This window comes from Sus scrofa, chromosome 14 (genome assembly GCF_000003025.6).
Source record: "Sus scrofa isolate TJ Tabasco breed Duroc chromosome 14, Sscrofa11.1, whole genome shotgun sequence".
Lineage (NCBI taxonomy): Eukaryota > Metazoa > Chordata > Mammalia > Artiodactyla > Suidae > Sus > Sus scrofa.
In genome coordinates, this window is record NC_010456.5 from 59,828,462 (window position 1) to 59,942,442 (window position 113,981).

General features: G+C 49.3%; 1 protein-coding gene across 4 annotated transcripts; it reads left to right on the forward strand.

The window, feature by feature from the left end:
- PGBD5 (piggyBac transposable element derived 5) lies at positions 14,192–106,564 on the forward strand. Of its 4 annotated transcripts, none has more exons than XM_021072685.1 (8): positions 14,192–14,527; positions 70,883–71,310; positions 77,126–77,260; positions 93,967–94,038; positions 94,538–94,718; positions 97,884–98,081; positions 103,015–103,120; positions 104,732–106,564. In XM_021072685.1, exons 1-8 carry the CDS (start codon positions 14,206–14,208, stop codon positions 104,925–104,927), a joined length of 1,638 nt encoding a protein of 545 aa, XP_020928344.1. In that variant the 5' UTR covers positions 14,192–14,205; the 3' UTR covers positions 104,928–106,564. The 4 variants fall into 4 exon arrangements, with proteins under 4 accessions (XP_020928344.1, XP_005671034.2, XP_020928346.1 ...); XM_021072687.1 differs by lacking the exon at positions 14,192–14,527 and adding an exon at positions 14,598–15,632; XM_021072686.1 differs by lacking the exon at positions 14,192–14,527 and adding an exon at positions 26,288–26,957.

Here is a 113,981-nt window from a genome sequence, read left to right on the forward strand (position 1 = left end):
AATCAATTGCCCATCTTTGGAGTCAACAAGTTAATAATACACATTTTTAAATTTTCAAAGTCATAAAAATGTCTGTAACGTTAAGGGCATCCCTCAGTTGTGGGGCCTTGTTCACAACCTGAACCATTTTCCACGCAGCCAACAGTCAGATTTGTACATCAGTTCACCTGGCACCCTTTGAAAAGAGAGTCTTGCACATAAGATGCTGACAAGGTAGCAGGACCATAACTTCTCTGGTTTTTTCAAGTCTTCAGACATCTACCTAACCTACCTCATCACTCATTACCATGCTTCCTGGAGAGTAAATCCATTTTGTCTTCCCCTCCCCCAGGGGAGGGGGAACAGCTACTCACATGCCTGGGCTTCTGGGTCCCGTGGGCTCCAGGCCCCTCCCAGCGTTCTCTCTGCAAGTGAAATTCTACAACTCGGTCAGTTTTGAGTCCCCATCTCCTTGTTTTCCTCTGCACCCTAAGCCCCTGGAGGATGATGGCTCTCTAAGACTAACCGTGTTTTCCTGTGCTGTGATTCTACCTTCTCTGCTCAATAAAGTCCTGTGTTTTCCCTAAAGATTGCTTTACTGGTTTTGTTTTGCTGAAAGGAGCCCACAGACACTTACTTTAATTTGGGGAGCACTAATGGCTAAAAGAACTTGGGGATGGTGTTGACTTTAAGTAAAATATGTTTTTAAAGTTTTGAGTTGGAGAGTCAGGGGTGAGCAGTCTGGTCCTCGAGCTGTAGCTTCAAGACTGATGGATGCTGCATTTCTCATCAGCAGACCAGGAACTGACCAGCTTCCCTCTTCATCAGTGCCCTAGAGCACTGCTTTAAAAACCAAGCCATCTTCCCACTTTCTATATTAATCCAGGATTTCATGGTAAAAATCAAAGTGCCCTCTCTTTTTTTTAGAGTGTCCTCCAGGAGTTCCTGCTGTGGTGCATCAGGTTAAGGACCCAGGGTTATCTCTGCAGTGGCTCGGGTCGCTCTTGAGGTGTGGGTGTGATACCCATCCTGGTGCAGTGGGTTAAGGATCTGGTTGCTGCAGCTGTGTCATAGGTCACAGCTGAGGCTCAGATTCCATCTCTGGCCTAGGAACTTCTACATGCCATGGGTGCAGCAAAAAAATTAAAAAAATAAAATAAATAAAGTGTTCTCCAAAGTGAGGTTTGAAAGATAGTCTAGTAAAGAGAAGGAAGAAAATATTAGAAATTTTATTTGTGTTGAATTTTTGTGTCATCCTTTTAGAAGGATATACAAAACCCTTTTGTATATCATTTGTAATGCACATCATAATTTAGTACAGTAGCACAAGTCTGTAATTTATAACTAAATATGTTTATATTGCTGGTATGTTCTCAAAACTTTTTTTTTTTTTTGGAGAAATAGAGGTACACAATCGGGTGTGTTTGGAGACAACTGCTCTATAGACCCAGATATTTTCTCAAGTCGAGCCCCTTTGCAGATACATCTGCTCCCTGAAATACACCCTGCACAGCATCCAGATCTCATCCCTAACTCTGGCGGTCATGGCAGGGATGCGAGGGACAGGGCACCCAGAGGATCCCTGCCTCCCCTCTGCCCCATCAGCAGCCCCATACACCAAAGAGCTAGTGTAGCCCACGTTCACAAATATAGGCTCTGGGATCGAAGTGGGTGCAGATCCCCGCTGTCCCTTCGGTAATAATGTGACATTGGGAGAGTCATGTGACTTCTCATGGACTTAGTGTTATCCTTAATCTGGAGGTGAGAACACTGTGACCTCAGCAGACTGCCAGCTCAGATGCGCCCCAGTGCATGGTACGCTGTAGGCCCTCATAAGTACACTTGCTCTTTGGCATTATGATTACTATTACATATGATAACAAAGCATACTTTAGGAGGACTTTATTTTTTTTTTCTTTTTCTTTTTCTTTTTTCCTTTTTTTTGTCTTTTTCTAGAGCCGCACCCACGGCATATGGAGGTTCCCGGGCTAGGGGTCAAATTGGAGCTGCAGCCGCCAGCCTATGCCACAGCCACGGCATCGCGGGTTCCGAGCCTCATCTGCAACCCACACCACAGCTCACGGCAACGCCAGATCCTTAACCCACTGAGCCAGGCCAGGGATCGAACCCGCAACCTCATGGTTCCTAGATGGATTCGTTAACCACTGAGCCACAACGGGGACTCCTAGGATGACTTTAAAGCAAAATCTCTTTGCCTGGATATCCAAGAGTAACCTGTTTTTGAATAAATGCTCCCTGTGTGTGAAGAATGATTCAGCCAAGCTGTCATGGGTTGCTTCTGAATCCTCTCTGAAGTGTTCAGGATCCTCCCTGGGAAAAAAGTTCTTAAGGAAGACAATGTGGAGAAATGCTCTCTCTTCAGAGGATGTGGGGAATAGTTAATTTTGCTAATTACTAGTGCCTTGGACATAGAAGATGCTTAGTGAATCCTGCTATGGATTGATTGCATGTGCTCCCCCCACTGTCCCCAACCCCCAGAATTTCTATGTTGAAACCTAACACCCAAGTTAATGGTGTTAGGAGGTGGGGCCTTTGGGAGGTGATTAGGTCATGAGGGTGGAGCCCTTATAAATAGGATTAGCGGCTTCAAAGAAGAGACCACAGAGAGCTCCCTGGTCCCTTCCCCTTTGCAAGGTGACAGTGAGAAGATGGCTGTATGAACCAGGAAGCGGGCCATCAGACAGACATGGAATCTGCTGATGCCTTGATTTTGACCTTCCCAGACTCCAGAACTATGAGAAATAGATGTGTGTTGTTTAACTTAACCAGTGTAAATTTTTGTTACAGCAACCCAAGCTGAGTAAGATGAAACTTGTCTCCTATATTTGAAAATAACACAAATTGTAACAATAATTAAAAAGGCACATTGTGGCCAATGACATATAATTAATGTCATCCCTTCTCTATGAAGCCAAGAGCTTAATTAAGCTTGGATGGCTGAATGGAGTATGATTAAAAACAAACACCAGCAAGATGGCTCAGCGCTCCATTCTTCTTCATGTCGATTTTCTGCTGGAACAAAAGAAAAGCCTCTGATTTCTGTTGCCCTGAACAGAAAGTGGCCAAATCCCAAATTAGGAAGCCTTGGGGTTTGTTTTGATTATGGATTCCACAGATGGTATGGAATTACATAGAAGATCTATGTGTTAATTCCAAAGGCTGTTTCACTGTAAGGTTGCAAACACATCTCTGTCCATCAACCAAGGGGCACACAAAACTATTATTTTAGTATTTTCTAAATGTGTATGTTTCTGGTTTGAATAATATTTTGCTGGTTGTCATGAACTCAGTTGGGTCCTCCCAATTTTATATGTTGAAGTCCTAACCCCAGGACCTCAGACTATGACTATATTTGAAGATGGAGTCTTTAAAGAGGTAATTCATGTCAAATGGAGTCAAGGGATGGCCCTTATAAAAACACCAATAGACTGGTGTTTTTATAGGAAGAGGAGATTAGGACTCAGGCGACATAGAGCAAAAGACAAGCCATGGAGAACTCTTCAGAAGAAGTCAATCCTACTGACACCTTGATCTTGGACTTGCAGCCTCCAGAGCTGTTAGAAAATAAATGTCTAAGCCACCCAGTCTGTGGCACTGTGTTATGGCAGCCCAAGCAAACTAATACACCTGTGTTTCAGAAATGGTCTCTTTCAACCTGAGGCTTCCCCCTTTGTACCCTAAAGTGTTGCTTCAGTCTGGGGGCTTGTGTGAAGCTACCGTGTCAGGAAAGCAGGCTCATGACATTCACCCCACTGGGGTCCCCAGGGCTGGCTACCTAGATCACAGGCCCAGGGCAACCTGAAACTATTGGGCCCTTTGTGCAAAAGTATGAACAAAGGAATGTTAAGGTAATAAAATGGAAATCTCCTTTCCTCTGTGATCTCTCCTTGACTTGTCATGGATGGTGTTTTTTTTAATTTGCTTCTTAATGTCATTCTAAATAGATAAAGATTTGATTATTAGCAGGAGTTTTACCATTCATCTTTAAATCACTGGTATGTGGGCTCACCAAAATCACACAGCTCCTATTTCACAGCTGATGGGGGTACAGGTATCTTATTCTCACCAGAAGAGTGGAAGTCCTGCAAAAGACTAGCTCCATTGTTTTTGTTTCACTTGATACTTGCATCTTCACTAACCCTCCTACCTTGACGTTACTGATGAATAAGGAACCCACGGTTGAAAAACCGTGGGTTAATTTTCTCTTTCCTTCTGTATTACCGTTTTCAGCACCCATGGTTGGTTAACAGAGAAGCAACATAAGTGAGAAAGGTGCTTGGTTGTTCAGAAAAGGCCATTACCTTCTTTCTGTGATTAAAGCAAGCTCTGGTTTGCAAGGAAGCTGCATAGCCCTATCGGACACGCTTACTTTGTACTCAGGTGGAGTTTTGCTGAGCATGGCACGTCAGCTTTAATGCTGTGCTCACAGGCAGGTGAACGCTGTATGCTAATAAGGTAAATAACTGGGGACCAGCATATGGTCCATCTTCTCTGTCTTGTTCGTGCACATGCTCCCTGGCCCGTCCACTTCACTCACAAAACGCAAGTTCAAAAACAAAATTACCAAAAACTTCAAGACAGTCACAGCAGAGCGTAAAGTCTAGTCAGGGGGCCCTTCTAAGGGCGCGGCCTTTTGGGAGTGGGTGGGGCCTTCTGGGGTGGAGCCCTCTCTGGGTGAGTCTTCACGAGGGTAGGGCCTTTTGGGGGTGGGGCCTTCTGGGGGCAGAGCCTTCTGGGGTGAAGCTTTCTGGGGGTGGAGCTTCTAGCTGCAGGGTCCAGTGTAACTGCGTTTCCCGCAGTGAAGTCCAGCCTGCTTCTCTCTCCAGTGCGCCTGTCCAAAGACCTTCAGGCTTTAGAGATTAGAGTCAAAACTAAAGAAATAAGTCCAACTGCTTTACTGCTGTGGTACGATGGTGTTTTTCTCAATACTAATTGCCTCTCTTTACTCAGTGTTTGTCGACCCCCTCCTCACCTCCAGGCTTTTCCCTGGAAAGTAGTGCAAGGCTGACCTTTCTGTTGGGTCGGATCAGTTGGTGATTCACTGCAAAATCCAGCTCCTCTTCCATTGCTCGCTCAGAGAGCAGTGCTGCATCTCGAGCTAAATATAAGTATATACATATATTAAACGTGTTTATATGCTAATGCACGTAATATACATTTCTATATTTACATGTATAAATATAAAATACAAATATTATTTAAAGTACTGCTTTGCTTTCTATTTTGGTAAGATGGAACACACTGCATCTAAGAGATTTTTCTCAGCTCCATGACAACAATTCAACATTGTCTTAATTAATCCTCACACATCTCCACCTTTCTGATGTTACAATCAAGGTTCAGTGAATCCCATCACTTGCCTAACGCTGTACACCTGGTACAAGGCCTCTTGCCTTAGCCAGCAGCCCAAACGGGGGGGTGGGCGGAGTCTTTGGCCAGGGAGACAAAGCTGGAAGAGGAAGGGAGGAAAAGTCTTCATTGGTCTCTGTTCTTGGGCCAAAAGGCCCTTAGAAAAAGCCCTGTTGATCCTGGTTGGCAGAAGTCTGAGAGCAGAAGTCTCAGGCGGGGAGGTGCAGGCATGCCTGAGAAATGCTCTGGCAGCCCAAGTGATAACTCTGAAAAAAATCAGCTACTTGGGATGTTATGGGAAAGTGATATCTGTGTTGACCTAATTAGAATGAAGTAGAACATCTTTTTGTTTACATCTTGAGAATCTTCTAAATTCAGTTAGCTCTTCTGCTTTAGTGATTAGAACAAACATTAGAGACCAAAGTTTGTTTTTCTGATGATCTAGTTGCCCTCATGCCCTCAGCATGTGGAAGTTTTCCCCCGTGCCCTCAGCATGTGGAAGTTGCCAGGCCAGGGATCGACCCCGAGCCACAGCAGCGATAACGATGGATCCTTAACCTGCTGAGCCATGAGGGAACTCCCTAAGGGCATTATTAATCTTGACATTAGTGATTACAAAAAAATTACTGCAAATGAAGAGAGAGAGAAGTGATGGGAAGTCGCAGTAAATTCGATGGAAGCCCTGATTGGAGTGTTTCTTATGATTCTTTTCTTTCTCCCACAGTTAGAATGCAGCTGACATCCTGCTTAGGGGACAGTTCAGGTCTGCGCTGCGGTTTTGTAGGTGCCTGGCCTTTCACAGACTCCCTTGTAAGAACCATCCCTTGGTATTTCTCACAGTAAGATGCCCGAGGAACACAGGCGCTTTAACACCGAGTCTACCGCAACACAGAGTTCAATACTGCGGACAGAGTTTGATCCTGAAACACCAATTTATACTTCGAGTCATGTCAGAGCCCACTCTAGGTTTGTGAGTTTAGGAATGTTGAGAAGGTCTCCTGCCTTGCAGGGAGCATCTCTTCCTGTCTCTTAGCATAACTGAGTTTCTACCACTAAGCAATCCATTATTTTGTGTGAAACACCAACCTCTCACTCTAGTTTCTCCTTTATTTTCTATTTTACTTTATTTTATTTTTGCTTTTTAGGGCCACAGGTGCAGCATGTGAAAGTTCCCAAGTTAGGGGTCTGATCAGAGCTACGGGCTGCCGGCCTACGCCACAGCCACAGCAACGCCAGATCTGAGCCATGTCTACAACCTACACCACAGCTCATGGCAACACCGTAACTTTAACCCACTGAGCGAAGCCAGGGATTGAACCCATGGCCTCATGGATACTATTCAGGTTCATTTCTGATGAGCCATAATGGGAACTTCCTCTAGTTTCTCCTTTAAAAGCAAATGAGTTTTAGGGATGGTTTCATATCAGATATCTTCTTTGGTCAAAGAACAAGTGGAGGGGGTATTGGGTGTGCTTAAAGAGGGAAATATCGCCAAGGGAGAAGGAAAAGGACACTAGATAAAGGTACAAAGTGGCTGGACTCAGCCCTGACTTCATAACTATACCATTTTCTAAGAAGGTAAAAAGCTAATTCCCAATATGTAATTTTTCTTTAAATGTCTTGTATGGTCACTTGTTGAAAAAATTGATTTCAAACCCTGGGAATAAAAGGTAGGTTGAAACACTAATCAGAGTTTTTGTGCTGCTTTGCAGGGGTCTAGCTGCCTTAAATTATTTCGTTGAAATAATAATTATCTAAACCACTCAGAAGAGAAAAAAAAATTGCTGTGATAAAAAGCCCTTTACCTAACTCCTTTTTAATGTCCCTTAGTCTTTCACCCAAATTCTCACTTGCCTCCTTAGCTGGCCTAGATTTCAGGTCTCTCAAAACCCGTTTTTGCTGTCACCCTCCATCATACACACCTGGCAAAATCCCACCTCAGAAAAACCCAACCATCTGTTGACCCCATGTCTTTCCCTGGCAGCTGAATGTAGTGGGAGAGAAATAAAACCAGATTTCACATTAAATTCTCGACCATAAATCTACCAGTGTTTCTCTAGTTGCCTGAGTCTCCACTCTCCTAGAGAACTATTTCGCATCTTCTGTCCTCAAACCCCTAACACAGGGATCCTCAACTCTGGCTTCAACTTTTTTCATTGGTGTTTGTTTTTTGTCTTTTTAGGGCAGCATCCGAGGCATATGCAAGTTTCCAGGCTAGGAGTTGAATGAGAGCTGCAGCTGCCAGTCCACACCACAGCCACAGCAGCTTGGGATCCAAGCTGTGGCTGTGACTTACACCAAAGCTCATGGCGACCCTGGATCCTTAACACACCAAGCAGGGCCAGGGATCGAACCTGCATCCTCATGGATACTAGTTGGGTTCCGGCTCGTTACCCAGAGCCACAACGGGAATGCCTCTGGCCAAAGTTTTGAATTACTTGGGAGACTTAAAGTACACCAGTGCCAAGGCCCCATCTCCAGAGACTCTGTCTTAATTGTGTAGAGAGGGCCTGGATATGAATGTATTTTTAAAATTCTCCAGGTGACTCTAACGTAAGCCAGGACTGAGGACAGACCACCTTCCTCAGACACAGCCAATAACCTGTCTGAGGACCTCACTGAGAAGACTGAATTGGTAAGGAAAGCACACCACAGGTTCCCACCAAATCTACCTGCCTGGAGCTTTTACGCCACCCCTCCTGAGAGAAGACCAACCCTTCCACTTGTGCCTTCCAGCCCATCGCCATCTGAGCCACCAAGAGTCTTGTTTTATTAAGTGTTTCCTCTCCCTCCAGCATCTCTCCTGTATCCTTTCTACCGACTCATGCCTTCAACCATTCAAATACCTCTTGATTTTAAGAAATTTCTTCTCAGGAGTTCCCGTCGTGGCTCAGCAGTAAAGAACCCAACTAGTTAACTTCCTCAGTGGGTCAAGGATCTGGCACTGTCCATGAGCTGTGGTGTAGGTCACAGATGCAGCTCGGATCCCGAGTTACTGTGGCTGTGGTGTAGATCAGCAGCTGCAGCTCCAATTTGACCAGTAGCCTGGGAATTTCCATATGCTGTGGGTACAGCCCTAAAAAAAGAAAAAAAGAAAAGAAAAGAAAAAAAATCTCTTCTCCAACCCCAAATCCACCTCTGTTACCTCCCTTTTTTCACCTGTCTTTGCAGCAAAATGCTCCCAAATTTGTCTTTACTCAATACCCAAATTTCTTCCCCTAACTTCTGAAATCCACTCCCATCATAGTTTCATTGCCTCATTGCCAAACCCAGTCTCAGCCCGCATCTTACTGCATCTCTCAGCAACATTGCACAGCTACTCCTTTAGCCTCTAAAACTTTGATTTGTCTCAGGTTTCCGGATTCCCAGTCTCCTTTGGTGGTTTCTTCTCACTTCCCTCATGTCTAAATATGAGTGTGTTCAAACTTCCTCTCTATTGATACTCACTCCTTCGGTGATCTGGTCCCCTATCTACCATCTGCCTGCTGGTGATGCCCACATTTCTGATGATGCTTCCAGCCCAGACCAGGTCCTTGAACTCTAGGTTCCTCTCTTCCACTACCTGCTTTCCAGAGCCACTTAGATGTGTTAAATCCAACATGTTGAGACCAAGTTCTTCTTCTTTACCTCCAATCCTGCTGCTCTTGAGGTAGCTCAAGCAAAACAAAACAAAAACCAAAACTATGGAATCATTGCTGCCTCATCTCTTTCACTGCCCATGTTTAACTCTTCTGTAAAAGCTGTGGGTTCTACTTTGAAAATATATCCTCCATCTGACCAGTTCTCCTCCTTTCCAGCATTACCACGCTGGTCACAAACACCCTCTTCTGCGTTTAGCTCCCACTCAGCAGCTAGAATGATCCATTTAAAAGACATTCAGATGTTGTTACTTCTCTGCTTTAAGTTCTCCAGTGACTCCCCATTTAACTCAAAATAAAATCCAGTCTTAGGAGATTTAACACCCAACTTCCTCTCTGATTTCCTGTCCTCCACTTCCCTCAGCTCTCCCTGCCTCAGCTATACCGGTCTCCTTAGTGTCATTGAGTAAGGCACCCCACTCAGGGGCTTGGCACTTGTGTTTTCCTCCTGAATGCACTGGACTTGCTCTCTGAATCTTTTCAAGAACCTACCCCTATATTTTCTTACCAGACCCCCCCACCCTACCCCACCAATGAATATACCTCTACCACCACCACCATCCCAATCACCAGAATTTCTGTCCCTCTACTTTTTACCCCTTATCAACAACTGACACATCACATAATTATTACTCCTCTCTCCCTCTACTTGAATGTAAGTGCTGTAAAATGGGGTGTCCATTGTTTTCTGATTTATTCTCAGTGCCTAGAACAGGGCTTGGCGTAGGTACTCAATACATATTTGTTGAATGAGTAAATGAATGAATGAATGAAGCAAGCAGTGGAAATGTTAGGACATCTCAATCCCAGAAAGAGGGATTTTTTTTTCTCTCCCAACAGTTTCCTGTAGTGTTGCCTTATGTCATTCCCTCCCTGCCTCTTTGAGTTGGCTCCTCAAAAAATTCTTCATATAAAATCATTTTGAGCAAGGATTATCCTTAGGCTCCTATATCAGATATGACCCCAAATGTCACACCTTGTCATGCACATCTGCCTTCAACCTCTTCCCCCACCTGTTGGCCCTGGTTCAGCAGCTGTGGCTCTTCTTGCCGCCCACCCTCCTCTCAGGTAGAAGAGCTCCTTTTTGGCTCTAGCCCCCTTCTTTTGGGTGATGAAGGTAATGTGGAGAGAGGCAGCAGCTGCCCTGACTCCATCTCTGCTTTTTCCATCCATAGTGACCCAGCAACATAGACTTCCCAAGCCCCACTTGGATTGTGCAAGGTGCTGGCCAGGCCAGTTTCTGGTTTTCATTTCTGTTGCCTGCAGCAGCTTGGCCATTTGCAAAATCAGAGATTGCCAAAGCACTGACAGGCAGAAAGGGACATTATTCTAAGATGCCCCCCTTTTTTTCCCCTCTCACATTTCACACACATCTGGGATTGTCTTCCAGTTGATGGTGAGCAGGTGGGAATCCCTATGAAGTTACTGTAGCCTGAGCCAGTACCAGCCTGGTTAGGATTCCAGGGCACGTGTGACTCTCTAGTCTCCTCAGCATTTTAGGCAGTGGTCCTTTTGATGATTGTTTAAAGAAAGAAAATAAAGCCGATTATTGTATGAAAACCTTGGATAAGGTAAACAAACAAACACCAGGATTAAGCCCTTCAGAACACTTGGCAGCAACCTGGAAGACATCAAAGTACCTCTAGAAGAAATGTGGTATAACAGAGGCTCGGGGTGCTCAGAGGAACAAACTGTGGGGAAAATCTGGCTGTTGAAAACTCTCAGCTGGAAAGTAAATAAGTCTAGTGAGATGAAGTTTTTTAGGAAAGTGTTAACCAATTATTTTAACTTACATTTTTATATTTTTATTAGAGTGATACCTGATTAAAAATCTGTATTTAGATTTGATAATCTAAATAATTATCAAAATTTTTTTCAGTATGTTTAAATCACTAGGGAAAAGAAAACACTGTATCATAGTTTAAATGGTAGCCTTTTTTCTTTCTTAGTGATACATATAACAAAAGTGTACTATACCATGAAAGGAGGCCTACATTCAATAAAATACACCTGTTAGCCTCAGGTACATAAAAGCTCGAACTCCTGGTCTAACAAAACCTAAGGCATCTACTACACAAATGAATTGCTTTTGCCAACTGGAGCTTTTTGAGAAGACTATAACTAAAAGCTCAATATTAACTTAAAATTATTTAATTATATTACAAAGTTATATTATTTGGAAGGTTTTTTTTTTTTTTGTCTTTTTAGGGTTGTACCCGTGGCATATGGAGGTTTCAGGCTAGGGGTCTAATCGGAGCGGTAGCCTCTGGTCTACACCACAGCCACAGCAACACCAGATCTGAGCCGCAACTGCAACCTATACCACAGCCCACAGCAACACCAGATTCTTAACCTACTGAGCAAGGCCAGGGATTGAACCTGCGTTCTCATGGATACTAGTCAGATTCCTTTCCACTGAGCCATGAGGGGAATTCCTGGAAGATGTTTTCAAATGACTCAGAATTAAAAGATCTTAGTGTGATATCATTTCTTTAACTATTCTCACAAATATGTTATTTAAAAGTTAATGAGATGTAGACTCATCATGTAGGTTGCTAGACAGATGGGAAATTTTTTAGCTTTTGTTTCCAGGTGTTTTCTTCCATTTCCTCTCCTTCCACAGTGAGAAGCAACCACCTGTTGAAAAAATTGGAATATTTTTATTTTTCTTGGTTTTTGCTTTTTTGGATGAACAAAGTAAGGTCCTAAACACTGGTTTTAAAGTAGAATTGTCAACTGTTTTTATTCGACAAGCTTTAGGGTAACAACTTGATTTCCCAGCCTTTGTGACCATGTAATCCTCTTCTTGTCATGGCATGCAGCTACAAGCACTTTGAGCCTAGGAAGCACAAAGGCCCCACATTTCCTTGGGATTTGTACCATACAAATGCAAATTAAGGACTTTGGAAGACTGTGTCCAACCTTGTAACTGTCACTGCTCTGTTCTATGCTTCCTATGGGTAGCAAAGCAATCCATTGTTTTTATTTTAATTTAATTTTTTTTTTTTTTTAGGGCCCCACCCTTGGCCTTTGGAAGTTCCCAGGCTAGGGATCTAGTCAGAGCTGTAGCTGCCAGTTTACACCACAGCCACAGCAATGCCAGATCCTGGCCGCATCTGCAACCTACACCACAGCTCATGGCAATGCCAGAATCTTAATCCACTGAGCGAGGCCAGGGATGGAACCTATGCCCTCATAGATACTAGTCGGGTTTGTTACCACCGAGCCATGACAGGAACTCCAATCCATTGTTTTTAAAACCCTCACTTGCCTTAGCTGCTGCCTTTTTTATTGGTTACCTGAAGGAGAGAAAAGGGAATTCTTGCCTAGAGAATCTAATTTCCTGGATCCCATTCAAGTATTTTTAATAGATAACATGAAATCTTCCAGGAGTCTTGCACAGTTTCTAACTGCAGAATTTGTACTTGAGGCGTGAAGTCTTATTTTGCTCCTAGCATCTTCAATCTATGCTTCACACAACCCTTTGTGGTCAGTCCAAGGACCTATAAGTACCCTCTTCAAATTCTTTGGTTAGCACAGTATACAGATATGCTGGAATTTTGTTCATTTTTGTGGCATAATTCTCCCAAGGGAGTTGAAATGCTTTGCAAACATTTCTCATTTATCAGTCAACCTGTATAGCAAGGAATGTTATCTGAATCCCTTCCTTCTTATATATTGTCTTTCAGTGATTATCATAAATTTTACAGTGGCTCTGGTTTGGGGGGAGAAAACATGGGGGCTGGGAAGAGGAGGTCAAGAACTGAAGCTGCCTGCCTGCCTAATAGAATTGGCCTCAGTTGGTGGCAGAACGGTTCCCACATCTCCATCTTTTATGCACGCTTAAAATAGCAACATGGCTTTCCATTTTGCGTAATTATTATTTAGTTAATACCCAGTAGGATTTGTAAGCCCTTCACATCAACGAGGATTTATTTTATTTCAGAGTAATGGTGACTTTATGGCCCAATTACCATCAATGTGACTTATTGCACTCTTTGTGGGAGGGAGAGGGGAGCAAGTGGACAAAACAGACTGTTCATATGTACCGCCATCGACAGACCGAAGCCTGGGTGGTTGTCTGTATTTTAATAGACGATTGTGTCAAATGTCTGAGTGAAGAAGGTATTGAAATAGTGGTTAGAGTAATCGGTATTTTGGAGCTAAGGAATATTTTGAACTTAAAAGATGTCAAACGTCAAAGGCGATGACGAATGACTACCTAAGTTCAGATGCTGACGCCCTCAAATTACAGGGGTATTGAAGGGAAACCAGGTTAGCATCTGACCCCAGAAATGGACCGGTGAGGTCGGTTTCTAATCAGAGCAAGGTTCACGGAAGCCAGACAGCCCTGCATTTATTAGGAGCAGGAGGCTCAGCCCGCCGCGTTCCAAGGGAAGCAGCAGCTCAACAGCTGCTTGGAAATTGAGACCCTCGGGCCCGCCGCCTACCTGGAGCCTTTCCGCAGCGCCTGGTTCAGAACCACAGGGGCGGACAGCTCCCAGGCGCCCGCCTGGCCCTGACTGCAAGCGCTGGGTCCGCACACTGTCAGCGGGCCCGGGCGGCAGGAAGAGCACGCTGCGTCCCCCTCATAGCCACTTGGTTCCTCCCTTTCTCCAGTGGAGCAGCGAGGGGCCTTCAAAGGCCTTCCCGGGCAATACGTCCCCGTAGGCCAGCTGACCGGCCGGCGCCGCCGCCCGCCGGCCCCCGCCCACCGCCCGGGCAGCCTGCCTCGCTGAGCCCGGGTGGGGAGAGCTGGGGCCGTCCCCGGCGCAGGGCCCGCCCAGCCCCTCCCACCTTGTGCAGTCCTGGCTTCCCATTGGCGAGCGGGCTGGAGGTGCGAGGAGGCGGGGCCCGCCTCTGGCGGCTCGCGCCCGGGAAGGTCGGCCGGGGAGCGCGGGGCGCCGCGGGGAGGGCGCGCGGGGACGCGGCGGGCGCCGAGAAGACGCAGCGGCGGCGAGAGCGGCGGCGCCTGATCCGGGCCGCAACTCCAGCTTCCTGCCGCGGTCGGTAGCCCGCGGCGCCCGAGCTCCAACGCGCTTCCCCGGGCGCTGGGCCCGAGGCGGCCAAGACGGCGGGCCGGCCGGGCGCGGGGCGGCGGGCGCTGTGCTGCGGGCTGCGCTGGTGGGGGACGGCGGGCCGCGGCGCGGGCCCTGGGCCCGGCGCGTGCGGCTGGGAGGCGCTCTGGGGGGCGGGCGCGCGGGCGGCCGCAGGGGCCATGGCCGAGGGCGGTGGGGGCGCGCGGAAGAGGGCGCCGGCGCTGCTCGAGGCGGCCCGCGCGCGCTACGAGAGCCTGCATATCTCGGACGACGTGTTTGGCGAGTCGGGCCCGGATAGCGGCGGTAACCCCTTCTACAGCACGTCGGCCGCCTCCCACTCCTCCTCGGCCGCCTCCTCGGACGACGAACCCGAGCGCCCCGGCCCCGCCGCCCCGCCGCCGGGCGCCCCGGACGCGCCGGACCTGGAGGAGGACGAGGCTGGCGCGGGCTGGAGCGCCACGCTGCGGGACCGCCCGCCCCCGCGCTTCGAGGATACCGGCGGTAAGGCGCGGCCCGGGGGCGGAGGGCGGGGGCGGCCCGGGGAGGTGCAGGGGCCCGGGCGCGAGAGTTCCAGATGCTCTGTGGGCCGGCTTGCAGTTGTGCATTTCCGGAAACAACGAGGCTGCGGAATTGGGGCTTTAAAGTGCGAGGATCAAAGTGACTGCGTGCGGGGGCCCCGACTTCCTCGGGGGTGGAGAGGACATGAGAAGAGGCTGGCAGTACTTTCCTTGGCCAGGACATGCAGGTGGCCTTCACTTGCTGGGAGTGACCGCGTCCTGGGTCTGAAGCCAGTCGCACCTGTGGGGTGGCGCGTTAGGGGTGGGTTGGAGTGGTTAGGCTTTACTAATGCAGGGATTCTGGAAACCTGACGTGCCCTGGGGCGGAGGAGTCATTTTGTATTGATGAGCTAAGAGCAAGACTTGCCCAGGTGCCAGGGGTTGGGAGCAGGTAGCAGTTCGAACGAGGCCCTATGAGAGCTGAGGGGAGGGTACCCATGACATTTTCTCTGGACTTTAGTTTCTCCATTTAACCTGAGAAACTTCCCTGTCCGTGAATCTCTTGTTAAAATAGGGAAGAGTGAAAGGACCAATTTAGCAGCGTTGGGGCATATGCTTCTGCCCCGCGAGGCACTTTCACGTGTGTTCTGTTTACTGCTATGGTCAGAGACCAGCCCCTGCTATCTGGGGAAGGTCTGAGGAGGGCTGGCAGCTGTGGCTGCTTGAAGTCTTTATTGCTTTCTTTGTGGGGAGTTGGTTTTAAAATATTTCCACTTTCCCTGCAGAAGCTCAGCAGCCTCTGCTGTCTCTGGGAGGGGGAGACCAGCGGTTTCCGCCTGCCTTCTGATGCTTTTGTTCCTTGCTCCGAGACCTTCTGGGAAGCCCCCTTTTTCCACACAGCTTTCATGGGTGGAATTGGGTGCAACCGGTGATGTTGACGGCCAGGGAGTGGCCGCACTGGGCATGATTCTGGGCGTGATGCGGCTTTTCCTGTGGCTCTCCCTGATCGTTGTTCGACCTGGCAGGGACACAGCACACAGGAGGACAGGCCCAAGGGACCCCTGGCTGGTGCCTGGACTTGGATCAGGACATCATGCTGCAGCCTGCTGGTAGGTCTGTCTGGACTCTGAGCAGGGAGTGGTCTGCAAACCTCCAGCAGGCCAGCTGCAGTGAATGTGCTGAGCCGCAGCTGGGCTTGCAAAGTCCAGGTTAGCTGTGCAGGGTTTCGGGGTGGGGAAATAAAGTGAGTTCCCATTTGACCCTTGGTGAACAGTTTGGGGATTTTCAGTCACATCACTCTGTATAATCCTTTTAGACCCTCTGTGTTTTCCAAAATATCATACGATCTTCCAGCCCCAGACAGCTCTTTTTCATAATTGGCTCTTAAGAATTGTTCCTACCCTGAGCCTAGTTTGTCAGGCTTTATGCTGTGGGTGTCTGTGATCCAGTTTTTGATCTTGGAACCCTTGAGATACATGTCTGCTGGGAAGAATGCTTTGTTTCCCCGTATCGGGACAATAGGGAAAAGGTGTTAGGTTATCTGGTTATGAAGAAGATTCTTGAATGTGCTGGTGTGAGAAGACTGAACACACTGAAACACATTTTAAAGCAATATTATGTTTCTTAGTAACCTATAAATGGGTGAGATTCTGCAGCAGAGCAGTGGAATCGAGCCACTGCAGCACTTCAACAGTCATGAAGAGCAGTATCATGTGTCAGCTGGTGTGAGGTTCAAATTCTGCTTCCTTCAGGTGAGCTGAGTTCTCACCTGGACCTGAGCATCACCATCAAGCACTTTAACCAAAGGCATTAGTGGTTATTTGATGGTATTTATACACTGTTTTGTTTTCCTGTTTTGTGTGGGAGCTGCTTTAAAAATCCAGCTTTAACTAAGAATTTCCTTCCTCCTTGCCGCACTTTCTCCCTGAGGGAAATTGGGGGTGGCAGTGGAGGGATGAGGCTGATGTTTTATTAAGCGAGAATTCAGCATCCCTAAAACAATGGAATGTGATTTGTGGGGGCTGCAAATAGGTGCAGAAGTATATTGTTGGTCAGAGAAAATCCTCGTACCAAGTGGCATGGAGGGAGATGATGTGATAAGAGGCCTGAGAGCTGGGCCCTGGCTGCTGTGAGAGCAAAGAGGCTCAGCCTGCTAAGTTTACCAAAGTCCAGTAGCTGAGACACTCCAACCAGAGCATGCTCCCTGCTTTCAAGGAACGCAGCCTGGATCTCCCTCCATCTTTGTCCCCCAGTTTATTGGCAGATCTCAGCCGCTGGTGGGTGAGATGGGGACCAAGCCAGAGGGTGGCCTTTTGATGTGTAATCAACCCTCATTCAATGAAAATCCCTTAGAAATTGCTGATCCTCCTAGAATCAGATGAGGAAAGTGACGGATGCTAGGTTCACAGAACAGGCTTCCTGCCTACCTTCTGCTATTTAAAAAACACAGATACACATAACTCTGGAAATAGGCATGTGTGTATGTATGTGACTGTCTTAGGTGTAAATGTGTATCTCTTGTCCCTAGCATGGTTCTTCTATCAGAAAGGATTAGGACCACTATCCGGGAGCCCCCTGTTGACCGAGAACCCTTTGCAGAGCATCCTGGTATAGGAGAGGGGTTTAGACACTGGACACCATTGTGCTTTTGATTTGTATTCAGAGTCACCTTTGGTCCTGTGGGGGGAGTGCACACAGTAGGAAGACATTTGATGCACAGCAGAGAGGAGAAAGGGAGGGAGACAAGGCATTTCTATGGTTCAGGCTGAGACTCCTAACTGACCTTCAGGCTGTTCTGGTCTTCCCAGCCTTCTGTTTTTTTGTTTTGTTTTGTTTTGTTTTTTCAGTGTATTTAGCGTCCTGGATGGGATCTCCAGAAGTGCACCAGCTCTTCCTCATACCCTAACCCTCTCCTCTCTCCTCCGCCTGGTTCTGGCTGTGCCTTGAGGTGTGGGTCCCCTTGGGATCTTTTAAACAGAGACTCTGCCTTTCACCCCTGTGTGGGGGCAGGTCAGCCTGGGAGGTTGGGGCTGAGGATCCTCTCCTAACCAGATTTGCAGGGTCTCCCCCTAGGTGGCTCCTCTCCAGCTGTCAGCCTGCCTTCCTACCATGCGAATAAGCAGCGCAGCTCACTCCTTGGAAACAGCATGAAATTCAGCTGTTTCTTGGGCTCCTGCCCTTTCGAAGCAGTCTTGTGATTCGTCCTCTCCGAGGAGGCAAAGGAACAGGCAGATTCACAGATGCTGGGGGCTCCATCTGTTAGCTTTGTCGGTCCTTTGTCATGGCAGGCTGGGATCTGAGCTGTTTGCTCTTTCTCTGAGAGGGTGGACTTCACAGGAGTTTTCTTCCTATCGCAGTCACCCTGCCCTCATTCACTAGGGAGGTATGACCTTGAGAAGCTGGGGCAAAAGATGTTAATTGAAAATTAACATTGTTAAATGAAATTAACATTGTTAAGTGTTTTCTTTTTAGTTTGTTACTGGTTTACAATCTTTTTGACTAACAAGGAGGAAGAGAAGCATCTTTCTCTTTAAAACCAGAATGAAACTGAGCCCTTTGGGATTTGTGAGCTAAGAAAGATCCCAGGACCCTCTCTGTGTTGTCCCACCTTTAGCTCTGTCCCATGTCCTGTGGCTCCAGGAGGAGCTCACATCATGAGGGCCAGAAAAGAATGGTGTGCAGTGCTACCTAATAATCAAGTGTGTACTGCAGCCACACAGGGTTCAGAGAAGGGAGCTTCCTGGGAGAGGTGTTTTGCTCTCTTCCCAGGAGTCACTTGCTTTGGTGGGAAAAGAGCTCCTGGCCCTGGTGAGGATGATAATTCACAATTTGCATTCATAACCAGCTTTTTCATGCATTGTCATACTGAGTCTTCTCAGGTACTCTGTGTGGGAGAAGGTCTCATCTCCACTCTGCAGAGAAAGACAGATGCATCTTTTCTGAAAGGATCTGGGGGTAAAGAGATTACCTTGGTTAAGTGATCACCACCATCTAACTACTCAGACTTGATAATTCAGGAAAGATAGTGGGTTGTTTGTTTTTACCTAGAATTTCCCCCTGTCAAACACATTTAGATTCATTTTCATGTTTTTTTTTTTTTTTTTTTTTTTTTTTTATCTTTTTGTTGTTGTTGTTGTTACTATTTCTTGGGCCGCTCCTGCGGCATATGGAGGTTCCCAGGCTAGGGGTCCAATCGGAGCTGTAGCCACCGGCCTATGCCAGAGCCACAGCAACGCGGGATCCGAGCCGCGTCTGCAACCTACACCACAGCTCACGGCAACGCCGGATCATTAACCCACTGAGCAAGGGCAGGGACGGAACCCGCAACCTCATGGTTCCTAGTCGGATTCGTTAACCACTGCGCCACGATGGGAACTCCCCATTTTCATGTTTATACATGGATTTGCTTTTCAGTTTTTTGGAGGCACATATAGCTCTGTGTATGTATGGCTTTGTGTAATGAGTCCCACAGTCAGGGTGTGAAACAGAAGACCTAGGATTTTATCTAGCTTCTGAATTTAACCCTGCTTCTCTGAGCCCTTGTAATGAGGGTCAGAGCTTCTCTGCCAGGAGCAGGGCTTTGAATATACCTGGGAGCTTACTGTGGTCTGGTCCTCAGTTTTATAGCCTAAAATTCACCTTTATTCTTACAAGCTATGATTGTAGATTTTTTTTCTTATTACCAAGTAATATATGTTCACTTTTGGAAAAAACAAGAAGACATGATAAAATTTATGGAGTTCCCTGGTGGCATAGCGGGTTAAGGATCCAGTATTGTCACTGCTGTGGCTTGGGTAAGTACTGTGGTGTGGATCTGTTTCCGGCCCAGGAAATTCTGCAAACCATGGGTACAGCCAAAAAAAAAAAAAAAAAAAAAAAAAAAAAAAAAATGATAAAATTGAAAGAAATCCCATAATCTCTCATTCCTGAGATAATCACAGTTAATACATTGAGTGTATCTTTCATATATCTTAGGTTACATATTATTGGGTGACCTGCTTTTTAATTCTAAGGAATATATTGAAAACATTTTCTATTTAAAGTGTCAAGTTACTGAATCCATAGTATTATGCAGTTCCTTTTGGATGGGCATGGGGTTCATTGGTCCCTTGCCCTTGTAGTTATATGTATTTACTTGTATTTATTATGCTGTGGTAAATATTCTTGAAGTTTTAAGTTTTGTGTCCATATTCTTAATATATTCCTTAGCATAAAATGATTCAAAACAATTGAATTAAGGATTTTGTACATTTTTAACTTTTCTTTTCTTTTTTTTTTTTTTTTTTTTTTTTGTCTTTTGTCATTTTAGGGCCTCATCCTTAGCCTTAGCCTATGGAGGTTCCCAGGCTGGGGGTCGAATTGGAACTATAGCCACCAGCCTATGCCATAGCCACAGTAATGCCAGATCTGAGCTGTATCTGTGACCTACATACACCACAGCTCACAGCAACACCAGATCCTTAACCCACTGACCGAGGCCAGGGAGTGAACCCACAATCTCATGGTTCCTAGTCGGATTCATTTCTGCTGCGCCACAATGGGAACTCCCATTTTAACTTTTTTTTTTTTTTTTTCTTTTTGCCTTTTTTAGGGCTGCACTGTGGCATATGAAGGTTCCCAGGCTAGGGATCTAATCGGAGCTGTAGCTGCCAGCCTACGCCACAGCCACAGCTATTCGGGATCCAAGCCGCATCTGTAGCCTACACCACAGTTCACGGCAATGCCAGATCCTTAACCCACTGAGCAAGGCCAGGGATCGAACCTGCAACCTCATGGTTCCTAGTCGGATTTGTTAACCACTGAGCCACGAGGGAACTCCTATCCATTTTAACATTTTTGATATCTCTTGTCAGTAACCTTCTTACACTCTGGCCAGTGGTATAACCAGAAGGTCCATTAGAACATCTGGCTTCTTGGAGTTCCCGTCGTGGCTCAGTGGAAAAAATCTGACTAGTATCCATGAGGACGCAGGTTTGATCCCTGGCCTTGCTCAGTGGGTTAAGGATCTGGCGTTGCCAAGAGCTGTGGTGTAGGACAGCAGCTGCAGCTCCAATTCACTCCCTAGCCTGGGAACCTCCATATGCCTGGGGTGCGCCCTTAAAAAAAAAAAAAAAAAAAAAAAAAAAAGAACATCTGGCTTCTAAGGCAGCAAACCAGTGTGCTTTTCCCACCAGTAGTGTGGTTCTTAGTGTTCAGGAATAAAGCTTACTGAGGTGTGACATGCAGCGCATGAGTCACACTGTGCTCACTTCCCCTCCCGCCTCCCCAGTCAGTACCCCCCTGTTCCCAGGAGTAACCACTGTGCTGATTTCCATCAGCATCGATTAATTTTGCCTGTTCTTTTAGTTGGTCTGGTTCTTTAGCTCGTCATTATACCTGAGATGCTGTGTAGTATTCCATTGTATACGTAGTATAGCTTGTTATCCATTATCCTCTCTGTGGACTTCTGGACTGTTTCCAGTTTGGGGCTTTTATGAATAACGCTGCCACAAACATTCTTGAGTGTGTTTTTGATGGACATATATATACATGACTTCCGTGGGGTGTGTATACTGAGGAGTTAGGATTGCTGGGTGGTGGACTAGATGTGTGTTCTGGCCTTGGCACGATGGATGTCGTGGGCCAAGGGTGCTTTGCTGAGGAGACTGTCTTGGGCAGTGAAGGGTGAGCAGTACTCCTGGCCCCTGTCCATTGAAGGCAGCAGCATCCCTGCCTCCAGCTGGGGCAAACAGACGTATCTCCCAGCATTGCCAGGGGTCCCTTGGGAGCAAAATCATGTGCAGTTGAGAACCATTGCTTTAGTAGATATTGCCAAAAGGTTTCCAGTTCCTTCCCCACCAGCAGTGCATGAGATGCGCCCTGTATTGATTCAGCAAGCCTTTTGAACCCTGCTGGGATAAAATGGTAAATAAGGCATGTCTCCTGGGCTCCAGTAGGAGAGACAAAGTGTAGAAAAAGAGACAAGCGTCTGTGATCAAGGTCAACATGGATTTAGATGGGATTCCAAAGGTGCTCACCTACTCCAGCTGAGTTGGCAAGGGTGGCCTCTAAGCTGCATCTTGAGGAATAAAAGTGAGCCCAGTGGAAAAAAAAAAAGGAAAAGAGCATCTCAAACAAGGGAGCAACTTGGGTGAGGATGGGTGGGGGATGGAAGGCAGGTGGGCAGCCCACTCTCCCTTGAGCTGAGCATCCTTACTTGAGGCCTTAGTGAAAAGAAAAAATTTTATTCTTTTGACAGCCACAGCTGCAGCATATGGAGGTTCCCAGGCTAGGGATCAAATTGGAGCTGCAGCTACCGGCCTATACCACAGCCACAGCAACAGTAAATCTGAGCCTCATCTTCTACTTATGCTGCAGCTTGAGGCAATGCTGGATCCTTAACTCACTGAGCAAGGCAAGGAATCAAGACTGTATCCTCTTGGAGATGTCGGGTCCTTATCCCACTGAGCCACAGTGGGAACTCCAATGTCCAGAAATTTTAATTTTTTTTTTTTTTTTTTTGTCTTTTTAGGGACGCACCCATGGCATATGAAGGTTCCCAGGCTAGGGGTCCAATCGGAGCTAGAGCTGCCAGCCTACACCACAGCCACAGCAATGGGGGATCCAGGCTGCATCTGTGACCTACATCACAGCTCATGGCAACACTGGATCCTTAACCCATTGAGCGAGGCCAGGGATCAAACCTACATCCTCATGGATGCTAGTCATATTCCACTGAGCCACGATGGGAATGCCATGAAATTTTACATTTGTAATTGTTACCATCGCAAGGAACTGTAGCTGGAATCTCAACTCCAGGTTCAGGCGTGGATATGGATTTATCTAGCCAATGCTGGATCCTGTAGGGAGGGGATTTTGGTAGGTTTGGTGAGAAATAAGGGCTTAGAGAGGCTGGAATCCATGGAGAATCACTGTGGTCTTTTTTTAAGGAAGCAGAGGGAAAATGACAACAAACGATAATGTAGGAGTTTCCGTCGTGGCGCAGTGGTTAACGAATCCGACTAGGAACCATGAGGTTGCGGGTTCGATCCCTGCCCTTGCTCAGTGGATTAACGATCCGGCGTTGCCGTGAGCTGTGGTATGGGTCGCAGACGCAGCTCCGATCCCGCATTGCCGTGGCTCTGGCGTAGGCCAGTGGCTACGGCTCCGATTTGACCCCTAGCCTGGGAACCTCCATATGCCACGGGAGTGGCTCAAAGAAATAGCAAAAAGACAAAAAAAAAAAAAAAAAAAAAAAAGATAATGTAAAACCTTTACTGGCTAAGGGAAGTGTAGTGTTAACTTGGGGTGGGAGGAGGTTGTCATGCTCAGGAATAATTAGAATACCTAAAATAGCCAATAATGTAAAGATTGACTCATGGTATAAAGCACTTTCTTCCCCTTATTTGTGAATTCTAGAAAGAATTGTTATAAAAGTATGACTCTCTAGGAGTTCCCGTCGTGGCTCAGTGGTTAACGAAGTCTACTAGGAACATGAGGTTGCGGGTTCGATCCCTGGCCTCACTCAGTGGGTTAAGGATCCAGTGTTGCCGTGAGCTGTGGTGTAGGTCACAGACGCAGCTTGGATCCCATGTTGCTGTGGCTGTGGCGTAGGCCGGCGGCTACAGCTCCGATTGGACCCCTAGCCTGGGAACCTCCATATGCTACCGCGGGTACGGCCCTAGAAAAGACAAAAACAGCAACAAAAAACCAAAAGTATGACTCTATATATACACTTTTTTATTTTTTTTGCTTTTTATAGCCACATCTGAGGCATATGGAAGTTCCCAGGCTAGGGGTTGAATTGGAGCTGCAGCTGCTGGCCTACACCACAGCTCATGGCTACGCCAGATCCTTAATCCATGAGCAAGGCCAGGGATAGAACCCTCCTCCTCATGGATACTAGTTGGGTTCTTAACCTGCTGAGCCACAACAAGAACTCCTGGCCATGTTTTGTGGTTGTTTTTAATTTATTAATTACATACTAAATGTTAGGTGTGTATTTAATAAATCAGCTGTTAAAATAATTAGAACCACAAATCCTTCCACTTCTTAATCATTGCCATTGTCGCCAACTTTAGCCAAGACAGTCACCCTCACTGGCTAGGATCTGCTTGGATTCCCAGATTCCAGTCTTACGGATGCCCCACCCCCTGCCTCTTTCTCTCTTCCCATTGGCTGTGGAAAAGAGTAACCTTTATAGACCTAAGCTCATCCACTCACTTCTCTCCTTAAAACTTGTCAATGGCTTCAACCTCAAGCCAGAGGGAATGAGTTCTCTACAGGGCCTCCAGGGCCCAGAGGTCTGCCGTAGTTTTCCTGTCCCATGTCAGCTTTGGGCACCTGTCTTATGTCAGCACTCTCTAGCCACATGGTCTGTCCATCTCAGAGCCTTTTTGCCTGCCAGGCCCTCACCTGCAGTGTTCTTCCTCCTGCTACTTGAATGGTAGCCCTTGCTTGTTGGTCTGGCCTTGGTTCAAATGTCACTGCCTCTAAGAATCTAAAATCACCTCCTTCCCTCTGGTCCCTTTTCTCACCCATATAAGCTAATTCCTTTCCCTGTGGGCTGAGGCTTCGGCTGCCTTCGTCCTGGTTAGAACGTGGTAATTCCTCAGGTTTGGTTGGATGAATGAATGAACAAAGGAATAGATGGAGAAGTAGATTTTTAACATGGGGGTGGGAATCGGCATCAATGAAGGAATATTTACAAGGACCTGAGCATTTTCAACACCCACATTCTAGAAGTGTTAATAGGGTGGGTCACAGGGAGTGAATTCCTTCTCAGGAAAGTGCTGAAGCAAGTCTGGGATATGCTTTATAGGGATTTCCATCCTGGATGGAAGACTTAACTCCTTAGCTTCTGCAAACTCTCCAACCTGCCCACTTCCTAAGAGCTAGAGATCTCCAAGACGGGCCTCTTTCTGGAATTTGCAGGGGAGCCAGCTCCTGTGCTGCTTTAATTGTTTTACCGGGTGCTTGTGTATCACTTGCTGGGTGCCAGATAGTGTTCAGAGCACTTTCTAACCTTATGTAACCCTCATAAACAATCGCATGAGGTCAGTGCCATCATTGTTGCTCTTTTGAACTTGAGGAAACTAAGTCACAGGTTAACTGACAAGGTAGATGGCTCCCTTTGATTAGGGGACAAGGAGGCATCCATACTTAAGCATGAATGTGGAACATGGTATGTACTGATTGGATCAACTAATTAAAAATAAGCCCCTTGTGGGGGGCTCTGAGTTGAGCATTTTCATTCTCCCAATTTGTTTCACCTGTTGACTCTCATCCCAGGCATTGGCTGCACCTAATTTCTCAGCGCCCCCTGACCCCTGCAGTGAGAGGGGCCACTGCCTGGATTCTGGGCAGTGGAAGATGAGCCCAAGTGTGGGCCCCGCTCTCAGGCCTGGCCTGGCTGTAAGGGAGGCTCCTCTGAGACTGATGTTGGAGATGCTGTGGCCACCAGGTGAAAGGACCTTGGGTCCGAGTCACCATTTGGGGGAACAAAGCCACCCGTGGTCAATCATATTTGTCATGGACTAAATTTATGTGGGGAAGAAACGAGCCCTCCTATTTGGCCATCGTACACTTGATGGGGTGGCAGGACGGGGTTATAGCAGCCAGCACAGTCCACCCACAGGAGGATGGGGTAAAATATTCAAATTGGTAGGGCCACTTGCTGATCAGATGTGTGAGAATTCATGAGAGGGAAATGGTGAGAAAAGAGCCTAGAGAATAAAAATGAATTCTTTGCATTCTCTCAGTGAAATTCCCACTCTGAGTTTGGAACAGGTGAGATAATGCAGGTAAGCAGTACGCCCTGGATGTTCTAGGAACAGTCATTAATTGCACATCAATGTTTTGAAGCTGTAGAGGGTTTGAAAGGGGCTGGGTGGTCAGTTTCTCGTGGGCAGCGAGCACGCCAGGGTGAGGGGCCTGTCTGTGCTGAGTGCTCGCCCTGTGATCTCGGGCAGGTGGCCCATTGGAGCCCACAGTGAGAATCAGTAAAGATGTGCGGGGAGGCACAGAGCTGCTGCTTCATTCCAGTTTGCTGATTTTCACTCCTTTAAACTCCTCTTTACCTCTGTGGCCAGAATGGCCCTGATGGATATTGTACTACTGAGAAGGTTTTCAGAATGTTTTAGCAGCCAGAAACCTCAGGGCAAAACCAGGCAGCTGTCTCCAGAGCTGGAGTGGGAGGTCCCCAGAGCCTACCCTCCCTGGCACATAGGAGGTACCTAGGACCCCTCTCCCATTTGTCAAGACCTTCAGCTGGGACCCAGGTTGGATGGGGAGAGAGACCCCATGGGCAGGTGACAGACACCTGTGACAGGTGGTCACTGCCCTTGCCTCTGCCAGGCCACATCCTCTCCAAGATGGTGGAGAAGAAACCAGAAGCGAATGCGGTGATGACATTGCAGAGCCTCCTGAAAGTTTCCCTGGTAAAGGCAATTAAAGATTGAATTACATGGGGAGTTTCGGTTGTGGCTCAGCAGGTGATAAACCCAACTAGTATCCAAGCAGATGTGGGTTTGATCCCTGGCTTTGCTCATTGGGTTAAAGGATCCAGCATTGCCATGAGCTGTGGTGTAGGTTGCGAATATGGCTTGGATCCCATGTTGTGGCTGTGGTGTAGGCTGGCAACTGCAGCTCCAATTTGACCCGTAGCCCAGGAACTTCCATATGCCACAGGTATGGCCCAAAAAAAAAAAAAAAAAAAAAAAAAAAAAAGGAAGTTCCTATTGTGGCTCAGCAGGTTAAGAAACCAACTAGTATCCATGAGGATGTGGATTCAATCCTGGGCCTTACTCAGTGGGTTAAGAACCTAGTGCTCCTGTGGCATAGGTCGCAGCTACAGTTCCAATTCAACCCCTAGACCAGGAACTTCCAGGTGCAGCCCTAAAAAGACGACCAAAAAAGATTGAATTGCTTGAGGAGAACCAGATGGGTAGGAGACCTGTTTTTTCAAGTTGGGGAAAGAGAGTCACAAGGATGTGATGTAAGGGATCAGGAGAAAGAATCATTTTCTGGAAGAAGATAGAAACAAGTGAAATCATTTCAAGGGTGGTTAGTGAAAGCCTTGCCCATTTGGACTCTGTGTTTGAGGAAAGTGGAGAGTCAGTAGCATCTTAAATGCTTCCCTGGGGTTCCCCACCTGACTTAGTGGGGAGTGCTGCATACAGATTCTGAGGTAAGTGGACTTTCACTTCATAATTCATATCTTTATAAAATCTACACCTTCTTCCTCATCTGTCTGTAATGAAGCTTGTTTTCCTTGGGTCCCAGTGTTTGCGGTAAATAAAAATGTTCTGTCTGTTTTGCTTTTAAGTATTTCAGTGGAATTTCCAACCTGGTTTCCTTGGCTTGCTGGGAAACTGGACCAGAATTTATGGCACCTGAGGGGACATGCATTCAGAATTCCAGTGGCATCTGGAAAAGAATTTCCTTGGAAATTGCAGGTAACTGCAGTGAGAAGGCTTTTCTCTGATGGAAAAGAGGTGAACTTTAGGTAAAGATCAGCAAGTGTAAACTCTCACTGTGCATCACACATGGAGAGAGCCATGGTTTTCTAGAAGTTTAGGAGAGAAGACACAGAGGGGCTTTTAAATGAGGAAGGTAAATTCAAGGAGGTGGTGGATTCTGCTGAGCTGGCAGAGTGCAGCCCAGACTCCTGGTGTGTGCAGTGCTTTGCTGGGAGGGCGGGAGGACCTGCCGAGGCTTTGATTCTGCCTCTCATAATGCAGTGCACAGGGCTTGGGAGATGGAGACACCCCTAGGTGCCCCTTCCAGCTTGGTGCCTAAGCGCCACCTCCGCAGGGCTGCTCCAGGGCCAATGAGATCGTACCTGGTCTGACACGTGAGGCACTCGGTGAGGTCCCTGTCCCACTGTCTCTCTAGGCTCCTGACAGCAGTTCCTATGTCCCTGCTGCCGAAGGACTGATCAAAGCTGTGTGCCGCCTGGGTGCACTAGCATCTTTGCACTCCTTCAGGTTATTGGCAGCAGGCTTGAAAAACATTTAAACAAAATTACTCGGGAAACGAAAGCAAATCTGCTCTGCAAAGAAAAGTTCTTGAGTTCAGACTTTATCTCTCTTGAATACACATCATTCACCCGGCAAATAGGGGTCCAGTGCCTGTGAGGGGCCAGGCAGGGCGTGAGTAGTTGGGGCTTGAGAAGTGGATAAGAAAAGCTTGGAGCCTCGTCATGAAGACTGGAGGCCTGCAAATACTTGTGAGTCTTGGAATGGGTGCTTTCAGGAGAAGAACATCTAGTGCTGAGGGAGCAGCCAAGACCAGTGCTTCTATGGGGCCGTTGTAAAGGTGAGCCAGGGATGGTTGGCTCAGATTCCTGCTTTTGACCAGAGTCTGGGGGATTCTGTCTCCCTGAGACAGAGAATCAGGGGCTTGGCAAGCCGTGGTCGCTGTGGATAGAATTGTGCGTGGCGGTGCCTGAGTTCGCATTTCCATTAAGGAGCTCTACTGGAGGTGATATTACCTTAAACTTGTTACTGGGAATTAGAAAAAGCTAGTGATGGTCATGGAGTTAAAAACAAAAGGAATACTTCTTTTCTTGGTTGTTTTTTATGCTGTGTAGTCTTATAAAAATTGTAAAGTAATTTTATTTACATGCATTAGTATCATACATGGTTTTTACCTGTAATCCTGTTTTACCCTTTTTTGTTAGAATTTTCCTCACTACCTGCCTCCGTTTACAGTCTGTATTGACAACTTCTTGTTCATATACAAATACACTTGCACAGATACAATATGAACAGGAGTTTGGGGGTCATTGTTTAACAAATACAGGCTCATTTTATATATCTTTCTATCATGCTCTTATTCAGTAATACTTCATCAATAACTTCCTTCTATTCCTGTCTTAATTTTTATAATGAATGCCTTCTACACTTTGATCAGATGCTTTTATTTTTATCAGAATGCATTTATTGCTTGGTCTTACTGTTTTTTCACTTTTAATTTATGGATGAAATAAGTTCCATTGATTTTCTGGTGTTGTGATTCCTTTACCATCCTCATCCTGGAATACATGCAGGTTGGTCTCAGTGTGTATCTCTTTGATAGATGACTAAATTCTGTTGTTGGCTAGTATTAGTTCAGAGTTTCTGTAAGTAATCCATCATAAACCAGATTTGTTCATTGTTTTCTCCCTCATCTCTCTCAGGTCTGGGTGTTGAAATTATACTCAGCTCATACAGTGAATCGGTTTCTTAGTTTTTAATTATTGCCATTCAGCAGTGGGATTATGAGTTACATAGAACTCAGCTGTGAGCCTGCCTTGTCCTGATATTTCTGAATTCTCCACTTCTGGAATCGTTTTGATGATTTGTGTTTTCCTAGGAACTCATCTACTTCTTCTAGGTTTTTACAGTGTAAAATTCCATGCAACTTTGAAAAATGGTTCTTTCACTTGCTTTTACAACCTGCACTTGCATTCCTGTCTCTGTCCTCAGCCTTGGTCTTCTGTTTCTGCGCATCCTCTCTCTCCCCTGGCCCCTCCTCTGCTTTCCTTCTTTCCTGTGCTTGCTCCCACCTCTCCTCATCACCCACCTTCTCTCTCTTAATTGGGCATGTGAGCTGTTTTTCTATATTATTGGTCTTTTCAAAGAATCCGCTTTGGGTATATTTGTTCCCCTTACTTTTTAAATTTAAAACTTTTTTAAAACTTCTTTCATTTGATTGATTGAACTGTCCTTTTCTAATTGGTTCAGATGAGTACGAAGTTTCTTAAAATAATCTTTAGTATTGAAGGCATTTGACACTAAAATCTTCTTAGACTATAACTTCTGGTGTATTCTGTAATATCTTTTAGTATGAAGTGTTGTCCTTTGCATGGCTTTTAAGATTTTTTTCCCCCAGTACTCCTTTTGATTTCTTCTTTGATCTAAGAGTATATTTCTTCATTTCTAAGTAGTTAAGTTTTTTGTTTTTGGATTATTTAATTCTAATTTTATTGGGTTGTGACCAAAGAACTGTCCTGTTTCTTTAATTTGAAAGGTTTGTAAAGGTTTTCTTTGTTGCCAAATGGGTAATTAATCTTTACAAATGTGACATATATAGGTAAGAAAAAACTGTTTTTTATTTGAGGAAAGTAAGTGTGTATTCTATCTTCTATGTGTTTTTTTTTTGGTTGTTGTTGTTTAGTAGATATTCCCATTTGAAGGGCTAATTTTTTTTTACCACATTCTTGCATTTTTTAGCTGTCATATTGTTTGGTGCATCTATACTTATACCTTCCCACTAAACTGTGCCTTTAATAATGTCCCTCTTCATCTTACTTAGTACTTTGAAATTTAAATCCAGCTTGTCTGCTATTAATTATTGCCATTCCTTCTTTGCATTTGCCTGATATTTCCTTGCCTGGTGCATTCTTTCCAACCCCTGTTTGCCTGTGTTTCGTGAACAGCATACAGATGGATATATATTTCTGACACAATGTGGCAGACTCTTTAGCCGGAGAAAACAGTTTGTGTGCACTTAAAATGATGACAAGCATGATTTGATTCTTTTCCATTTTATTTAATTTACCTTTTTCCTTTACCTTTTTGGTGTTTTGATCAAGTTGTTTGTTCTTCTGCGTGATAAATATGGCAAGTTCTTTCCATTTGGAGGGTAAGAGCTTTATTTAAATATAATTCACATACTATACAATTTACCCATTTTATGTGTATAATTTAATGGCTTTTGATATATTCCTAGTTTGTGCAACCATCAGTGCTGTCATTTTTAGAACACTTTTATCATCCTCTCAAAAACCTTGAGCCATCACCCCCAGCCTTAGGCAACCACTAGTTTACTTTCTGCCTCTATAGATTTGCCTATTTGGGAACTTTCATATAAATGAAATCATATAATATGTGGTGATTTGCGACTGATTTCTTTCAATAAGCATAATGTTTCCAAGGTTCATCTATGTCGTCGCATGTGTCAATTTCATTCCTTTCAAAGGCTGGATAATAGTCCATTGAATTGATATAGACCACGTTTTAGTATTCATCAGTTGATGAACATTTGGGTTGTTTTCAGTTTTTTGCTATTATTAATAAAGCCATAACCTTCATGTACAAGTTTTAGTGTGGATACAGTTTTCATTTTTCTTGGGTATGTAGCTAGGAGTGGAATTTCTAGGTCATATGATTAACTCTCTGTTTAACTTTCTGAGGAACTGACAAAATGTTTTACAAAGGGGGTGCCCCGTTTGGAACCTGTCAGCAATGTACAAGGTTCCAATTTCTCCACATCCTCATCAACACTTGTTTTCTGTTTTTTGGTTTTTTGTTTTTCCTAGCCGTGCTTGCGGCATATGGAAGTTTCCAGACCAGAGATCGAATTTGATCTGCAGCTGCTATCTTTGCTACAGCTGTGGCAATGCTGGATCCTTAACCCACTGTGCCACAGCAGGAACTCCGGCTTTCTGGGTTTTTGATAGTAGCCATGCTAATGAGGGGGAAGTAATGTCTCAGTATGGTTTTGATTTGCATTTCCTTAATGATAGTGATGCTGAGCATCTTTTCATTTGCTCAGTAGCCATTCATATATTTGTATATCGGAGAGATGTTTATTCAAGTTTTTTGCCCACTTTGTCCAAATGGCTAAATGTTTGCTTAAGGCAGGACTAAAGCCAATTTGTATAATGAGCTTACAGGGTAAAGGTAGAATCTGAAGTTCTGTTTTTTAAAAAAGCATTTATATTTTATTTAAAATTTTAGGGGTTAGAATTCAAGAGGTTGACAGTATAGCATGAGAATAATAATTTCTCATGCAGCCGTGGCCTTATTTTGAAATGGAGAGACGTTCACATTCCGTCGGGGTTCGGGAAGGGGCAGGTGTTTTGAGCCCTGTCTGCCGACGTGGGGACTTGTGCAGTCACTTCTCCACCTTTCTCCCTAATGGTAGCTCTTGAAGGGAAAGACTTAGCATCTTCATATTTCATAGACTTCAGGACTTGGTGAGTCTGTGAATATAATTTTTACTTCGAGTATTTCTGCCTGCAATTGTTGCTTCTTGTAGTCACTTGAGGAAAAACTTGGCATGTGGCAGGGGAAACAGTATGTTTTTCTTTCACGGTAACACAGTCATTTCTTACTTTCTGTCCATACCTCAGATTTTGGCATTTGAGCATAGATTTTGGCATCCTTCCTAAGGAGACAATTTGTATCATGAAAGGGACACTTGTACCCTCGTGACATGTCAGTCTGTTTGCCCAGGATTCTGCAGTCCCCAGAAAGCAGAACCAGGAATGCTGGTCTGGCCCCTGGGTATGTTTGTAACATCCACGTGTCTACTGTGCAAGATGCAGAAGGAGCTTGTTAAGTCAGGGGACAAACTCTTCAGGGTCACGTTTTCCAGGAGCACTTTCATAGCCAGGGTTCACAGCTTGGGTGATTCAACAATTCCTCGTCTCCTAACCACTGAAAATGGTAGTTACCCCCCTGAAATTGTGTCAGCATGTACTTTGAGTGTAGCATTAATTCTCACAGACTTAAAACTGCAAGAAAGTGTCTTATAAAGGGCATCCTTGCGAGGACTGTTGTTTAAAAACTTGGCTAATAAGAAATCTTTCTGTAACTCTTTTCCTCATGGCTCTGTATTATTTTTAAGGTCGAGGTTGAAAGTGATTTTTTTTTTCTTTTTTTTTTATATCTTGACATACATGATTATGGAATTTTTTCCTGTTCCTGAATTTTTAAGCTGGCAGAGTTTACTTCTTCATTTTATCCATCTGCACTGGATAAAGAATTCACAAATAGGACTTTTTCTTGAAATATTCATAGCCTGAATGAAGTCGAATGATTATAAAATGACATCAAATCCTTAAAGGCTATTTGGTTTAGTTTTTCTTGTTGTTGTTTTGGCTAGGATGATGTATCAGTTTCATTTTTAAATTTTTTATTTTATTTTATTTTTTTGTCTTTTTAGGGCCATACCTGCGGCATATGGAAGTTCCCAGGCTAGGGGTCGAATCAGAGCTGTAGCTGTTGGCCTACACCACAGCCACAGCAACATGGGATTCAAGCCACATCTGCAGCCTACACCACAGCTCATGGCAACGCCAGCTTCTTAACCCACTGAGCAAGGCTGGAGATTGAACCCGTGTCCTCATAGATACTAGTCAGGTTCATTATCCCTGAGCCATGATGTGCCATAATTTATTATTATTTTAAAAAGTTTTATTTAATATTAGAGTATAGTTAACTTAAAATGTTGTAGGAGTTTTAGGTGTATAGCAAAGGGATTCAGTTGTACATATACATCTATACATTCTTTTTCAGATTTTTTTCCCATATAGGTTATTACAGAATGTTGAGTAGAGTTCCCTGTGCTATACAGTAGGTCTTTGTTGGTTATTTTATATATAGCAGTATATATATGTTAATCTCCAATTCTTAATTTGTCCCACCCCACCTTTCTCTTTTTAACCATTAGTTTGTTATCTGTATCTGTGAGTCTGTTTCAAAACAGTAAGTTAGTTCATTTGTATCATTTTTTAAGATTCCGCATATAGGTGATATAATGGATATTTGTCTCTGTCTGACTTACTTCACTCAGTATGATAATCTCTAGGTCCATCCATGTTGCTACAAATGGCATTATTTCGTTCTTTTATGGCTGAGTAATATCCCATTGTATATATGTACCACATCTTCTTTATCCATTCCCTTTGATGGACATTTAGGTTGCTTGCATGTCTTGGCTGTTGTAAATAGTGCTACTATGAATATATGGGTGCATGTTATCTTTTTGAATTGTGGTTTTCTCTGGATATCTGCCCAAGAGTGGGATTGCTGGGTCATATGGTAATTCTATTTTTAGTTTTCTGGGGAGCTTCCATATTGTTTTCCATAGTGGTGCACCAAGTTATATTCCCACTAACAGTGGGGGAGGATTCCCTTTTCTCCACACCTTCTCCAGCATGTATTGTTTGTAGGCCTTTTAATGATGGCTGTTCTGACCACTGTGAGGTGGTACCTCATTGTAGTTTTGATTTGCATTTCTCCAATAATTAATGATGTTGAGCATCTTTTCACATGCCTGCTGAGCATCCATGTGTCTTCTTTGGAGAAGTGTCTCTTTAGGTCTTCTCTCTCTCTTTTTTTTTTTTTTCCTAGGACCGCGGGTCTGGCATGTGGAGGTTCCCAGGCTAGGGGTCTAATCAGAGCTGTTGCCGCTGGCCTACGCCAGAGCCACAGCAATGTGGTGTCCGAGCTGAGTCTGTGACCTACACCATAGCTCATGGCAATGCCAGATCCTTAACCCACTGAACAAGGCCATGGATCAAACCCACAACCTCACGGTTCCTAGTCGGATCTGTTAACGACGGGAACTCCTGTCTTCTCATTTTTTGATTATTGTTCTGATATTGAGCCGCAAGAGCTGTTTGTATATTTTGGATATCGATACCTTATCAGTAGCTTCATTTGCAAATATTTTCTCCTATTCCATAAATCATTTTGTTTATGATTTCCCTTGCTATGCAAAAGCTTTTAAGTTTAATTAGGTCCCATTTGTTTATTTTTTTAAGTAGGTCCTATTTGTTTATTTGTTTATTTTCATTACTCTGGGAGGTGGATCCAAAAAGATATTGCTGTGATTTATGCCAAAGAGTGTTCTGCCTATGTTTTCCTCTAAGAGTTTTATGGTATCCGGTCTTACATTTAGGTCTTTAATCCATTTTGAGTTTATTTTTGTGTAGGGTGTTAGAGACTGTTCTAATTTCATTCCTTTACATGTAGCTGTCCAGTTTTCCCAGCACCATTTACTGAGGAGACTGTCTTTTCTCTATTGTATTTTCTTGCCTCCTTTGTCATAAATTAGTTAACCATAGGTGTGTGGGTTTATTTCTGGGCTTTCTGTCCTGTTCCACTGATCTATATTTCTGTTTTTGTGCCAGTTCCATACTGTTTTGCTGACTGTAGCTTTGTAGTATGATGTGAAGTCAGGGAGCCTGTTTCCTCCAGCTCTGTTTTTCTTTCTCAAGATTGCTTTGGCTATTAAGGGTCTTTTGTGTTTCCATACAAATTAAAATTTTTTTGTTCTAGTTCTGTGAAAAATGCCATTGGTAATTTGATAGGCATAGCTTTGAATCTGTAGATTGCCTTGGGTAGTGCAGTCATTTTGAAAATATTCATCCAATCCAGGAACATGCTGTATCTTTCCATTTGTTTGTATTATCTTTGACTTCTTTCATCAGCATCCTGTAGTTTTTAGAGTACAGGTCTTTGTTAATTTCTTGGTGTTTTAAACTTTTTGATGTGATGGTAAATGGGATTCTTTGCTTAATTTCTTTCTGATCTTTCATTGTTAGTATATAGAAATGCATTTGATACCTGTCTATTAATTTTGTATCCTGCAACTTTACCATATTCATTGATGAGGTCTAGTAGTTTTCTGATCACATCTTTAGGATTTTCTGTGAATAGCATCATGTCAGTTGCAAACAGCAACACTTTTATTTCTTCTTTTCCAATTTGGATTCCTTTTATTACTTTCTTTTCTGATTGCCATGGCTAGGACTTCCAAAACTATGTTGAATAAAAGTGGTGAGAGTGTACATCCTTGTCTTTTCCTGATTCTAGGGAAATGCTTTCAACTCTTCACTGTTTTGTATGATTGTCATTTACGGCCTTTATTATGTTGTGGTAGATTCCCTCTATGCCCACTTTCTGAAGAGGTTTTTTTTTTTTAATCAGAAATGGGTGTTGAATTTTGCCAAAAGTTTTTTCTGCAATTATTGCAATGATCATATGGTTTTTATTATTTAATTTGTTAATGTAGGTACTTTTTGATTTCCTGTTTGATTTCTTCAGTGGTCCATTGGTTGTTTAGAAGCATGTTGTTTAGCCTCCATGTGTTGGTGTTTTTTACAGTTTTTTTTCCCCATGTAGTTGATTTCTTTTCTTTCTTTTTTTTTTTTTTTTGTCTTTTTGCTATTTCTTTGGGCCACTCCCGCAGCATATGGAGGTTCCCAGGCTAGGGGTCAAATCGGAGCTGTAGCCACCGGCCTACGCCAGAGCCACAGCAACGCAGGATCCAAGCCGTGTCTGCAACCTACACCACAGCTCACGGCAACGCCGGATCATTAACCCACTGAGCAAGGGCAGGGACCGAACCCGCAACCTCATGGTTCCTAGTCGGATTCGTTAACCACTGCGCCACGACGGGAACTCCCCCATGTAGTTGATTTTTAATTTCATAGCATCATGGTCAGAAAAGATGCTTGATATGATTTCACTTTTCTTAAATTTACTGAGGCTTGCTTTGTGGCCACACATGTGATCTCTCCTGGAGACTGTTCCATGTACACTTGAGAAACTATGTATCCTGCTGCTTTTGGAGGGAATATTCTAAAAATAGCCACTAAGCGCCTCTGATCTGATGTGTTGTTTGAGGCCTGTTCTTCCTTATTTATTTTGTGTTTGGATGATCTGTCCATTGACATAAGTAGGGAATTAAAGTCCCCATTATTATTGTGTTACCATCAATTTCTCCTTTTATGGCTGGTAGCATTTGTCTTATATATTGAGGTACTCCTATGTTGGGTGCAAACATATTTATAACTGTTACATCGTCTTTTTTGCCTTGATCCTTTGATCATCGTCTAGTGTCCTTCTTAGTCTCATGACAGTCTTTATTTTAAAATCTATTTTGTCTGATGTGAGTATTGCTACTCCAGTTTGGTGTTTTTTTTTTTTTAGTTTACATTTGCATGGAATACCTTTTTCCATCTCCTCACTTTCAGTCTGTGTGTGTCCCTAAATGTGAAGTGGGTCTCTTCTAGGTAGCATATATAGGGCTCTTGTTTCTCTGTACATTCAGCCAGTCTATGTCTTTGGTTGGAGCATTTAAAACATTTACATTTAAGGTAACTATCAACATGTATGTTCTTATTGCCATTAATTGTTTTGGATTTGTTTTTGTTGGTCTTTTATCTACCCTTCCTCTTTTGTTCTCTTCTCTTGAAATTTGATGACTATCTTTAGTGTCATGTTTGGATTGCTTTTTCTTTTTCTTTTTGCTTTTTTAGGGCTGTACCCGTGGCATATGGAGGTTCCCAGGAGAGGGGTCGAATCGGAGCTACAGCCCCTGGCCTACACTACAGCCACAGCAATACAGGATCCCAGCCACATCTGTGACCTATATCACAGCTCACAGCAACACCTGATCCTTAACCCACTGAGCGAGGCCAGGGATTGAACCTGCAACCTCATGGTTCCTAGTCAGATTTGTTTCCGCTGTGCCACAATGGGAACTCCTGCTTTTTCTTTTTTGTATGTGTAGTTATTGTAGATTTTTAGTTTTAGTTTACTGTGAGGTTTTAATATAGAAGCCTATAGATGTACAAGCTTGTTTTAAATTGCTGGTCTCTTAATTTCAAATGCCTTTCTGATACCCTGCATTTTTATTGTCCTCACAATTGCTGGTTTTGAAATCATATTTGTGTGGATGATTTCCTACCTTTACTGTATGTTTGCTTTTACCCTTGAGCTTTCCTATTCATAATTTACTTGTTCATAGTTGTGGCCTATTCTTCCTGCCTAGAGAAATTCCTTTAGCATTTGTTGTGAAGCTGGTTTGCTGGTGCTCAGTTCTCTTGCTTGTCTGTAAAGCTTTTGCTTTCTCTGTTGAATCTGAACAAATCCTTCTTGGTTTTAGGTTTTCCCCTTACATCAGTTTAAATATATCATGCCACTCCCTTCTGCCCTGAAGAGTTTCTGCTGAAAAGTCAGATGATAACCTTATGGGAATTCCCTTTTATGTCATTTGTTGCTTTTCCCATGTTGCTTTTAATAGTTTGTCTTTATTTTGTCAGTTGTTTAATATTTGTCTCAGCATGTTTCTTGGATTTATCTTGAATGGGACTCTGTGCGCTTCCTGGACTTCAGTGAGTGTTTCCTTTCTCAGGGAGGTTTTAACAATTATCTCTTCAACTGTTTTCTCAGGCCCTCTCCCCCCCCCCCCCTTCTCTCCTCCCTCCCTCCCTCTCTCCCTCTCCCTCTCCTTCTTCTGGGATCCTTGTAATGCGAATCTTGGTGCATTTAATGTCCCAGAAGTCTCTTAAATTGTCCCCATTTCTCTTCATTCTTTTTTCATTTTTAAAATTTGTTCTGTGTCAGTCATTTCCACCATCTGCCTTCTAGCTCACTTATTTGTTCTTCTTCATCATTTATTCTGCTGTTGATTCCTTCTAGTGTGTATTTTTCATTTCGGTTATTGTATTTTGCAACTGTTTGTTCTTTAAATCTTCTAGCTCTGTGTTAAACATTTCCTGTATTTTTTGTCTGTACCTCCATTCTTTTTCTTTTCTTTCCTTTCTTTGCTGTGTCCATGGCATGTAAAAGTTCCTGGCCCAAGGATTGACCCTGTGCCAGAGTAGGGACCCGAGCCACAGCAGTGACAACTGGATCCTTAACCCCCGAGCCACCAGGTAACCATCATTCTTTCTCTGAGATCTTGGGTTATCTTTACTATTATTACTCTGAATTCTTTTTCAGGTAGATTACCTATCTCCACCTCACTTAGTTGTTCTTCTGGGAGTTTATCTTGTTCTTTCACCTGGAACTTATTTCTATGTTGTCTTTATTTTGTCTGATTTTCGGTGTTCGTGGTTCTCCTTTCTGCAAGCTGCAGGATTGTAGTTCCTTTTCTGGTGTCTGCCTTTGGTGGGTGAGGTTTATCCAGGGGCTTGTGCAGGCTTCATGGTGGGATGGACTGGTGTCTGCCCACCAGCGAGTGGAATTGGGTGTTTTGCCTCTTGTGGGCAGGGCTGTGTCAAGGGATGTGTTTAGAGGTGAGGTGGCTGTGGACTCAGGGAGGCTCTAGGCAGCTTGTCTGCTGATGGGTGAGGCTGCGTTCCCATCCTGATGGTTGTTTGGACTGTGGCATCCCAGCACTGGAGCCTGCAGGCTGTTGGGTGTGCCTACATCTCTGTGCCAAAATTGTGATATTCTGGAGAGCTAATGCTGATGAATATTCCCTGGGGCCTTTTCCCCACAGTGAGCCACAGCCAACCCTTGCCTCCCCAGGAGACCCTCCAAGACCTGTAAGTAGGTCTAGCTCAGGCTCCTGTGGAGTTACTGCTTTGTTCTGGGTCTCTGTGCACCTGAGACCTTGTGTGCACCCTCCAAGAAAAGAGTCTCTCTTTCCCCGAGTACTATGGAGCTCCTGGACTTAAGCCCCACTGACCTTCAAATACGAATGCCCTGGGAGCTCCTCCTCCCAATGCTAAACCTGCAGACTGGGGAATCTGATGTGGAATTCAGAATTTTCACTCTGTCTTGTTGTGGTTTCTTCTTTGTTTTTGGATGTAAAATATATTTTTTTGGTGGGTTCTGGTCTTTTTTGCTGTGGTTGTTCAGCAGTTAGTTTTGAGTTTGGTGTTTTCATGAGAGGCAATGAACTCGAGTCCAGGTTTAGTTTTATGAAAGCTAATGCACAAAATAATTCTACAAAGATTGTGATATGATATAGTCTAAACTCCTTTTCTGCCCTGTATCATTACTTAAATTTTGTTACTATCAGTTCTAAAGGATAAGTATTTTTTTTCTAAAGTGATCTGTACAATATACCTGTAATATTTGTAACTATCATTCTGTTTCTTCTTTTTTTGCTTTTTAGGGCCACACCCACAGCATGTGGAAGTTCTCAGGCTAGGAGTTGATTCGGAGCTACAGCTGCCAGCCTATACCACAGCCACAGCAGCGTGGGATCCCAGCCACGTCTGCGACCTACACTACAGCTCACAGCAACACTGGATCCTCAACCCTCTGAGTGAGGCCAGGGATCAAACCCACATCCTCATGGTTCCTAGTCAGGTTTGTTAACCACTGAGCCATGAAGGGAACTCCCTATCATTCTGTTTCTCTATTTAAGATTTGAAAGCTCCTAATCTTACTACTCTTTATTTATAAACTTGTCAGCTATTCCAACCTTTAATTACTGGAACATTTTACTCTTATGCTAATAATTGTACATTTATACTTTAGCTTGTAGAGTATCACCATAGATAGCACATATGTTTACATTTCTAGCCCAAGTTACGTCTGGATTGCTTCAGTGTATTTGAAAGTGAATACTCAGATATTAGTGACAAATCTGAGTTATACATCTTGGGCATGTGAGGTTATACTGCTTAGGCATGATGGGAATCTGCACAATTAAGTGACACTGATCACTCAACATTTCAAGGGTGTCAGAAATGATGTGGAAGCAGGAATCAGCCATTCAGCCTTGCCGAGGCCAGGACCATTCAGCTCATTGATCAGTCGTCGGTGTTCTTGCCTTTTTGCTCTGTGGGGTCTTGGTTCTGTTCCAATTGTTGTTAGAGCTTTACCTTGCTTGTTTTTCTCTGCTGTGATGTGTGGTGCCTGAGAGTGTATATTCTGAATTCTTGTCTTCAACAATCTTTCCTTTTGTCTTGATAGCTGGGGAGCCTTTATCTTGGTGCCTGGGGAGTCATTTTCAAGTCCCATGGTGTCTGGGACTTATCTCACCATCCAGGCTGCTCTGACATTGGCCACAGCCAGTCTATGCCCATCTCCATGTTCTGTTTCCTTTTCAGGGATGAGTTCATCCTGCCAGAAGGACTGTCTTTTTTCCCTTTATTCTTCGATTCAGAAACCTTACCAGCAAATGGCTTGTGTCATTTGACTTATCACGTCCAGAGCTGCATGTCTGGTACCGCCTCTGCTTTATGTGTCCCTTTCTCTCTTGGTCTCGGGGTGTTGCTTTAAAGTCTTATAGCTTGTCCTGTATGCTTTTCATTTCTTCGTGCTTATGCTCTGTTATTTCTTGTTCTTGACCTTCTGAGTCTGATGAAGCATGGGAACAGCTTCTCCTCCTCTTTGTCTAAAGAGTTGTTTAGTTGGGGAGTCATGTCTTTTAGTTACAGGAAGTCTTTTTCCCTGTGTGCGTGCTGCAGTTGAATCTCTTTGAGTGCTCTGATTACTATTTTAATTAGAGCTCCAGTTGGCATCTTTGTCTTCCAGTAGCTCTCTCCCTGGTGCATGTTCTGTTTCCTCTGAGGCGGCTTTCTCCCTGTGCTGTGAGGCCCATGGAAGGGGGTTAGATGTCTTTTCTTTTTTTCCTTACCAGTTTGAAAGAGTACCTCGTTAAGGATAATTACCCCTCCTTGTATTTGTTGTAAATTTCTCACTTTGTCTTTTTTTTTTCTTTTTTGGCCTCCCCATAGTATACGGAGTTCCCAGGCCAGGGATCAGATCCAGGCCAAAATTGTGACAGCTGCCGGATCCTTTAACCCACTGTGCTGGGCTGGGGATCAGACCTGTGTCCTGGTGCTGCAAAGATGCTGCCAATCCCTTTGTGCCACAGCGAGGGCTCCAGTTATCTTTGTAGGCTCATGGGCCTGGGTATGTGGGGTCCCTGAGGAATTAGCAGGCCTGGGTGCAACCACAGCTGACCCTTGTGGGACCCCCTGTTTCCCCCACCCCCCCACACTTGTTCTCTCAGGTTCAGGGGCAGGAAGCACCACCTCTTTCCCAGCTGTTTCTCTACCTCTGGAGCCTGAGAACCTAGATGAGGCACACAGGTGAGGTTGCCCTTCCTCCCAGGCCCAGAGATGTCCTCAGGCCTCCTGGGGCCTCGAGGCAGCTCCTCTGGAGACAGAAAAGCCTGTAGCCCTTTCTTCAGGGAGCCCCAGGTCTCAGCGCTGCAGAGGCAGGGTGGGGGGAGGGGAGGGCAGTGTTGGAATCACCATCATCTTTGACAGAGAAACACAAAGGACTACCTCAAGGAGAAGGATGTACTTTATTGGGTAGCACTTCACCGAAGTTATTTTGCTTCACACTTAGATAAGTACCGTTACCTCCACTGTACAAATGAAGCAGGCTTGGGAAATGAAGTGGTTTACCCAGCAGGTAGTGGAGGTGGGGCCAGCTGGCACATCAGCTGCTCCATCTCTTTGTGCGAGAAGAAGCCTGGCCTGCAGTAAGCACGCATTGTCCTATTGTGTCCCACTGTCCCATACCACTCTGCCAGCCTCACAGTTATACCTGTGGGTATTTTGGAGGGAATAGTGGAGAGATGGGCTGCTTTCCCACGAGGTGTGTGTTCGATGAGTGTTCCGAGCTTCCAGTCTCACACTTTCTAAAAAGGGCTTGGTTTGGTGGTTGCTTGGATGCAGACAAGAAGCCATTTAGGGCTGAAGCCTTCCAGAAGAGCCTCAGGCTGGAATATCAACTTCATGACCACGTCAGCAGTTGCTTAAAGTGGCTTCGGCGGGAGGGACAAGCGTTCACCTAGGCTAACTATTACACGATTGAGACATTAAACGTTTCCCTTGCTGTCATGAAAGGCTTTTAGTTTGGACTTTCAGAATAGCTTAACATGGTTTTGATCTATTTTCTGCACTGTCTACGTGGAGAGGAGAAGCCCAGATTCTTGGAGCCAAGAGGAGTGGCCAGAGTTTCCTGGTCTTGGCTCATTCAGGCTCCGTGACTTTCACCCAGCTCATGTGTCAGCAAATGGTTTATCAAGAGCCTGGGCCGAGGGAGCCTCGGCCATTTCTCACTTAATGTTGGGTTAAGTTTGAGAGTGTAAAGGACTTTTGAGTCAAAAATCCCCAAGTCTACTTTGAGTCCAGCCAAACGTTTGAGTTTTCAGACTTCCCAGCCTCCAGGAACTCACTTGGCAAAGTCATTTAACCCAAGCCTCAGTTTTCTAATCTGCAAGGTGGGACATAGTAGATCGATCAGAGCCTCATGGAAAGGGGTACCACGTTTGTACAGTGTTTACGTCTGATCTTCAGCAAACCCCCTGCCAGTGCTGGTCCCTTCCCCTCCCTCCTCTGTCCCCTGAACACTCCCTGCACCTTTCTTAAGGATGAAGAAGACAAACATTGGGCCACGTGGGCAGCTTCTGTGGACGCCCCAGGCTCACGCCCTGCCCTTCAGGGCGACCACTTAGGTGTGCACACGATGTCAGTTTCATGTAGAGTCAGTTCACCCGGACTGTGTTGCTCACGAGAAGTGCGGTTATAGAATGTGTCCAGTCATGTTTGGCATAGCCATTTCTTTTTTCAGGAAAGATGGGACATCTGAGGATTCAGAGGTTTTGGCTGACCCAAAGGCAGACGCCCCTCTCTGTTGGCTAGTGCTCTTTGCAAGCTCTGGTGGCGGGGGTCTGCAGTCTTACATCTTAAGCTCCTCTTCCCCAGCTCTCGCTGCATCACTCTCCTGTCCAGGGTGCCTCTCCCGCCTCATCTGGGGTAGGTAGGAGTTAGTGCCATTTGCCTCCTGGGCACCACTGGATGTGCGGTGGGGGCGCTATGAGCAGAGCCTGCACATGGGACCAGTGGGCACCTTGTACACAAGCCCAAGGTCACATGCATTGATTGGAGGGCACAGATATAGCCAGAGCCCTGAGGTCTCTACTGGGGAGATGCCCAAGCAGCAGAAATCCTAGATCAGAAGGTGAGCAAGTGTGGAGCCCGTCCCTTACCAGCGTCCATGTGTCTGTCTACGTTCAGAAAGAACAGACCTTGTGTGGATCCTGACACCCCAGCAGCTCGCCAGCCTGACTGCAGCAGCTCCCAGGCTCCCATGGGCCGCCCCTCCCATCACTATGGCCCCTCTGCCCTTGACCTGTGGTGGGGTTTGCTGCATCTCTTCTCCCCGCAGCAGCAGACACCGAGACCCTCCCTGTGACAGGTCGGACCTGCCTGTGAGAATAGCATGCTCAGTGTCAGCAAGCCACCTCTGAGCTCCTGCTGCATGCGGGGTGCCGGGGCCTGAGCGGGCCAGGTCTAGTCATGTTGTCTGCACCCCCTGGTGGGGCTAAGATGTGCCTTGCCAAGGCCAGCCTCCTTCCCTTACTCTGTGCAGCCTCCCTGAAGGTCCGCGTGGCCCATTCCGGTCCGACAGTCTGCATGGGTGTCCCTGCTGAATGTCAGGCATCAGGTGGGAGCAGCAGCTTAAGTGCTGAGGGCACGGTGGTGCTTCCCAGGGTGGTGCTCCTTGGGTGATGATAGACTTGCCTGGGCTTTGATATCTGCTTAGAACCCCAGCCCTGTCACCTGGTCACCCAGTGACCCATCCTGCCGAGGCTGTTTTCTCCCGTGTAAAGTGAAGGCCTCTCAGCCTGGCGGTGCAGTGTTGTAAAGCCCCTTCCGTAGTGCCCCCAGGTAGAAGTACCTTTTCTTGTTATGGGTGTCCCGAATCCTGCAGCAGACGGCGACATAAACAAGGACTTACCGAACACATTTCTGTTTTAGTCACGGTTCTGGGCTCTTGGACATATCAGTAAACAAAACATTCCTGCCTGCATGGCTGTACATCCCTGAGACGGAGATGGACGTTTAGCAATATCAGGGCAAACAGATGGTATATTAGGATGAAAGCCACTGTGTCTGAAATGCCCAGTGGACAGGATTAGGGCACTGGGGTGCTGGGGCAGGGGTACGGGGTCAGCTACACAATTCCGTAGGGTGGGCATGATAGGCCCATTGGGGGAGGTAACCAGGTGGATCCTGGGAAGGGGCTAGCCTTTCCACCCAGGCATGGGACAGCAGTGTGACCTGGGGGGAAGCTTGCCTGCAGGGCAGGTGCTGCAGGGGCAAGGACGCTGGGAACGTGGCCAGGTCAAGGCCAGGCCTCAGGAGAAACCAGCCCTGCAGATCCCTTGGTCTTGGACTTCTAGCTTCCAGGACTGAGAGACAATAAATTCCTGTTGTCTAAGGAGCCTGGGCTGTGGTCCTTTGTTACGTTGCTTCCACCAAACCCTAGGCCATCCCTAAGGGCATGGGAAAGGCAGAGGGCAAGGCAGGGAGGCTGGACTCCAGAGGTTGAGATGGGGCATCTCAGTTGTGTCCTTTCAGCCCTCCACCCGCTGGGACCCTGCTGGGTCTGTGAAGTCCCCACCCCCAGATGTGCCCTTTCCAGCAGGAAGGTGATCTGTGGGAAGCAGAGGACTCCTTGTCCAGTGCAGTCCTGGCCCGGCAGGGCTTTGGAGCAGTGATGCTTCCTGACCAGCAGAACTGTGGCCTTCAGATCCAGCTCCATGTGTTCAGTCACAGCTTAAGAGCTGTATTCTTGGAGTTCCTGTCGTGGCTCAGTAGTAATGAACTTGACTAGTATCCATGAGGAAGTGGGTTCGATCCCCGGCCTTGCTTAGTGGGTTAAGGATCTGGCGTTGCCTTGAGCTGTGGTGTAGGTCGCAGACGTGGCTCGGATCTGGCATGACTGTGGCTCTGGTTGGCAGCTACAGCTCCTATTCACCCTTAGCCTGGGAACCTCCTTTTGCTGCAGGAGTGGCCCTAAAAAGACCAAACAAACAAAAAACCCCAAAAACCTGGATTCTTCCTGCAGCATCTTGCAGAAGGCAAATCACTTGAGGAAAATGTCATCCAGCTCAAAAGCTCTGACACTTGTCCATCTTCCTTGAGGACATGAAACTTCTTTACGTGTTTTAGCTGCAACTTGCTTGATAACATGTCATGGAAGAGCATGTGCTGTTAAGTCACAGCACGCTGGACTTCTGCATGTGCACCTACCCATGTGTTCTGGGGGAGGCACTGAAAGAATATTATCCTAGAGCTATTTTTATGGCAGTGACATCTTGGGGTAATTAAAAGTATTTTTATATCTTTGTTCTTAGGAATGAATCTGATAAATATTCTTTAATCCCCTCTGCTGCTTGGATTAGTTTGCCATTTAAAGACTCATCTTCTTTTGTAAAAATGTCACCTCCGATGTCAAGGACTAGGCATTTGAGGCCTGGGTTAATTGGAAGGAGTAAAAGCAGAACCTGATTCTAGATTTGGTTTTGTTATGCTTTAGAACTTAATGTTATAAATTTTCAGACTTTTCCAGTGTAAATGCAGCTGGGGAGTAAACAGTATCCTGACCTTAAACTTGACAAGTTAGCCTGTGAGGCTAGCAGAGCACTTGGCAAATCAGGGCAGCTTGAAAGCTGGGCTTTCCCCCCCCGACTGCTGCTTACAGATTCCTGACCTGGGACAGTGGGGTGGGGGGGGGGCGCAGTGGAGGGGGGTGCCGAAGACTCAATGGTGTGTCTGTTGCCAGCCCTGGACTGAAGACCTCAATAGCGTTTCTGTTGCCAGGTCCTGGAATTGGGCCCCAGGGAGCTGAGGATTTGGCATAAACCAAATGCAACTCCCTCTCTGTGGCACCAGTGTGCCTCCCAGCTGTCATCTTAGAAAGGACACTGAGGTGTGACTCCAAACCCCTAGAAATGGCCACCAGCTGTGTAACCTTTCAAGGCACCTTCTGATTTGAAAGCTCAAGTGATCACTTTTCCTACTACCATATTCGTGGTCACCCTGGTCCTCACTGCAGCCCAGGTACGCTTTCCTGGTCTAAAGGATGGAGTCTCTCATCAGCCCACAGGCGACTCAGGTGCATCCTTGGTTTTGAACCCCAAATCTCAGGGTCCATGCCCTACAGCATCCCCAGGGCCTCCTGGAGAATGTGTGGAGGTCAACTCAAGAGGAGAGGGGCCGACATGGGGGCTCTTTGTGCTCCTGGGGTTGTCCCATACCTGCTTGCGCTGTGAAGGCGTACTGGCAACCTGCTGCAGAGACAAAACTGGACAGGCGCTGGAGCTAAGGAAGGGGGAGGGGGGAAGGGCTTGGAGGGGAGGGGGACAGGCATGGAGGGGAGAGGTAAAGGAGTAGAGGAGGGAGCATCTTCCCCTGCTGGCACTCAGCAACACTGGCCCTGGTTGCAGGGGAAGGGCAGGGTCAGGCTTGGTCCCTGTGGCAGTTTTAAGGGAAGCCCCACCAGGGCTGGTGAGGGCAATAGGCTGAGATCACTGGGAGCCCCAGATGGGAGGAGGCACTTTACTTTCCTGCTTTGGGGATAATTCTGACCAGGGGGCGTGTGATCTCTAGGGAGATAAAAAGATAATAGCAGGCTTTGTTGAGAACCTGGGTAAAGGATGGGGGCTGGGTCTTTGGGGAGCTGTAAGTAGGAATTGAATAAGAGAAGCTGGGGATTCTGGAGGCTGTGCTCATCTGGAGCACTATCATGCATCCCGGGGTGGGAGCTGGTCCAGCCACAGGCAAGAAGAGCTATTGCTTGTGACTGGGCCTGGAGTCGGGCGTGGAGCCTTCACTGTGTTAGGGATGCGGGATTGGGAGGCAGAATCCCTCACATTGCAGAGATGATCACAGAGGCTCAGAGGTTAAGCCCTGGGTGTGGAACTGGGTCTGGCTGTACTGCTCCCTACAGAGACTGTGTGTGGTGTGCCCGAACTGTCCAGAAGGGCACTCAGGTGGCAGGAAGCAGGGTCTCCCAAGTGCCAGCTTGCAAACCACTGCTGGTCTGTGGGGAAGTTACTGTGGGTCCACAGTGAAAAGTGGGTGAATAAGGACCCACTGAGGTGATGGTTGTGTAAAGATCATGTGTCCTTGATTGACAATCCATTCCTTCTTCTTCTTCTTCTTTTTCTTTTTTGATGTAAAAATTACTAAAACCATGGTTGAGGGGGAGTGTTTTGAGGGAGAAGTGGCTTATGGCAAAATACGGGGCTCCAGAGTGCCCTCCAGTTTTTCGCATTGTCACTGACGTGTGAGCAGTTGGAAGCCTGTGGGCAGGGACGCCTTTAGGAGTCCCCTCCTTTCCAATCGTAAGGGTCCTCGCCTGGCCCAGAATCTGGACCCAAACTGCTCACCTGCCCCTCTGGGCCCGGTGCCCCTCCTGGCCCCCAGGGGTTGCACCGAGACCTGGAGGGCTGGCACCGTGAAAGCTCACCCAGGCACTTTATGAGAAACACATTCAAAGCCAGGAAGCATTTCATTGGGGTTTGGGGTCTGGGTAGGCAGCTTCCCAGTCCTGCCTCTTCCTATTCATTCATCCTCTGTTTCTTTCATCATAAAATGAGGGAATGCCCCACAGGACGCCCGCATCTGGCTTTCGCTGGCCCCTCTCTGGGGCAGGCTCTGGCGGCTGCAGGGCCTCGAAGAAAGGCTCGCCTTTGTGGCTCCGTTTTTGCTAATGGTGTCATGAAGATACGCGCCAGGCATTTGGAGCCACTTAATAATTGTAAAGCCCATTCTGTTTATTGGCAATTAGAAAGGAGGATGAGGTTTATTTCTCTTGGAAATCGCACGTTCTCTTAATGGCACCAAAAATACTGCAGGAGCTGTATTTTATGGATGACCAAATACTTTCTTTGTCCTCCAGGCGTCACACAGTTTGGCCCTGGATGCTGTTCTGGCACAGGGAGAAAAGCATGTTGTGATTTAGCCCATAAGGTGTTGACAGGGTGGATGGATGTCACATTTGTGTAGCACGTTACACTTTGCACTGATGCCAGCATCGTACGTGAGTTACCCCATAGTAGGTGTCATTTTATAATGATGCCATTTGAGAAGTCCTCTGTATTACAGCCTTGTGGGGAAGGAGAGCGCAAACATATTTTTTCCTGGGGAAATAATGAGGGGCAGAATTGGAAAATGGCTCAACTGTAGGGCCATGTGCCGTTTCAGAATCCTTCCTAAACGTTTTAATGACTAAATAAGGGAGTGAGTCAGGACCCTCCCCTTGCACTGTGGTAATGAAGCCCCTTCTGCTTTGATCCACTTGTCCTGTCAGCAACTTTGACAGGCTGACAGCAGACCCCCGCTCCTGCCCCCCATCACACTCCTGCTGAGGCCGATTCCAGCCTTGGCGATGGGCCCCGAGCTTTCCTGATGGGCTGGCTGAGCCCAACCACCCACCCGTCAGGATGAGATGGAGGTGGAGAAATGGGCACTGAGCCCCGCTAAACCCACACTGGTGATGCATAGGCCCCTGGGTGACTGAGCTGCAAGAGCAGGCCCTGAGCCCAGGGAGGGTGGGAGCAGCGTGGGAAGGCCTCCACCATTCTGAGGCTGAGCCCCACCCCCGGGGGGGACACCCAGCCTTAGACGAGGTTAGCCCCACCTTGTGGACGGCCGGCAGCAGAGACAGCAGGAGCACCACTCCTTAGGTAAACCTGGGTGGGTCCAGTTGGCTGCAGTGAGCAGCCACACCATCAGCAGAAGTGAGGCTGGGGGTGCTGCTCAGGCTCTGGGCTCCTGCGAGTGATTCTAAGGCAGGTTTGAGGACACAAGCCACACACACACGGCCAGGCCTGGACTGGGGGTGTCCAGACCCATCAAGGATAGAGCATCTTGGTCACCTTTATGCAGAAGGTGGAGGATTAGCGTGGTGCTGGATTGGCCACATATCCCAACCTGTCTGTCCCAGGGCCTCATTTTTTCTCTGCTGGGGACATCCCAGCCTGGCAGTCACCACAAACCCCTGGGCTGTGCTTCCTCCCCGACCCCGACCCCAGTGTCTGCCTTTCTGCATGGGGTGGGCTCACTTCGGGACAGGGCGGTGTCTTCTGGCTCCATCCCTAATGATGGCAGATGGGCCACATTCTCTGCATCATGTCCCCTGGGAGTTCCAAGTCCTGTGAGTCAAGTTGCTGCTGACCAGTTGACCTAAGTCCGCAGTTCATATATTTTAACTAACGTGTATTCACCGGCCTTTGCAGTCCTCTTTCTGTATTGCAGTCAGTAAACCCCTTTCAGGGTTTGAGCATTTCCACACCCTTCTGGGGCTTCAGCTCCCGGGCACCATGCCCACGGCACCTGGGGATGGAGAAGGTCCCACTCGCCAGTCCATGGAGGTGCCGACCCCAGGAGCTCACAGGTCCATTGCTAGGGTCAGGGTCCTGGGAGCCCTTACTACTCTATGGAAAGTTTTACACATATGTGTGCGTGTATATATATATATTTTTCATTTTTTTTCACATCTGTAGTTGTATAATGATCATAACAATCTGATTTCACAGGATTTCCATCTCATAGGCGTGTATATATTTATGAGGAGAATTGTCATGGCCTTTGCAGGCCCTCCAGGGGATTGCACTGCAGCAGAAATCCTGCCCAAAGACCTGGGAGGTGTGGAGCGTTCCATCCCAAGGCATGTGGGGAGGGTGCCCTGCTGAAGGGCCAGGCCCACAGCCCGTGGGGACTGGTTGGGGGATGGACAGGAGCCATGGTCTGAGGTACCTTCCACTCTTGTCTGTTCCAGCCTCCAGCCAGCGCCCCTCCTATCCCACCTGGGGACCCGACTTGCCAAAGCCCCAGCGGTGGCAGAAGGTTGCGACCCAAGTGGCAGAGGCAGCCCCAGGACTGCGGCTCTGGGTGTCATAACAACCTTAACTTTCTCTATTCTCGACTGTGTGTCAGATTCCTAAGGCATCTGCTGGGGGTTCTGGTGACACACACGGGGACATTGTTGTCTGTCATTTCATTTCTGCCTATGGCCTGTCTTCTCCCATCGCAGATTCCCCAGAGAATACAGTATAAATCATGTCCCTTGAACTCGGGTCACTTCAATTCCCAAAACCCGAGTCACTCCTCTTTTGAAAAAATTGGGGAAATATTTGGTCACTGGTCATCATTTTTAGGCTTCAGAATAGAAGTGATTCATGGGGAAGAAGAACCCAGCTTCCCCCCTGTTCCCCAATCCATGGCCTTGCCCCTCCTGGGCTGGGCGGACCCGGAAGCTTGTTAGAACGACAGCAGCGCAGTCCCTAGCTCGACCCCCTGACCGGCGGTGAGGCAGGGATCCCGAGGTTTCCAGCACATTTTAGTTCAGTAGCACTGCTGTTCAAACGTTTCTGTGTTCAGTGACTGCAGGTGCATCTGAGGAACAGGAGGAGTTTGGGAGAGATGCTGTCCTCAATACCTTTTGTTGCCCTTGGAGATAAGGGAGCGTAAATACTCCAAATGGAAACTGTCTCTTGACTGTTGTGCTGAAGGTCAGAGGTCGGCAACACTGCAGAATTGTGAGGAGGGTGGTGGAATTTGTGTGGGGTGGCCTGGGGCCCGCATGACCTCAGCCTCTTACCAGCATTTCTCCTCTCGCCTCCTTCCTCTCTACTCAAAGCCGCTTAAGAGGGAATCTAGTCTTTAGGCCTAGACGTTCATGATAGTGGTTTGTTTCTCTTCCTGAGCATTTTGAAGGATTTGATTTTATTTTATAATTTTTTTTTGGTCATTTTGTCTTTTCGGGGGCTGCACCCATGGCATATGGAGGTTCCCAGGCTAGGGGTCTAACCAGAGCTACAGCTGCCTGCCTAAGCCACGGCCACAGCCACGAGGAATCTGAGCCACGTCTGTGACCTACACCACAGCTCATGGCAACACTGGATCCTTAACCCACTGAGCGAGGCCAGGGGTTGAACCTGCAACCTCGTGGTTCCTAGTCGGATTCGTTAACCACTGCGCCACAATGGGAACTCTGGATTTTAATTTTTAACTGGACAAAAAGATCTTGACCCAAAGCAGTGAAATCCCAGTAATGGAATTTCAGGCTTTTCCTCCAGTGGGAAGTTGTTTATAGGGACAATGTGAAGAGGAGAGTGGGGAGTCAGCCCTCTGTGAGCACTGGAATGGGCCTGACGGCCAGCTGGGGGTCTGGCTGCTGTTACCTAGGCAGCCTTGATCTCACAGAGTTGGTTCATTCATTTACTGCCTTGAGGGGCATAGAGTGACCCGCTGACACTGAAGGGTTTCCTGGGACCCAGGACTTTCAGTGCAAAAAACTAGGACAGTCCTGGGCAAACTGGATGGTTGGTCACCTGAGGGTGAGAGTCAGGTCTGTTATGAAAGCAGGTGCAAGGTCTTAAGGGTTCTTTATTTTTATTTGTATTTTTGTATTTTTTTAAGGGCTGGACCTGCAGTATATGGAGGTTCCCAGGCAAGGGATCCAATTGCAGCTGTATCCACCTGCCTATGCCTGAGCCATGGCAATGTGGGATCCAAGCCGTGTCTGTGACCTACACCACAGCTCATGGCAATGCTGGATACTTAACTCACTAAGCGGGGCCAGGGATCAAATCCATGTCCTCATGGATGCTAGTTGGGTTCGTTAACCACTGAGCCACAATGAGAACTCACTTAGGGGCTCTTTATATGCCTGATGTTATTGCTATGTGGTTGCAAGGTTGCGGGCCCTCTATTTAAACTTTCTCCAGTTGCAGTTCCGTGGGGAGCTGCCTTGCTGGTGGTTCTGTGCCATCTCACCATCTCTTCAGAGCCCTCTTGGAGCACTCACTGCGCTGAGCCTGGTGGCCTTGCGCACCTGACTGTCAGCTGGCTTCCTCTGGCTTTTGCCTCCATTTCTGGCTCCCCAGACAAAATGTGTCCCAGTGGGAGGCCCTGTGAGTGCTGGTGCTCTGGGACAAAAGGCCATCTGGGCTGCCAGGGTGAGCAGTGATGTGTGAGAGCAGCAAGGTGATGAAGACAGATCAGGCTCAGTCCCTGTGGTCTCTGTGGTGATGGAACTGGGCCAGATAGCAGCATCTTGCTTGTGGCGGGTGAAAATACCTTCCTGTCCTTCCAGGCTTCTTGACTTAAACCAGTGTGCTGTGTGGATGGAAGGATTCCTAGTTTCTCTGGGGGATACAGTTTGGAAAGAGGATCTGGGAAATGGAAATGACAGTGTTGGGTCATGTATTTCAACCATTTAGATTAAATTTGAGATTATTATTAATAGTAGTAATATTTTTCTTTTTATGGCCTCACCTGCATCATATGGAAGTTCTCATGCTAGGGGATGAATCTGAGCTTCATCTTTGACCTACACTGCAGCTCTTGCGGCAATGACACATCCTTAGCCCATTGAGCGAGACCAGGGATTGAACCTACATCCTTGTGGAGACAACATCTGGTCCTTAACCTGCTTAGCCACAGTGGGAACTCCTGTGCTTGAACATATCATTGCGTATCACATTAATAAAAACAAGAAATGAAAGTAGTTAAAAGAAGGAACATGTGTTTGTGCTTTGGAGGTTTAGATTGGATAGTTTGGTGAGATGGCAGTGTCACAGGCGGTGTGGGAGGGGGAGAGGTTCTGAGGGCTGTATGTTCTGGAAACTAGGGAGTCGGGAAGAGACGCATCCTCTGGCATGCAGGGCTGGGGTCCTTGAGCAGAGTACAAACCCTCCCGCTAGTGCTTTCCATCTGCTGAACACCCACCATGAGCTGGGCACTCTGCTAGAAAATTGCCATCTGTGCCCTCAATTCAGCTTCACAAGTGTAAGAGGCAGCTTTATTGTCCACATTTTGCCAATGAACGTGAGAGGCTAGAAGTGACACATGCAAGGTTACATGGGACCCAAGGGAGGGTCTGCTGGACTGTCCCTGTATGCTGGGCTGTGCTTTACCTCGGTTTGCTCATCTGTGAAATGGGCCTTGTGATTGTAGGAAGTAGTGTTTCATGCCCTTAACACGTCTCTGTACCCACAGACGCCGAGTTAAGTATTATCTCCCTTCCCTATCCTCCTCCCTCCTCTGTGTGCTTATCTGTTGCTCTAAAGAGCTATTTCCAGAATACCAGTGCTGGCCCAGAGTCTGCTAACTTTCCCGGTGACCTGGCTCCTCCCTGGCTGAAGCAAGGCCTCTGGTTAAAGGACTGTTTTTGAATAAATAACATTTTTAGTCACTGAACTCAGTTTTGCTCTTTGAAAGGTGGCAGTTAATTAAAAATTGCTGCCTTTTAGGAGTTCCCATTGTGGCTCAGTGGTAATGAACCTGACTAGTATCCATGAGGCCGTGGGTTTGATTCTTCCTGGCCCTGATCAGTGGGTTAAGGATTCAGCGTCGCCCTGAGCTGTGGTGTAGGTCACAGATGTGGCTCAGATCCCAAGTGGCTGTGGCTGTGGTATAGGCTAGCAGCTGCAGCTCCAATTCAACCCCTAACCTGGGAACCTCCATGTGCTGTAGGTGCAGCCCTAAAAATGCAAAAAAAAAATTTTAAATGCTGCCTTTTATTTTGCCTGTCAGCCTAGCATTCCAAGTGCAAGAGCCTGTTTGCTTTCTTTTTTTCCTCATACAGTATATTCACACCCAGCCTTGGGTTTGAAATTTCGGTCTCCCACTCGTGGTGCTTCAGGATCTGCATGTATATTCTTCAGCACTCACTCCATCCTCTTTCTTGTTTGCTGAATCACAGTGTCTTCTGGCCGAGGAGCCTTGACTTTGAATTGAGAGACAGATGCTTGGTAATTACAAGGTTTCCTTCCTCCAGCAGGGGATTGGCAAGTGGTCACCCTGTTTTTTTTAAGGGAGAATTTTAAGTGGTATCTTAAAGAGCCAGACCCTCAGCTTTTACATGACAGAAAATTTGAAATGAATCTTTAAAATGCTTCCACCTCCCTTCCTGATGCAAACGGGAATTTGGTAAAGGAACCTGGACTGAGATTCCACTGAAGTGATGGCAGAATGAGAAAGCCTGGAGGTGGTCCAGGCCTCTCTGATGGGCGCTGTGGATGCTGAGTCAGAGCCGGTCTCTGCCTCCCCCTAATTTTAGACTGCACCTGGGGGCTCGTTTATTGCAGGGAAAGTTAGAAATTACAAGTAGCAAAAGAAATACAAAGAAGTACAAATTTCGGTTTTTGTTTTGTTTATGTAAATAACAAAAAGAAAAGTACCCAACATTGCCACCATTCTGAGCTAAACACTGTTTGCATTTTGGTAAATACCTTTCCAGATACCTGGAGGTGTGTGTGTGTTTCATTTAAAGATGAGCTTAGGAGTTCCCACTGTGGCACAATGGGTTTGGTGGTGTTACTGCAGTACCAGAATGCAGGTTTGATCTCTGGTCCAGCACAGTGGGCTAGAGGATCCGGTGTTGCTACAGGTATGGCGTAGGTCACAACTGTGGCTCTGATCTGATCCCTGGCTTAAGAACTCCACATGCTGTGGGACGGCCAAAAAAGAAGAAACAAGACAAAATGAAAATAAAGATGAGTTTATACTCTATATTTTATAACCTAACCCCCCTCCCCCCCAATTTAACATCATATGGTAAACAAGTGCTTTTCAGTTCACACATCCCGCCTCCTGAGAGTGTGGTCCCTGGAGCAGTAGCATCTGCAGGGCCTGGGGGCTTGTTGGAAATGTGGATTCTCACCAGAAGCAGCATTTTCACAAGATGGCAGTGATTTTTTTTAATGCACTTTAGAACTGAAGGAATACTGAACTACCTAATTTTAAAGGGCAGTTTTCTTTCCAAAAGAAATCTTTGCTAGTTTGATAAAAATGAATGGTTCTTCATCACCCATGGCTAATTTGTCTGATCACTTGTGTGGTTAAACATGAATTCATTTACTTCTTGGCCTTTTTTCTTTTTCTTTTTTGGCCATACCCGTAGCACATTAAAAGCTCCCGGGCCAGGGATTGAATCTGAGCCACAGTTGTGGCAACACCAGGTTCTTTAACCCACTGCACCGAGCCAGGAATCGAACCTGCACCTGTGCAGCAACTCAAGCTGCTGCGGTCAGGTTCTTTTTTTTTTTTTTTTTTTTTTTTTGTCTTTTTGCTAATTCTTGGGCCGCTCCCGCGGCATATGGAGGTTCCCAGGCTAGGGGTCTTATCGGAGCTGTAGCTACTGGCCTATGCCAGAGCCACAGCAACGTGGGATCCAAGCCGCGTCTGCAACCTACACCACAGCTTACGGCAACGCCAGATCCTTAACCCACTGAGCAAGGGTAGGGACCGAACCCACAACCTCATGGTTCCTAGTCGGATTCGTTAACCACTGCGCCACGACAGGAGCTCCTGCGGTCAGGTTCTTAACCTACTGCACCACAGTGGGAACTCCTGGCCTTTGTTGTTGTTGTTGTCTTGTTTTTTTTTTGTTTTTGTTTTTTTTTCCCTTTTCTAGGGCCGCTCCTGAGGCATATGGAGGTTCCCAGGCTAGGGGTCTAATCGGAGCTGTAGCCACTGGACTACACCAGGGCCACAGCAATGTGGGATCCGAGCCTCGTCTGCGACCTACACCATAGCTCACGGCAACGCCAGATCCTTAACCCACTGAGCAAGGCCAGGGATTGAACCCACAACCTCATGGTTCCTAGTCAGATTCATTAACCACTGTGCCACGACGGGAACTCCCTGGCCTTTTGTTTTGATTGTGTAAATTGTTCAGTTCTTTGTGATTTTCTGTTTGAGGTGGTTGTCAGTTTTCTTCTTGTTTTGGTAAGAGCCCTTTATATATTTAGGTATTACCTCTTTGAAATACGTTGTAAATGCTGTTCCAGTTTCCAGCATAATGTTTTTTCCCGGTACTGGATTATGTTCCTGGTGAGAAAGGGTTTTGGAAAAGGAACCCTGAATTGGGAGAATATGTTCAATATAACTATTGAGCCTTTCTTTCCTAAACTGACATAAAAATCATTGCTTTAGAAGAAGTGCGTTCAAGGTTATGACTCTGTAATCAAGATGGTTTGACTCTACTACATTAGGAACCCAGAAAAACCTCACTGAACTTTGAAAGGCGCATATCCCATTTTCCTCAATTTTTTGATGCTGGATATATTTTTTTAGAACACAGAGCTGAAAGAACTTTTAATTTTTAAAATAAAGCTTTTAAGACATTCAGATTTTGAAATGACCTTACTGGTAACCTCATTTCCAGGATTCATTATTTCTGAGCCAATAATAAATTACTGAAAGTACCTTTTTCTCTTGACCCTGATTCAGTTACTCAGTACAGAGCCAGTATGGTTTAGATTCAGAATTAGAATAAAGGACACAACAGGCAGAATCCAGGATGGCCCGAGATGGCCCCGTGATCCGCTCAGGCCTGGGGGTTCCCAGCCCCTTGTCACCTGTCTCCTTTCCCCTCATGCCCAGATTCTTGGCAGCAAGAAGGAGGGGCTCTTGCCTGTGTAGACCTGGTGGCAGGGGTGGTGGGGTGGGCGGAGTTCTGTCTGAGAGAACTCTCTGTCTGAGAGTGGTGGGTGTCACTTATCGCCACGATTACCAGCCTCAGGGTGGGCAACTTGCAGTAGCTGCTGCTGGTGATTTGGCGTCCGAATTAGGAACCCACTGCAGGGTTAATTCTCTGTGGATTCAAGAAAAAGGAGTGGCATGAAATCATCCCAAGGTTACAGGGAGGGTCATTTGGTTTAATTACCTTGGGAAGCATGGAACACACCCACCCATCTAGGGCTGATCTCCTTGAGCCACACTCTCCAGGCTCTGGTCTGCAGCATGTGGGCCCCCCTGCAGGGCTGCCCGGCCCAGCCGAGGAACATCCAGTGGATAGTTGCAGTCAAGTGTAATAAAGGTGTAACTGAGAACTGAGGTTCGGGGGCCAGGCTCCTTGGGTTCACACCCAGCCACTTGGGCCACTCAACATATCCCATGCTTGATCTGGGGCTTCGTCCAGGACCTTCCATGTGGTATGCAGGTTGAGTGAGCTGGTATGTGTCATGCTTACAGTAGGGCCTGGTTCTACCTGTGTAGGGCAGGCTGGGTCCCTGCTGGTCTCCATCAGGTGATAGGAGGTAGGGGCCGGACCAGCCTGTGGGACCAAGGTGAGTGTGGAAGGTGGGGCACGGAGCCTGGACCTCGCAGCATGTTGGCAAATGGAGCACTGAGTGTGGTGGGTCCTTGGGGTGATGGGGACACAGGGGAAGGTGGGGCAAGATGGCAAGAGCCTTGGAGGTGGCGGGTTTGTGACCTGTGCCCTGTAGGCAGTGCAGGGCCAAGGGGCACTTCAGGTGGGGCTGTGGCATAAGGAGGGTCATGTTCCAAACATTTGGCAGGGGAGGGTGGGGATTGGAGGCTGGAGATGTGAAGGCGCTGGGGAGATGCCTGGGGAGCCATTGTTCGGAGGGACAGATGGCTGGGAGAGGGCGGATGTGGAGCTGCAGGGCCTGCCTGGGGAGAAGAAGGGGTTGGACGGAGGGCTGGGGGTGGCCTGAGCCACCTAGTGGCTGCTGTGCATGGACACAGGGAACAGGGAGGAGCAGAGTGGGCCCGCTGGCCCTGAGGCAGACCCTGCAGTGTCAGCTTGGAGCTGGGGTGAGAGTCAGGGGTCCTGGGGTGTGGACTGTGGTTGGCAGTGCTGCCCCAGTTCCTTCAGCGCCCAGCTAAGGGGAGGTGGGCTGTGGGCATCTCTGTGCTCGGGGCAGGCAGCAGTTCAGGCAGAGCTGTACTGTACAGGGCTGGTCCCAGTGAGGTTTGTGTCGAGTGGGCAAGGAGCAGGTGGGTTCAAACGGAGATTAAAAGAGAAGAGGTACCTTTGTACGGAGAACCACACACAGAGATAACCCGGCTTTCCTGACACGAGGCTGAATCCCACGCCTTTTCTTTCCGGACTCACATGCATGGGGGCGTAGGTGAGCAGATAGGAAAAATCCATGTGGCTGCGGGTGGCTGCTAGGGTTTTGAATGCCGAGGGAAAAAGAATGGGACACCAGCTCGCGTGGGGGGATCGGGGGGGGTGGCGGCAATGAAGGGACACCATTTTGCCTCCTTTGCACTCAGCATCAGTGTGACAGTGGGTCTCAGTAATGAAAGAACCATCTGATGACCCTCCGGCCCAGGAGATGGTATGACTCCTTGGTGCTATCTTGGATCCTGGAGGCGATGAAGGTGCAAAGCAGTCAGATCCCGTCTCCCATGTGGTTTTACATCATAATTGGAAACCAACATGTCTGAACAACAGTCCCCCAAATCACTTGATGGTTGATTCCAAAAGTGACGGTTTTTGTCTGTTACCCTGTAATGGGCTCTCTTGAGCTCCTGGCTGTGGACTTGGGGTGAACGACTTGAATGAGACCTTAACAAGGAGTCTGCATTTTTTATACTCAGTCTCTGGAGATGTAGCACCCCCTCCTCCTCATCTAGCTGGTGCACCCTCATTGTCCTCTCTGGCCTTCAGGAGAGAGCCTCAAGTCTCATCACCGAGTCTGTGTCAAGAGGCACCCGCTCAGTGTCAGCCCATGGCGGGCAGCATCCATAGCAGTGGCCGGTACTGTTTCCAGTCTGATCATGTGCCAGCCGCTGTTCTGTTCTTTACATGCAGTGTTTAATTTTATCCTCTTAGACACTCTTGGAGGCACTCCTATCATCCCCATTTTACTGCTGGGGAAACTGAGACTCTGTGGGGTTAAGTACCCTCTGCAGGGCTTTGTTTGATAGTCAGATCTGCCTGCCTGCAGCCCCTGGGCTCTATTGGTGCAGGGGGTCCTCAGAGGGTCCTAGAAGTGAGGCGGGGGGCTCTCCTGCCTCTGGTGTGGGCTTAGTCCTGCAGGGCCAGGAGCAGCCACCAATCAGCTCAGCGCCTGGCCAGGCTCGGCCAAGGAGCCATCTATCTCTAGGCAGAGCTGCCCCAGCGAGGCCTTAACGCCTCTGGGAACCAGGTCGCCCTCCTTGTGATGTCAGCATCATCAGTATCAGGGCTGCTTCTCATCACACACCCTGCACTGTCAGTTTCTCTGTTCCACGTGGGTTGCTGTTTCTTCTTTGCATCCTTGCTCCCTTCCCTGATTCCACAAAAGGCCCAGCGATGCAGCCTTAGTATCCACACTGAGTGGCCTGCAGGACTTTCGCCTGCCCTGCAGTTGGAGATACGAGGTACCGCCCCTGCATCTCAAGAAATTTGCATTCAAACCAGCCCTTGTCCCCAGCACTCAAGCTCTCCTCCCGCTGCTGGGGCTGGGCAGCTAGGAAGGGGCTCTCCTGGCCTGGCAGGACTGAGCCCACACCAGAGGCAGGTCAGCTTCCAGGACTCCCTTGGAAGGAGGGCCCTTCCTGACCAGCTGTGGTCGCTGCAGCTGCTGCTCCCTGAGCTTGTGGTCTGCGCCAGGCACTGCTGGGAGCTATATGGGGACATCTGACAGTCCAGGGTGGGAGGGCATTAACCCCTCTGGCAGCAGGAGCAGTGAAGTCAGGGCCTCCTTCTTTTATTCTGGGGGAGGGGTGACAGCTTTCTTGAGACATGATTTACTGAGCACACAACTCACCCATTTAAAGTCTACAGTTCATTGGTTTTTAGGATATTCACAGATGTGAGCAACCATCAGCACAGTCAGTTTTAGAACATTTGTATCATGTCAAGAATAAACCCCTTAACCATAGGCCATCACCCTCTACCCCTCACCTCCATACCCCCAGTAACCAGTAAGCAACATACTGTCTCTGTAGATTTCTTAGGGCCTGCTTCCTGGCTGTGGACAACAATCATGTTTGTTTTGTTTCGTTTTTTTCTTTTTATGGCCGTACCTGCACCACATGCAAGTTCCCAGGCTAGGGGTCAAATTGGAGCTGCAGCTGCCAGCCACAGCCATAGCCTCGGCAACACAGGATCCTTAACCCACTGAGTGAGGCCACTGCAGCTCCACATCCTCACATACAGTATTTCGGGTTCATAACCCGTTGAGCCACAATGGGAACTCCTAATCATGTTTTTTAAAGAGCTGGAAAGAACCTTAGGTGGTCTAGTCCAGTCCCTTTACTCTGCAGACCAGGAAACTGAGCCATTTGCCTGGCACCTGGCTGCCCATCACTGGTGAAGCTGCCAAGAGCCCATTGGTCTCCATCTGCTGCCCCCTCTCTCGCTCCGGCCCCTGGTGTCTATGCTCTCATCTAGTGCTCCCCACAGCCAGCTGGCAGCTGGCCCTGGCCCCATGGTGTGTGTGCTGAAAGTGATCCTTGGGGTTGGGGTGAGAATCCTCAGTGGCGTAATGGGAACAGACCTTTACACGATAGCAGTGACAGCGGTGAGGCCCACCTGCAGTGTGCCAGGGCTGCCAGAGGAAACCAGGACCCAGGACCTCAGCTTGCCCACTTGTAAATGGAGCTGTTGGTTGGGATGATCATTTTCTGTAGTCATCAGGGCCTCACTGTAAGAAGCCTGTGGCGTGGACAGAGTGGGGAGGGAGGGCCGATCCTGGAAGGTGAGCCCTGGGTTTGGTGGGTGGTGGGGAGCAGCCCCCTGGGCACCTTGGGATTATCCCCTTGGAGACCCTCCACAGAGCTGCTCTGTAAAGTGTTCTTGGGAATGGAGCCTCCTTAGGAAGGAAGGAGTCCGCGGCCTCCGGCCTGGACATGCCAAGGTCCTCTGCCCATGCACTGCTCTTGGCTGATTCATGTCACCTGACAGAATGATAACAATAGTGGGAATGACCCACAGTTCCCGAGTCCATCCTGGTGAGTCCTAACTATCTTTGTCGTCACCGCAGCTCTGTAAGGTAGAGGGCCTGAGGCAGGCAGAGGAAGCATCTCATTCGAGGTCCCATAGCTAACAAGTGGCAGTCACACCCAGGCTGTTGGTGCCAGAAGCTGTACTCCCAGCCCCCAGTGGGTGTGGGAGGATACAAAACATCTTGTGTCGAAGCACCCATGATGGCTTCTGACACGGTACATGTTTGGGGGAGGGAGGGAGAGGCCCTCTCTGACTTGGGTCTGCCCACAGCCTCCTGGATGTGTTGCTGTTTCATCATGAGGTGGTTTGTCTATGTTAAAGAAGACAACATTGGAGTTCCCGTCATGGCTCAGTTGTTAACGAACCCGACTAGTTTTCATGAGGACATGGGTTTGATCCCTGGCAGCGCTCATTGGGTTAAGGATATGGCATTGCCATCAGCTGTGGTGTACATAGGTGGCAGACACAGCTCAGATCCTGCGTTGCTGTGGCTCTGGTGTAGGCCGGCAGCTGCAGCTCCAATTCAACCCCTGGCCTGGGAACCTCCACATGCCATGGGTGTGATCCTAAAAAGACAAAAAAAAAAAAAAAAGGACAAACATGAAAGTTTCCTGCGTAGTACAGCAGGTGAAGGATCCAGTGTTCCTGTACCTGCATCATGGGTTCAATCCCTGGCCTGGGAACTTCCACAGGTGTGGGTATGGCAAAAAAAAAAAAACAGCCAAAAGGAAGGGAAAGCTCTGATGAAAACTCAAAGTCTTGTCTGACCACCCGTCCCTCTCACATATAAGCAGTTGGGAGGATGAAGGGTGTTTTCCTTGGTACATCTAAAGCATTCAAGGCAGAAATTTTAACTTGCCAGCCTGCTTTCTGGGTGTGGAAGCAACTCACAGCTACTTGGAGTTGAGAGTGTGAGTGGAGGAGCTTGGCATTGAGCTGCCCCCTCCCCTCACTGGCACACCCCCCTGATGGGGCCCTTGCCTGTGTTTTGCCAACATCTGCTCAGGATGCTTTTCCTGCCTGGAGTTGTGACAAACACCACCATTGGTTACAGAGAGGAGTGTTAATGACCAATGGAAAGCCAGGTGATTGTTTGGCTTCCATGTTCACTTTGGGGGGATTTTTAAATTTTTTCCAGCCTCATTAAAAATTTTTTTTTTTTTTTTGTCTTTTTGCTATTTCTTTGGGCCGCTCCCTCGGCATATGGAGGTTCCCAGGCTAGGGGTTGAATCGGAGCTGTAGCCACTGGTCTACGCCAGAGCCACAGCAACGTGGGATCCGAGCCGAGTCTGCAACCTACACCACAGCTCACGGCAACGCCAGATCGTTAACCCACTGAGCAAGGGCAGGGAACGAACCCGCAACCTCATGGTTCCTAGTCGGATTCATTAACCACTGCGCCACGACGGGAACTCCCTCATTAAAAATTTAACCCAAGGTGTAGACTGCATTCAGTAATCTATAAGTTGGGTATTTTGCTTGTCTGCTCTCTTATTCTTTCTTAGATATTTAGGTCGGAAGAGGTGGTATCCCAGAGGAGAAAAAGGGGCTGGAAGGAGAGAAGAGCTCCTGCCCCAGGGCCCTTAGCCCCTTGCTGTGATGGGATGTGTATCAGGCAGTGAGCTGGGATTTGGGGGCTGAGGGCTCTAGAACGGGGCCTGGGGCTCAACTTCACCCCCCCTCACATGACCTCCTGGAGGAGTAGAGGTTGATACTTGGAGTGGACAGGCCATGATGCACAGAATATCACTGCAGAAAGGATCCTAGAACCCCCTAATCCCATTCTGTGGAGTTCCTGTTGTGGCTCAGCGGGTTAAGGACCCAGTGTTGTCTCTGTGAGGATGCAGGTTCAATCCCTGACCTCGCTCAGTGGGTAAAGGATCCAGCATTGCTTCAAGTTGCGGCATAGGTCACAGATGCAGTTCAGATCCCGTGTTGCTGTGGCTGTGGCTATAGCTGTAGCTCGAATTCGACCCCTAGCCTGGGAACCTCCATATGCCGTAGGTGCAGCCCTCAAAAGCAAAAGCGAAAAAAAAAAAAAAAAAAAGGGCAAAACAAAATCCCCTAATCCCACTCTGGTTTTGTAGATGAAACCAGTCCTTTGCCTTGAAAAGGTTAGAAGGACATCAGGACTTCAAGTGCCCATTCTTTAAAAAAATATCATTTGCTGTTCTTTTTCTGTTTTTAAAGGCCATGTGTTTAACTACATCTGTCATTTCTAGAAATCATATTCAGAAAAGTATTAAAGGTGGAAATTGCCTGTAATGGCCTCCCCGCACCTGGTGCTTTCACGCTCAGCAAGCTTTGCCTGTGAGTCTCAGCACCACCCTTCCCCCAGTCCCCACTGGGTTCCAGAATCCTCCTTAACATGAGTCTAGGCAGCTACTAACCACTGGAATTGACAAAGGAGCCAGAGCCTATTGGCTGTCTCTGGACCAGGGGTCAACACCTGTCCTGAGTGGGAGGTCCTGTTCTGTTCTGGAAGAGGTGAGGGCCTTTGTCTGCATGGGGGCGGGGGGGGGGGGTGATGTCATCTGCACAAATCAGCTTTGGAAGCACCTGGGTGATGTTTCTGTAGGTATCTGAGCAGGACCCGAATCTGCAAATCTTAGCCCCACTCACTGCCATTCTCCGCACCTGCTGGCCACTCTTTCTTTGCTGCCAGAAAAGGTGAAGGCTTGCACAGTTACTGATGCTTTTATTCAAATGAAAGCTCTCTTGAGAGGGGTCATCCCTGAATGCGTATCCCCTGGCACTGCAGCTGTCACTTCGGGTCCTGGCGGTACTGCAGAGCGAGGGTCACAGGGACAGGTAGGGCTGGGGTGCACCTGGAGAAAGGCTAGGCTGGCCAAGAGACCGACGCCCCCTACTGGAGGGCCCTGAGACATCCTTGGCTGGCACTCATGTGACCTCAATGAGGTCTCTAGAAGGGCCTTGTGCTTTGTGTGTGCTGATCGGCTTCTGTCCAGCAGAGAAGTCCACTGTTCGTGGGATCTGTTGCAGATAATATCTCTGTCTAAGGAAGAGGTGCAGTAATTAGGGTTTCTATGAAGGATGCCAACCTTTCTGTGTCTGCTCCGATCGGATGGGCTCCCGTGGAAAGGTGCGTTGTGTGTCCTGAGCATTTATATGCAGCGCTCTTCTGAAGCAAGAGGACGTGGGGGCTGCTGGTGGGGAGACCTGTGTGGCATTGCTGAGTGTGGTTTACTGTGTTCTGTGTCTCCTAACAGCTTTCACTTTGGATTTTTTTTTTTTTTTTTTTTTGTCTTTTTGCCTTTTCTAGGGCTGTTCCCGCAGCATATGGAGGTTCCCAGTCTAGGGGTCCAATCGGAGCTGTAGCCGCCAGCCTACACCAGAGCCATGGCAACGCGGGATCCAAGCCGCGTCTGCAACCTACACCACAGCTCACAGCAATGCTGGATCCTTAACCCACTGAGCAAGGCCAGGGATCGAACCTGCAACCTCATGGTTCCTAGTCAGATTCGTTACCCACTGTGCCACAACGGGAACTCCTCACTTTGGATTTTTGACTCCAGTTTTTTGTCTTCCTGCATGAGGATGAAGAATAGCTGTGTTTGTGCTCAGTGGTTGACCTTTCCTGGTTCGGGTCCCCTGTAACAGGAGAGAAATCTAGAAAAAGCCCATAGTTCTGGAACTGCTGTGTAAACGTGGTCAGAGCACTGTCCTTCCTGGGTGGTGTGCTATGTCAGAGGGTGAGCGCTGAGTTGGGAGCATCCTGCCCTTTCCTGGGCTCACAGCATTAGAAGTGCAGTTGTCCATGTGCTCTGGGCTGTCGTCCTGTCTAGAAGTCTCTTCCTCTATTAGATGCGTAGATGACAGAAGCCACCTACCTCGGCTGGAGAGGGCTGCCCCACAGGGGGACCTTTTACCCCGTCTCCCATCACGCATGTCCTGACAGGTCCTGGGGAGGGAGGCCAGGACCACCCACCTCCCCATCACTACGTGCATGGACCAGGCAGAGCCTACTGCCCGCTGCGGGGAAGAGCCCGGGAGCTGGCCCAAGCCTGGATTATAGGGGCCAGCAGTCCCCAGACCAGCAGTCCCCCTGCACCTGCCGCACTGTCTGATCCACTTAGTTTTCTTTGAAGTCCTTTCATCATTAACAACCATTGTGCCCACACACACCCCTGATGCAGCTGCATGGAGCTGTTGCTCAGGCCGGGCTGGGCCCTTGAGCAGAAGCATGTGCCCCATCTGGGGGCCAATTTGAGATATGACCTTTACCTTCTCATTTAGGTTGGAAAGGGCCGGATCCTTTCCTTTGGGGCCTTGCTGGGCCTCTGACTTCTCCACAGACCCTCTTCCTCTCTGGCCTGGCCTAGCGGGTCCAGCAGTCAGGACAGGCCTGTGCCACTTGCTTTTGGTTTCTTTGCTTCTTTAGGCTCTCATAGATTTTCAGTGCAGAAACAGGATTCCCACAGCGGCACATTTTGCGTGCCTAGCCCCGTGCGTGTAGCTTTGTAACTGTGTGGAGAAGCCCAAAGATCCCCCCGAGTTCTTCCTTTGAGGCTGAGCTTCCACGACTGCCACATGGCCTGTTAGCACCTCCTTGCTTGGCACCCAACAGCCTAAACAGAGGTGGGGATGCTGGTGCTGTCCCACCACTGCCTGGTGACATAGGTCTTGTTGTCTCCCATCCATGTCCAGGGATGTCAGTGCAAGGCCGGACTCAGCCCAAGGCTCCTCCCTTGCATGGAGACTCCTTGATCCAGCTGCAAATTGAATTTGCTGCCAGTCACTTAGCACTGAACAGGGAAAGAAGTCTCTGGAGCTCTTGAGAGGCAGTGTGGCTAAATTCTGCAGCCAAGATGTGGACCTCAGGTGTTTGTCAGGTAGATGGCTTGGCCTGCGCATCAGCCAGCTGCAGCTGCAGTAAGAGCAGTGTGTTGGGCTGTTTTCTGCATTACTTGTTTATGGAATGGAATGCCTTAAGTTTGTTCAGTGTCGCAAAGTAAAGCAATGTTTTTGTGATGATGTGGGCTGCTCCTGTTATGATTTTGTACCCCTTTGATTTGGCCTGGAGAGAAGTTATTTCATTATTTTACTTTTTGTTGGTTTTTAGGGCCACATCCACAGCATATGGAGGTTCCCGGGCTAGGGGTCTAATCGGAGCTGTGGCCGCCAGCCTTCACCACAGCCACAGCAACAGGATCTGAAACGCGTCTGCAACCTACACCACAGCTCACAGCAACGCCAGATCCTTAACCCACTGAGCGAGGCCAGGGATCAAACCCAAAACCTCCTGGTTCCTAGTCAGATTCGTTTCTGCTGCACCACAGCAGGAACTCCTGTTTCATTATTTTATACTTAATTTGAAATATTGTGTTCCTTATATATTGTGAACCCGCTGACAGTTTGTATCCCCAAATGCACGTGTCATCGCACAGTGAATGCTTCAGTCTCTGAAAGTTGTGCTTTCGAGAGTACGCAAAGCCAGCCTTTTCTTCTAGACAGGGCAAGGTGGGGGGCAGTGCCACCCTTGGGGTGTCTGGCTGCCTCAGGTCTGGAGTTGTGTAGTGGGGGCTGGGAAGGGAGCAGCAGAAGCAGCTCCCTGTGGACCTGGCCCAGTGGGCCTCGGGGCAGACTGGGCAGGACAGCCACTGGCTGTATTCAAGGTCATGCAACTTTCACTCTGTGTGGTTCTTACTCCAATTTAACTGATAAGGAAATTGAGGCACAGAGAGAGTATGTGGCCTGCCTAAGGTCACACAGCCAGTAGCCATGGACAGGGAAGGGAAAAGTCATCAGAAGATGCAGAAGTGCCAGGAGTTCTGCAGTGATCTTCCTCTGCTCAAGGAGTGAGGGAGGGAGGGAATGAAACCCAGTGAGATCCGGAGCCAGCTCACCCAGGCTGGGCACCTGGTAGGGGTCTATGACACGCCACCTCCCACATCCAGCCCTGACCAGGTGTCTCCCACCCAGGACTCTCCAGGCCACCCCAGCTTGGTGTCCACCTCACCCCTCAACACAATGCCTATCCTCCCAGGTGGGTGTGGCTTACTGTCCATCCAGGGGCAGCAGGGGTATGTTAGACATCCCACCAAGTACTGGGCCCAGCAAATGCAGGGCGACACGACAAGCCTTGACCTCTGAGGGGACAGCAGAGGCAGACCAGGCCAAGTTTAAACCCCTGGGGAAATAGCCATAGGCTGATGACCATGGGGAGGGAAGCCCTGCCCTGGTGTCTGCCTAAGCTTGGGTGGGCAGGAAAGCCTTGAGGTGGGGATGCTTGATGAAGCTGGAGGCTGGGGGCTGCATCCCTGCAGGCAGCCCCATGATAGAAGGACATTGCCAAAGCCCAGCCTGACACCCGCTTCACCTGCATACCTGAGCCCTGAGCCTGGGTGGGGAATGTGGATTTGCTGGAAGTGCAGTGAAATCGTGGGGATGTTTTAATTATGCAGGGGAGTGTTGTGATCTGGATTATGTATTTTAAAAAAAATGTGTCTTGTTGCTGTTGGTTATTTGGAGAATGGAGAGGCCCTTGGGGGAGGTTATTTTTATGGTCTCAGCCAGAGGCAGCGGCCACCTGGGTGAGAGAGCTGGTGACACTGTGGAGGTGGGGGTGCAGAATCTGCTTCCGGGTTGGGTGAGGGGTGTGGGGGACCGGGGAGCCACGGTGGTTCAGGTGTCTGGCTGAGGTAATGGGGGTTGGAGGGCCGGATGGGGAGGAGCAAAGGGGAGGGGACAGGTGTTGGGGGAAACCTGAAGTTCAGTCCAGACACATTTAGCTGGAGATAGTAGCCTTTTTCCTATCCTGATGCAAATGGAAGTGATGAGCAGGTGAGGCCTTTGCATGAGATGTTCTCACTGCCTGAAATGCTCTGTAGCATCCCTGCCCCCACCCCACTGATGGCTTTGCACCCATCACACTTTAATTTTTTTTTCTTTTTCCTTATTTTATTTTTATTTTTATGGCTACGCCCATGGTGTGCATATGTTCCTGGGGCGAGAATTGAACCCGTGCCACAGCAGTAACCAGAGCCACAGCAATGACAACACTAGATCCTTAACCCACCAAGCCACCAGGGACCTCTTCACCCATTGCCTTTTAAAACCCATCTCTTCTCCCCTGCAGGGAGCCTCCTAGACCATGGGGCAGAGTCTGGTCAGGGTGCCCTTGTGGCTGCAGCTTCCCCAGCCTGACATCACCAGGACTCTCTGTTCCCTGCCCCCCTCACTACACCCAGACTCCTGGGCCAAGGACTCCGGGTCTGACTCCTTTCTGTTCCCAGAGTCATGATGACACTCAGGTATTCACTGGGTGATGGTTCCCTAGCCACCCTGCCTGACAGTCCCCTTTCCAAACAGAGCATCTGCTCTCTAGTCACTACTGGGAAGAGGGGTGTGTTTCCTAGCTTGGGGTGGGCTGGGGGAGCCCCTTTGCGGGAGGGAGCATTACTGAGCAACTCTTGGTGGCCCCCCTTGCCCTGGTCTGTGGGCCTGCCGTGACATCTTGGGTCTGATCCCCTGGAGACCAAGGGACCAGGTGAGGGTGGCCTCGAAGGAGAGGCGTGGCGACGTGATGGGGTGGGTGGGAGTGAGGAGGGGATCATGTGAGTTTATTAGCTGGCACTGCAGCAGCGACACGCAGAGCCCAGGTGCCAGGATAAGCCTGGGCGGGAACCCGCCCTTCACCCTTGGTCCTCCAGCCCCAGTGCTGAGCTGCCTTGTTTGTAGCATGCAGTCTCCTTTCCCTTCTGACTTGCCCCTGGCTGGGCTCTGTGACCCTCCTTAGGCCACCGCAGAGGTGGAGGGAGGTGGGCAGTGGGAGGACTATGCACTGGCTGGAGTTGTGTGTGCAAACAGCCAACTCCCTTCTCTTCCAGAGGGGACATGCGTGAGGCAGCAGGGGTGCTGTTCAGGGTTACAGCAGGTGCTCTGAGCCCAGTGGAACGACGGTCACTCCAGCTGTGAGGCACCTGGAAGTGGAAAACCTTGGGCTCTGTCCTCCCATTTCTAAGCTGCTCTTTCCTCACCTGTGGGATGAAGTGATGCCTCACACGGTGGAAGGATCTCATGACTTAATATCCTGAAAAGCACTGAACAAATGAATCAAAAGTAAGGGAGATTTATCTTGGCTGGGGATCTGTCCACGTCCAGGGTCCTGTTACTAAACGGCCGTGCTGTTAAGTTTGTGATGGCGATTAACTCCCCCCTTCCCCCCTTCCCTCCCTCCTCCCTTCCTTCCTTCCCAGTGACCAGCCAGTGCCAACACCTCACGTGCTAGAAATCACAACAGCTACAAGAGGCTGTGGAGGATGCTTATAAATCAAAACTAAATAGATAAGAGGCTATCAGCTATTTCCCAGTTTCTTCATTAAGCAGCTGGCCAGGCCAGAGTTGGCTGTGTGAATTCATCTTGAAATGGCCTAGGAGGTACCATGCCTTTAAACATAACTATTGAAAGAGAAAATTCCCTTCTGCTGACTCTGCATGATGGAGCAATTAAAAGCAATTTTCCTCTTTTTCGGGCGCTACCCCTGAATAATTTATGGCTTCATCCGCTGGATGCTGCACAATTCGTTGAAATTAAATGATTTCAGTAAGAGTGGCTGTGGAGCCACAGGCTGTTTCTGCTGCCCCGGCCTCATTGTCACGGCAGCCAGGGACATCACCTTCAAAACCAGTTTGGCCCTGTGGCGCCATGCTCTCCTGGAGCCCTTCCCAGAAATGGGTGGCGAAAGTGAATGTGATGGCCACTTGGTGCTTTGGGATTTGGCGGCTGCTCCTGTAAAATGAAGGCTGTTAGAGCATTCTAAAGCCCCCAGCTCGCCACCAGTGGATTTCTGTTGCTAACGTCTCGGTGAAGGTTGCCCAGGTTTTGGTCCCTCCGGAGGTCCAGCAGTGCGTTGCCCACCCCCAGCCCCCAATCCTGCCCACACAACAGCCTTGCACAGCAGCTGTGACTGTGCCTTTTTTTTTTTTTTTTTTTTTTTTTTTTTTTTTTTTAGGGCCACACCTGTGGCATATGGAAGTTCGCAGGCTAAGGGTCGATTCGGAGCTGCAGCTGTCAGCCTATGTCACAGCCACAGCAATGGGGGATCCGAGTTGTATCTGCCACCCATACCACAGCTCACAGCAACCAACGCCAGATCCTCAACCCACTGAGAAAGGCCAGAGATCGAACCTGCATTCTCATGGTTAGTAGTCAGATGTGTTACAGCTGAGCCACAATGGGAACTCCTGACTGTGCCTCTTTTACAAATGGGAGTGATGGAGGGATCTATCCAATGCTGTGCACTTAGCTAGAAGCAAATTTTGGGTTTTGACTTCCAAATGTGTCCACCTGAATTTAATCCCTGGGATGCCTTGTGTACGTTATCAATCTCAATTTTGCTGTAGAAAACTTGTTTTTCAGAGACTGCCTAAATCAGTAGTAGAGGCAGGTTGGTGGGGAGTTGGGGTGAGGGGGTTGATGGTGATTAAAGTTATGATGACTATGCATGGCTTTTATTAGGAATCACTGTACGGGAGTTCCCGTCATGGCTCAGCTGTAACAAACCCGACTGGTATCCATGAGGACACGGGTTTAATCCTTGGCCCCTGCTCAGTGGTTAAGGATCCAGCGTTGCCGTGAGCTGTGGTGTAGGTCGCAGACTCAGCCCAGATCCCATGTTTCTGACTGTGGTGTATGCCGGCAGCTGCAGCTCTAATTCCACCCCTGGCCCGGGAACTTCTGTATGCTGCAGCCCTAAAAAAAAAGAAAAGAAAAGCAAAGAATCACTTATATGGATGCAGTGGAAGCAATCTTTCCTCCTGCAAGCCTGTGCCTACTGTTAGCCTGGCTTCCATGGAGTTGAAAGCTATTTCTCTTAAGAATGAACGTGTGTGTGTGTTTCTAAAGGCTGTCCCGCATTTGTAAAAATGTGTGAGATTTTTGTTGCACTGGTGGAATTATCTAAACCAGCCCCTCCAGATTGACTTACTAATGAATGTAGAGCCAGCACGTAGAGAAGTCTGACAAATTGCTCTCTCCCCTGAATGGAATCTTCCAGGCACCAAGTGGTGAGAGCCTTCTGATTTCCACCGTCATAGTAACTTACAAGGAGACAAGAGCCCAAAAGCCATGCTGGGCACCTGTGTTAGGAATTCAGTGTGTCTTTGGGTCTCCAGCCCTTTCCCCTGTGTGCCTTTCTCTTCAGATCACTATTTCTGGATGTGCCACATCTGTGTCTCAGGGTGTGTGCAGAGCACAGCTGGGACTCAGGGTGCCGGGGACCCTGGGTCTTGGGGCACCTGCCTTGGGGAAGAGGACAGGGCAGGACAGCTCCAGGAGGATGTCGGGAGGTGGCCCCGGGGATGGGATGTGATGGGACGTGTGTTGTCCCATCCCGTCCCGGGGTGTGTGTGTGGCTGTGGCGGTAGCGCTGGCCTGCCTGTTCCAGGTCCCACCCGGAAGATGCCCCCCAGCGCCAGCGCCATGGACTTCTTCCAGCTCTTCGTCCCCGACAACGTCCTCAAGAACATGGTGGTGCAGACCAACATGTACGCCCGCAAGTTCCAAGAGCGGTTCGGGAGTGACGGGGCCTGGGTGGACGTGACGCTGCCGGAGATGAAGGCCTTCCTGGGCTACGTCATCTCCACCAGCACCTCGCACTGCGAGTCGGTCCTGAGCATCTGGAGCGGCGGCTTCTACAGCAACCGCAGCCTGGCGCTGGTCATGAGCCAGGCCCGCTTCGAGAAGATCCTCAAGTACTTCCACGTCGTGGCCTTCCGCTCCAGCCAGACCACGCACGGCCTCTACAAGGTCCAGCCCTTCCTGGACTCCCTGCAGACCAGCTTCGACTCTGCCTTCAGGCCTTCCCAAACCCAGGTGAGGCTGGGAGCTGGGGAGGCTGCTTCGGGGGCAGCCGTGGGGCAGGAAGGCGACAGTGACCTTGGGCGTCTTCCCCTTCTGGTTATACTTGCTCGACTCCCATCTCACGAGCCCATCCTGTCCCCATCTGACTTGGGGGAGGTGATGGGCGCGCAGCCCTCACCACGTTCAGCATCGTTCTCCGAGATGCAGTTGCTCTGCTCCTTCTCCCCTCCCTGTTGGTGACATTTTCTTTTTAAACTATGGTTTGCTCAGGGTAATGTGGATTTTCTGGTGCTCATCTGCTGCTGGTGAAAGGGGGCGAGGGGCCTCCTAGGTGATGATGGGGAGGAGCCCGGAATTTCCGCATCCTTAGGCCATGGGGGGACGCGGGTACTCTCTTGCTGGGTCCCCTGGCGCACGTGGAAGGGCCGGGAGCCTTTGGCCGGAAGTTGGCGGTGCCCCAGCCCTGCTGTCGTGGCCCTCGCTCCTTCCCTCACTTCCTGGAGGCTGAGTTTGTTCTCTCAGCTCTTGACACCACCCCCTCCCCCCGCTTGGCTGGGGAAGACCGTTTCAGAAAGGCCCTCACAGTTGCTCTGCTGGTCTGGTGGTCTTCGGAGGTGGCTCTTTCTGGAGGTTTCTCTAACCACAACATCAGGACGTTCTGGGCCCACGTGGGCCTTGTTCTCTCTGACCTGTTCTAAGCAGAGACAAAATCTTACATCTTTTTCACTTACAAGTGTAAAAACCCACTCATCTGCCCTGTTTTCTTCGTACTCTTCCTTCAGGGCCTTCGTAACAAGCCCCAAGTTCCTTCTGAAGTCCTCTTCTAGAGCCTCCCTGGGTTCCCTAACCTGCCTTCTCTGCAGAGCTGAGAACCACTGGAGGGTGTTTGTGGGGAAGACGAAGCCCTGTGCCAGGTCCCAGGAGCTTTAGACGCTCTCAGAACCATTCTCCCGTTTCTGCACAGCCGTCCTGTGATCACACCGGCTCAGGGTTCCATTGTCTGCCCTGTGACTTCTGAGGCCTGGAAGGCGTTCCCTCCTCCCTGTGGGTTTCCTCTATCCTCGCCCCCCACCCCCACCCCTTCACCACCTGCTGTTTACAGGGCAGCGGATGCTGCTTTGTCTTGTCTTCTCTAGTGTCACCCTCCTTCCTTCCCACCAGGACTGGGGTTTTGGGAGACACAAGCTTACCTTATAACAGGCCCTGTAGGACCAAAGACAGGGCTGGGACATTATTTTTTGTTTCTCTGAGTATTTGCTTGGTTGAAATGAGCTGAACCAGAGACTTGCTGGCTGGATGCAAGGGGAACAAACAGTATCCTGGCCATCCTTGGTGTCAGACATTCGAAGAGCTGGGGAGAGGGCTGTGGGCTCGCCCAGCCCAAGTGTCTTTCAAAACTCAACCCACCAGCTTCTTGTTGATAATTAACAGCCCAGAGATTAGGTTGCTGAGGGTCCTTCCAGCCCCGAGATGTGGCCAGCCTTCCCATGATTACTCACATTTGTTGTGTGTCTGATATGTGCTGGCCCCATGCTGTACTCATGTTTGTTGTGTGTCTGCCCTGTGCTGGCCTCGTGCTGTATTTGGATTTGTTGTGTGTCTGCCACGTGCAGGCCCCTTGCTGTACTCATGTTTGTTGTGTGTGTGCCTGTGCCAGCTCCGTGCTGTCTGAACCTTCTGTAATGGCAGCATCAGACACCTGAGATCTGCATACAGGGCCGTCACCGTGCCTGTACGTGTGTCCCCAGAGTCTGGGCAGTTGGCAGGCACACTGCAGTGCCCACTGTCAAATTCCGATCTGCATGGGTTCAGCCCTTCTTGGCCTGGGAATCCGAGGAGGCAGTGCTGCCCCCCTGCTTTGTGTGGCTCAGATGGGCACTTTCTTCTTGCTGCCCACATCTCTTCTTTGCTCCCAGTTAATGAGACTGAGAAAGGAGGGCATGAATATGAGGTTCAGTTTGGAAAAGGGCTTTCTGTTCACGTTGTGTGTGTTGGGTGTTCGCCCCTTTGCTTTTTTTTTTTTTTTTAATTTTGTATGTAATTTTTACTTTTGCCTTTGTACTTGCAAACTTATGTGCCCTCTGAGGTACCACTTTCCATCCCGAGCTTTGAGCTTTGTGTGTTGGTGAGGATCCCAGCAGGAAACCAATTCTGTGTTCGGGAAGGGCGGTGGGGGACTGGCTATGGGGGCTGTGGACAGTCACGTTTTAGGGAGATGACTGGGTGGCAAAGGGCCCAGGCCACCCAGGAGTGGGAAGCTGCCATCAGCCTGTGCCATTGCCGAGAAGAGGGAGTGGGACTGGGGGCAGTGATGGTTGCAACCTGGAGCTCAACAGCAGGGGCAGTCAGGCGGGGCCCCCCATTTCTTGTTCATGCCCCCTCGTGGCCACACAAGCCAGACACTGGAGGTGCAGTTGGTCAGTTTGACCTCCAGCCACAGGGCAGGGTAGGAAGGGTGGGAAGGGCCTTTGGGGGGCAAATGGTACCCAGCACAGCCCACCCAGCATCAGGAACACAAGGCAGAGGGAAAGTCAGAGGTCCCGGGGGTCAGTTTACTAGTGGGCTGAGGACCCCAGGGAGTTTTCTCTTCATTCGACTCTGGGCCCAGTTGAGCCAGTCCTGTGTCAGGAGGCGGGGCAGGTCAGTCATAGGCGATGCAGTTAGAAGCTGCAGTGTGCAGTGGATTTGGAACATGCGAGCTGAGGTTCCTGCAGATTGACCCACCCCTTCCCCCAGGGTGTGCACAGGGCAGCACTGGCCTCACTGTGGAGAAGGACCTGTGCTCCGGGCTTGCGCATGTGGCCTTCCTGCTGGCCTCCAGCATCACAATGTCCTGCCCTTATTCTCCTCTCAAAGGCCTGTCTGCCTCTTAGGAAAGAAAGGGGGTTCCTGTTCTGACCCTTGGGTGGAGAAGCTGGGAGCCTGAAAGGTGTCCTGGCTTCCTAGCTTCTCCCTCTTGGGAAACCCCTGTTGGGTCTGGAATGTTCCCTTCGAGGAGAAGGGGTGTTTGCCAGGCCTCAGGGCTCCATGGAAGGTCTTCACTCTGCCCGATGAGACCAGTGGAAAGAGTTCTGTCCCATCCTGTCCACATCAGACATGTGGTTGGCTCTGCCCCAGGCTCCCAGGAGTGGCTCTGCATCCCCGCCAGACACATAACCCCACCTCAGCACACAGCACCCTCACACGCACCCCCGGCCCGAAAGCTCTGGAGCCTTTTTATTCCAGTAAATGTGACCATTGAGGGAGAACCTAACCTAGAGCTTTTATGAAGTTTTCAGAGGCCCCCAGAATCTCCCAGTGACCCCCATGGCAGTTGTGCCCATGCACAAGTGCTTGTACACAGACTCCGAATGGGGAGGCGCTGTGTCTGCTTGAGACTGGGGTGTAGAGGAGTTAGAGGGGGGCTTGAGGGCAGGGTCACGAAAGTCAGTACGTGGCTGCCTGGTCTCCTCCATAACCACTGCCACCCCCAACACAGACTGGTCACACACAGGAGGGACCCGGGAGACACCCGGGTGATGCCATGCTGACCGGTCTGCAGCCTGGCAGAGACGGACGGGGTTTCTGGCACACAGACCTCAGAGCTCCGGAGAGCGCTCTGCCTGTGCTGGCTCAGCGGTGACCGTCCCACAGTCACATACTGATGCTGGAAAATGGGAGAAGCCCTTAAGGGCCGGGAGCTGTTGCCGGCTCTTCGGCTTTGGTGAGGCATGTGATTAAACATAAATTCGAACTGATTTTTGATGAGTGCAGTGGAGTAGAGGATGTTGGCTTTCAGAAGAGCCGAGGGGGAGGCGTCTTGCCCCCACCCTGCTCCACTTCCCCCCAACCAGCTAGAGTGGTTCCAGACAGGCTTGGAATGTCTCATGAGCCCCTTGGAGCCAGTGGGCCAAGGAGCAGGTGTGCGGTCAGCCTCTCTAGCCTCCTCTTTGTGAGCCCAGGCTGGGGGGTGGGGTGGGGTGGAGTGGGCTTGGTGTGCCCTGCCTCCAATAACAGAAAACTGAAGGGGCCAGTAAGTACATCTAAGACCAGACCTTACAGGGCGGCTGTTTTGAAGCGGCATTCGAGGTAGCATTGATATAAGAGTGGGGGTATTCCCTTTGTGGCTCAACGGTTAATGAACCCAGCTGGGATCCATGAGGATGTGGGTTCAATCCCTGGCCTTGATCAGTGGGTTGAGGATTCAGCACTGCCGTGAGCTGTAGTGTAGGTCACAGACACGGCTCGGATTCTGTGTTGCTGTGGCTGTGGTGTAGCCCGGCAGCTGTAGCTCTGATTCGACTCCTAGCCTGGGCACTTCCGTATGCTGCTGGTCTGGCCCTAAAACAAACAAACAAACAAACAACGACAACGAAAAACACAAGAGTGGGAGGCAATTGCCATGTCACAGTTGGTAACGTCACCCCCTGCCCTTGTCAGGCCACATTCTGATACCACCTGGGAGCTTGTTGGAAATGCAGACACTCAGGCCCTGCCCCAAACTTCCTGAGTCAGAATCACATTTCTATAATATTTCTGGGTGACGCATTTGCTCTCTCTCAAGTTGAAAAGCCCTGATGGGGAGTGGATGTTGGCACACTTTTCCTGCCCATGGCCAGGTATTTCAGACGTTGGGGGCCATGTGGTCTGGGTTGGGACCTTGTAACCTGAAAGCAGCCACTGGCGCTATGTCCCTGATGGGCACAGTGGGTTCCAGTGAAACTTGATTTACAGCAGGTGATGGGCTGGGCTGGGCTTTGCTGGCCCCCAATCTGGAGCGTGGTGCGGAGGTCTCGAAATCATAGTACTGCCTGCATTCATCCTTACAGTGAACAGCACACATGCTTATCAATTCGTAAGTAACCTTGAAATTAGATTTGGAGACAAGTGTATCAGATTCCTAAAATTTACCCAGAGGTCCCTCTCCACCCGAACCCATTTTCATTATGCCATTTCTTTTTACTTTATTATCTTGTCATCGATAAAGTCTTATCTCCCTGCCATCAAGAAGTGACAATAGGCCAAGTAAGTTTAAAACTGTGGTGGTGGCTCAGCCGGTTAAGGATCTGGCGTAGTCACTGCGGTGGCTCGGGTTCGATCCCTGGCCCAGGAACTTCCATATGCCATGGGCATGGCCAAAATAAATAAATACATTTAAAAAAGAGAAAATAAAAATTACCTGGGGAATCCCACGTCTTCAAGGACACGACAACCTGGAGGGGAGCCAGAGGCTGGGCTGTGGCAATGAGGGAACTGGGTCATTTCAGGAACGGTTTTGAGAAAGACAGTGTTCAGCCTGGGAAAAAGAAGGTCATGAGCCAGCATGCGAGCTGTCTGCATACCTAAAGAGCTCATGTGTTTGTCTTTGTTTCTCGAGGGACAGAAGTCAGGTTGGTAGGTTCAGGTGAAATGTAGGTCAGGTTGGAGTCAGTGAGTGGTTGGAGCATCCATCAGCAAACAGTCTTCCTTGAAAGGAAATGGGTGCTCCCACTGGGCACATCCAGCTGGAAGTCGAGACCCTGGCTGGAGTCCTTCTCCCAAGTGACAGTTTGGACTGGGGACCTTAGCCCAATAAAAAAATAACTGTTATCATAATTTCCATTTATAAATATCTGGTAGGTGCTTTGCATACAGTTTCTGACTTAATTCTCTCCCAAATACTGGTGTAGATATTGATACTTCCTTTTACAGATGAGGAGACACAAGATCAGAGAGGTAAAGTAGCTTCACCAATGTCACACAGCTGGTCAAAGGCAGAAACTAGGTTGGAGCCCAAATCTGATGGCCCTGCCCCTCCTGGAGCTTGTGCTGCCTTCTGTGAGAATCACTGCCTTTTCTTTCCTGGCAGGTGCTACACGAACCCCTGATTGACGAGGACCCTGTGTTCATTGCCACGTGCACGGAGCGTGAACTTCGGAAGAGGAAAAAGCGGAAATTCAGCCTCTGGGTCAGGCAGTGCTCGTCCACCGGCTTCATCATCCAGGTGAGCCCCTGGGCTGGGCCTCGGAGGCCGAGGAAGATTTGGTCACCAGTGAACTTGCTCACTTGCCTTTTTCACTGTGCCCCACCAGATGCTCCTTTCCTCACTGGGGCACTGGCGTAGCCGGCCCTTCCCCAGAGTGTTCTTGCTCCAGCCCCTCCGGTGAAATAACAGCTGTAAACAGCTCTCAGGGCTCAGGGTCAGCCAGAGGCTTCACCAGAATGGTGGGCACAGAGGTAGCTGCTGTGTCTCTTGAGAACACGCTGTGCAGCATCCCAGAAGGACCCCCAGCCTCCGCAGGGTCCCTGTCCTGAGGACGCCTTCTTCACAGGCCACCAATAGCAGCAGGAGCTCGGCCCTTTGTGCCAGCCTTGCCACCTGCTCCCTGGCTCTGCTCTGCTCCAGACATAATGGGCACACGTTTTGGAAGAGGTTCCTGAACTCTGTGATGGGACCAGTGTCAGAGGTTGGGACCAGAGCAGGCAGGGGACAAAGCACAGGAGAGGAGGAGGTAAGGCTGATGAAACAGACCCTGGCCTGGGCCGCCGCCTCCTGCCCCACTGCTTTCTACAGTCAGGACGCACAGCGGCCCCCACCTCACTGCCCAGCCCCACTGTGGCCCAGGCCAAGGCACAGGGTGATTATATGCCCCCCTCCCTGCTCCTTGCCTCACCCAGCCAGGAAGTCATCTGAGCATCTGCTAACTGCCTGTGCTCGGAGCCGTGGAGGGAACATGTGTCTGTCCCGCAGCAGCAGCAGCAGCCTGCCCTGCCCCACAGACTGGTGGCTTCAGGTTGGGCCGGGCCTGGGTCTGCTCATGCACACACTTGCGGCAGTTGCCAGACAGACCCATCCCAGAACAGGTGCCACTCTGGTCCTGTGGCCTGGGCCCTCTGTCCCCACACAGCCTCCTGTGGCCCTTGCCATCTCTAGTGTCCTTTGCAGTGACACTCCTTGGGGGACAGAGGAGTTTGCTTCACTTTATCATGACATTCAGTCATTTTTGAATAAATACTTAGCAGGTGTTGTTCCCTGCGGCATTGTGCCAGGCCCTGGAGTATGAAATCCTGCTTCCTGGGGGCTCTTTCTGCCTCTGTGGCTTTTGAAGGAATGTTCATACATGGGGTTCTGTGTGCATCTGGCCCCACTTCCTTTCTCCTGTAAACTTGATGAGTAGCAAGGAGTTACTTCCATTACTTACCGGCAAGGCCACTGTTGTCTCTGTCTGTCTGTCTCTCTGTCCCTCTTTCTCTCTCCTTCTCTCTCTCTCTGTCTTTTTCTTGCTCTTTCTCCGTGCAGGTTTTTCCCAGTTCTGTGAAATCCATGAAATCCCCATCTATTAAATAAAAGGTTCAGGTTGGTACCTTGAAGTTTCCTTTCATTTCTAAAGCTCTGGTTCTACGAGGCTTTACTGTAGCTGGCAACCTTGGTCCCCAGCAGTCTCGCATCCTCAGTGGCCAGGGCGACTGTGAGCCCTGTGTATGGAGGTGCTGAAGAAGGTGCTGACCCCTGGCTGTGGCAGTCCCATGGCAGGTGGACCAAGGACTTTGGTGGCCTCCCCAGTTTTTCTGGTCCAGCACAAAGCTGGGAGGCCACCTCTGTCTGAGAAAGACCACGTGGCCTGGGAATGGTTGTCTTTTTAACATCCTGGCCCTTGTCCTGGTTCCTCAGATCCTAAACCTGGTTCGACAGCTTCTACAGGGCAGTGGCCTGGGCAGATTCAGCCACAGAGCAAGGGGCGAGGGTTGGAGGGTGCCTTCTCCCCGCACCCAGCTTTTTCTCACCTTTTGTTCTCATACCAGCCGTGAGGTGCAGTGGGCAGAAGTCTTCAGCCCCATTTTCCAGATGCCGCCTCTGTCCCAGCACCACACCCCCCTGGCCCCCATCCTGAGGGCCAGCTGCAGACCCAGCTCTGCTCCTTCCTGTGTGAACTCATCCGGCTCCCAAATTGCTCTGGATCTTGGCGTCCTTATTTATAGGGTGAAGGGGTGGGGGCCTTACTCAATGCTTCCTGGAACTGCAGGTTTCTAGGATTCTCTTCTTTTTTGCATCACACGATGCGTGGTGTCCACTAGCATATCATCTTCATTTGTGTTTGTGGAATAAATTCTTCTCCTGTGTGACTTTTCATTAGAAAGTCCTAGTCGCCCAGCCTCAGAGAGACTGTGGCCAGCCTGTTGCCCAAATACCCTTTGCCCCCTATTGTCCTCTCACCAGTAGCGGGTCTGAGGCTCTGTGGCCCCTCCCATTTCTGCGATTGGCAGATTGGATGCAGGTGGACATGGTGCAGGAAGGGACTGGACAGGGGGTGTGTGTGTGTGTGGTTCTCCTCTGGCCTCTCCGCCCTGACCGTGAGTAGACATCCAGGCTGCATCGCTGAGTCCTGAAACCATGAGCTAATAAAAGTTACCACATGCCACTGCGCCTGTGGTGGTTTGTTTCCCAGTGACAGAACTGATCCCAGGCCTGCCAGTTAGGGACTGTGCAGTGACTGGAGAACTTTCTTCCCGTTACTCTGTCATGGACTCAACCGATGCCTGGAAGGGACACTAGATTTCTGGGTGTGTTTCCAGGAGGGACCAAGCAAGGCCTTGCTTTAGTTTCGTAGCTTCATTCTGCCAAGACTCTATGGTTTGCTGGTTGGACCACATCCTTCTGAGGTAGGGCCGGGGTGGGGATTTTTGTTCCTCTTGAAAGATTCTGGATCAAGGGATAAATGATGGAAAACACACCACATTGGTTAGCGATCACTCAGGTGGTGCCAGGAAAGGTCGGCAGGAGAGCTGAGCAGGAACTCAGATGCGGTGAGCATGTCCACACAGGGCATCTGGACAAGGAGGGAAAGCCAGCAGCTAGATGGAGCAGCGCAGCTAGCACTCAGGGGTCCAGAGGGACCCCAGTAGCTTTCAGAATTTTTGTAGGTTTCCTCCCCGTGAATTCATCTGAAGGGGAACCAGATGCACGTGGTTAAAAATCTGATATTTAAGCCTGAGATTATAGGGAAGCGTGCGGGAGGTTGCAACAAAGAGGCAGAGATGAAATGAACTGTGTCATCTGGGTGCTGGTTTTCACTTCGGGGAGTGCGGGAGGTAGGGGGTTCAGAGTCTCCAGGAAAAAAGCAACCCGAGGAGGCAGTCGCTGCATAGAAAGTCAGACCCTCGTGGAGATGCCGTCCATCTTGGGAAGGTGGTGCTGCCTCATCTGTCCTCACATCTCGCCTCCAGCCCTCCTTCCAGAAGCCTCGCACGAGAGACCTGGCTCACGGAGAGCCCAGTCTCCCACATGGCATTTGTAGGGCCACCCTGCAGGACCACCCACGCCTTGAATCCAAGCTGTCTATCTTGGCGTCACACCGTACACCAAATGCTGGAAAATGAATCAGCACATGGCACTGCCTGCCCGCAGTGCTCCAGGCCCGAGGGGCAGTAGGTGAGGCCGTCCACACCACTTGCCTTGGGTCTTTGGTCATCTGGAAAACACTGTCACGTGAGAATTGAAATTTGTCTTGTGTATTGTGGGCCTGTCCTGAGAGAGCATCTTTTTTTTTTTTTATTGTGGTAAAATATTTTTACAGCCACACCTGCAGCATATGGAAGTTCCTGGGCCAAGAATTAAATCTGAACCACAGTAATGGCAATGCTGGATCCTTTAATCCACTGCACCGGGCTGGGGATCGAACCCATGCCTCTGCAGTCAGATTCTTAACCCACTGTGCTATAGCAGGAGTTCCACCATTTAACCATTTTTAAGTGTTCAATCCAGTGGCATTAAGTATGTTCACAGTGTTGTGCAGCCGTCACCACCATCCATTTCCAGAACTTTCCCCCATCCCAACCATCTAGGAGCAGAACTCTTGGCTGGGGGAGTGATGTGCCATCAGGTGGAAGTAGTGAATTTCCTGTGAGCAAAGGCACCTTCTGGATGCACTGTGGATGCTGGGGGAGCTTGGAGGAGCCGTCGCCAGGCATCCCGCTCTGGTTGAATATTTAGTGCTGGTCACACTTCCCTTGGTCAGGTTGCTCCACTCCTAGTTAAGGGCAGATGAACGAATGGCTTGGACAGTATACACAGCCCTTGGTCCCAGGGCCATCTGCATTCTGTGCCAGAGAGGTGCCTTCAGTCATTTGGGGCGTACCCAGTCACTCTTAGGGGTCTGGGGTGCCCATGAACGCCTGTTCTGCTTTGCTTCTTTCCTGACCCAGCCTTTCTGGCTTTACCCTCTGATATCCGTGGGGCTCAAAGGGTGTGATGGGTGATTTTGTGCCAATTTGGCTGGGCCACAGTACCTAGATATTTGGTCAGACACTCTTCTGGATGTGTGGTGGAGGTATTTTTAGATGACCTTGACATGGAAATGGGACTGAAGAATGGGTGCTGTGGAACTTAAGGGAAAAAAGTTAACATAAGACACAGAGACATTTATCTTGAGTAAAGGTGGGAACTGGGGGACTCAAGGTCTCAGAGATCAAGAGCCCTGCCTCAAGAAACCACACTGCTTTTATTGTGCTCTTGAGGATTACATCAAGTGAAAAGGGGGTTGAAGGTGCAGGATATAGGGTTTTTTTTTATTATTTTATAAGTTCTTTTATTATTTTAAAAGTCAAACTTTTACTCTAAACTTTAGGCATTTAAGAATGATTAGCATTTGAGTTAGCTATCTATGCATAGGATTTCAGATAATCCTCACTGTGCTTCCCAAACAGCAACCCAGTGTGCCTAGGTTTGCACCTTGGTTCTCTTTTTTTTTTTTTTTTTTTTTTTGTCTTTTTGCCATTTCTTGGGCCGCTCCCGCGGCATATGGAGGTTCCCAGGCTAGGGGTCCAATCGGAGCTGTAGCTGCCAGCCTACGCCAGAGCCACAGCAACGCGGGATCCAAGCCGCGTCTGCGACCTACACCACAGCTCACGGCAACGCCGGATTGTTAACCCACTGAGCAAGGCCAAGGATCAAACCCACAACCTCATGGTTCCTAGTTGGATTGTTAACCACTGCACCAGGATGGGAGCTCCGGTTCTCTTTTCTAATGCATATTCTGCTAATGACCACTCATAAACCACTTGGCCATGAGGTTCCTCTTTCTCTTATTCTTTAGAGGACGTATCATGCTTGTGCAAATGGCCTAGACCAATGTATTATGTCTTCATTCAGCTGACCCCATGAATAACCCTTGCCTTTAGGTCTTTGTTCTTAAGCTTAAGTCATTTACCATCACAGGGACTGTTTCTCAAGCAGGAAGACAGGACAAAGTAAGGAAGGACAAGATGGAGTTTTCAGCAAAGAGGCTAAGAAAATATTATAAAAACATGTCTCGCAAACAGGTAGACTTAGAGTACAGCAGATTGCCCCCCATCATTTGGGTGGGCCTTGTCAAATCAGTTGAAGGCCTAAATAGAAAAAGACTGACTTCACTGAAAGCAGATGGCCTTTGGGGGTGAACTGCAGCTCTTCCCTGGGTCTCCAGCCTGCCAGCATGTTCTGGGGATTTTGGACTTAACAGATCTCGTAATCAGACAAACCAATTCCTTGAAATAAAGGAATCTCAAGTTCTTCCTTGAGATAAGCTGTCTTTTATCTCCCAATAGGTAGATAGATCTCTCTCTGTCTCTCTGTCTCCATCCTCTTGGTTCCACTGCAGAGGGACTTATGCCAGCCACTGGGCTCACATAGCCGGTGTGTGTCCCAGGCTCCCTGCGGTGGACTGCTCTGGACTCTGGACTCCTAGGGCAGGGACTGCAGCTGCTGGCCTCAGCTTTGTCTCTCTAGAGCCTGAGGTGCTTGCTAGCCCCCCCTTTTTTTTTTAAGAATTGATGTCTAAGACAGCCCTATTATCAAGGAGTTTCCAAAATGGCTGGGAAGATAAGCCCTCTGCAAAAGAAACCCTGGGTACAGATTGTTTCATAAGCACATTTTAGGGAATTTGCATCACACTCGGTGCCAAGGGCCCAGAGGGAAATGGAGCCTTCACGGCCTCTCTCATGAGTATTAAAAATATTCATGGAGTTTCTATTGTGGCTTAACGGGCTAAGAACCCAACTAGTGTCCACAAGGATGTGGGTTCGATCCCTGGCCTTGCTTGGTGGGTTAAGAATCTGGCATTGCTGTCAGCTGTGGTGTAGATCATAGATGCCGCTCGGATCCCGTGTTGCCGTGGCTATGGCGTAGGCCAGCGGCTGTGGCTCTGAATCCACCCCTGGCTCTGGAACTTCCATATGCTGCTAGGTGCAGCCCTAAAAAGAAAGGAAATTCATAAGCACAGGGTAAGCAGTGCAGCGCTGGAAGTGTATGTGCAGTGTTGTGGGCTGGAGGAGGGCACCTACAGGGCTAAGGACTCCCAGGGCATAGAGCATAGGGCGTGTGATACCCAGAGGGGAAGGTGGACCGTGAGTGCAGAGTTAGGGGACAGGTGGGGGCCAGTGGCACTCACTGCAGGCCAGCCCTGAGCTCGTCCACTGAGCAGCACGTGGCCCCTGACTGGTGTCTTGCTGTCCTTCTTTTACACCTGGGAAAACTGAAGAGAACCACTTACCACAAACCGCAGGGCTAAGAGGCGGAGGCAGAGACGTGACCCCCGGCCCACGATCTTTGCTCCCAGGACCCTCAGGGAGGTGGAGGAGACACGAGTGCCCAGCTTGGGGCCAGGGCATCTGAATGTAGTGTCTCATTCCCAACATGACCACCTCTCTGGGGAATATTTCCCTGACTCACCTTTGGAGCATCCATTCCAGGAGACACAGGCCATACCACGTGTTGGTGTCCACAGTGGAGAGTCTTTGGAGCTCAGGGCAGCCAGTGGTTCTCATCCTGGCTCATGGGGGAACCTCTGGGCCTGATAACCCCAGGTTTTAATAGCAGTAGCTAAGCAGGCAGGGAATCAGTTAAGACATGAGGCTCTGACCGTCATGGACAGACTTGCTTCTTGGGAACCAAACCCTTTGTCCTCTGAGGCCACCGCCAGGGGCTGCTTTCTGCAGAACTCCTGCACTGTCCAGATCAGAGGCCTGTGGCATGCCTGAGAGGGTGTTCTTGTTCCGAGAGCTATCCCAGCCCCATCGTGCCCTCCAGCCCGGGCCATTTGCAAGCCCAGTTTCCCTGCGTGTCCCCTCATCTGCAGCCCCCAGTGAGCTGAGGGGGTGAAAGGAGAGGATGGTGCAGAAGAGGGGACGTCCCTTTTCAGGGGAGCTGTGTCACTGGGTGGCTGGAGTTTCTCAGTCTGTGCCACTGAGGTGTTATCTTGGAAACCTTGTGACCTTTCTGTGGAGTCACAGGGACTATTTCTGTAGAGGATGCAGTTCTGGTTCTACCACGTTGAAAAGATGGAGAATACAGTGAGGAAAACAGGTGTATCGACCTATGGTGATCATGCGGTGCCCTGAGATTCTTTGGGGAGAAAAGAATCAACTAATTTTAAAAAAACAAAACCTGGTATGGATAAAAGGCCGATTTCTCTTGTTGGAGTGTGTTGAACCAGCTGGGCTGCTTCCACAGCGCAAGACCCAGGGTCCCCAGAGAGGAAGGTGGTGGAGGAGCAGGTGCCTGGGAGGCCCCCTGAGGGGCCAATGCCCCCCCTGGAGAGGACGGCCGGACAGTCCCCAGAGGGTCGGGTGGCTGCTGTGCTGAGCAGGGGCAGAGCCCAGGTCCCTGGTCAGTGAGTGGAGAATTTGGACCTCAGAAGCCTGAAGGCAGGATGGAAACCCCTGGCCACCTGCCCCCAAGCACATCACCTGGGTGTGTCCCCATCCTTTGTGTCTGGATCAGCTGCTCTAGAAGCCCTCTGCCCTCTTCCATCTACTCCATGGGCTATGACAGCTGCTTCTGCAGTAATCTGCCTCTGGGGAGCACTTGCTGCGGGATGGACTCCACGCTTAAGCACTTTACATGAATTGCTCATCTTCTTTTCATGACCACCTTGTGAAGTGAGCAGGGGTACCTTGTCCAAAGTCTCAACCTAAAGTGGGAGACCCGGGATTAAACTCACCCTTTGCCACTCCAGAGCCCACCCTCTGATCCCCTAGGCTACGATCTCTCCCCAAGGAGAGAACTTTTCTCACTTTAGACAAAAACCTGAGCTTCTGTTTCTTATCCAGCTTGCTTGTTGTGTGATTGACATTCTAGCATTGTTTGTCACTGGCCTCCCTTATTTTGAGACATACTCTGTATGTTGAAAGAACTTGAGGAATTTGCACCAAAGGTTTTTTAGGTAATTTTTTTTATTGACGTATAGTCAATTTACAGTGTTGTGCCAATTTCTAGCGTACAGCAAAGTGACCCAGTCATACATATATATACAATCCCTTTCTCATATTATCTTCCATCAAGTTCTATCCCAAGAGCCTGGATATAGTTCTCTGTGCTATACAGTATTTTTTATTTGATCTTGAATTTTTTTTTATGTCCTAGTGGATTGTTCCTGACCTATAGCTAACTGGATTAGCTTGAAAAGTAAGGCTCAGGATAGGATTCATCAGCTAGAGTGGATTTTGCTCCTGGAGTCAAAAGCTGGGCAGGGTGTTTACCCATCTGTTTACCTGTGCAGTGGCCAGTCCTGTCAGGTGGAATGTGGTTATGTCACAGGGTGGAGTAGGCTTGGGCTCTAGTCCCTGCATGTCTTGGAGCAAGGGGCTGCACTTCCTCTTCCTGAGACTGTTGGGTGGGTTAGTTTACCCAGCCCTCCTTACTACCATCTAGGGAAGCAGAGAAAAGGAATATTTCTTAGGTGCCCATATAAGGGAATTACACACTTGCTGGATCAGTTTGAACTCAGCCCCTCCCCAAGGAACTGCACTGCTGGGAGGTGTGCACAGAGCCCTCTGTGTCTCTTCCAATCCAGCCTGTGTTTTGTAGTTGTTTAATTGAAGTATATTTGCTTTACGATGTTGTGTTTATTTCTGGTATACAGCATAGTGATTCAGTTTTGTATGTATTCTTTTTCAGATTCTTTTCTCTTATAGGTTATTATAAGATCTTGAGTAGAGTTCCCTGTGCTATGCAGCAGGACCTTGTTGGTTATCCATTTTATATTTAGTAGTGTGTATATGTTAAGCCCAAACTCCTAATTTATCCCTTCCCCTTTGATAACTACGAGTTTGTTCTCTGTGTCTGTCTGTTTCTGTTCTGTGGATAGGTTCATTTATGTCATATTTTAGATTCCACCTATAGATATATGGTATTTGTCTTTCTCTCTCTGACCTCACTTAGTATGAGAATCTCTGGTTGCATCCGTGTTGCTGCAAATGGCGTTTTTCCATTTTGTATGGTTGAGTAATACTCCTTTGTATATATGTGCCGTATCTTCTTTATCAGATCCTCTGTTGATGGTCATTTAGGTTGCTTCCTTGCTGCAGTGAACACTGGGGTGCATGTATCTTTTCAAATTATAGTTTTCTTGACAGTCCATCATTTTGAAAGGCAGACTCACCAGGATTTGAGGTTTGGGGTGAATCAAAGGCAAGGTTCTTGTAAGGGTCTCTAATGCTGAAGGTGCATGAGAGTCTCAGTGCATGAGTCCTTCCTGGCCATGATCGTGATGAGAGGTGATATGGGGAAAAACTGATGGTGAAAACCTATCAGTAAGATGAAGGTGTGGAGACTTTACTGGAAAACAGGACTGATGAGCCAAGGATGGTGTGAGACAGCACGTCCGGTAGAACTTTCCAAGATGATGGAACATTCTGTACTCTGCTCTCCACCATGACAGCCGCCTGCCACATGTGACTGCTGAGAATGTGGCCCGTGTGACTGAGGAATTGAATTTTTCACCTTAGTTGTAGTGAATTTAAATTAAAACAGCTGCCTGGGTCTAGAGGCTGCAGCACTGACATGGAGCTTTGCCATAAAAGAATCACTTCTGTGTACACAGCTTGCACATAGAGACATGGCCTTGTGAGGTGCAGAAGGTATTATTATCCTTATAAACGAGGAAAGCAAGGCTCAGAGAAGTGTAGTAGCTGGCCCGGAGTCACACAAGCTCGAATCCAGGCCTGTGCCCTCACTCTACCCTGGTGGCCCTCCCTTCCTCTCATAGTGAGTAACATCATTGAAATTTTACAGCTTTTCGGTGTGGCCAATCCTGCCCCCCATCCTGCCCGTCTCCATATGCCTGTGCCGCACTGCTGGGATCACACCCTCCATTCACTCCCTGTACTGCTAGTGAGTAAAAGTTCAAGTAAAAGACCACAGTCCTGGAGTTGCCGTTGTGGTGCAGCGGTTAAGAAGCCAACATAGTGACTGTGAGGAAGAGGGTTCAATCCCTGGCCTCCCTCAGTGGGTTAAGGATCCCCCATTGCTGTAAGCTGTGGTGTCAGATGTAGATGTGGCTCAGATCTGGTGTTGCAGTAACTCTGTTGTAGGCCAGCAGCTGCAGCTCCAATTTGACTCCTAGCCCAGGAACTTAAATATGCCACAGGCGCGGCAGTAAAAAAAAAAAAAAAAAAAAAAAAGACCATAGTCCTTAATGCGTGACTTTCCTGTCTGTGGACACCCGCTGCACCACAGTGGAGAAGCCCTATTCTCTTCTGTCTGCAGGAGAATCAGGGAGAGTGGTCAAGACCGGCTGAGCCCAGTGGCACCTTAGTGGAAGTGTCCGCTGGTGCATCTTTCGTGACCCTGAGTCCATCAGTGATGGCAACTGTCACCAGTGTCCCTTTTGAGAAGGGAAGGGGTGGCAATGAACTAGGTCCCACCTCTCAAGACTTGGGGGCATTTCAGAAGCTGGGTTAAGATAACCAGTCCTGCGGTGCATGCATGCCTCAAGATAACACCACTGAAATCCAAATTCCTGAGTCTTTCTGCTACAATGTCAGTAAAAATACCCAGCATATGTAGTAACGTCCCGGAGCAAAAATGTCATGCCCTATGTTAATAAGTTTTCTTCCCTTTCTTTCTGAATCTGTACATAGAAAAGTTAATAAATCATAGGATCAAGAAGAAAATTTTTCAGGAAAAGTGAAAAGCTTGGCAGCTGAGAGATATATTTCTCTGCCTTATTAAAGACACTTGTCAAACAAGCTCGTAGCTCAGATAGTAAACATCTCTACAGCAGATTCCATTTTCCCAGGGGCGTAACTGCTCAGTGCCTCCCCACGCTGGAGGGACTGTTCTAAGGCCGTGGTGCTCTCTTGTGTGTGTGGCCAGATAGAATGTTTTGAAAAGCCAACAAAGCAGCAATTATACATTTCAGTGAATGGCATTTCCTTGGCACAGTCTTTTTTAAGCACCTGGAGCAGAGTACAAATGTGAGGCTGCCCTTCTCAGATCACAGATGGGGTTGCTTCAGGCAGATTTCTAATCTGCACACACTCATCTGCCTGCCTTGAGCATCGTGGCAATGGTGCAAGGTTGGGATGAGAGGCCATGGAAGGTGATGATTTTTTTCCGTAGGGGTTATAGATTCATTCCCCCAGCTAAGAGGTGCAGGTTGACATCTTAGCCCAGCTGAAGTTATTCAGTCAGAGCAAACACAGACCACTGGGTGCTGGGTCAGGCTGACCCAGTGACCTTTGGACAGCCCAGTGAATGGTTCTTTGGAAATCATGCCTCTCAGCTGGGACATTGGAGGCTACAATTTTTTTGTTACTTAAATGTAGATCCTATTTTATATTGACCTTAGGAATAAACTTGTTGTAGTAACGAGTCACACATTTGAGACCTTCCCTGGACCTGCATTGATGCCACTTTGTGGCCTCAGTCTTCTTCCAGACATCCTGAGGGGCCAGGAAGACGTTGACCCCGTGCCTCTCCCTTCTGATGGAGCAGCTGAGCATCTGCTCCTTGGGGAAGAGACTGGGTGGAGTCTGGTAAGATGCCAGGGTACCGACCTGCCTGTGTAGACAGACTAAGCTGAGGAATTCCAGGATGGCCCTGTAACCCCGCCACATGGCATTGGCTTTGGGAGAAATACTGTTCCTAGGAGAGCAGTGGGTGTATTAAATCCTGAGGGGCTAAGCCAGACCCCTGGGGTCACCAGTATTCGGGGCGGTGGGTGGTGGGGGCAGGCTGTGGAAGTGGGGCTCAGAGAAATATGGAGAGGAAGGGTGAGGCGGGAGAACAGGGAGAGGGAGGAAAGAGGAAGCTGTCCAGGAGGAGGAAGGATCGAGAAGGTCCAACAAGCGGGCAGAAACGTAGTGACCAGAGTTGGATGCCTGGCAGACACGGGTGATCCCTCCAAGGTCGTGTAGCCCCAGGCAGAACTGGACATTCTAACAGGTGATTTCTGCCTACACACACCCACACACCCCTGCCCTCGCCGCACACAACTTATCTGATGTTTCTAGACGGATATGCATTTGATGCCTTTCTGGTTTTTGCTGCCTGCAGAATCACCATAGGCCCAGTGGCTTACACTACACCCACTTATACCCCACCATTCTGCTCAGGGTACCGCGGGGCTGAAATAAGTCACTGTGGCTGGCTCTGTGTACACCTGGGCTCGGGGCTACCTCCAGGCCCACTCGGGCTCCCTGTGGCTGTTGTGTGAGCGGGGGTGGCTCCTAGCCCAGTGCCCCTCCATCCTCAGAGCTCACAGTGGAGACCCTCCTCTCAGGGGAGTCCTTCTCACGTTTCCACTCTCTGCCTGGGAGAGCCCTGTTCCTTTTAGAGCTTCACCTCTACGTCAGGCCCACCCAGGATCATTGCCTTTTTAAACTCTGTGGATTTAGGACCATGACAGTACCCACAAAATCAAAGTCCCTCCACAGCATCACTGAGACCAGAGTTTGAGTGACTAGCTGGGGGGAGGCATTTACACACCAGGGCCGTCTCCAAGCACCACAGGGACATGCTATGTCAGCAGCTGCATTTCTCTGGACCAGATGAATCCAAACACCATGAGCAATAAAGGGACGGCTCCCTTTATTATTAAGCCAGCAGAGAGGTGATGACGTCAACTTTATTCTCTGAGATTGAGGCCCACTCCATTGAACAGTGTCTGTAGATCAGCAGTGACACCTCCCCTGCCCAGACGTCCCACCCTGGTGAGAGTTGGGGGCCGTTCATCACTGCCAGAATGCTGCCTTGGTACCGTGTGGGGTGGGGGAGCACACCTGTGGATGTGCGTATGTGTCTGCATGTGCATGCACGTGTGTCACTGCTGGAACGCTACCTTGGTACAGTCTGTCTTTGTATGTGTGTGCAGATATGGCGACTCTATCCTTAAATGGCTATTTCTATATGTTGCAAGTATAGATATTTTCGATTTTTGTTTTTGTTACTAACAACACAATTCAGTTTCATCAAAAAAGACCAAATATAATAGAAGAACCTCCCTAGCAGGGTTACCCGAGCACAGGCCCACTTGAAGTTGCATCTGCTCCCGAGACAGCCCAGCCTCGGGTCGTGGTGGTGAAGAGCTACTGTGTCAAGAACGTGCCTGGAGGAGTTCCTGTCATGGCTCAGTGGTTAACAAATCCGACTAAGAACCATGAGGTTGAAGGTTCGATCCCTGGCCTTGCTCGTGGGTTAAGGATCCGGCATTGCCGTGAGCTGTAGTGTAGGTCACAGACGCGGCTCAGATCCCACGTTGCTGTGGCTCTGGCGTAGGCTGGCAGCTACAGCTCTGATTAGACCCCTAGCCTGGGAACCTCCATATGCTGTGGGAGCGGCCCTAGAAAAGGCAAAAAGACAAAAAAAAAAAAAAAAAAAAAAAAAAAAAGAATGCTCCTAGAGATGAAGAGCCTCTTACAGCGGCTCTTTCCCTGCATCCTCATCCATCCCTGACCTTCTCCGATTGACGTCTTCCTCTGGGGCTTCTGCCTGGATGTCCTCAGGCACCTCAGACCCCGCACAGCTGGCCTCGCGCATCCTGCCCACACCTCCTGCTGGCATGGTCACCACCTCACTGCCTTAATCTGTCCCTGACTGTCTTCACTGCCCGGGCCAACTACTCCATCAGGCAATGCGGGAACAGCGCCCAGAGTGGTAACACCGAGGGGCAGATATGGTGACTCTGCCCTTAAATGGCTGTTTCTATGTGTTGGAAGTATAGATATTTTAGATTTTTGAAAGGGTTTCTGTTTCTCTTAAAACCAGAAGGGGAAAGAACCCAAACTTGTAGGTGGAAGAAAGTGCTTGAATATATATTTGTTTTTTATTCCAGTACAGTTATAAAATAGAATTTTAAATGTATATACATATTTATTTATTTCTGAAGGAAGAGCCCCATGGAAGTAAAGTGCCCATGTAAGTCACAATGCAGTCCTGACCCTGCCTCGTTCCTAGAGCAGGAGCATTTGCGCCAACGGTAGTGCCCATCGCCTTACCTGTGGCCTGGGAAGTAGGGAAGGTGCTCTGTGACATGGTCTCAGTGGGTGTCTTGCAGCTCTGGTTACCAGGCAGGGTCGCAGATCTCAGGTCATCTGGAGCTGCTGCCTTGGCTGGTAGGTCTGGCTCAGGAAGGTCCTCCCTGGCTTCCAGACTTTGACGCACGGGTGAGCGAAGCAGCCAGGCCCTTGGCAATGTGTGAGGGAACCACTCTTCTCTGCATCATCACAGCTGGGTTGATGGCAGGTCCACGCAGCCCCCGCGGGCCACCTCTTCTCCGCTCCCCACCCCTGAGGAAATCCACGCTTCCAAAGGGCAGAGGGTGGGGGACGCACACTGGGCTGTGCAGCTGAATCCAGCCTAGACATCAGGGGGCGCCGTCTGGAAGGCATACCTGCTTGGAGGCCCACAGTAGCAGGTGGCCTGGATGCCCACCTTTAAGAACACAGGCTGTGCTGCCTGCTGAAAACGCATCCATGCAGGTCTGGCTCGCCCAGTGCATCAGCTGGAAGAGCTATGGGCCAGAGACCACTGGGAAGACGAGGCTCTCCGGGTTATCATTAAATCCAGGAGGGAGTGGCTGTCTCTGAACCTAGACACTGGCACCCTTTGCTGTTAGGACTTGAGCAACGCAAGATGATTCTGCTAGTGTCAGTTACTCTGAGAGGTGACTGCCCCCTCCAGGGTCATCCTTTCATGGATCCAAGGTGGCGGGTTCATCAGGAGGGGCCTTGTTCTGTGTGCCACTTTGTGGGGGCATCCGAACCACCCTCTGACCATGACATGCACCCCAGCACCTGCACTGCAGGGCGTGAGGGACACCTCAGGACCTCTCAGGCTGGGAGGACCGTGCAGCTGTGCATTTGGTGTTCAGCCGCCAGGTTTGTCCTGGAGCCATGCGCGGATGGCTCTGGGTGTTAGGAAGGGCGCTCGTGCTGGCAGACATGTTTTCTGTGTGTATACGTTCATCCTGGTTCTGCCTCAGAAGGACCTTAACTGTCTTTTGGCGACAGAGCTCTCTAGCCCAGAGGAGAGCTCGTGGATCCTGTCCGTGGTACTTTGTTTTGATGGCCAGAGCAAACAAATCCATCAACTCGCCAGCCTCTCTATGCCTGGGCAGAGGTGGTGTCCAGGAGGATTATGACAGGACCAGGAAGGATAAGATGGTTCCCCCCCGCACCCAGGTATGAATGCAGGTCAAGGTCCTGTTAACTTCTCGGCCAGTCACAGTATCTGCTGCCTGAGGTCCTCCACCCCCAAGGGTTTAGTGTTTTCCAAAAGTACTCTTGTTGAGTCACACTTCATGCATCCTCCACCAGATGCAGCTTGTTTTTTGAACTTGGTTGCAGGGTTTTGCATTCAATCCTGTTGAATATTGCCTGCCCACTTGGTCTGGGGCCACCCATCACTCAGGACCTTGGAAACCACCACGGGTGTCACAGACCTTCCGTTCCCTGGCAACAGTCCTGGATTGGGATGGAGGATCCCCTTCAAGGGGCATGTGGGACAAAGCTAACTGTCCCTTGGGTAGATCTTGGGACACACAGTGCCCAGCGTGGCTGTGCTGAGTTCAGGCAGGACACCTGGGAGACAGGGTGAGTCAGGGCTGGCTGTAGGTGCAGGAACCCACAGCAGAGGTCACAGGGACCGGGCTTTGCTGAAGGAGAGAAGACAGGTTCTGGGAAAATGTTCTTGCTCTGCCGGAGTCAGAGGCAACATGTGGCAGGGACCATTGGTTTCCCTGTCCCAGCATGTCGCTCTCTATCAGAGATGTTTCTTCTGGGAACCAAGGTGGGAAAGCCAGAAAGAGCCCCAGGAAATGTTGGGTTCTGCCTCGTTCCCCACCCATTGCCTGCCAGGCTGCTGGGAAGTCAGGTCCCCCATGGGATGTCCTGGGTGAGTGTCCGGGGCAGAATTAGCCCCCAAAGATGAGCTGCTTTTAGAGTGAGAACTGCACCCACCTTGGGAGCATCAGACACTGTGTTTTGCGAGTGATGGGTCCAAGTCGTTTGCCTGAGGATGGTGTGGTGGATGTGCCTGGTCTTCCCTGGGTGCCATCTGGGTTTTTCTCCGTCTGCGCAGAGTCCTGTGCTCAGCAGTTCTGTGGCTCAAAGGACAGGGTGAGCCTCATCGCATGTCAGCTGTCAGGCGCAGTCCCCGGGCAGAGTGACAGGCACCATGTGCACCACTGCCAGTGAAGCACCAGAACATCCAGGGGAAGAGCTGTGCCCCTACAGGAGGGCCGTGCTTAATACCCATATGCTCATCCTCCATGGCCATGGCGGTACCACCCCCTTCCTGACCCCACTCCCATTTCCTGCATCCATCCCTGAGATGACATCCTTGGAAGATGTTCATGGGACAAAGAGTTTAAAATTACTGTGTACCAAATAAATAAATAAACCACCTAAAAGTACTGTATAACAAAAAGTAAAATTATTGCCCGCCAATTCCAGTGCATCCTGTTTGCTGATCTGGGCCCTCAGATGCATTTTAAATCCCTGATCCCGTCTCTTCTGCAGCACCAGGTGAGTGCTGCCCTTCTGCCCGCATGGTGGTTCCCGTAAAGGGTGAAGGGAACAGTAATTGCGGATGTGCTTTGTGAATTAAACAAATGTTGAAATGGAAAGCGCGCCGATCCGTTTATCCCTTACAGGTGAGGGGGCCTTTACGTTCACTGTGAACTTAGTAAGTGACTACCGTGCTTCAGAACAGGGGGATGTGTTTGCGCTCGACCTCAGCTGCCAGACTCAGTACTTGTAACCATTTGACCTTTTCTGTCTCAGGCTTGACATCTTTGAACTGAAGAGGCTGGGTTGTGCCACCAGGCTGCAGGGTAGTCTTGAGAGTGACCAACCTCTGTGGGCAGTGGTGATAATGGGCCCGTAGGGGCTGCGGAACCAGTGGCCTGCGGAGAAGTGGCTTTCCCATGTGTCCAGCCCAGTGGCGAAAGCCTGGGCTTCCTAAAGCACGGGACCCGGCCTGATTCTGCATGAGCTCACTGCCCCCTGTGTGTTTCTGTTGCAGATTTACGTCCACCTGAAGGAAGGCAGCGGCCCTGACGGGCTCGATGCGCTGAAGAATAAGCCGCAGCTGCACGGCATGGTGGCCAAGAACCTGTGCCGGAACGCAGCAGGGAAAAACTATATCATCTTCACTGGGCCCAGCATCACCAGCCTGACCCTGTTTGAAGAGTTTGAAAAGCAAGGTTTGTCAGGGTGTGAGCAGATTTCAGCACAGCCCCTACCACACCCCTGCCCCAGAAGTGGTGGGTGAGGCTGGGGGCGCAGGTCTGCAGGTGTTTCTCCCCTAGGAACAGGTTGTTTCAGCCTTCTTCATGCCTGCACCCCCTCCCCCCCGGGGCACTGGACGTCTGGAGCAAGTCCCGGTTCAGGCTATGCCCAGACTTCTGGGTGCATCTCTTTTGTCCTTCATGGTAAGGCCACAGCCACCCAAGGAGTTTTCCTGGTATCTTGGTCCATTTGGGCTGCTCTGACAGTATTTTGTACACAGTACAGAGTGCCTGGCGTATGGACAATAGGAATTTACTGCCCACAGCTCTGGATGCTAGAAGCCTCAAATTGGGGTGCCAGTGTGGTTGGGTGAGGGCCCTCTTCCAGGTTGCAGGCTCCTCACTGTGTCCTCACATCGCAGAAGGGGCCTCTCCTGTAAGGGCACTAACCCCATTTGTGAGGGCCCCACCCTTGCAACTCATCACTTCCCAAAGGCCCACTCTCACAATACTGTCACCTCAGGCATCAAGTTTTCAACATAGGGATTTAGGGGGGACACAGATGTTCAATCAGTGGCATCAAGGCACAGCTCTCACTAAGGCTTATGGGGAGTCTGAACTCCCCCTACCTTGTCTGCAATGTGGCCCCTTCCAGGTGGGCAGACAAGAATCATGTAGATGCAGCAGAGAATTGATAGATTGATGCAGGCAGCAGTATCATGGCTCTCAGACAGGTGTTAGTTCCCCTCAGTGCTAAGATGCCTGGTTTGTTTGTTGCACAGTTTGGGCGAGACTTCTATGGCTGTAATAGAAGTGGGGCTGTAGAGACAGATCCAGGCCAAGTCAGGAAGTCCCCTGTCAGGCTACATACACCTTCGCTTCCTCCTGCATTTGTGATTTAGATCCATTCCACTCAGGAGAAACACAGAAAGCACCCCCGCCCTTAGCTACTCCAGCCACTGGCATTGCAGACCTGTTGCTTAGCAACAGATCTGATGTCTGGCCTTAATCCCAAGCCCTCTCAAGTGATGGAGAGTCAGCAGCTTCTGACCTGCGGCCTCAGCAGCCACAATGAAGAAGCAGCCCCCAACCCCTGTGTTCCTGCTGGCCAGGCTTCATCTTACTCATCTGCAAGTCCAGTCCCAACAGGGCTCAGGGCTTCATTGTGAACATGGTGTGGAGAAATCAGAATCTGTAAAGAGGGGCTGTGGGAGTCAAGTTGGAGAAAATTGGCCCTGACTAATCCAGCATGATGGCTTCCCCATTAGAGCATGTGAGGAGAGCCAGGGCCGCTGTGCCCACTTGCCTGCTTGGGCAGGTCCCAGTGTATAGCACAAAGCCCCTGGCATTCCCAGAATTGCCCTGACAGCCTTTGTGTGCGGTCCTGGCTTATACCATGTGTGGTGTCTTTAGTACCATTGTGTGTGTTTGGGCGGGGCTGGTGGGGTGCAGAGTGAGGATGCTGAGGGCTGTCATGGGCATCAGTGCTGCTGCCCTGAGGGCTGGGCCTGCTGCCTGTGTTCTGGGCTCAGGGCAACAGGGGAGGAGGAAGGAGAATCTTCTAGTAGGAAGAAAATAATTAGACATGGAATTTGACTTCTTCCAAGAACAGACAAATATTTCATTGCTGGTTTGGTAGAAGCATCTGAGGACCTCCCATAGGACCTCCTGGGCCTCTCCTGCCATGACTAACATGCAGGGACGTGGTTCTCCATGTCGCCCACATCCATGGACTCTGACTGAGTTGTTTAGGCTGGTGCCCCTGGGGGATTCTAATGGGCAGCTGGAGTTGAAGACAGAGTCACAGCTGAGAGCCTGCCCGGCCCTCCTGGGGCACAGAGACTGCTTTATAAAATAACAGGCAGGAAAGACATTGGTGTAAGAATTGCTGTTTTCGTTGATAAACATGTGCGCTACTGGTTTTCTTCTTCCCCTGTTGGGAAGATGCAGTTGCTCTTTGGCAGGTTGTGTACGCTGAGCTTGATGGGTTACTTAAAACATCCTGTCCTCTTTCCTCTAGGCCTCTTTCCTCTTTGAAGACAGGTACTTTTTAAATCTCAAGGCCAACATAGTTGGGTAGCGGGATCTTTGAAGGTACCAGCCTCAGGGAGCCCTCTTGTTTTGGGTGGCAAGACCGGGCAGTAGCCCCCGGGAGCCTTACCTTATACCCACTGCGGTTCCAGGGAAGGGCAGGGAGAGGACAAGACATCATCGGATCATTGGATCATCCTCCCAGCACTGAGTGGGGCTGCAGTGATGAGGAAAGCATAGGCCTGTGTTGTTGACTGTGTAACTCAACTGCCTGTAGTATCAGTGAGCTGGGAGGAGGGCACTGTTCCCGGGGGCCACTTCATGTCCCCTCTAGGCCTGGAGAGGAGTGGGCATCCCTGTGGCTCCCTGTGGGGCCCATGAGCAGGGAGAGCAGGGTAAGACTGAGTCCAGGTGGAATTTAGAGAAGCCTCTGTTCCTGCTGGTCTCTGCGCTCCGCGGTGCTGCTACCCCTAGGGATCATCCTGGGCAGCAGAGGACCTCCCCCAGGAAGCTCCTCCCCGGGGAGCTCCTCCCCCCGGAAACTCCTTCCCCAGGAAGTTCCTCCCCCGGAAGTTCAGGGGGGGCCACTGGCACTGACCTGTGCACAAGCGGGATCTCTGCTCAGGGCTTGTCAGGTAATGATTCCCCCTGCCTTTCACTTGGCTCCATGCCAAGAGGGGCTGCCTCTGGGTGCTCAGCAGACGGTGAGGTTTGGTAGAGTGTCAGGGCGGGTAACCTTGTTAGGTCTAGATGTCAGGTGAAAACCCATGCTTGATGATACCTGTCTTTGCCGCCCAGCCCTGAGCTTGCACTCCTGTGTCTCACATGAGTACAGACGTTTCTGGAAGGAGGTGGGGTGATAGGTCCACATGCTGAGCCCAGTGCTGCCAGGTCGTGAGCTTTCTAACCTCAAATCGCCTGTCAGGGTGACTGTCGACTCCTTGTGTGTCAGCTCTGCCATGTGATGTTACATCTTATAGAAGTACCCGGGGAGATGGTGCATCCAGGACAGACAGGAGCTGCCCCACTTCAGCTGTCCCTTGTGAACTCAGCACAGGGCACACGCTGGCGGGACCGCTCTGCCGACAGGTGTGGTTTGTGTCCCCCCAGAGATCTACTGCTGCGGCCTCCTCAGCTCCAGGAAGAGTGACTGCACCGGCCTGCCACCTTCCATGCTGAGCAACCCGGCTACGCCGCCAGCCCGGGGCCAGCACCAGATCAGGATGAAGGGGAGCATGTCTTTGATCTGCTGGTACAACAAGGGGCACTTCCGCTTCCTGACCAATGCCTACTCGCCCATGCAGCAAGGTGGGTGCCCATGGCACTGGGGCAGGATGTGCAGGAGCTTGGGCAGGAGAGGGCAGAGGGTGCGGGGTCCTCTGTGGGTTGAACAGCTCTGGTGTCCAGCTTGGGGCTGTAGTACGGCCACTGTGCCCCACAAGGAACCAAGAGCTTTCTGGGCCCAGACACTGTTGGCTCCTGTGGGTCATCAGCCCGCTTGTCAAGAAAAGCCGAGAGGCTGGCATGCATAGTGACACCCTGGCTGTCCGTGGGTGTGATGATGGGTCATGTTTGAGTGGTATTTACATGATCACCTGATCATCTCTGATCCTGTGAAAAATCTATTCCAATGGGAGGGAAACAAAATTAATCGTTCTGATCCTTTCAAAGTCTCCCTTGCAAATTGATTGGTTTCCTTTATGTTTTTGGGTGTTCAGTTTTATCGTCATTCACTTTCCTTGGGATTTAAAATCTATTCATAACAGAGGGATTTATTTAGCAAGGAGTCTGTATTTAAGGTAACCTATAGCTAGGACATTATTAAACTGCAGAAAAGAAAACTGCAATGACAAAGGCACCATTTACAAAAATATTTACAATTGTGAAGTGTAGTGGAAAAGTCCCTGTGTTCCTCTGCATTAGGGCATTTTTCCTCTTCACTATTTAAGAAACACAGCTAAGGAGCTCAGGGAGTGTGTGTGCATGTGGTATGTATGTCTGTGTGTGTATAGTGTGTGGTGTGTATGTGATGTGTGTGTGTCATGTGTGTGTATATGATGTGCGTGTGGTATGTTTGTGCATGTGTGTGGTATGCATGTTTTGTGTATTGTGTGAGGGGGGCATGTGTGTGGTGTGTATGCATGTGGTGTGTATTTGGTGTCTTTGTTCATTCCCAGCCCTCACCCCCACACACCTAAGTTGTGTTATGTCTTAGTAGAGATACAGTCAGGGGACTCAAGCATATGGGTGTCATTACCCCACTTAGGTGTAGAGGGTGGAGAAAGTGCCATGTAAGGGGTGCTTGGCAGAGAGGTTTGGGGTTGACCTTGTCAGCTGAAGGCCAGTTTGAACCGGACTTCTGCTGTCTCAAGGTGGGGCCTTGGGGCGGGGCCAGAGGTCTCTAGGCGCATGTGTGGGTGTGGGATGCCAGCTGCTTCCCACCATGTCCTTTACAGGGACAGCCTCTGGAAAGATGTCCCAAGGAAGGACATCGCACTTGTCTGAGCCGGGTGAAACAAGGGGGCAGATTAAAGTCTGCCTCTGGGGAGGTGAGGAAGAAGCCTGCAGTAGCCTCTATTAATGATCGTTTTTCAGAAGATGAATAATGATGTGGTAAAGATTTTCATATGTCAGTCTTTGGGGACATTTTTGATCATGCCCTTCAGATAAATCTAAAAGTAAAATGGCTGGGCCAAAGGGTCTGAACATTTTTAAAGCTTTTGATGCTGTGTTGCCAAACATGCTTACTAAATTTGTCGATATGATGGGTGAAAATGATACAAAATTTTAAGTATAGCTTGCCATGACTGTTGGTGAGGTTAAACATCTCTTTGTGTGTTTATTGGCAAATTTTCAATGATTTCTTCATTTTTTTTCTAATTTTTCTCTTGAGGTATTTGTCTGATGAGCTTGAAAGCAGATTGTATGCCTCTAGCAACCATTTTTCTGCATTTGTTTTCCTTTTGCCTTTATTTATGGCCAGGGTTTTTAACGTGAAAAAGGTTTTCATTTCCACATAGGCACCCTCTGCCGCTCATGTTATTTGCTTTCATGTTTTAAAAGTCCCTGCTCTGTCCCAAGGCCAGGTAGGTATAAGTTCACCTGATTGTTTACAGTGTGATTGTGTGCTCTCTGCAGTAATCCACTTGAAATTTATTTTGATACATGGTTTCAGTTGGGCCACTACTTTTTTTTTTTTAATTAAGTGGCCAAGGTTCATTGACCAAGTAGCCCCAGCTCTGTACCCGAGCCATTGATCCAATAATTCTTCCTTTCCCTGCTTATTGTAAATGTCACCCTGACAACGTCTCATATATTCTAGTCAGCTTCCCCACTCTATGCTACTGTGACTGTCTGTGCTCTTCTAAAAGATGCACAGGTTTCTGATTTTAGAAAATGTGTAACTAGCTATGAACATTTTGGAATTGGTTTATTGTTCTTTACGTTGGATTCTAAGGAAAAATGGACCATCTTTCAGAGAGTATGAGCATATGCACTGGCTTTTTAGAAGTTACATGCTGTCCCTTGCCCAGGAATATTCCTGTCCAGAACCAAATACTTCGGCTTTTTTCTGAAATCCATTTTGAGTCTCTCATCTCTCCCCATCTCCCTCCCATCTCCCCCACTTCTTCTCCATCTCCCTCCATCTCTCCCCCATATCTCCCCTCCCATCTCCCTTCCCATCTCCCCTCCCATCTACCTCATCTCTCCTCCCATCTCCCCATCCCCCACCTCTCCCCATCTCTCCTTCCATCTCCCCATCTCTCCCCCTATCTCCCCCATCTCCCCTCCCAACTTTCCCCACCCCTCCCATCCCCCCCACCTTCCCCATCTCTCCCATCTCCTTCTTCGCCTACTTAGGGTTCAGATTCCATGAGACTAACGGGACTGAGGAATGTCTGCAGGGGACTGTGGGTCAAATCCTGACTCATCATTTAGACTTACAGGAAGGTGGAAAGAATGGCACCCAAGCCAGAGAAAACCTGGTGGTGGGGAGTGGAGGGCAGAACACCCAGTTCTCCCCCAGGCCCCCACAGACCTACAGTGGCCCCGAGCTAGGGCTGTGTACAAGGTCACAGGGCTGTGCATGTGCCCGGCAGACCCAGGGAGCACATGTCACTCCTGGCTGTAACTCCAGCAAAGACAGTAACTGTCAGATAAGCTCTCGTCCGAATTTCCAATGGCTAAAGCTTTTCAGTCCCCAGAAGAGGATATTATAGGACAGCCGCCTTACCTTTTCCAGGTGGACTGGTTTATAAAACTGGGAGATGCTCAAAGAGACTGATGCAGACCTGGGTCTGAAGCCACTCTCCTGTGGTCTCAAGCTGCAGTCCTCATGTTAAGTTAAAAAGAGTGAAGGGGGAGTTCCCGTCATGGCTCAGTGATTAACGAATCCGACTAGGAACCATGAGGTTGTGGGTTCGATCCCTGGCCCTGCTCAGTGGGTTAAGAATCCGGCGTTGCCCTAAAAAAGGCAAAAAAAAAAAAAAAGGGTGAAAGGACACGAAGGTGGTGGAGAGGGAAAGCAGGCCTCCCACGGCTGGTGTGCTTGGGACGGGGCAGCCCTGAGCTGTTGCTCAGCCTGCGTTGCAGCCAGCAGGCCAGGGCAGGGTGGGGCGGGGTATGGGGAGCTCCAGGGCCTCGGCCAGCCCCGCACCTACAGACCTTGGGACCCTGGTGACTCAGAGTGCGGAGTCGTCCCCCACTTCTGCGAAAACACCTGAGGGGGTTTCTTTCTTTCGTTTCAGATTTGCTCGTACACATGTGGACTCCCTGGGGTCCTAAAGGGGAGGCTGCAGTTGAAAGTCGGGCAGAGTAAAACAGAGCTGGAGATGGGAAACCTGCCCATGCCAGGGTGCAAAACTGGGGCGGTCAGGATTGAGGTTGCACGGGGTGGTGAGCAAAGGCAGCAGGTCAGGTGCCCTCAGGTAGGGGTTACAGAGACACAGCTGCTCCATCGGACGCCAGCCCAGCCTTGGAAAAGGTGCCTGCAGCTGCCTCGCCCAACACTAGGACTTCTCTTTGATGCAAATAGAGCCCAGAGCCTTCTGTCCAGGAGGAGGCCCGTTCTGGGCCCCATGTCCCCTGACCTGGTGAGGGTCTAGGAAGCCTGTTGCCTGAGTCTGTCCAGGCCTCCCCAGACCATACCTCCAGGGGTTGCTCCTGTCCACTAGGTCTCAGAAGATCTGCAGGTATTTCTTTAGGGCAAACAATCAGTGTTTGGGGAGCGGGGATGGGAGGTAGAAAAAAAAGATCCTAGTTTAGGGACCAGCCTCTGCAAATGGTCTGTGTGATTCTTCCTCCTGTCTGTCTCTCGGTGAAGAGGGGATAGCATGTCATTTTTACTTCAAGTCTCTCCATTTAAGTCATGCTGAAATTTCACAGTCCTTTGAACTAATCCTGTCAAAGATGGCAGTGTTTCCCCATCACATCAGGCTGCAGGAGGGGAGGCTGGGCAGAGGAAACTGTGTGTGACCCAACCACACTGAAAGACACACACATCCTTGGAAGAGCATGTCTTTCCCCATCCCCGAGTCCCTGCCAGGGCACAGTGGATGTCCCCGGGGACAGATCTCAGAAACTGGTTGTTGGGGAGCAGCCTGGACAGCAAAGGACAGAAAGCTGATTGTTCTTTCTCTGCTTCCCACACCCAGTTGGTGTGACGTTTGACTCTTGCCATGACTTTGGCAGTGGCCCTGGGACGCGTGCCCATTTGTATGTAGCAGGAAGAGGCGTTTGAAGGCCTGTGAGAGGGTGGCTTCCAGAAGCAGCTGAGTGTAAAGGGTTCTGTCCACTTGAGGACATGAGTCCCGGGGACACAAAAGAGCCGAGCCTGGGGTGGGGCAGTGCCTGATTCTCCCAAACCTCTGCCTTGAGGGAGGTGGCAGAGTCAGGGGAAACCACCTCCAACAACCTGACCTGGGTGGCTGCCTCCTCCCAGCCGCTCAGAGCCTGGGATTGGAGCTCAGGAGGGAAGGGGGAAGTGAGTCCTGATCCCCTTCTACTCTCAGAGCCCCATTGTGTGCAGCAGCCCCCACCCCGCCACCTAGGTGCCTTGGTGCCAGCACCACCACGGGCCACATGGGGCCCACATCCTGGGCCTGGGCTCTCCTGACTTGGGTGTTTTCCTCGGCTCCCCTGAGGCTTCAGGTACGGGTGTTGCTGGGGCAGGGGGGCACGTTTGTGAGTGGGAGTCTGCCAGACAAGGCTCAGAAGGAATCTGCCGCCTCTGTTTCTGCAGGAGTGATCATCAAGAGGAGGAGTGGGGAGATCCCCTGCCCCCTGGCCGTGGAGGCGTTTGCCGCCCATCTCAGCTACATCTGCAAGTACGATGACAAGTACAGCAAGTGAGTGACCCAGCCACCCTGACATGGGAGAGCTTGCCGCCAGGGACAGAGGGATGGTGGGCAGTCAGCCTTTCCCGGGTTTCAAAGCTCACCACCCTCCGGGCACCCAGCCTCCTGCCCACCGCCTCCCCACCTGCCTTCCTCCAGCCTTGCCATCTCAGTGCATGGCCTGGACCCTCCGCCCTCTGTGTCCCTCCAGCCCAGGCCAGCCACCCCCTCCTCCCCACCACAGACCGCTCTGTGAGCTCCAGGTGGCGTCATGCTGCCATGTGTTTTCCAGCCCTGGTGACTTGTATTTCACACTGTGGCCAGCCTCAGATGTGGTGTCATCATAAGTGCATGCAGTAAAGAATACACGTGGTGCGTGTCTGTCCAGGCGAGCTCTTGTGTCCACATCCAGAGCTGGAGAAGTGATCAGTGTTGAGGCTCGGTCTGGCTATGATGACAGGCTTAAGCCTCACAACCTAAAATGGGCTGGACTAACCAGTAGGCAGCAGGCCCTTCCTCAGCCCTCCCAGGGGTCATTGGTAGAGAGGGACATGCAGGGACCTGGGTCTCCTGGAAAATCCCAGGTGTGAAAGGGAGCCCCCGCCCTGGGGGAAGCCCTGGCCGGTCCTTGTGGACGTCCACGCCTCGCTTTCTATGAGGTGGTTACGAGGCATTTGCGAGCTGCACCGGCTGGGCACGTGATGCTGAGGCTGTTGACCCTCCGACTTGGCACTCGGTGCAGACACACGCATGCAGCTCAGGGATGGGTCCTGTTGGGGCTGGGGGAGGTCTGTCTTCAGCCTTAGGGGCAGAGAAGGCAACATCTGTGCGCTGTCTGAGGATAGGGTGGTGAGGGGAACACATCAGGGGCCCCGGCTGAGGGTAGATGTGCCCCGAGGCAGCTCAGAACCCACAGGTGTGACCCACCTCCTCCCACCTGACCCTGACAGGGGTTGTTTTCATCTTTGTCTTAAGGAGAGCTCAGGTGACAGAGCTCTGGGAGAGGTGGCCCCGCCCTCATCCTGGTTCCTGCCCCCACCTCCCTGCAGCATCTCCTTGACTCCATGAGGCCCTTGGGAAATCCCTCTGTTGCACTGAGTGCCCTTTCTTTTTTTCTTTTTGATTAATAGTTGTATAGTTGAGTCACAATGTCATGTTAATTTTGCAGTATAGCAGAGCGTCTCAGATACACATATACATTCTTTTTCATGCTTTTCCATTATTTTTTATCCCAAGGTATTGCATCTGCTAACCCCAAATTCCCACTGCTTCCCTCTCCACCCCCATTCTCCCCCTTGGCAACCACAAGTCTGTTCTTGTCCATGAGTCTATTTCTGTTCTGTAGATGGTTTCACCTGTGCCATATTTTAGATTCCACATATGAGTGATATTATATGGTATTTGTCTTTCTCTTTTTGACTTCACTAAGTATGAGAATCTCCATGTTGCTGCAAATGGCATTATTTTGTTCTTTTTTCGTGGCTGAGAGGTATTCCATTGGATATATGTACCACATGTTCTTTATCCGTTCCCCTGTGCTTGGGCACTTGGCTGGTTCGCATGTCTTGGCTGTTGTGAACAGTGCTGCCGTCTGAGTCAGCCTTCCTTACTCTGCACTCTTAGGTATTTCATCTCCCATAAACCAAACAAGACCTGGCAGCAGGTGTTCTGGTTTGCTATCAGCATCGCCATCAACAATGCCTACATCCTGTACAAGATGTCAGATGCCTACCACGTGAAGAGGTACAGCCGGGCGCAGTTCGGTGAAAGACTCGTCCGAGAGTTGCTGGGGCTGGAAGATGCCTCTCCAGCCCACTGATGCCTGGGCGTGGTGGGGCTTAGGTAAGGACCAGGTCGAGGGAGGGGAGGGGGAGCCTGCTGTGCGACCCGCCAGCCAGAGACCGGAGAGCCCAGCATGTGGCTGCGGCCCCGGGAGGAGCGCTCAGGCCTCTGGAGGGACCAGAACGGACCTGGTCAGAGGATGCGCCGTCTGGGTTTCCACACCACGAAGAGCACGTCCTCCCTCCAGAGAGCAGCCACCGCCTTGTGGTGAGCGCCACATCCAGACCCTCCCAGCGGCTGGTGCGGGGCATTCCGTCTTCACAACCCCCTCGGAGGCCGCAGGAGCGCTCGCTCAGCACAGGGGACCTGGGGAGGCCACTGATGCCAAGGCTCCAGGGAGGGTATGAGCTGGGCATGTTCTGCTCTGTAGAGACAGAAAGATGCTTGGGACATAGTTCTGTGTCATGCCGTGTTCCACACGGCTGGGATTGTTGAAGGGTGCGAGGAGCCCAGAGGGTTTTCCAGCTGAAAGCAGGGCTTGTAGAAGAGGAAACACAAGCTGGGGCCCTTAAGAAGCAGAAATGGAACAGTGAGCTGAGGTCCCCATATAGAAGCCAGATGTTTTTGCCCGTGTCCTGTGTGGCTGGTGGACGGGGGAGAAGGGAAAATGGCCACAGGATGGCAGTGAAGCGCGATGCTGTTTTTTATTTTTTAATATATCTTCAGGTTATTTTCTTACTGTTGCTTAAGATCTTCTGTAAAAGGAAATGTCCCTTTTCTTTTCTGCCCTCACCTGTCACGGCTCCTTGCATGATCACAGGTCTGAGGCCAGGGCCCGGGGCGGGCAGTTGGCGTCCAGAGCAGATGTGGTTGCATTCACCCACAGGGGCCTGTGGGCCTCGAGCTTGTCACAGACATCACCATTGGCGGAATTACTTGTTTTGGAAACCGCATAGCATTTTTGAGAACACACTATCTGTCTGGATGACCGCTCACTAACTGTCTCTCCCGTGTGCGGTCGCCGCATTCCAGCTTGATTGGGTGTGAGTCCCATGGGGCCGGGGGCCTACTCGCCGTGGACCTGAAAGGTCTACATGATGAACAGGGTGCAAGGGCTTTGCTTCAGGAATCCTACACCCACTGGGCCTTTTTCGAACCAAGGTTCAGGCCACGGTGGCCCGCTGGCCTGGCTGTCCCCAGAGAAGAAACAAGTAATTTCTGGAGTTACATGATCCACCTTCCTCCCCAACTTATGTAGTCCCCTTGTTTTTACAAATGCAGAATCTACTCTACTCAGGCTTTGGGACTTTCTTCCTTGTTCTCACTCAGTTAATTGAAAGTGTTGCCAGCCGCATGCTCCCAGCTCCCATCATTTCATACCCAGTTTCATGACCCTCACTTCCGCCCTGTGGTTTTAATTCGATGCCACGGATCGTCGGCCAAATTTTAAATTGTGTTTCGAAACACCTTTGCCGTGTCCTTTAATTGGATTGAAAGCACTTTTACCACATGGAGAAATATATTTTTAATTTGTGATGCTTTTCTACAAGGTCCACTATTTCTGAGTTTAATGCGTTTCCAACACTTAGGGAGACTCTAATGAAAGCTGATGAATTTTCTTTTCTGTCCAAATAAGTAAAAGAAAAAAAAATAAAAATCTATTTAGATGTTGACTCATTGTTAGTATGTGAGTTTGTTTCAAAGGTCGAGGACCACAATACGGGCAACGCTTCTAAGACTTGATTTCTTGTGTAACCCAGTGTAAATGAGCTTGATGGTTTTAGTATCATGGCAATGAGCAGTTTCAAAGAGAAATTCAGCTGGATGTTGACTAGTGGAAGTGTATGCGGATGCTTGGTCCTGTGAGTGTTTTAGTCCGGTTTATGTCCCTGGGCGGCGTCTTCCAGCACCGGGACCCGTCCTCATTTCTAGGCTGTGTCAGTCTAATTCAGGATGGGTAGTGGTGACTTCACATTCCCAAGCACTTAGAGAGTAATGGTGCCATGTCAGTGCTGGATTTTAAGGTGGCCGCCTGTTGTGATAACTGACTTGCAGACACAGCAGTTAAGCTGGGTTTCTGGTAGAGGCTGTGGTGTCTGCATCAGCTCTTCCAGGAGGAGGACAGTGACAAGCAGCAAGATCAGGATCTGGACCTTACCCTGTGGATGTGACTTAGAGTGACTAGGAAAAATTCACCAGGTTCCGCACCTCCCTGGGTTTGCGGCCCGTGGTTTCCACACCAGCTGGGCACATTTACAAGCTGGTCGTTCCTGGTGACCTGGAAAGGGCCCAGCAGGTGGTTCTTAGGAGAGGCGGGGCGCCAGCACAGCCCCGGCAGAGGCTGTCAAGCAGGTGGCCCCTCTGCCTCCCATGGACCCCTTGGATTCCACGAAAGTCATGCCTCTGCCAAACCAGTCCCCAGGGGACTCCTTGGCTGCAGAGTCTCCAAGGGAAGGAAGCAACAGTGAGACCCCCTGCTCTCCTTGAAACAGAGTATCCGCAGAGCTTCTAAGCTTCTCCAGGGAAACTCTGTGAGACTGAAGGAATGCAAGGTCACGTGTTTGGCTTCACACAGCTGGTGGCATAGTCCCACGGCCGTGCTGATTTTGGAAGTGGGCAAGGTCATGGAATTTGAATGGATTTCTGGATGGATTTGGTGCCTTCTTTCTTGGGGTCCATATTTCATGTGTGTGTCTTTCTTCCCCGGCCCTGCTCCCCAGATGCCTCGATTTTGAACATCTTTCTGTGGTCCCTGGAACGTTACCTGAGGACTGTATTTCAAAGCTCAGGCGAGCAACACAGGAAAATCTGGGTGTCTGAATCATCCTGGGCAAAGATACCTTGTTTACTGACTGCATTAGTTAAGGCCTGGCCCCCCAAATCGAATAAACTCTGCAGTTGTACCACAGGCAAGACTGCAGACCCCAGGACAGGGGCTGGGGGGGTCCTGGTCATGGGGCGTGGATGTGTACCACCGCTGACCCAGAGAATCCTGCCTTGGCAACCCCCGGGCAAGGAGTCTCCCCAGCTGCAGGGGCCCCAGTACAGGTGGGAGGGTGGTGAGGCAGACTCACACTCATCAGTGATCTTGATGCCTCCCAGTCTGGATTTAAGAGAAACAGCCTCCACTGCAGTAGGCCTGGAGGGCCAGTGAGAACTCAGTGACAGGCTGGTGGTGGGAGAAAGGCTGCACTGTCCACCATGAGGCTCGCTGCCCTGTCCTGCCGGTGACCATGGGCAGGCGGCCAGGGCCCTGAGCACCAGCTCCTCTCCTCTCTCAGGTGGCCCGTGACGTGGCCTGGACTGTCATTGTGCCCAGTTCACAGGTGGGCATGGGCCTGGAGGTGTTGGACGGCTTGTCCAGGGTGACCCGGCTGACCAGGGACAGGTGGTCTCAGGCCTGGCTGGCCTGACACTGAGGCCATGTTCTGTACACACCAGCTCCCCAGATTCACCCCGAGATTAGGAGGTTTTGTCCTGATTTACTTAATACCTTTATAGGGTATTTTCTCCTGCCTGGGGCTTTATACAGAGGAACCCAAACCTCTCTCTGATCTCAAATACTGCAGGTGATCAGGTGCACACCCTCCTTGCATCGTTCTCACGTACCTGTGTTCCCTTCTTGCCCTGGACAAGGTGAGTGTTTGGGGCTTAAGGCCTGCCATAGCCCACCGTGACCTGGCGGTGAGCCGCGGCCTAGACGGGCATCAATAGAGAAGTGTCCTCGGCTGTAGTAGGCCCTGCATGGGGCCGCTGATCCCTCCTCAGCAGATGCGCTGGGGCGGAGTGGGGGGAGGCCGTCCTGTGGAGAGTAGGTGAGGGAGGGCGTTCTCCAGAATGCCATGGCCCTTCTGCCTTGGAGCCGCCCACTCTCTGGCTTATTTCTGGTTCCCTCCCCACCACCTTAGGTTAAGGCCTTGCCACCAGTCTGGGGTAAGCCCGCAGTCAGGGCACCAAAGGAGGCCCCCAGAAGATCACAGTGCAGTTCCTAAGAAGTGGGGTCCACAGCCCTCTTTGGAAAAAGTTATGTCTTATGCTCTCTCTGTTTGTGTAGCCTTGACTCTTTCCCCCAGACACCCTATATCTTTATTTTTCTGTGCTTGGCAGTTTCTCTTGAGTTTGCAAGCTATTTCTTTCTTTTTGGCTGCACCTGCAGCATGTGGATATTCATGGGCCACGGTTCAGTGCCACGCCACAGCAGTGAAGACACCAAGTCCTTAACCACTGGGTCACCTGGGAACTCCCAACCTTGTGTCTTTATTAGGAAGGGTGCTGAGACCACCCCCTTTGGACTACATTATTTCATCTTTTATTCTGTGTGGCTTCTCCGCGTGTCCCATCTTTGAGAGTATTTCTAAGCCTTGTTTCTTTTTCTTTTTTGTTTTGTCTTTTTTGCCATTTCTTGGGCCACTCCCGCAGCACATGGAGGTTCCCAGGCTAGGGGTCTAATCAGAGCTGTAGCCACCGGCCTATCCCAGAGCCACAGCACCGTGGGATCTGAGCTGTCTGCATCTACACCACAGCTCACGGCAAGGCTGAATCCTTAACCCACTGAGCAAGGCCAGGGATCAAACCCGAACCTCATGGTTTCTAGTCGGATTCGTTAACCACTGCGCCACGACGGGAACTCCCTAAGCCTTATTTCTGAGTGTGTCTTTCTCTCCCAGTAAGAAAGAAAACCGCAAATGGGGACCAAGGTGGCCCTTTGGGCTGTTGCTCTAATGTATCAGGAAGTGAGGCTGGGTCACATGTGCTGTGCGTGTGCCCTCCCCCTGGTGCCTGGTCGATGCCCCATTTCCCCAGCATCCAGACCCCATGCCCTCTGTTGCAGTGGCCTGGCAGCTTCCTGCTCAGGTGTGGGCTCGCAAGGTTGACATTGGGAGGCTCTGCCCACAGGATTGAGATGCAGTCGTGCTCCGATGCTCAGCCATGATGAGGCATCCTTAAAAGAGAGTTGCTTTCTCTACTTTGTTAGCTACTATGCAACAGAGGAAGGGGTTTTCTCCTAAGTTACTGGAAGCATGACCTTTTGTGTCGGTATTGGGAGATGAAGGAGGTGCTTATTTCAGTTAATCCATGGGACTGCCTGAGAGCTTGGACCCTCAGTACCCCCTTTCTTGAGTGGGGAACATGATCTCTCTTGCCTGTAGAGGTGGAAAAAAATGATTAATTGGGCAGGGGAGATTTTTAGCTTTTTTTTTTTTTTTTTTTCCTATTCACTATTTTTTAAAAATTTTAGTTGACTTACAATGTTATGTCAATTTCAGGAGTCCAGCACAGTGAATCAGTTATACATGTACATATATCCATTCTTTTTTCCCCTATAGGTTATTGCAGAATATTGAGTAGAATTCCCTGTGCTGTACAGTGTAAGTCTTTGTTACTTATCTATTTTATATACAGAGGGCGTATATGTTTTTCCCATTCTAATTTATCCCTCTCTGCTGTGGTTTCCCCTGTAGATTTTAATTTTTTTTAATAAGCTCATTCCCTGGACGTAGCTGTCTTTCAAAAACTGCATCTAGCTTCACACTTGGGAGCTTCCTCTCCGTGAGCAGAACACAGAGGGAAGGAGAGGTAGGGTTTCTAGGATTTCCCTAGATTAAAGAGATGGACTCAAACAGTTGCAGGATTGTGCGATTTTTTTTCTTTATTATTTTTTAAATGATTATTTTTTTCCATTATAGCTGGTTTACAGTGTTCTGTCACTTTTCTAATGTACAGCAAGGGGACCCAGGCACACATACACATATATATTCCTTTTTCTCACATTATCATGCTCCATCAAGATATAGCTCCCAATACTATACAGCAGGATCTCATTGCTTATCCATTCCAAAGGCAATAGTTTGCAGGGGTAACTTCCATCCATTTCAGCATAGTCCCACAGAATAATGTGACTCTCAGAATGTTGTCTCCTTATCAATACTTGTCGCTCCTTATCAGTAGAGGTGCAGCATCCAGAGTGAGACAGATGCTCTGCTCCATCCCATACCCGTCAAGCCCTGCGTCCAGTCTTGGCCCCCTTCCAACTGCAGGTGACACTGACCCATTAAGGGTCAGGAGGCAAGGACAGTGGGTCCACGTTGAAACCGAATGGTCGGAGGGGCAGCTGGGAGAACAGGTGAGGAGTGTGGGGAGGCACTGGCCTGGGGGGAGCCTGGCTGGTCTCTGGTTCTCCTCCCTTTCGGATGTGGGCACATCACCGGGACGCAGCCGTCAGCTTAGTGGGGGAGCAAATTCCAATGTGCGGGACCACCCAGCGTCGGCACAGGACCATTCCAAAGGTGGTAACACTCAGTCTGAGGCTAAAGGTCCCTCCAAAAGCAGTGTTCTTGGTGGGTGGGCAGGCAGGAGGTGGGGTCGGGCAGGACACCCCTGCTGGAAGCTCTGGACCCAGCTAGGGAGGAGCAGAAAGTAGCCAGGGAGTGAGGGCAGATGCTGACTGGGGTGAAGACATGCCTGTCTCCACAGGGCGCCTCACCCCACCCCCACCACTCAGCCCCTTCCTCTTTCCTGGGGGAGGCACCCACTGACTTGGAGCTTGAGGTAGCAGGTCATTTTCCCTGCTAGTGACAGGGAAATCTACGTCAAAGAATCTGGAAAGATCACTCGTTCATTTGAAAAGATTTTGCCACTTTTAACCTTACTTTGTTTTTCCTACGATTTTCAGTTAAGAATCGTTAGGAGAAAATTTTTAATCTTACTGGGAACTGCACATTTGTAGCCCTTAGGGGGTGTCACACAACTATATCCCCATCTTTTTTGTGACAATAAAGCAGACCCGTTGGCCAAGAGTTTGATTTTACCCTAAGGCATATTCACAGTACTTTAATTTTTTTTTTTTTTTTACTGATTTTGTATTCTGTGCACTAAATTCTGAGTTGCAAAACATGAAGTATGCCCCTACCAAATTATGATTTAATTCCAATGTCTCTTCATGTGGCTTTTATTTCTTCAGCAAAGTTTGGTTATAGTCAGCAGCTTTGAAATAGTCAAATACATTGCATTTGCTTCTCTCTTGTGGTTTCTTCCTGGGGAGGGCCTGGTGAGGAAGGGGATGATAAAGGAAATTGATGGACTGCATCATGGGATCTGTTGCCAGAAGTAAATAATAGCAGGGGTTAGGCAACACCTGGGAACCACCCCAGGGATTCTCCTGCAGGTAAAGAGGGATGGCAGGTAAGGGGCCCCAGGGGGCACAGGCACCACCTGAGCTTTTCAAGTCTGCTGCTGGTCCCCAGGCAGGAAAGGGGCCTCTTCTAGCTCCCTTTCCATCTTCTGAATGTGGGGGGCTGGTGGTAGCATAGATACCCCCACCATCAGCAGCCACACTGGGCAGCCTACAGCTTCTTCCGCTGCTGCCATCACCACTGCCCTCTCCTCATCGCCCTCCTCGGAAGGTTCAGGAATCAGAAGCATGCAGCTGGGGTGACCATCCACTGTCAGAAGGTAGGTTCTCATGAGCAAAGTGAGAGATGGAAGGGAAAGTGCCCATGAGTGGAGCTGGGATGCCTGCGGGCATCAACAAAGCAAACTGACTTGGGTGGTAAGCCCCTAGGAAGCCAGAGAGTGGGGACTGTTTTCATTAATATGGAAAATCTTTATGTAATGAGGTGTTGGATGCTGCTTTCCAGGGTACTTTTTATACTTCACAGGAAAATAAAAAGATTTTGACAAGAGTGTGCTTTCAACCTAAAATAAGAATCAAAAAACTTTACAGCACATCTTGGCAAAGTTTTAAGTTCTTCTGTGAGCCAAAAATAATATTCAAACATCCTTTTAAAGTTTTAATGATGTCAAATCTTTGCTTGCCAAACCTTTTAGTAAGTGCTGGATTTATTTACCTTTGCTTCATTGCTGGTTGACCTCTGATGTGATCATTTTCTACAATCAGTGACATTCCTCCCTCATCAACTTCCAACTTTCGTTTCTTCATCTCTGACTCCTCCCTCTGCAAGCATCTTCCCTTCTCTTTCTTCCCCTCTTTCCCTTTCTCCCACCCCACCTCTTCTCCACCTCCCTTTGGTGAGCCCTGGAGTTACTCTCTGACTGTCCTCTCTGGATGCAGAGGGGTCAGTCTGTGGTCTTACTTCCTGGCATCCAGGTTCTCAAGCCTCACCACCCAAAAGGACCCTTACCTTTCAATTGAAATGGGAGTGGGAGATGTGATCTTTGTATCAAAGACAGTGTGAAGCCAGAGACACTCCAGAGGAAAGAGGTGAAACTTCAACCAAGAGATTACCCTTTTGGCACCAAGACCTGGCCCTACCTAACAGCCTGTAGGCTACAGTGCTGGGATGCCTCAGGCCAGCCAACCAATAAGGTGGAAACACAGCCTCAGCTAGCAGGGGACAGGCATCCTCAGGTCTCCCTGAGCCCCCTCCAAACATACCCCTTAACACTGCCTGCCCACCGGAGGGGCAACACCCACTCTATTCTGCCCACTCCACTGGGAAGACATCAATCCCTCTTACCAGGAAAGCCTACACAAGCCCCTGGACAGCTTCAACTGCCAGAGGTCAGACACCAGAAGCAAAAGGAACTAATCCTGCAGCCTGAGGAATGGAGACTATAAACACAGAAAGGTAGACAAAATGAGATGGCAGAGAAACCCTAGAACAACAACTAGGCAGTCGACCTGAAAAAGAATTCAGAGTAATGAGAGTAAACAATGATCCAAAATCTCAGAGAAAGAATGGAGGCACAGACCAAGAAGATACAAGAAATATTTAACAAAGAGCTAGAATAGTAAAGAACAGAGTTGAAAAATACAATAACTGAAATGAGAAATACACTAGAAGGAATCAATAGCAGAACAAATGAGGCAGAAGAACAGATGAGTGAGCTGGAAAGCAGAATGGTGGAATACCATGGAAAAGAATAAAGAAAAGAGAATGAAAAGAAATGAGGACAGTCTAAGAAACCTCTGGGACATTACATGCACCAATAACCACATTATAGGGGTCCCAAAAGGAATGGGCCTGGGGAAACAATGGAAGAGATAATAGCCAAAAACTTCCCTGCACAGGAAAGGAAACATTCAAGTCCAGGAAGTGCAGAGAATCCCATGTAGGATAAACCTGAGAAG

What these genes read in the sequence shown, in the direction of transcription:
- PGBD5 (XM_021072685.1), top strand. Translation starts at nt 14,206, where the DNA reads ATGGCCGAGGGCGGTGGGGGCGCGCGGAAGAGGGCGCCGGCGCTGCTC. An exon ending in CGTCTCTTCTGCAGCACCAG is followed by an intron (nt 94,039 to 94,537) that starts GTGAGTGCTGCC and finishes TTTCTGTTGCAG; the next exon opens with ATTTACGTCCACCTGAAGGA. An exon ending in TACGATGACAAGTACAGCAA is followed by an intron (nt 103,121 to 104,731) that starts GTGAGTGACCCA and finishes CTGCACTCTTAG; the next exon opens with GTATTTCATCTCCCATAAAC.